This window comes from Cupressus sempervirens, chromosome 11 (genome assembly GCF_028749045.1).
Source record: "Cupressus sempervirens isolate cs-2001-9-10 chromosome 11, ASM2874904v1, whole genome shotgun sequence".
NCBI classification, from domain to species: domain Eukaryota; kingdom Viridiplantae; phylum Streptophyta; class Pinopsida; order Cupressales; family Cupressaceae; genus Cupressus; species Cupressus sempervirens.
Window position 1 is genome coordinate 407,521,531 of NC_143128.1, and position 144,179 is coordinate 407,665,709.

Sequence of the window (144,179 nt, forward strand, 5' to 3'; positions counted from 1 at the left end):
TAAATCACATAATCAGAAGTTGTGGTAACTCTCCATGGCCATGATTAATCCACAAACAAGTTCTCTTACCTTCAATATCATATTCAAATTGAAAATCATCAAACTGAGAGGGATAATGGGAAGATATCACCTAATCCAGTAAGTCCCCCACCATAAGGTACACTCACACATTGTAATTTCTCCTTTTGGTAGTATTATCTCATGGTATACAACTCCATGCACACATGGAAACACTAGAGTCAATGATATAATATAGCTATCAAAAAGAGACCCAAAAGATAGATCATTATTTTTATGGTCCTTATTATCACCATCATTAGCCTTAAACCATGATTTTTCACCTTTAGGCTCCTTAGGACTAGAAAAATCATTAATAAGCCTTATTTTTGAATTACAGGATTCGTTAATATCATTAATCAAGGTGTTTCCTCCCTCATGTCCCAAAGAAGCCTGTTCAAAATCATACTTTCCTTCCATTGTGATCTCACAAGCTAACAAAAATTAGGACAAATTACTTTTGAATGGAACCCAAATGGATGGATTCTACATGACTTAGTAGTTGCATGGTTTGATATATGTGTAGACTACCCACAAATAGACATTTCCTTAGTCAAGCTTGACTTATTGATCTCTTCTAATGAGATATATTGTTTTGAGGGAGGTATCTTCCCATTATCCACTGGAGAATCAATATCATAGTAGAAAGGATCGGTATCTTCATCTTGATGACTTTCTGATTCAAAAATCTTAGCCACCTTAGAATCTTCTGCATTTCCATCATCTTTTGCAACTTTGAGAGTTTTGGCACTTCTAAATTTGGTACACCCTCAAAATTTATTAGTATATCCACACTTATTGCAACATTAAAACTTGAGGCAATTTCATTACTTTTGACAATTTCAACAGGTTGGTCTATATGCACTAACATATTAGATACTACATCTTGGTAACTTGAACATTCCAACTTTGAAGGAAGCCTTTGATGGAGGCAACAATAGTTAGGAAGAAAAAGGATGTTTAGATTCTAGTCTTCTCTGAGATACATCAAATTTCTTGTTATTTTATCCATAAAACCTTTCAAAACCTCATCCTTTACATGTAATTCCTTCTATACTATCAAGGTAACATTGGTTTGAGCCTCATAATGAATTGGAGTATTACAAATCTATATTTCTAGAGGAGTAGGATAGAGATACATCATCCAATAGAGATCCCTCTCTAATTTTCAAACTTTGTGTATTCTTATTATTGCTGCAATAAACATGTATCCCTTATTGTCCATGCTCTTTCTCTTCATTGAATGGGATCACAAATTCCTTTTTATCATCTTCATCATTTTGTCCTCGTATAGATTTATCATATGATTCAAACACCATTGCACTAAACTGCAAAGGTTGTTCCTCCAAGATTTAGGGAGGCTGATCCAAAACATCATTGTACCCATATCCATTTTCACTTGGACCCATACCAATAATACCATTATTCTCATTGTTGATGTTATCACAGGGGCCATAATTCTTGCTTTGATTTTGAGAATAATTTTTTGGGTAACAAGTTGTCTTGGATAATTGCCTTGGTTTCTTGAAGAATTCAACTTTATTCTCATAAGTTCATTAGATAAAAGAGACATCATCTTCTTCATGGCCTTGACCTCACCAACCATATTTTATCAATTTTAATAGGTGGAGAAGTCTTTCTCTCAAAGAATATAATCTTTTGGGGCTCATACCCTAAATATATAATTGTTGGCATTGGAGTAGTAGTAACTTGTTGTAGTAAAGATATTGGATTCAATAGGTGCATTTGATTGGGCATAGTAAATGCTCCTACAAGAAATGGTAGTATGGTTATTGTATTATTCAAAAAGAATGAAGAAAAAAAATTTCCTCCACCATGGGTATCTACATGCTTCATGAATGTAAAAGCTTCTTTGGAGACCTTTTCAATGGTATCAAAGTCTCTAGGTGGGAGACTTCTTAGAAAAATAGAAGTTAATGAATTCATTGTTCCCAAATAGATCTAAATGACAACCTCTTTTGGTATAGTGTAAGGAAACTCCATTCTTTGACACATCCTATAGAAGTGATTATTAAAATTGGAAATAATCTCATGGGGATCCCTCTTAATTGAGATGAATTGATGATGTAGGATAACTGTATCAATATAGATCTTTAATTGTTTTAGAAACTTTCTCTCAAAAGAGTTACAATCCCCTATGTATATTGGTGGTAGATTGAGGTACTAATTGAATGTCATTTCCCATAAAGTATAATGGAAAAGGTGATAGACCACATCAATATGCTAAATCTAGTTTTGGTTATAGATTTCCTTGAAAATTTTAATATGATCTTCTATTGTTCATTATTCTTCATAGATCAATCATGAGAAAAAATAGTTTAGGATTTTTGGGAAAGACATGTAATGGACCAGTTAGATTCAAAGGTTAACTTTGGGCTTTGAAGAAAGACATGGTGCATAATGATGGGAATGTGTGAATTAGAATTTAGAGTGGATGATGATGATGTAATTTGTAATGTAAATGGGTAGAGTTCTTGGTATCCCTTTATCACTGTGAAACTTGTGAAAGTGACTGAGTTCTAGGAACCTGTGTTTATTATGGAAAACTATACCTACACACCTATGCATCTTCTAACAATGACAAACTTGGAAAATTTCAAAACTTCCAAAAATTACAAAAATTTCAAACAACTTGAGTTTTTTAGCCAAATGGTTTTCAGGCCCTTCCTTTACCACCACTTTTGTTGAGCTGTCATTTTGCATGATGCTTAACGGTAGGAATCCTTTTGAACTCCTCTCTTGAAAAGATAATCTCGGATCAACTCTAAGGTTTTGGGTGATCTTGTAACCTATTTGAATCTCCTTAATTGAAGATAAATGTGTATGTTCATGAGGATTCCTTTATTGGTTTGATCAATTTCAGATAAGAAGTTTGATCTGTTATTTTGAAAAGTAACCACAAAAGAGATATATTTGTGTGTGTAGGAAAGTTACCATAGAATTAATTAGAGAATCAATCACCAACCCTATGTGCAAACTATAAATAAAAACCAAGGTTGAATCTAATGAAGAGGTTTGAATCTCATTATTAAGTGATTTAATTTGTGATCATAGTCTGTATGGATGTATTAGGTTATTCCATTATGCAATTAGTGACATGTCAAATTTTATGTAATTTAATTTTTTATAGTCTCACTTGACACTTGTCATGTGCATGTATAAATGACATGTCTACTATCATTGGAAATGTAACTATTAACCTAACCAACTTATTAGGAGCCAAATTAAATCCCCTTTGATTAGAGATGACTTGTAAAGTCCCACCAATTAGTTTATTTTAATTCAAATTTTCTAGTCACTTCTAGAGGCCAAAAAGTGGTCCTAGGGGCCAAATTTAGTGAAATCTAAGTGCCTAAGTGTTAGGGGTATGGTTTGGGGACCTTTTTAACACTAATAGAACTTCCTAGTGGCTTTGGTGACCCTTTAAATATTCCACTTTCCAAATGTTGCGAAAATTGAGTGAACTCTTGATCTTTCCCAAACCCATACTCCTTCCCAATATTGCATTTATGATAGTGGACAAGTTGATGGCCAAAGAAATTAGGGTCAATTCTAAATTTATTTCTGATTTTGAGGCCTTATTAGAGGCCCTTGAAGAAGTTAGTGGGTGTTCACCCTCCCTCTATCTTTAGAGAAATTAGGTTGTAGGATTGGAAGAAAAAAGGGAAAAGGGGCTCTTCTCAAACTTATTTTCCATTACACATTATAAAGGTTGGTAATCTCCATTTCCATGGATGCGTGTTCTTATTTTTCAATAACTTAGTATGTGCTTGTAATTCTATTGCATATGTGCATTGTATGTTTTATGATATTGTAATGGGAGGAATGGGATTTTGGCTTTGTTTAAAATCTTGTTCATGTTCAATTTCTTATTTTTTTTTGAGGGAATTGTAAAGGGAGTGATGAAATTACTCACACTTGGATAGGGAGGAAGTGGTCATGCATGGGGAAAGGGGTTAGTTCGACTCCATGGAAGTGTAGAGTCTCTTCTCATGGTGAGAAGAGGGGAAAATTCAAGGTGTATGGCCCCTTTCTTTCCAATTCATATTGATCTTTTTTTGGGGGAGATAAAGAGAATTGAATATTGAAGTTTTATGTAAAATTAAGCCTTGGAAGATGCATTTTTTTAATGTTTTTCATTGGAATCTCCTACATGGAAGTTCCACCTTCACGCCTTGACAAGGGTTCAAGGTAAAACACATTTATCAATATCTTTGATGGGTATTTATGTTATGTTTTATGTATTGTGAATTGGATTTGAATGTCACACAATTGGCTATTATTTCTCCTATCTTGATGGGTGGTCTCCTTGAGGCCTACATTGGGAGGTGAGCTCTCCATGATATGTCTTGTATGTACTTGCAAATTTGGAATGGATTTGAAAAATGGATAAATCTTAAATTTCTTGATGGTGTTCTTAAGTCACCTTGTGTTGGATGCTTCTCCATTGTCACACCTTCCTTTTTGTATCATTGTATTTTTATGTTGAAGGAAATGGTTCATAACTCCATTTTGATCTATTGAAATGTATTCAATGTTGTAGATTTCATTTGCAACAATAAGGAATGATATTATTTTATAAACAAGGTATATAGTATTGTGAGAAGATTCAAATTGTTTTCACTTCAATTCTTTCTTCTAAATGCATTTTAATAGCATAGTGTCAAGAGTTAGTTCATTTCATAATTTGTCCTCCTGTAATTTTGGATTTCAATCTTGAATAAAAAGAGATTTCATTATTGTAAAAATCACAACATTGCATGAAGAAATCACAATGAAATATAAATAGATTCTTTAAGATTTTGATTTAAGTTCAATGTGCAAATGGATACATTATTCTATAGCTACACCTAAATTTCACCAAGAAAAATAAATGATAAATCAATAGATTAAATCATATATTTAGAATGCATGTAATCTACCTTTAATCACCCTCCCTAACTGATTGGAAATAAACCTATCAACAATGATATGAAAAAATGGAAATCTCCATGTTATCCCTTTTTTTCTTAGGAAATTTCCTTTCATTATTATTTCCAAAAGAGATCCTACATGTCTCTAGAAATTGTATGGGAGGAAATTAAATTCATCACTTACCAATTTCCATTTCCCACAGTCATTATAATATGTTCCTATTTTACCCATTTGGATATATAACCCCTTTAAAGTCAAATCTCAAAAATAGTGCCATTATGTCACTTAAAAATAAACCTATATGGTTGTTTGAAAAAGTCAAAGAATAAAAAATAGCAAAACAAATACATTCATAACTATTAAACTTGCCATCTTACCTGTTTTCTTTTAATAACACATCCCATCATGTCCCATCCAACTCACCACATCACCATCACCTTTATCATGAGTGCCTCATTACTCCTTTTAGTTGTTGACTAAGTTTTGGGAAAGGCTGGGGAATTAAAAAGCTAACATTATAATCCCTTTCCCTTTTGCATAGTTGTCACATCACCCTTTCAATCACCACCCATGTGTTTTCCTAAGCCCATCATGGGTGCTTCCCAATACCAAGAACATTTCAGTCCTTGTAAGGACATATAAGATCTTGGGAAATGCACATAAGGCTTGGGATTGGGGTTTTCTAGTGGCCAAGTGGCCCACTTGTCATGTATAGGTGTTTAGGAAGGGTTTAAGCATGTGAGGTAGTAAGGATTATATTAGTGGTTGTGAGTGTTTCTTAGTAAATTAATAACCTAATTAGTAGTTAGTGAATTTAATTTAGTATTTTATGGAAAAGAAATTGTAAAGGGTTTTTTAATGAAATATAAAAAAATTTTAAAATAGCTAATGCTAGGAAAAGGCTATTTGCATGTAGGTATAAGGGTAGCTAGGTTAGTTTGGGATTAAGTAAACATTGTTTAGTTTTAAAAATTTAGTCATTTGGTGGTGATATTAGGAATTGTATTTTATGTTGTATTTAGAATTTAATTTATTAAAGTTAGTGGATATTTGATGGGTTTTAGTTATAGAAGGGGTCATGGGTTAGAGATGAATAGTGCTAGGAAAATGAAAGAGAATTTCTATTTTAGATATGTATAGTGTTATATTATAGTTTTACAAACATGATTTAGATAATTCAATATTATTAGGAAAACATTTTTCAAACAGTAATAATTAAGTATAGGGGGCTTAAGTTAGTAATTTGATTAATAGTATATGTTAGTGTGTGTTATAAGAAGAGTTGTCTAGATAACTTGATAAGATGTTTTTGTTTATGTTAAGATAAATTATATATTTTAAATGATTTAATATCTAATTAGTTCTAATAGCTTATTTTAATAACCAAAATCAAGTATTAATATAATGATAGGTAAAAAATTCAGTGCATAATTAGTTATTCTAGTGGATTGAACAAGTATAATGAAATGAGGGTAAAGTATCAAATCAAAACTATTTTAACTTATGTTAGTGATAAAATTAAATGATTTTTAAGTCCATATGGTTAAGTAAGGTTTATCAAAAATTAGTCTAGGTTAAAACCTGAATGTGAAAAAGAAGAGGCATGTTCCCACCCTCGTGATAGAAGGAGAAACTTGTGATCATAACTCTATTGAAACTATACCTAACTATCTCGAGTTCATCTTAAAATTTGGAAACCCTAAATACTTCTAAAATATGATTTCATATCTTTGTAATCATGAACCTAATTTTTAATCAATCAAACTAATATAACCCAAACTATGAGTTCCTATAGCATTATGATTTATGGTTTTGAACCAGTGAGTTTGTTTGGATATCGACTATGCATCCTTATGAAATATAATTGAAGTTAAAATGTATGACTAAATCTTGAAACAAGAATGAACTCCCTTGTGAGTACTTCAACTTATCCTTACCCTAATTGAGGTTATAAGCAGAGATCAAAACCCTAGAACTCTTTAAACCAATCATGCAACCTTGTGACTCAAAACTAACTTTATCATTTTGTCATCTTTCTATAGCATATTCAATGTTAGTATGTATTAAAAATAGTTGTTATTACCTTTTTAAAAATATTATTGGTGTTTTTTCCTTTATTTTGATCATGGCATTCTGGTATCAGAGTCAAGTTTATAACACTTGGGTAAACAATGGGTCTATGTTAAGTGTAGAATTTTAAAGGTTGTTATATGAAGTAGAGAGTTCTCATCATAGAATTTTAATATGACAATTTATTAGTTATAATCTATGGCAGTGATAAGTAAACCTATGTAAAACTTGAAGTCTTTTGTATTAATGATTATGAATAGTCAACAATAATAGATAACTTAGTCTTAATGACATGAAAAAAATGATTAAATGTAGGAATGTTGTATTTGTATTAAGGTAGATTATGATATCATAAATATTTAAAAGTGTATCAAATGTTATCACCTTAGGGAAAACTAATTTAGGAACTATAAAACATCCTTCAAATTATGTTATTAGAAATGTGTAAATAACTTGATAAATGGAAAGAAAGGGTTTAGCATTGTCTTTAATAAAAATTAGATTAGGCATGACCATGTCACTCGTGGAAGTATTTTTTTCATATCAAGTATAGAAGGGATCAAGTAGACTAGTATCGATTTCAACATTACAACATAAGCAAGTGAAACCTAGGATCTTCACAATTTAATTTTGTTCCTTATGTTTTAGATTACAGTAAAAGTAGGTTTTGAAGGGACCCTGAAACCCTTTAACAAAAAATAGAAAGATAAAGCAAGACAACCCAACCAGGAAAAAACCTGCAACAAACTGAAGAACAGTATCAAAATCAGGTTTTACAGGGACCTAAAACCACTAGAAAAGTCCAAAAACAAACTAACCCAGGTTTTACAGGGACCTGGAACCACAAATAGTCTAAACTATAAAAAACCAAAAACCAAGACCAGAGTCCCCAACCAGTGACCAAAACCAGATAGGCACCAAACCAGAGAACCCACCCCAGTGCCACTATTGTAGCTCCAAGATCAATTTAGCTGCTTCCTTACCAATTGTAGTAGTCTCTTGAATGGAAACAACATCCATAGTAGCAGCAAATTTCATAGCACTCTTCCTCGAGCTCTGCCTTGTTCTTTTGCTTGGACCCTCAGCCGAAATGATATCTTCATTCGCCCTTTTGCCTAGGCTAGCAGCGGCTACCCAAATACTCAAGGTGACCTGTTCCATCTTAGTGCTACTCTCCTTGATTAACATTGTGAGGTTCTGCTCATAGTTGTTAAGTTTTTTAGGGATGTCTCCCATCTATCCTTCCATATGACTAAGTTTAGCATTGATAGTATCCAGGTTATGTTGCAGAATTTCCACCTTTTTCTTCAAACCCATTATTATATTGTAGATCCAGGAATCAACTTTGAGAATGGTGTCGGCTTTCTCCTTAGCAGAATGCAGGAAGGTAAGCATGCTATCCCTCTGCATAGCGTCACAATCATCTTTAGCAGTCTTGTGTGGGGGGGAGCAGACATTGTGATTGATATCCTCCATTTTTGTTTGATCCTCCTTTCGACCCTCGACATAGTCCTCAGGATGAGCAGAGTCCTTCCTTTTTTCTTCCTCTATCCCCTTAATAGGAGAAGTAATAATACCCGTATGGTCCTCCTTATTCTTCTCAATAGCATTCTCGATAGTGTTATCTTCCACTTTATTACCCCCACTAGAAATAACCTGGTTACCCTCATTATTAGATTTACTCTGTTCAAAATTACCTTCACTATTGTTTTCCTCTTTTCCTTTTTCATTATTATCTTCAGTATTCGGATACCCATCCAAATTAAAACTTAACTCTCCAGTTTCAGTATCATCCTCATCCTCAGGTTTCCAATTCTCACAGCTTTTCGAATTATCAATCTCAGACTCCTCATCCTCAAGAACATGAGAGGTAGAGGGTTTCAAATTCAGGGCATTTTCTTTACCTTTAATAGAGTCACCCTTCTTACTCTTAATGGGCTCTTTCTTCTTGTTCTTAGAGGGAGTAGAGGCAAAGTGCTTATTTTTATAGTATCCCTCAATAAGAAGGATCAGACCTTCATGAAGAATGGGTCTAGATTCCTTTTTCTTATGGGCTTCTAAACTATTAAGTAAAGAAAACCGCAAAAAGAAGGGGAAAGATATTCTATCTTTATATTTGAAATGATTTAAAAAAACAAAATGACATTTATGAACTCTTTTATTTCTTCCATCAAGTATGAAATACTCATGGATGCAGCAGAGAAAATCCCTCTAGATATCCTTTTTCTTGTTCACATCAAAGAAATCACCATTCTTTTCTAGAAGCTTCTCCTCTTCTTTCATTTTTGAAAACTTTTTGTAGGCTACATTTGAAATACTAGTTTGCTTAGTGAATTTTATGCCCACCATAGGAAGCCCCGTGAATTTTGTTCCTTATGTTAATATAATGTGTAGATAAAATTAAAATGGTGAGTGAATAGGAATATAACATGTTAATTAAAGTATACAACATCATCAAACTATGATGATACTTCCAACCTATTACAATGCTAAAATGCATTGGTTTGGTATTCTTTAGAAAGAAAACAAGAGCTCAATGTAAATTTTCAAGTAACCTTTGAGAACCTTGAATGATATGATAATAAATCTAAGAAGCTATTATACAAGTAAGTTAATTATGAACACGCAAAGAAAAAGAGTATCTTAGTTCTACTATAGGGAATAGAACCCTAATTAGGTAATAAAACTATTTGAATATGATGGTAAGTACGTAACTGAATGGTGAGTAGTATGTAACATATAACATTGAACTAGTAAGATAGAAAACTTAGACTTTTAAGTTAGGGCTATGTACATGTGTTAATGCTAACAATCTTATTGTGTAAGTATGAGTGGTACTAAAAGTATAACTATATAGTGTATTATTTTAGACCTTAGTATTGGATATTCATAGAATCAATTATAACCCTATGGTATAGAGTAAGTAAAGTCATGATGAGATCACTGACCTAACATGAGATGAAAATTCAAGTTTTGGAGTTAAGTAATGGAAGGATTGTAAGCCACGAGGTATAATAGGCAAGTGATGATGGCCTTTTACCTTGGTGAGGAGCTAGTAGTATCAATAAATAGTAATCAATGACAAATATCTTACTTATAAAAATAAATTTCCTACCTAGATGTAGACCTACAATCTAAAGATGAATTTCAAGTCATTTATGGCTAAGGGGCATGAAAATATTGGTTATTGTTAAGAGTACCAATGTTCAATACTTTCTCTGATGATATTTAAATTTGTGTAACCAATGAAGTAATATAGGACAAGGATATGTATGTATATAGAATTGTATCGAATTGGGTAGAAAAAGCATTTGTATGGTTACCCTCACATTTGCACAAAATCATGGGGTTGTTAATCTAGAAACACCCCTTAGTGTAGTAAACCCTAACTGTTTCGTGATGCCAATGAAGATAGTTATGTTGTTAAGATGTGGGATCAATCATAATTTTAACAGTATGGTCTATAGGAAAACCATATAATTTCAATGCAAGATCCTTACAATGTATTTGGAAGACTTGATATTTCTCCTTTCCCTTAGTGACCATGGTATGACCGCATTATGTCAATACTATATATGTTGTAAGTAATTGGATTTATTTCCTTATTTTTCTAATTTCTAATTTTTGTATTTTAACATTATTTCCTTCTTGCCAACAATGTGATGTTGGGTTGCTAAGCCAAATTTATTTTTTATGGTTCTATTATGCCTCTAGTACATGCCTTTGTTTCTTGATTAAAAGCTTACTATTGTGGCCATTCTTAAATTATTTTGTTTTACACTTTTAATTGAATATTTCATACTTTATTTTGAGTTTAAATTTTGAGTCACCTTCTTGTGAATTGTGTTGGACAAGCGTCATATGATAGGCCTACCAAAGGGATTCCTAACAATCAAGTGGAGATTTAGCATTAGAGTATGCGGTTCTTAGTAAAGCTATTCATGCCCCACCCTCTCCCAAGACTTCTATAATAGAATTAGTAAATATATATTGACTATTATGAGTAATGAATTACACCCCAACATAAAACTAGCTAAGATTATGAGTTACCCTAATGCACTTTTAGATGTAAAATGTGCATGTGTAGTGATGGGATAGTTTAGTATCCTACCAAGGAACCAGTACACAATGGAAACTCTAAAGTAAAAGTGATTAACCTTTGATAAAGATCCAAGTTTCATTATAGAGAAACCTTATTTGAGGGATTCTTGTACAACTATTACCCTGATGAGTGATCATATAGAAATTTTGAAAACCTTATGGTATTATTATGAGAGGCTCTATAAGAATATTTATTCCAATTTAGAATGTTGTGTGTGTGTGTGTGTGTGTGTGTGTGTGTGTGTGTGTGTGACCTATATGCTTAAAGAATTTTTTGAACTTGGGAAGCATACCCATGTCAGAATTATGGGTTGAACTTCACATTTAGTAAGGGTAATTAGCTAAATTTGTTTTCATCTTTGAGTGTAAAAGTAAAATATAAATCATTCTTCTATATTGGAGAAATTTTTTGGAATAAGTCTTAACAAGGTCTAGCATGGAATGAATGTCTTAGTTTGTGTGATTTCTAGGAGTAAGTCAAAGGAAAGAGGGGGAGGATGTAAGATCCCTCCTTGTATGTACTTATTTAAATATGAATTTCTATGTTAAATCCTTTATAGGAGAATTGAATAGATGTATGAGCATGACAAGGTGATAGTATGGGGAATTGTTATTGTTTAGGTGTTTTAATTGACATTGATATCATTTTATATGTTCATATTTGATATTCAATGATTTGAAATTTGATACATTATTTGACTACTTAAACATAGATTTATACTATTGGTGTTATGTGGTGTCTTATCTTAATATTTTATATATGATACATTGATGATTATGTTTATATGCATTTAGGTAGTTCATTTTGATAACAATAAATCGATTGGAATTATATTTTGATTGATTTGATGAATTATATTTTTTTAAAGTATAAGATTGAAATCAATGGATTTCATCATGTGGTATTGAATTACATAAGTATTTTACATATACTACTTAGAACAGATAAGTTTATAGAAATGATATTGTAGATGTTAAATGATTAATTCAATTATGAAAATTAGTTATATTTGATCAATGTGTAGAAATGGAAAAATTTTATTAAAATGAGATTTATAATTTTTTTGAAAATTTGGGCATGTAAATTTGATTTATATGTGTGTGTGAATTTATCAAACTATTGATATTCAAAATGAGTGTGCAGGAAAGTTACCATGGAATTAATTGGAGAATCAATAACCAACCCTACATGCAAACTATAAAAAAAATCAAGGTTGAATCTAATGAAGATATTTGAACCTCATTGTCAAGTAATTTAATTCATGATCATAATATGTATGGATGTATTGGGTTATTTCATTATGCAATTAGTGTCATATCAGATGTTATGTATTGTAATTTTTATAGTGTCAATTGACCCTTGTCATGTGTATGTGTAAATAAAATGTCTAGTATGGTTGACAATGTAACCCTTAACCTAACTGACTTATTATGAGCCTAATTAAATTCTCCTTAATTAGATATGACTTGTAAAGTCTTTCTGATTAGTTTATTTAAATTCATAATTTCTAGTCACTCCTAGAAGCCAAAAAGTGGTCCTAGGGGCAAAATTTAGTGAAGTCTATATGCCTAAGTGTTATGGGTATGGGTTGGGGACCTTTTTAACACTAGTGGAACCTCCCACTAGGTTTGGAAACTCTCTAAATATTCCACTTACCACATGTGAAAATTGAATGAACTTTTGACCTTTTCCAAGCCCACATTCCTTCCCACTCTTGCATTTATGATAGGGGACAAGTCAATGGCCAAAGAAATTAGGCTCAATTCTAAATTTATTTCTAGTAGGTGGGTAAGATTTGGAGGCCTATTTAGAGGCCCTTGCAGAAGTTAGTGGGTGTTCACCCACTCTCTATCTTTAAATAAATTATGTTGTTGGATTGGAAGCAACAAGGTAAAAAGGGCTCTTCTCAAACTTCTTTGCCATTACACATTGTGAACATTGGTAATCTCCATTACCATGGATGCATGTTCTTATTTTTCAATAGCTTAGTATGTGCTTATAATTCTATTGCATATGCGCATTGTATGTTTTGTGATATTATAATGTGAGGGATGAGATTTTTGCTTTGTTTTAAATCTTGTTCATGTTAATTTTCTTGACTTTTTTTTTAGGGTATTATGAAGGGAGTGATGACATACTCACCCTTGGATAGGGAATAAGTGGTCATGTATGGTGGAAGGAGTTATTTCAACTCCATAAAAGTGTAGAGTCATTTCTCGTGGTGAGAAGAGGGAAAAAAGAAAGGTGTATGTGCCCTTTCTTACCAATGCATATTGATCTTGTTTTGGGTGGAGATAAGGAGAAAAGAGTATGGAAGTTTCATGTGAAATTAAGCTTTGGAAGAGGCATGTTTTTGTATTTTCTTCATTGGCATCTCCTATATGGAAGTTCCATCTTCACCCCTTTTCATGGGTTCAAGGTGGAATCATTTGTGGATACCTTGGATGGGTGTTTATGTTTTGTTTTATGTGTTGTGGATTAGATTTGAATGTCACTTGGTAGGCTATTATTTCTTCTAGCTTGGTGGGTGGCCTCTTTGAGTCCTAGGTTTGGAGGTAATCTCTCCATGGTATGTCTTTTGTGTATTTTCATATTTAGGATAGAGCAATATTGTATTTCTTGATGATGTTCTTAAGTCACCTTGTGTTTGAGGCTTCTCCATTGTCATACTTTCCTTGTTGTATCATTTTATTTGTGTGTTGAAGGAAAGGATTCATAACTCCATAGTGATCTATTGAAATGCATTCAATGTTGTAGATTTCATTTTTAATAATAAGAAAAGAGATTATTTTATGAACAAGGTGTATAGTATTGTGATAAGATTCAAATTGTTTTCACTTCAATTCTTGCTTCTAAATGCATTTAAGTAGCATAGTGTCAAGAGTTGGTTCATTTCGTAATTCATCCTCTTTTAATCTTGGATTTCAATCTTGAATAAAAAGAGATTTGATTATTATAAAAATCATGGCATTGCATGAAGAAATAAAAATGAAATATGCATAGATTCTTTAATTATTATTTTTTATTCAATTTGAAAATGGATACATTATTCTATAGTTACACCTAAATTTTACCAACTAAACTAGATGATAAATCAATAGATCAAATCCCATATTTAGAATGCATGTAATCTACCTTTAATCACCCCCCTAACTTATTGGAAATAAAACTATCAACAATGCTATGAAAAAAATGAAAATCTCCAAGTTACCCCTTTATGCTTAGGAGTTTTCCTTTCATTTTTTTCCAAAAATTCCTCTCATACCAATTTCCATTTCCTACATTCATTATAATATGTGCTTATAATACCTACTTGGGTATATATGCCCTTTTAAGTCAAATCTCAAAAACAATGCCTTTGTGGCACTTAAAAATAAACCTATTTAAAAGTGAAATTTTAAAAGGGATGAGTGGATCCCAACCCCAAAATTCCCTTTACGCTCCATGAAATACACACACATTTATATGGTTGTTTGAAAAAAGTCAAAGAAAAAAAGAGAGCAAAACAAATACATTCATAACTATTAAAGTTGTCATCTTACCTTTTTTCCATTAATCACCCCATCCCATCACCTCCATGTCCCCTCCAAATTGCCACATTACCATCACCTATGCCATGAGTGCCTCTTTAATCCTTTTTCACCATTGAATCAGCTTTGGGAAAGGTTGTTATTGAGTTTTCATTATGCACGATGCTAAATGCCAAGAATTCTTTCAAGCTTCTCTCTTGAAAAGTCCATCTTGTGAATCAACTCCAAGGTTGAGGGTGATCTTGTGACCTACTAGAATTCATTCAATTGAAGATAAATGTTTTTTTTCAGGAGGAGGCCTTTTCTAGTTCATTGTGATTTTGGATGAGGTGTAGAATATGTGTTTTGCTTTAAAATAAAACACGCAAAAGAACTATTTTTTGTATTTTTATATTTTCCAATGAATGCAATCTAACAATGCAACTAATATGAATTCCTAAACTAACAAGGGATTAGTAAAGAAAATAACAAAACTTTAAATCAAATAACATGAAAATAAAATCCTAATGGACATAAGCTATGAAAACAACATGTCTTCAAGTTAAGCTTTCAAAGAAATTAGTGGGTAACCAATGAAAATAAGAGCAATGCTTCCTCAATTCCATTGATGCAATCATCAATGGGAAACTTTAATAGTCGTAGGATATTTCACTCTTCATCAAATCGCAAGGCCACAAAAAGTGCACTCATGCGAGACAAGGAGTTATGTAGACATAATTTGATGATTTCTTCTAAAGCTAGATACGATAACATTATTCATTAAAACCGTAGCAAACAGCAGAACTAAAAGAGATCGTACAACTAGAAACAAAGCAATAAACTTATGGCTCAATCACAATTCTATGAACATAAATTCATAAAACAGTGACACATTCAGGAAAGAATCACTACACTCCAAGTGTGAGCACCAAAAGCATAATTTTATTACAAAATAATGGTAGCCCCAATTACATATTACAATGGAGTATTTATAAGAAATTGTCTCCTCAATTTGTGTCGAGAGTGAGAGATATCTTCTTGCAATAATATTCTTTTTAAATTAATAAGAAAACTAATTATATACAAACTAAGAATCTAACTGGTGCTAAGTAGGACTCCATCCATTTTATATTCATTAATTGGATGCATGAGCCTTTACATGTCATAGAACAAAGAATTTATGAGAGAAAAAGAATAAGAAAGCCTTCATTGGGCATCTATCAGAGTTAAACTATTGTCAGAATGTGTTTTCAATACATGGAAAGCTCTATTTTTGGAACTAGTAGTTAACTATAGGTGTACCTCTGGAAAAGTGTACCAGCTCACTTGCACACCTCAAAAGGTCCAAAATCTCAAAATTTTACTGAGTGTTAAAACTAAAATTTTGGCTTATGGGTTTTGTCGCCCTTCATACTAGAGAAATATCCAGATGTTTGACCTTGAATTTCTCAATAATATTAGTAATATTAGCTGCATCTAGTAGATTTCATCATACTTATCTTTGATCTTTTTTCTATAGTTTTCTACTTCAATATGGGTATTAGCAAAATCCCCAAGTTTTGTATCCAACTCTAGCAAGGCTTCTTCTGTTCTGAATGCCTTCCAAATGTCCTCATCACTAGAAGCTTCTTCAAAAATCTTCCAGAACTTCTCTACCACTACCTCTATGGGCATTAATTTCTCCCTCTCTTCATCCTCAAAAATTTTGAGATGCACATCACTATAATGCTTCTCTGCCTCTAAAACTTTCTCTTGAACTTGGTCCTTGAGCCAATGGATCTATGCGTGTAATGTTTCAACTACTTTATTAGTATCTGCTATATTCTCAATCCAATCATCAATTAAATCTAATTCCTCTACTATATATACATCTACCAAAATCCTATACCTCTGCCCTTTAATAGCTTGTAATACCTATAAATCCTTACTCCAAGCTTGTACCTCATCCATAATGTTGTAATCTTGCTTCAAAATTGCTACCATCTTGTCTACATTTTCCTGCATAGCATGTAATAGCTTAACATTTCCTCAGATGATTAAGACACTATTTTGCTCAAAACTTTCTTGCCACTACTAAAAAGCTTTCAAAAATGGATCTAGTTGTACACCTCCCCCATCTCTTCTTTCTAGTGCAATTTTAAGAGTCTCTTGGGGATGTTTTATATCCAAGGGACCAACAACTTTAGCTAGATATCCTTTTAGGATTTCATTTTTCCTATGAAGTGTTTTGAGTTCTACCCCTTCTTGCTCTAAGGTCCTAAAAACCTCTTTTATCCCCATTGTGACCATCAACCTGGTAGTATCCCATGTGGGCTTCTTGAACATACCCTCTCTAATCTAATAGTCCTGTGGGCCTAGATCTTCTAAATCTACATTAGAAGGAGGGATAGCCACTTGTGAAAATAAACTTGATTCCAATTAGTGTTTATAAAGGCCAACAATCATGCTTCTTTTGTAGGGGACTTAGGTTCGATCAAAACTTCTATCAACTCAAACATGTCCTCTTTATTGGTGGTGAACTATGGCTTTTTACTTCTTTTCATTTCCTTTTGCAACCACCTCAAGACGCATTCCACCAAGGGCCCATCTCTCAAGGATGAAGAAGTTTTTTCTACCACTTCTTTTCCCTTATCACTCCTCTCTAGGGCTCTTTCTCTTTCTGAAGGCTCTCCTCCTATTCTTTCCATCTCAGCGGAGCTTATAGTTTGTACATCATTGTCTTGGGAGGTTTGCTAAGGATATTCAACCTTACATCTCTCTTCAGACACTTCATCAATTATTTCTTGTTGCAGCTCTTCCTCCTATGAAGGATCCTTTTGAACCTACTCTTCTTCAATACTTGGAGGTAAGGGAGTAGCTAAGTTTTTGTCCACCACTATGACTTGTAAAAGGGATGGTGGAGCAAGATCAAAATCATGTAATTCTCATTGCATCTATGTCCAGTCTTCCTATTGAGGCTCATTCGTTAGGGTATCCCTAATCTTTTCCCCAATCAACTCTATTCCTATAAGCATGAAGTTGAAATCTGATATTTTGAATACATCATCACCCCTTACATTATGCTCATCAACCCATTGTTATACATCATCCACTAAAGTGGCTATTTCCAAAGGTTCTTCTAGGGCTAATGGTAGTGTCACAGTGGAACTTCTCCTCCTTTCCTACTTTATGACTCTTGCTAGCCATTTTATTCTTTGTAATGGCACATCCTCCTCCTCATCTTCCTCTTCTTCTTCTCCCTCTTCAAGAATGGGTTCTGGGACAGATGGGAAAGGAACCATCCTTCTGATCACCCTTTACCTTTTCTTAATGGGAGTCTTGATCTTTTTTCATTTCTTAAAGGTTGAAGGGGATTCTTGTTCTACTTGTGAAGGAGGAGAGACTTCTTAGATTTCACCCTCTACTTCTACTTGGTTGGGTGTAGCTGGTAGTAATTGAGGGTCTATCTAGACTTTAGAAGCTTTAGTATCTTTTGGCCCTTGCATGTTTTCTTTTTTCTATTATGGAGATGTTGGGATTTCACCCTCAACCAATTTGGCTCTTTGAGGAGAGCTCCTCATTCTTTTACCCTTTCCTTTCTTCTCTGAAGGGTGATAGTATCCAACTAGTCAATCAAGTTGGTATACTATTTTTGGCCTTATTGGTGACTCGGCTACAAAGGTAGGAATAGTGACCTTCTTCTCTCTACCTTTGGCTTAGTAGGCTTGCGCATGGAAGATTACTATGTCAAGTATTGGATCAAGTTTAAATGGTTTCCTGATCCAATATTGTATCAACTTGATAAGGTGCCTTTTCTAATGATTAATATCATCATTCTCCTCCATATCAACCTTACCATTCATTATGGGCCTTTCTCTAATTTTATAAGCACTGAATAGAGGGCCAAGCAACTACCCTGAGTCTTGTTGCAATATCTACAAAGGAATCTAAATCTTTAGAGCCTTTTCTACCAAATACAAAGTCATCCTACAATAATCCCTCATACAGACATCATAGTCATTTGTTGCATTCATCCAGTGGTCTTTGATGGCTTCTTCATGCTAAAATTCCATGCCTGCTAGACTTTGGACTCTCTCAATATTGTCAAAGCATGGCCTTGGGGAATTATACTCCTCTAGGGGATATTGATCTCATTCCCATTCAAAAGAAGGAATACCCTACTTCCTCTTTACTTGATAAGGCCCTATGATCAAAGGCCATGTCCAACATGGTCTATGTTATTTCCTCACATGTCATATGCCAACTCAATTTGTCGAGACATTTCCAATAGAAAAAGTCCGTCACTAGGATATCTTGGGAGCTTCTTTGGGTTGACAGTGGCACTAGCTACTCTAAGATATGTAAATGTTTTGAACTAAATATAATAAGCCCCAAGCACTATTATCTACACCATTGCATCATCAGATAATATTTTTGCATAATCTCCCTCTATGAATCAAATAATAGAAAATATGAATGCATCATTCACAATTATGTATTCCTTTCTTTTACTCAAGAGCTTCTTCCTTACCAATTGGGGATAGATGATATATGGCCAAGCATTTGGATTCTAAATCCTATATAGTCTATAACCCTTGCAACTAACAGATAGACCAAATATGAAGTAATATAGAACTTCCTTTTCTCCCTTACTGCTCGCAATTGCTCACATAAATTTTCACTTAATGTAGTCGCCAAGTCAAGTGGCATCTTTTTCATCTTGATAGTCTCGATAAAATTTATCATAAAGACATTCAGGTGTCCAGCTATAGGCAGACCCATCACTCTACTCAAAAGTATGATTGAGTATCCAATATCTTCTTTCATGTATCCCCTTTTCATATCCACCTTACCAATTACCTTCCCCAAAGGAGTCTTCTCTACCAAATAAGAGGAAGGGATGATCTTAGAAGCCTCTTTCAAGTGCTCTTTGTACCACCTTTCTACTAATTCATAAGTCAACCTAATAAATAGATCTGGCCTAGGGAGATGGAAAACTCTCTCAATGTTGTTGTGTGGGAGGTCCAGGACAACTTCTCCAATCACACTCTCCACCACCCTTTCCTCTAGAACAAAATGTTGTGCAAGTGTCATTATGGGCTCCAAGTATTGCACTGATATCAAGTGTGAAGCTACACTTACTAGCCCTAATCAAATTAATGTGGAAACTATAGCCAACCTCTTAGTGGGTTTGTTGCAAATCCTTAGGAAATCCACCAAATTAGTGTGTCTCAAATATGTATCCTTAATCTCAAAGTAGTCATCTTCGAATCTTGATTTCAATGGAATGGCTTGGAATTTGAACACAATGGGTTTTGGTGCCATTTTCTTGCCTGATGAAGATGCCATTATATCTACACAAAAGGGGAAAACATCCATTAGTCCTTATTGATCCATAATTTTACAAAATGAAATTTATTTGAAAACACAAGAACACCCATTTTAACTTCTTAAAGAAAAATTAAATGCACCAAGTGCACTAGTGCACACTTAATGAGGTTTTATTTTGTAAAGTTTTAGGATTTTAGGATGCATAGTAGTGCACCAAGTTAGGTGTGCCTAGTGTGCACCTGTTCCCTTTTTAATCTTTGGATTTGTTTAATTATACTTCAGTGCACACCAACACAACATGTTAGGTGCACTAGTGCACACTTAGTTTCATATTCCTTTTGCATAAGTTTTGCATGATGGGGTTGCGGACTAGCACACCAAATTGGGTGCACTACTTGGCACCCCTACGAGATTTTGTTTTAATGTTAGCACTTGATGGATTTAGTTCATACTAGCACACCAAGTTAGGTGCATTGGTGTGCACCATGTTATATGGCATATTTTCTTTAGGTGACTGGGGAGGATACCATACCTCGATCATTGTGAAGTGGTGGAAATGAAGAGGTGCACAATAGTGGATGTAGAGTGTAGGGTTTTGTGGAGAGAATCAAGTGCAAAATGAGGGAAGGGAGGGGGAAGTGGCTTATATAACCTCACCCTTGGGGTGCTACACAGATGCACAGGTGTGCAACTATACATCTATGCATGGAAACTTTCTTTTACCCTCCACATGGCACATTGGTGTACCTTATAAGGTGCGCTGGTATGCACTTTTTATTTTTATAAAATTGACTTGTTTCTACTCCAACTTGATCTTTGATAACTTATTTTCCTAGTTAGGACTTGGGATATGAACTAAGGGGGCTAGGTAAGACCTTAAAATTACTTTGAGACCCTAGACTAGGACCTCAAAAAAAGACCCAGAAAAGTAAGGAGTCCCCATTTCTGACTGAAATGGGGTGTGCATTATGTAACCACAACAAATAGCTCCAAAAAAAGCAAGAAATGAGAAAGGCATTTATTGATCAACAAACATTCCTTCAACGTGGGTCAAACACCAACTAAATCCTAGACATCCTGAGAGTATTTCAAATGATTTCACAATCAAAATTTCAAGATCTAAAACCTCCAAGCTCAGTGTGTGATTAGTATATTCATTTCCCTTGATATCTTAGGATGTATTCTATCAAAGTTTTTTGACAACTTAGAAACAATCTTCCACCCTTCTTGGCTCATTCATTAGGAATCTCCATGAAGGTTGTTTATCAATCATTTTTTTGACTAGATGAGAGAATTAATTTGAGGGCTCTTAGCGAGATGTCACTTTCCTTTTTTAATTTCTCAGTAATCCCTTAGGTGATTGTTCGATGTAGTTGATAATGTCACCATTTGATTTTTGGATGAAGCAATGTTTTCATTTGTATTTATTTATCAGATTAACCTTTTAGATCTTTTAGAATCCTTTAGTCTTAACGCCATTCTTTCCTTTTTATCTTCTTTTCTTTTTTTTTCTTTTTTTCTTCTATATCCTAACTACACTTAAACTGTGTAGCTAGGACATTGGTGTCATTTCTTGGATTCTAGCCTTTGTTAACATCCCTTGCCTTCCTCTTTTAAAATTTTTAGAAACTCTCATGCCAAAAATGGTATTAGCAATCCTTCACGAAGATCCCTTCTATTTGAACCAATTGGGGTTTGGATCATCCCTTGCTATCTTCAACCTTAATTTGACAGCACCTAAGACAATCAATTTTTTTCAAATTCACAAAGTGTTTAGAACTTGTTGGTCTAAATTCAAGATTAAAAGTCCCTCTATTATTGCAAGTACCATTTGTTCCTCAGTTGGTATAAGACACACAATTGTCTAGATGTTTTGACTAAGGAATACCTCTTCCTAAAATTGGGACCAAAAGAGTAGTTAGTAAGAAATGTCAAGATAAAATCTAGAGTGCACCTTACCCCCCTAAAGTGACACAACTTTGAAAGAAAACATGTGACTGAAAGCTAAAACACAACTAGAAAGAAAAAAACTTGCAGAAATCAAATCAAACAAATTTTTTAATTTTTTTTTGCATCTCTTAGGCTTCAAAATAATGTTTCAGAAATTGCCCATTGATTGGCAATGGAACTAATTCCCCCTTTAAGGAATTGAGCCTAAAAGTATTTTCTCTAGTAATTTCCACTATTTGTAAGGATTGATCCACAAGTGTTGAAACTTGGTTGGCTACCTAGCTTTTCTTTCACCTTATCCCAAAGCAAAACAAGGTCATAAATCCTAAAGGACTTTTTTGTGGCTCTCGTGTCGAACCATCTCTTTACAACACCTTGATGTTTAGACATGTGTTCTAATGTAACTGTCTATTTCTCATCTATTTCTAAAACATTCATCAATCTGATTTGTACTTTCTCAACATCTTCAACATATCCGCTCATGAATTTCAAAATAAGAATCCTAAGGTTGAACAAGAATACTAGTTCTTACCTATAAACAAGAAAATATGGAGAAGTCCCCAAAGCATTCTTGACCCTCATTCAATCTATCCATAAAGCATATTTGAGTTGTGTATGCCAATCTTTAGGATTCTCCTTTAACAAATGTCTTATTACTATGATCAAGTTCTTGTTTGTAGATTCTACCATACTATTCCCTTATGGATAATAATTTGAAGAGAACTTAATAATAACCTAATTTTTGAATGCCCACTGAGTTAAAAATGCTGATGCAAAAGCTGATCCATTATCACACACTAAAGTGAATGGCATCCCAAATCTAGTAACAATGTGTTCCTTCAAGAAGTCCATTACTACCTTAGTAGTGAAATTTCTAAAAGTTTTTTCCTTTTGTCCATCTCATACAATAATCAATGGCTGTAACAATATAGGTGTGTCTAGTAGATGATAGTGGATTGACTAGACCAATGAAATCCAACCCCCACTTTGTGAAAGGGCGTACCTCATATATGGGTTGCAGTGGTATTATCGGCTAACTTTCTCTATTAGCACTAGCTTGGAAAACATAGCAAGAACAAACATGCTCAAAAGTGTCCTTGAATATCGTGGGCCAAAAATAACCTGATCTTAAAATCATATGAGTAGATGCTTCTATTGAATCATGCCCTATACCATACTTTTCATGAAATTTTTCTAGGACTTCCTTTGCATCTTCATGTCCTAATAATTTTAAGTAGATCCCTTCATAGTTCCTTTTCTACAACTTTTTGTCTTGCAACATATAGGACTCACACTTCATTTTAAGTCCCCTACATTGTGAACTATTCATCCAATTGGTGCATTAATTTTGTAAAAGGTAGTAGACAATATCTTGGAACCAAACATCTGTCACTACACCTTGACCAATGTCAACTTGAGATACTATCATTTTCTTCTAATTTTCTTTATCTATTTCTTTCTCAAACTCAAATTTCTTTTCATGGCTAATTTGGTCATCAGTTATCATTCTTGATAATCATTGACCCCTAACTAATCTCTGTAATACCCCAAAATTGGCTCATTGCCATGATACCAATTCTAGTCTATTTTTAACCAATCCTAAAGACCTATTCTAATAAGCAATTCTCATTCTGCTATTCTCTACTTGACTTAATTGTCAGATGCAGAAGACCCTAATCTGCATTCATCATATTTCTTATTTAATTCCTATAGCACGTACTCATGTTAGTCACATTAAACCTATTGATTAATATTTAATTTAATTACTAAGTATTTATACACTAATTAAATTAAATTATATCCTAAAGGCTAATGTATGACGAAATTAAATTTATTTAATTTAATAAATGTGCCTATTTTAATTAATTAAACAAAATTATTTGATTAAATGGGAAATCATTCCTAATTAATTAAATGAAGTTATTTAATTAAATAAGAAAAGTGCCTCTAAATTAATTAAAAGATTATTTAATTAAATAGAAAAGGTAATTATGAGAGCATATGTCATTTTATTAAATTAAATATTTCACCAAAATCTCTCTTCAGTTCAAAAAGGGAAATTTTTAGTTCACTATTGATCAAAAATGAGTTAAATCAGTTAATTCCTTTTTCTACTCAAATTGAATCAGTTAACTCTTTATTTTACTCAATTTAAATTTGCCAACTCCCTTTAACTTGGGAATCTCCCTTTATGATTGAACTTCACCTTTAATCCTAACCGTTGATTGAAATCGATCTCAACCATTGATGGATTCCAGGAAAGTCTATTTAAGAGACCCTCATCTCTTCATTTTAGGAGAGGTTGAATGAGAATTTATATTGAATTTTTGTTGGATTGTGCATTCATTTGAGCTTCCTACTTTCATATTCATTTTCTAGTTTAATTCTCATATAGATTTAATATGCATACATTTAGTATAATTTCTTTTACATGTTCTCAAATTAAATGTGCATACTCCATTCTAGTTTAATCTACATTCTCATATAGATTAGTCACATTTTCTTTCAAATCTTTCATTCTTACAGGGTCTGGTTGCTTAAACACCTCGAATTTGAGGATATCTGACAAGCAATTCCCTTTAGATAGAAGGCAACAGGTCGCTTTGCTAACTGATTTTTGGATGAACAATCCAATGTTCATTTCGGGATGAATCCACATACGATGACCATGTTGAAGTGTGTGTGTTAGCAAAGGCCACATATTCACGCATGCATTTCTAGCGCCCACTGTGGGGCTCAAAAATCAATTTTTCCTAGCCTCTTTCTATATTTTTTTGTTCTTTTTCTATACTATTTCGTACAAATTCAAGAATCTTTGCATGAGACTGTTCATTTTTGCGCGAAGATTCTTTTTGCATTGCACGAGAAGGTTCCTTGGTGCGCAAAACTTTGCCCAAAACCTATTTTTTCGCACGGGCAGAGTATAATTTTGAGTGATCCGTAAAACTTCTTCACGTGGACTGTCAAGAATTTTGCATGAAACTTTGCTGACAGAGGCAATTTTTTTGCATTGATTTTTGTGTTTTCTGGTTTTTCTGCTGACTATTCACGGTTTCTAGTTTTTCTATATTTTTTAATTTTTTTTGGAATAGCATAGTAGCAGTTTGCAGGATAATTGGAAAATCGTGATAAAGTTGCTAAAAATAGGTAAAATCTACTAAGCGCATTGCAAGGATCACCAGCTAATAACACTTCATTTGGATCTAAAACAAACATCTCTCGTGTCAAGCTTGTGTGTGTTTCCTTCCGTATTTTCACTTTACAACACATGCATAATTTGATACTAGGGTGTGATCTCCATTAGTATTCCTTTAGCAGGCTTAGGTACTAGTGATAGATTTAGATAGCTATTTTGGGTTATTGGACTCACTAATCTGTCGGCCCCTCGTTCCACCCTGTGGTTGCAAGATCAACACCACATTAAAGGGGAGGGGTCTACAAGACAGAAGCGTTAAAGGTTCCACAGGAAACCCTTTTGTGCTTTCTAGAACTCACTAGTTTCTAAGTTGTGGACTTGTGTTAGCTTGTGTGAGGGGTTAAATGTTCCACATCTTTGGACTCACCTCACATTAGTTAAAGTGTTAAGTGAACCACCTTGTGCTTTTTGATTTCTTTTAGATAGATTTGCTTTCAAAAATTGACATCTGTACACATATAGTAATTAAGCCCCCATGAATGCTATTCATGGATCTTGAGGGAGTGGGTTCCTAGTGAAACTCCTCTCTAAGACAGATTCCTTGTAGGTGGGGAGGATACTTCGAGCATCTCACAGATAGATGAATCTTCAACTTGTTGATTAAGGCATCTTTTTTCCGAAGAGGTTGATAGATCACTGGGAGATGATATCATAGATCTTTAAGAGATAATCTTGGTTTAGCGTGTCAGATTAATCTATCTACTTTGATTGGGCTAAAGGTGAAAAGGTGTCAAAACCTTGAATTTGGAACCTAAGTCCCCTTGTGGTATACTATTGTGAGTCAGTCACCTTTAGAGAGGATTAACCGTAGTAGACAATCCCTCTATAGGGAAAACTGTGATGATGGAACCTCAAGCGGTAATAGAAATTTTTGCCATTGTAGTGACAACTGCTATATAAATGTCCTTGTGGAAGAAATCTCCATGAGTGTGGTTCATTGTGGGTTGTCATATCTCCCTAGCAGCTCTTGAAGATTAAGTTCTCGAATTGTGTCAAAACCTCAGTGCATCGGGATTAGAGGTCACTCCTGTGAGTCATAAAAGTTGTAGAGTCAAGCCATTACTAAAAACCTTAGAGAGGCCAACTTTTATTTTCTAGGGATGTATGTGTGATTGCAAAAAACCTTTTGAAAACATACACAAATAGCTCTCCTAGGGATTAGCACAAAACTAAGTCACTTGATTTTTCATGCAAAAGGTTTCTTTTGCCCTTGCTCATTGTTTTTAGATGTGCTTGAAATCACTTGCTTGCTATTCTATGTGCTTGTTTATCTGCCTGGTTACTGAAATGATAAAAAAAAATTGTCAAAATCAGTCGTTGTTGTAAAATTGGTCTGCCTTTTTGTGCGAAATCATTTTGGTCTCGCATAAAATTATATTCTACTCATGCAAAATCAATTTATTCTCGAGCGAAATTAAATTGTTGTTGTGCATCTTCACGCGATCCTGCCAACTTCTTCATGTGAAATTAAATTACTGTCACTAACTTTCGCATGAGATAGAAAATTCTTTGCATGGCCTGTAAAACTTCTTCACGTGACTCATAAAAGTTTTTTGTGCAAGACTTTTTATCAGCATTACCAATTTGGATTTTTTTTAGCTATCTGTGGCCTGCACGCAATCTTTTTTTTGCATCCATTTATTGCTCTCTGTTTGCAAACAGTCCTAAAATAGTGACACTTTTCTTAGTTGAAGGCTTGTGTCTTACGCCTTGACTAGTCTCGTCTCATTAGTATTTTTTTGGTCTTTGTCTTAATGCTTATCCTACTTTGTGTCATAGTGGTCATAATCTTTGGCTATTCTAGCCTTTAAATCAAACTATTTGTGCCTTAGTGAACAACATTCTTGCTATTATCTTGTCCTTTTTGAGACTCAATCTTAGTGTAGTCCTTATTTAGGTTCTAGCTTCTTGTCCTTGCCTATGATTGTCACAACCAAAAGTGGGAATATGTTTTATCTTGATAACCTTAGACGTGGTTGTGCTAGGGGTTGTAATTGCAACAGAGGTTGCTTACCTTTCATTACGCAATCTGTATCCAGTTTGGCTAGTGAGGCATCTTCATGGTCTTCCTCACCTACCAGAACATCTCAAATTCAATGAACATTTTCCAATTTGCAACAAATTAGGAATCCTTTTTACCAAGAGGATACTGAGATAGGTAGAGGTCCTGCATTCCCAAATACTATGTATGATCCTTTCTCCATGGACCCTTTTGAAATGCAACATACAAAAACTAAACACATTCCTATAATGACTAATCGTGAACCTAAATAGGTAGTCATAGTCGATATCAAGAACCACCTAGGGATGACAAAGAGAAAGAGAAAGAATATGACACTAATGAGGAATAGGAAGAGGTGGAAATCCTTCCTAAACATATAGCAAAATGTTGAAGAGACAAAAACTTTCAGAAGGTTATGGGAATCTTACTCAATGAAGAGAAAGAAAAGTACTTTCTCAAACTTGCCCAAGAGGGAGCTAAATTGCCTACAAATTTTAATGCAGAGACCATTATCACACATGAAGAATAAATTGAGACTACTAAACTCCAAAAACAACAAAAAATTATGCAAGACCAATTGGCTCAGATGATGCATGAGAAGGAGAAACCCACAAAGACATACACATTGGACACTCTTTGTTCATTCCCATTTGACAAAAGTATAAACATGCCACCTTTCCCATGAGGTGTAGAACTACCCAGATATGACAAGTAATTTGGTACTACTAATCCCCAAGATCACTTGTGGGATTTTGGTGCTTTGTCTATGGAGTTTATACACAATCAAATGTACCTCATGCATTTATTCCCTAGAAGCCTAGGTGGTTAGGCTTTGGAGTGGTTCTCACATTTACCTCCATGTATCAAGATGTTTGATGAAATTGCTAATTTATTTGTTCAGCAATATTCTCATAACATTCAAAATCTTGTAAATATTCAAGATCTATGCAACCTTAAATAGAAGGTTGGTGAGCCTTTTCTCACTTTCCTCCAACAGTGGAGACAACTATACACTAAGTATTCCCATAAAATTCTAGAAATGGAGAAGCTTGACATTTTCACTGATAACCTCTTACCTGATTTTGAGTATAGAGTCCAACTACAAGGTCCACATACCTTTAAAGACATGATTACACAGGCTATCTGTATTGAAGAATTTATGGTCAAGAAAGGTGAGCTCACTCTTTAGAAAGATACAAAACAAGGTTCCACTTCCAATAGGGATAAAACCAAACAAATCAACAAGAACTGAGAAATTGTACATGATGGGGTTGTTGATAATGTCACACCCAAACCTGATAAAGAAGTATTTAATCTCATAGATTGCCTCAAAATGGCCAAAAATGCTGAGAAACCTCCTCCTAACAATAAGATGTCTAGAAACAAACCAAGAAACTCATGGGCAACACAACCCAAGTGAGAGTATACGCCTTTGGGAGAACCTTTGGATATGGTTTACAAAACATTGCTATGACACAAGCTTATCTCACCAATGGATAACCCTCGTCCCTATGATCCACAACCATGTCCACCATGGTGGAATGAGACCTCATTTTGTGAGTATCACCAAAACAAGGTATACAAAACCAGCAACTGTATAAACTTGCATCATAAATTCCAGGACATGATTGATGCTGGTGAACTTGTGGTAGATGGACATAACAAAAAATCGAACCACAAGGCATTCAAAGAGCCTTTCCTAGCTTATGAAAAAGGAGAGACTTCGAAACTAGAACCCTACAATAAGGTCAACTATACATATTCCAATGATGACAATGTCATTCACATGGTTGAACCTATAGATTCTAAATACTGTGACATTATTACCATAAAGGGGAAGCAAGATAACGACAAACCCAAGATACCATTTGTCTTGAGAGGCCCTACTTCCAATAACATGGATAATGCATCTTTGCAACATTGTTCTAACACTATTACTCACTCTCATGCGAAGTTGGTGCTCAAAGGCCCTGCACCTCCTATTTCAAATCTTGAACAACACAAGGACAAAGCCCTTGCTGGTCCATTTGGTAAAGGTGCAAAACACACGACAAACTTGACTGCAACTAGTTATAGTGTTCTAGATTAGTTGAAATGAACTAATGCTCACATTTCCATATTTGAGCTGCTTAAAATCTCGCCAACTCACAGGAAAATTTTGGACAAAGCCCTCACTGAGGCAAACGTTCCTCAAGATCTTGATCTTGAGCAATTTCAATCCATGGTAGGTCACCTGACCTCACCTCATCTTATGACCTTCTTCGAGGAGGATGACAACTCACTGAATCACCCACACAATCAACCTCTACACATTGAGGTTATGATCCACCAGACACATGTTCATTGGGTACTCATTGATAATGGCGCTAGCCTAAATATTGTTTTTGCTACTCTGCTTAGACAATTGGATTATTCTGAGGAATCTGTTGATCCTCAACAAAAGATCACTATTAAAGCATATGATGAAGTAGAACAAAAGTCACTAGGTCTTGTGACTTTACCAATTCGCGCTGGTCCTATCGAAAGGGATGTCACCTATCAGGTGCTTGACATTCCCTTAGCCTACAACATTTTGTTGGGATAACCATGGATACATGAGATGTACACTGTGCCATCCACATACCACCAATGTATTAAATTCCCATTTCATGGCTCTAAAGTTACTATTCCTGCCACTACTAGCTACACTTGCATTATGCTCAAAGCTGCTAATTCTTTCATCCTTGCTAACCTTGAATCTACTGATTGTCACAACAATAAGCTAAAACAAATTGAGTAGTCATTTAAATTGAAAGAAACTGGTATGGGAGAGTACCACATGGAACCAATGATTTCATTAACATCTATTCCAGAGTCCCCTTGACATTATGAGAGGCCCTTAGAAGCAAAGAAGCCATTCGTGCTGACAACTCAAACCAAGTTTAATGGCTCTTTTGTCAAGGCTACAATTCTCTTAGAAGACAAAAGTGAAAATAGAGCCATTACTGCATGGCTTTACAAAGAAGAAGCTCCAATGGACCTAACAAAACAAGCTTGAGAAATCAATCCTAAGAAATATGGACGTGGTCTTAAGCTTATGAAGCATTTTGGTTACAAGGGAACTGGCCTTATTGGGTGCAATAACAATTGTCTAATAGATCTTATTAAAGAAACAGCTTGAAGAAACAATGACACAACTGGCCTAGGGTTTAAGAAGGTCCCTTTCCATTTGGGATCCAATAAATTCATACCCGTACCTGAAAGTTCATCTAAAAATGAGTCACAATTTGAGTCAAGTACTCGAGAAGAAGAATCTGATGATGAGGATTCCTAGCCTCATCCTATTCCTTATGGTCTCACTAAATTCTTTGCTGAGCTAGATGACTTTGTGCCACATATTAGAACTATGGATGATACTAGTGATTCTTCTGAGGACAATACTGAGCAACTCAAATATCATTCAGAAAAGGGAGAATCTAGTCAGTCATGCCGTATTGAGTATTTGTGTAAGAATCCAGAGGCTAAAGGAGATTATGTCCCTATCACTGTTGGGGAGTTCTATATTCTCTCACCATGTAGCACCGATTCTCATGAATATGAGTTTGACAATCTTTCAGAAGTGACTACTGATAAAGACATTGACCAAGCACATGTCTATGAAAATCAAATCAAAGTGAGTGAAACATCTAGGGTTAGGTCACGGGGGTCTGATCCAACTAGTGTCCTAGATTCGTCAATTACTAATGTTCGTACTCTGAGGCATTTGAATACACCTATGGATGAGGTCGTCATAGGTCTCAAATTGCTGGTCCACACACTTAATGACTATAATGTGAATGCCATTGAACCAGCCAGTACTCTCTCACTCGCACATCTCGAGCTTATACACTGGAACCCCAATGCATCTAACGAAGTCCCTACATTCTAGAATGACTATGCTCTTGCCTGTTACCTAAATGCTATTGAACCTATAATGTCTTCCACCAATGAGAAGAGTATCAACATGACTGAGGTTGACATCAAATATCTCAATCACATAATTAAAAGAAAAAAATGCAAGAGGTCCGATGGTGAAAACCACATTGTGGCAGTGTCGGATCCCAAAAAAGTAAAAACAAAATATGTATCCAAGGGTGAAAACCTCTCTGAGGTGCCTGCGGATGAGATATTTGATGTCCTTCCCAGTCACTTTTAGGAGAGATCTTCGGTGTTAATAGATTCGATGCAGCCAATTAACTTAGGCATAGAAGAACATCCTCATGTGGTACATCTAGCTCAGTCATTGTCACCTGAAGAGAAGGAACAATTCATTTCCTTTTTCAAGGAAAAGAAAATAAATTTTTCCTAGACATATTCTAACATGCCAGGATTGGATCCTAATCTTATCATGCATCACTTGTCCATAGCACTAGGCATCAAACTAGTTAAACAAGAGCTTCAAAAAATGCATCCTCATGTTGCATTTCTAGTCAAAGCAAATTGGAGAAACTTCTAAAGGCTAGTTTCATCCGTGCAATTGATTATGCTGAATGGATATCCAATATTGTTCCTATTTCCAAGCATGATAAATCTATCAGAGTTTGTACAGACTTTCGTGATCTTAACTTGGCATGTCCTAAAGATGACTTTTTGCTCCCTAATATAGATATGATCATGGAAATGACAGCTAGCTATAAGATGTACTCACTTATGGATGGTTTTTCTGGATACAATCAGATAAAAATTGTGCCAGAAGATCAAGAGAAAATGGCTTTCACATGTGCATGGGGAACCTTTTGTTGGAATGTGATGCCATTTGGTTTAAAGAATGCTGGAGCTACATATCAATAGGCTATTACTACAATTTTCCATGACATGATGCATAGAACCATGGAGGACTATGTTGATGATACCTTGGTCAAAAGCACTAAACGCAATACTCATCTACAAGATTTGGGTCCCATCCTAGATCGTATGGAAAAATTCAATCTTCGGCTCAATCCTAAGAAATGCGCATTTGATGTCACATCAAGAAAATTGTTAGGATATATTGTTTCTACAAAGGGAATTGAAGTAGATCTAGAAAAAGTACAATAAATAATGGACATGCCACCACCTCGGAACATCAATCAGATGAGAGGACTATAGGGAAGTTTCAATCTATTTGCAAGTTTATTTCACAATTGGTGGATAAATCACAACCCTTCACAAAGACCTTACATAAGGGTGTGAAATTCAATTGGAGCCAGGATTGTGAGAAAAGCTTAACACAGATCAAACAATATCTTGTCAATCCACCAAACTTGATGCCTCCTATGCATGGAAAGCCTTTTCTTTTATACATTTCAACCACTAAAACATCTTTGGGAATCCTATTGGCTCAGGAAGACAATGACAAAAAAGAAAGAGTTATTTATTACTTGAGCTGAACATTGGTCTCTTATGAGAAAAACTACAACATTATTGAAAAATCTTGCTTGGCAGTTGTCTTTGCTTCCCAAAAATTGAGACACTACATGCTTGCCCACACTACACGGCTTGTGGCTAAAATAGATCCATTAAAGTACTTGCTCAGTAAGGCAGCTCTCACTGGAAGATTGGATAAATGGGTCATGATACTAAGTGAGTTTGACATCCAATATGTTGAATGCAAAGCTATAAAGGGATAGGCAATTACAGACCAGCTGGTCGAGGCACCGATACAGATTCTTCTACCAATAAATATTGATTTCCTAGATGAGTCAATTCTAACACTCACTCACCATACATGGGTTATGTTCTTCGATGGGTCCTTCATGCAACAAGGATCAGGTGCTGGATTACTCTTCATTACACCACAAAGATACTCATTGCCCAAAGTGTACAAGATTTTGTTTCCTTGTACAAATAACATTGCTGAATATGAATCTTTGATCAATGGTATGAAAATTGTAGCTAAATGGAGAGTAGATCAGTTGGACATCTTCGGTGACTCTCAGCTTTTCATCAACCAAGTAAATGATGTGCATCAAACAAAGGATGAAAAACTAATTCCTTACAAATGCATGGTTGATGACTTGACAAAATATTTTGCACACATCACCTTCCAACAAGTTCCATGTGCGGATAATAAAGTGGCTGACGCCATGGCCACTTTGGCCTCCCTTCTACAAATGCCAAAAAATGATCTCCGACATGAGTTCTTGGTGGAAGTGTTACACTACCCAGCCTATGAAACACATGATTCCAAGATGATTTATTCTATTATAGGATAAGAATCATTTTACTACCATCACATCTATTCCTACCTTCATAATCAAACCATTCTGGAAGGTCTGACCCAGAATGAGAAACGTTGCCTAATCTCTAATGCTTCACATTATGTCATTATTGTTGAAAATCTATATAGGAGAGGTCTTGACGGAACACTCCTTAGGTGTTTAGAACTCGACGAGTCCAAATGCACACTAATTGACGTTCATGAAGGCATTTGCGGATCTCATTCAATGGCTTGACACTAGCTCACAAACTTCTTTGTGCTGGTTACTACTGGCCTAAAATGGAGCAAGAAGCTATTAAGTATGCTAGGTCCTGCAAATAATGTCAGCTACATGGGAATCTCATTCACGCTCTAGCTAGAGAGCTAATTCCATCTACCACAACATGGCCATTTCAACAATGGGCCTTCAAATTGGTGGGGCAGATTCACCCAACCTCTTCCAATGGACATAAGTTCATTATCATGGCTATAGATTATTTCACAAAATGGGTGGAGGCAGTCCCTCACAATTGCTGATGGAAAAACTATAGCGCTCTTTATGACAAACTACATCATCTGTAGATATAGCATACTATCCTCAAACATTACTAATAATGGAGGATAGTTCAAAAATAAAGACCTCAAGGAACTATGCAAGAAATTCAAGATTACACAATATTGGTCTTCCATTTATTAGCCCCAGGGTAATGGCCAAGCTGAGGCATCCAATAAGGTGATCCTCAAAATTCTTCATCGCACAATCAGTAAGTCAGGGAGAGATTAGCATCTCTAAACCAACCCAGCCCTGTGAGCATATAGGATAAGCATTAGAACTCCAATGGGCATGACTCCATTTGCATTGGTGTATGGGGTGGATGATATGCTTCCAATAAAGATCAAGATTCCTACCTTGAGAATCTCTATGAAAGGCCTTATCACTGATGATGACTATAAGATAGCTCAACTTCAAGAGCTTGTGTTACTGGATGAATGACAACAACTGGCATGTGATTTACGAGCATATCAACAAAGAATGGCACAAAGCTACAATCAAAAGATCAGGCCATGTGACTTCCAGCTAGGTGACCTTGTTCTGAGAGAGAACCCTAAGAATCAACAACAATGAATGCAAAAGAGAAAGTTTGAACCAAACTGGTTAGGTCCATACATCATTACTGCAGTATATAGATCTGGCACTTATCAGCTTTCCACAACTGAAGGAGAAGTGCTTAAAGAGCCTATCAACACTCTCCACCTGAAGCAGTTTTATAGTTAATTTAATCACAAAAATTTGTTTGTACATATCTATATGTCTTGAAAAAATCTAAAATTTAGAAAAAGTCTTGAAAAAAAATTGTTACTCAAGTGAAAACCTAGCAATAGGTGCCTTGGTAACACCAAAAAAAATTGAAAATTCCAAAAAATACAAAAAAAAATAAAAATAAAAAAAATTGAAAAACAAAAATAGTGCCATTGGTGAAAACTTGGAAATAGGCATCATGGTAGCAAAAAAAAAAAAGAGAAAACTTGCCAAGAAGGTGAAAACCTGGTAAACAGGCGCCTCTTGTTCCCAATGCCTCATCTTGCAACATATCTTTTGGCTATTTTATACAGTCTCTTTCGTGCTTTCACTTTCCTACTTACTGCTCATGTATCCATGGATTGAGTCTTGTCACAGCTCAGGGGCATTCCCCCTTAGTGTCACTATTTTTGAGATTCTCATAGAATCTCCTTCATGACAGTCACCAATCATTCTGATTGCATCTGCCTACTACTGCTAGTGTCACTCTTTTTAAGATTCTCTTCGTAGAATCTCTTTCACAACAGTCACTAGTTGTTTCAGATGTGTTTGTCTACTGTTGCTAAGTCATGTCTCCAGATTCCTTTATGGAAAATCTCTTGCGTCAGTCACCAGTTGTCCTGGCTGTGTTTGTCTACTGTCACTCATTCCGTCTTAGGTTCTTCATCATGAAGATTCCTCTTTGACCTTAGTTACTAGTTGTTTTGACTGTGTCTACCTACTATTGTCACCCTACTGAAGAGATTTCTTTCAAATGTATTCTGGAAATTGACACTTGACATCAATCCAAAACATTGAATTCAAAAAAATGATATATTTGTTTGGATATGCTAACCTTTTTCTTTGTTTGATTTGTCTTTTTTCTTTATCATATCTCCTTGAGCAACTTGATGATGTCATCTTTGACTAGAGAAGTAATGATTGGGGGCATGATCTTTTCGTGGCTTTCTATCTATGGTTTAGTTCCAACAAGTTGATATGTTCCTATAAAAGAAATGTCCACTATAAGATCCTCCATCTTGTATTGGATGGTCGTGTGTACCTTGACTCCTTTTATACAGATACATCAATGACATTGGTTCTTCTCTTTGTTTGTTGGAGTGAACTCTTCATGCTATAGTACATACTGATACTCATCCTATTAAGTGAATGTATGGGTCACTGTGAGTATATCTAGCACACTTTTGTCTTAAGTTATGAATGCAAGGGTCATTGTGGATAGAATGAATACTAAATACTTAGCATAAGAGGAATCTCTCATGTGTTTGGTGTGCCTGTCATGCAAGCAACATTCAGGTCATCCTAGCATTTATGCTCTGATGCTTATGTTAACTTGCTACATTAAAAGGGACAAATGTTCTGGTCATTATGGCTTCTTGTGCCTCGAATGCTTACATTTAATCCCAACAAACCAATAACATATGTTATATTCATATTTTCATGATTGCAATGTTAGTGGAAGCTGTATAATATACCAACTTTATTTTATATCCAGTGATGATAAATTGTCGAGGCTTGGTAACCAGACCTAGGGTTGCATTTAACATTGTCTTGCATTACATACTTCATTTGCATTAGCATGAAATTCGATGGTCATTCTATTCATGCTACACATACATCATATTCCTCCATGGCTGCACAAGCATTTGGTTTGTCGATTCACGCTCCTCAATGGAATACTTGTGGCTGTCAAGCAAAAACATGCAACACTATGTGAGATGTTAGTTCATACATATGCATTCTATCTAAGTACAACATACATCTCATGTAAATCAAAGTAAAATAAAATAGACAATGACATGTACATAGGAATACTCGGCTCAAAATCTCATATATATATATATATATATATATATATCAAAGAATGGGTTAGTACAAAAATGGGTGCTACTTGAGAGAAATCGATCAAAAATGATACATGTGGTGCTGGCACACCAATCGATATATAGCCAAGGATCAAAATCAAAAATTAGGCACAGAGCATCTAACTTTGTTTGGAACTCTCACCTCCAAGAGGAGCAAGAGGAGTTGGGGTAGTAGGTGGCAGAGGTGGTGGTGGCATATCTGGCCTAATAGGAGGTCATGCCCCTCTAGACTCTCATGTGTATTGAGAGAATCTCTAAACCTGCAATGTCTCATCCGGTACTATGCTGGTACAAGCAGCATAATAATAAGTTGCTCATGTTGATTGAAAGTGGATCTCATCAAGCACTAGCTCCAACCTTCACTCTGCAATCTCTACGCAATCCCTCTGACGATTTGTCTCCCACTATCTCTCCACTAGCTACGCATCCTTGACTAATACTACAATCTGCAACTCTCCTAACTATCGGGAGGCCGCACAAACCCACTCCTGATACCTCTGCACCATGTCCTGCACCCCACCTGTTAGCTGATCTAGCATGTCCTCATCTACCATCTCTAGTGCCTACTGCTATGGAGGTACCTATGGCTATGGAGGCACCTATTGTTGTGGCACCTCCTACTGAGGGGCTTGCTCCTCTATCCTCTGCCTTTGCCATCTACTGTGTCTTATCCCACTGCCCCCAACACCTTGGTCTAATCCCTTTTTATGTGGAGGAATAGGCATCTATTGTACCTGATGTTGGACTTGTGGTAGAATCTGTGGCTGACTTGGCGGCTATGGCTATGCCTACTACTATTGGGGCACCTATCTATGTGCTTGCCCTGCCATCCGTAGTGGATCTATGAAGCATGGGAATGGATGGCTGATAAAAAATGCTTGGTATGCAGGTGTCATCCCTGCATCTACTACCTCTGGTAGGTAGTCCCACTGAATAGTAGCTAGACTACAAATATCTATCATGGATCACCCTGGATCCATCCGTGGAGGCCATCCCTACTCAATATCCTTCTGCACCCTAGCATAGGCATAGTACTCATGTGAAATGTCCTGTGGTCAGCCATACTGCTGCCACACTCATGAGATCATGAATCTCTCTATGACAGATGTAGTCCTGCCCGCCAGAGGTCGAGAACTAAACATCCATGGTAGCTCTCTGGGGGCATCATCCCAATCCTCTGTCTCTCTCCAGGGTTGCCATACAATAGACACCAAGTAATCAAGATGTTTCCGCCAGTACTCAGTCTTACCTAGGTGGGCTTGGGTAATATGCCCTCGATATCTGCATATGTAGGGCTCCATAGGCTCTCGGGCATCATCAAAAATTGGCCTACATATAGGAAGATGCTCCCAGGCCCAAATCTATAGAACATAAACTCTTGCTGCCATGGTCTTCTTCTTATGGAAGATGACCTTGTGCATCTCATGAAAAAGGTGAGCCAGTATGCACTGACCCCACCCAAAGATCTTGGGTGCCTCTACCATCCTGCGGAGCATGGCACCCCACCCACACTCCAAACCATGTTGTCCTCTGTCAGGACATAAGAAATAGCTGAGGAATATAGCTAGCATAGATGCCAGCCTATGTGTCAGTCCATATGTGTGCATAAGCTAATCCCATCTGATGGCCCTGCCTCTCAGTAGCTCTCTCCCAAACATAACTGATAATGCCTCTATCCCTTCTCAAGGCACTATATCATAAATGACTTGAGAACCATGAAAGGGAATCCAAAAGATCCTCTAGATGTCCTCTAGAGTGATGGTCATCTCACCCATTGGCAAATGGAATGTGTTCATCTCTGAATGGAAACACTCTACCAATGCAGTGAGAAGGCCGTGATTCACCATCATGACTGGAATCTGGCACAAAGAATACAAACCCAATCGAGCAATGTGTGCCCGATCAAATAACTAACTAAGAATCTCCTTTAACTATAAGAGTTGTCACTCCTTTCTTGACTACAAAAATAATTCCTTAGATTTACGCTTCATATTCTACAACATTCTTAGTACATCTAAATTGCAATCGATATGCTGCATAAAATGACTTACCTTTTGGATTGATTAACTCAATACCTACACTGGCTCTTGATTTACATTTGGAACCATCAAAGCAAAGGGTCCAAATTAGGCTTTCCTTGGGTTTTCTAAGCTTATGCTTATTTTTCCTCAATTTTTATTTTACCTGAGCTTACTAATTTTCCATTGTCATTCTTTGAAACTAGGGGCATATATTTTTCTTGTTTGTCTTGAATTTCATCTATAAATTCTTTGATTTCATCCACTTTGGGTTTAGGGTGGACGACTACCAAAGTCCATCCTTGGCCTTTTATGTACCATCTCCTTCTTTGTACCTTGATCATTCTAGGTGGAGGAGAAGACAAACCTCTGCCATCTAAAGAGGTATCGCTATATGATGCATTTAGATCTTCACTTTCCTCTTTGATCTCTTCAACAACATCGGACATGTTTGTAAGACTTTGGTTTTCTATAGTTTCATTTTTTGGATCATTGACTTTCTTTACTCCCACTATTTGTGTTAACACCTTAGCAACTGCTTCTTGACATGATGAACATTTGAACTCTGAATGGCTAACTTTATGTAATCAACAAAATCTTGGAAGGAGGAGGATATTGGGGTCAACTTCTTCTCCCACACTATAAATTAGCCATCATATGGTTTATGAATTGTGTTATGACCTCATCTTTTGGGGTTGAAATTATGGAGTCCATATATTGATTGTTTGGTGTTTTGGTCAAAGTTGTATAAAAAACTATTACCTTGTAGGAGCCTAAGTCTATTTTTAAGAAGGCTATCTCATTAGGAGCATTGTATTCTATGATCATCTTTTTTAACTTTGGCTCTGCATCTATTTTGATTTGATTGTTTTACATTTGGAACCATCAAAGCGAAGGGTCCAAATTAGGCTTTCCTTGGGTTTTCTAACCTTATGCTTATTTTTCCTCAATTTTTATTTTACTTGAGCTTACTAATTTTCCATTGTCATTCTTTGAAACTAGGAGCATATGTTTTTCTTGTTTTTCTCGAATTTCATCTATAAATTCTTTGATTTCATCCACTTTGGGTTTAGGGTGGACTACTACCAAAGTCCATCCCTGGCCTTTTATGTACCATCTCCTTCTTTGTACCTTGATCATTCTAGGTGGAGGAGAAGACAAACCTCTACCATCTAAAGAGGTATCACTATATGATGCATTTAGATCTTCACTTTCCTCTTCGATCTTTTCAACAACATTGGACGTGTTTGTAAGACTTTGGTTTTCTATAGTTTCATTATGTGGATCATTGACTTTCTTTACTCCCACCATTTGTGTTAACACCTTAGCAACTGCTTCTTGACATGATGAACATTTGAACTCTAAATGGCTAACTTTATGTAATCGACAAAATCTTGGAAGGAGGAGGATATTGGGGTCAACTTCTTCTCCTAGACACTATAAATTAGCCATCATATGGTTTATGAATTGTGTTATGACCTCATCTTTTGGGGTTGAAATTATGGAGTCCATATCTTGATTGTTTGGTGTTTTGGTCGAAGTTGTATAAAAAACCATTACCTTGTAGGAGCCTAAATTTGTTTGTAAGAAGGCTACCTCATTAGGATCATTGTATTCTATGATCATCTTTTTTAACTTTGGCTCTGCATCTATTTTGATTTGATTGTTGAGACCTTTCCATGGTAACCAAAGTTGGGTGAATCCATGGAAAATCATCCCCTTAGACACTTCATCCATTCTCTACTAAGGATTAATCCATATGTCTTTGCGATATCAACCACATGTATATCAATGACATCCTAAATTTTTGGTTTGATTGTTAATTGTATCCACACATCCTTTAGTATGCCTATGACTTTCACCTTTATTTTGTCCAATTGTATCACTATTCAGTTGGTAGGTTGAGGGCTAACTCCTAACTTTTTTTCTATGGACAATGGCATGACATTGCTTGAAGCTCCTGAATCAATAAGGAAATTGTGAAGATTCTTCCCATAAATCTTGATGCGAAGAAAAAATAGGGGTACCTCAACCTTTTCTTTTAACATAGTGGGCATCACTTCTACAATATTCACTTTTTGAGATACCATCTTTTGAGTGATAGTATCCATGTTATGGGATACCTTTGTATGATCTAGAGTCTTTGTGAATGCTTCTCATTCTTGTGGACAATTTTGCAACATGTCAAACTTGGACATATTTGCCTTGGTTCATTTCAAGTCCTAAATATCACTATACTTTTTAGTAGACCAAGTAGGATTTTTCAATATTATTAGTACATTCACTTGATTCTAATTTTGTTGTACTCCAGGCAGAAATTTAAGTAGTGTCAGGTTGTTACTTGCTCTTAGATTGGGAGGAGTTGGTTGCAAAGCTAGAGGAATTCCATCCATCATAGGTTCCTTTCTATTTCTTAGATTATCTGTATTTTGATTTTCATCATGAAAGGCAAACATCTCTTCATTTTGAAGGTTAGGTTCCTGGCTAAATGTAAAAAAGAACTCTTTTCTAGCTGGTTGTTCTACGTACACATTATGTGTAGAATCATAGGATTCTAGTAGCATAGCATTAAATTGAATAGGAGGAGCATTTTCATTTACTTGTGAACTTTGAGTCATCTCTTGATACCCATTATAATACAAACCATCATTGTTGGACATGCATTTTGACTATTGTCATATTGATTGATATCTGTATACTAAATGTTACTATTGTTATTCTCTGTACGAATACTTCCATTATTCAAATAGGTATTCCACTATTGGTTCTATCTTTGGAAGCCATTATTATGATCAAGAGGATTGAAGTTGTTTCCTCTATTATTTTTCCCACTATTATTGTTCCCACTAAAGTTCATATAATAATTTTGACCATAATTTTTGTTGTAGGGGCCAGCATTATTTCTCTAAAAATTGTTATTCAATCCCTGTAACAACCTTAGATGAGTTGGCTCATTGTTTATTTGTGACATAGTCTTTTTCATTTTACCAAATTTAGAAATAAAGCTATTTTTTGCTTCAGTGGATACTGCTACTTTTTCCTCAAAGAAGGTGGCTTTTAGAGGTTCATATCCTAGATATGTCAGAGTAGGATTTTGTGGAGTAGGTGCATATTTTAATGGAACTAGATTCATAGGTATGAATTGGCTAGGCATGGTGGGTACTCTGATAGGGTATGTTGGCATTGTCATGATAGTTTGGGCTAGAATCATCAATCCTCCTCTATTAGGATTGGCTTTCTTAGTAAAAGTTATTGCTTTTGTGAAGACCTTTCCCAATGTATCAATAGTTGTTGTAGTAAGCCTTCTGAAAAAAGATAATAGTAAAAGGATCCATAGAATTTAGATAAATCTGAATAGTTGCTTCAACTAGTATAGTATATGGTGTTTAAAATTTTTGATATGGCATATAAAAGTGTTGATTGAAGTGCAAAACTATCTTGGTTGGATCCCTTTTGATTGATATGAATTGTTGATGTATCACCGTTCAGTTGATAAAAGTTTTAAATTTTTCTAAGAATAATTTTTTGAAGGTATCCCAATCTCCAATACATCCAGGTGGTAGATTGATGTACCAATTGTAGGAAACTTCCCCGAAAGAGTAGGGGAATGAATGAAGGACCACATCCTCATTAGTGATCTATTTTTAGTTGCAAATTTCCTTGAATAATTTAATGTAGTATTCAATAGTTTGTGTTTCTCCATAAATGAACCTTGGGTAAAACTTCTCAGGATTTTTAGGGGGGTCATGGAGTGCACCTCTCAAATTGATTGGTGAATCTATAGTGTTGGCAAAGAAGGACATTGGAGGATTTGGTGGACCTAAAGGTAGTTGTGGAGGTGGAACTATTTGGATATGTGTCAGTCCACCAGGTGGTTGGAGTGGAGGTGGAGTTGAAGAAGATGATGAAATTTTGAATAGAAGTGGTTGAATTCGAGGTATTCCTTTATCACTATGTGGTTTGTGGAAGTTGGTAAGTTCAAGAAACTCATGTGCACTTAGTGAAGATCTTAATGCTCATTGAAATGGGGATTCTAGATCAAAACCCTTTAGTTTTCATCAACTCTAGAAAAAGTGCACTTCAAAAGAGGTTCATTTTCTCACAAAATGAGGTGCACCATAGAATTTAGTGCACCTATGTACCAGCACACCTACGCACATGAATTTCTAAAAAACTTTGAAATTTTTATAAAATCACAAAAAGAATAGAATTTTGAAACTTTGATAAATTTTTCTTCTATTCTAAAAATCAAAATATCAACCCTCCTTCTAGCACCACTTATGTTGAGCTATTATTATGCACGATGCTAAATGATAGGATTTCTTTCAAACTCCTCTCTTGAAAATTCAATCTTGTGAATCAACTCCAAGGTTCTAGGTGATCTCATGACCTACTAGAATCCATTAAATTGAGGATAAATGTGTTTGTTCATGAGGAGGCCTTTTTTAGTTTGTTTTGATTTTGGATGAGGTGTAGAATCTATTCGATGCTTCAAAATAAATCATGCAAAAGAATTATTTTGTGTATTTTTATATTTTCCAACGAATGCAATCTAACAATGCAACTAATATGAATTCCTAAACTAACAAGGGATTAGTAAAGAAAATTTTAAAAAATAAAAGAAAATAATGTGAAAATAAAATCCTAATGGACATAAGCTACGAAAACAACACATCTACAAGTTAAGCTTTCAAAGAAATTGGTGAGTAACCAATGAAAATAGGAGCAATGCTTCCTCAATTCTACTGATGCAATTGTCAATGGGAAACTTTAATAATCATATGATATTTCACTCTTCATCAAATTGCAAGGCCATAGAAAGTGTGTTCATGAGAGACAAGGAGTTATTCAAACACAATTTGATGATTTCTTCTCAAGCTAGATATGTCAGCAAAATTTGTTAAAATTGTAGCAAACATTGAAACTAAAAGAGATTGCACAACCAAAAACAAAGCAATAAACTTATGGCTCAGTCACAATTCCATGAACATAAATTCACAAAACAATGACACATTTAGGCAAGAATCACTACACTCCAATTGCAAGCACCAAAACCATAATTTTATTGCAAAATAATGGTCATCCCAATTATATATTACAATGGAGTGTTTATAAGAAATCATCTCCTCAATTTGTATTGAGATTAAGAGATATCTTCATGCAATAATATGCTTTTTAAATTAATAAACAAACTAATTATATACAAACTAAGAATCTAACTAGTGCTAAGTAGGACTCCATCCATTTTATATTCATTAATTGGATGCATGATCCTTTACATGTCATAGAACAAAGAATTTATGAGAGACAAAGAATAAGAAAGCATTTAGTCAAAGTAGAAGTGTGTGGAAGTATGAAAAATAGAAGTTGATCCTTCATTGGGCATCTATCAAAGTTCAACTACTCTCATAATGCATTTCTGATGCATGGAAAGCTCTATTTTTGGATGTAGTAGTTAACTATCGGTGTACCTCTGGAAAAGCACACCAGCTCACCTGCACACCTATGCACCTACGTACCTACACACCTGCCCACCTCAAAAGGTCCAAAATCTTAAAATTTTACTAAGAGTCAAAACTAAAATTTTGGCTTCTGGGTTTTGTCACCCTTCATACCAGAGCTATATCGAGATTGTTGCCCTTGAATTTCTCAATAATCTCAATAATCTTATCCACATCTGGTCGATCTAAAGCATCATACTTTTCTTTGACCTTTTTTCTATAGTTGTCTACTTCAATATAGGTATCAACAAAATCCTTGAGTTTTGTATCCAACTCTAGCAAGGCTTCTTCTATTTTGAATACCTACCAAATGTCCTCATCACTAGAAGCTTCTTCAAAAATATTCTAAAACTTCTCTACTAGTACCTCTATAGGCATTAAATTCTTTCTCTCTTCATCCTCAAAAATGTCCAAACACACATCACTATAATGCTTCTCTACCTCCAAAATTGCTCTTGGGCTTGGTCCTTGAGTCGATGGATCTTCACATGTAATGTTTCTATTACTTTATTAATATCTACTATTTTCTCAATCTAATCATCAATTAAATCTAATTCATCTACTATATATACATCTACTAGAATCCTATACCTCTACCCCTTAATAGCTTAAAATACCTATAAATCCTTACATCAATCACGTACCTAATCCATAATGCTGAAATCTTGCTTCAAAATTGCCACCATCTTGTCTACATTTTCTTACATAGCATGTAATAACTTAAGATTTCCTCGAGTGATTAAGACACCCTTTTCCTTAAAACTTTCCTACCACTGCTGACAGGCATTAAAAAATGGATCCAATTATACACCTCCCCCATCTCTTCTTTCTAGTGCAGCATTAAGAGTCTCTTCAGGGTGTTCTATATCCAAGGGACCAACAACTTCAGCTAGATATCCTTTTAGGATTTCATTTTGTCGATGAAGTGTTCTAAGTTCTACCCCTTCTTTTTGTAAGGTCCTAAAAACCTCTTTTATCCCCATTGTGACCATCAACTTGGTGGTATACAATGTGGGCTTCCCAAGAATAACCTCTCTAATCTAATAGTTGTATGGGCCTAGATCTTCTAAATCTACATCTGCAGGAGGGATAGCAACTTGCATGAATAAATCTTGATTCTAGTCAGTTTTGATAAAGGCCAATGGTCCTAATTCTCTTGTAGGGGACTCTGATTTCATGAAAACTTCCATCAACTTAAACATGTCCTTTTTATTAGTAGTGAATTATGACTTTTTACTTCTTACCATTTCCTTTCACAACCACCTTGAGACTCGTTCCACCGAGGGCCCATCTCTCAAGGATGAAGGAGTTTGTTTTGCCACTACTTTTCCCTTATCACTCCTCTCTAGGTTCTTTCTCTTTGTGAAGGCTCTCCTCCTAAGGTTTCTATCTCAGTGGAGCCTATAGTTTCTACCTCAGTGTCTTGGGAGGTTTGTTGAGGGTATCCAACCTTATGTCTCTCTTAAGACACCTCATTGATTTTTGTTTGTTGCATCTCTTTCTCCTATGAAGGTTCCTTTTGAGCTTGCTCTTCTTTAGTACTCAGAGGTAAGGGAGTAGCTGAGCCTTTTTCCACCATGATGACCTGTAAAGGGGATGGTGGAGCAAGATCATGACCCTATGATTCTAGTGGCATTTGTGTCCAGTCTTCCTGTTGAGGCTCTTTTTTTGAGGTATTCCTAATCTTGTCCCCAATCAACTCTGTTCCTATGGGCATGAAGTCAAAATCTAACATTTGGAATACATCATCACCCCCTACATCCTACTCATCAACCCATTATTTTACTTCATCCTCTAAAGTACTTATTTCCAAAGGCTCTTATAGGGCTAATGGCAGTGTCACAGTGGAGCTTCTCTTCCTTTCCTGCTCTATGGCTCTTGCTAGCCATGTTCTTTGTTGTAGTGGCGCATCCTCCTCCTCATCTTCCTCTTCTTCTTCTCCCTCTTCAAGAATGGGTTCTAGGACAAATGGGAAAGGAACCATCCTTTTGATCACCTTTTGCCTTTTCTTAATGGGATTCTTGATCTTTCTTCATTTCTTAGAGGCAAAAGGGGATTGTTTTTCTACCTATGAAGGAGGAGAGACTTCCTAGATTTCACCCTGTACTTCTACTTGGCTAGGCATAGCTAGTGGCAATTGAGGGTCTAGCTGCCTATCTTCCATCCCTTGCACATTTTCTTCTTGCTACTATGGAGGTGTTTGGATTTCACCCTCCTCCAATTTAGCTCTTTGAGAAGAACTCCTCTTTCTTTTTCCCTTTCCTTTCTTCTCTAGAGGGTGATAGTATCCAACTGGTCAATCAAGTTGGTATACTATTTCTGGCCTTATTGGTGACTGAGTTGCAAAGGTAGGATAGTGACCTTCTTTCTCTACCTTTGGCTTGGCAAGCTTGCACATGGAAGATTACTATGTTAGGTATTGGATCAAGTTTAAATGGTTTCCTAATCCAATCCTACATCAACTTGATAATGTGTCTTGCCTAATGATTAATAGCATCATTCTCCTCCCTGTCAACCTCAGTGTTCATTATGGGCCTTTCTCCAATTTTATCTATGCTAAATAGAGGGTTGAGTACCTCCCTGAGTCTTGTTATAGTATCTGCAATGGAATATGAATCTTCAGAGCCTTTTCTACCAAATACAAAGTCATCCTACAATAATCCCTAATATAGACATCGTAGTCATTTTTTACATTCATCTTGTGGTCTTCGATGGCTTCTTCATGTTGAAATTCCTTGCCTGCTAATCTTTGGACTCTCTTGATATTGTCAAAGCATAGCCTTGGGTAATTGCAATCCTCTAGGGAATATTGATCCCATTCCCATTCAAAATAAGGAATATCTTACTTCCTCTTTACTTGATAAGGTGCTATTATTAGAGGCCATGTCCAACATGGTCTACACTATTTCCTCACCCTATCATATGTTGACTCGATTTGTCAAGCAATCTCCAAAAAAAAAAGTTTGTCACTAGGATATATTAGGAGCTTCTTGGGGTTGACAGTGACACCAGCTACCCTAAGATATGTAAATGTTTTGAACTAAATATAATAATCCCTAAGTTTGGTTATTTATGCCACTACATCATCAAATAATTTTTTGCATAATCTCCCTCTATGAATCGAATGATAGAAGATATGAATGCATCATTCACAATTGTGTATTCCTTTCTTTGCCTCAAGATTTTTTTCCTTACCAATTGGGGGTAGAAAATATATGACCAAGCATTTGGATCCTACATGTTGCCTCTTCTATACAAACTAGGATAGTTTGTCACCCTTGAAACTAAATATAGACCAAATATGAAGTCATATAGAACTTCCTTTTATCCCTTATAGCTCCCAATTTCTCACATAGATTTTCACTTAACATAGTGGCCCAATCAAGTGGCATCTTTGTTGTCTTAATAGTCTCCATAAAATTTATCATCATGACATTTAGGTGTCCAGTTGTAGGTAGACCCATCACTCTACTCAAAAGTATGATTGAGTATCCAATATCTTCTTTCATGTATCCCCTTGTCATATCCACCTTACTAGTTACCTTCACCAAAGGAGTCTTCTCTATCAAATAAGAGGATTAGATGATCTCATAAGCCTCTTTCAAGTGCTCTTTGTACCACCTTTCTGCTACTTCATAAGTCAACCTTATAAACTAATCCACCCTAGGGAGATGGAACACTCCCTTAATGTTGTTAGGTCAAAGGTCCAAGACAACTTCTCCAGTTACACTCTTCACCACCCTCTCCTTCAGAACAAAATTTTGTGCAAGTGTCATTATGAGCTTTGAGGATTTCACTAACATTAGGTGTGAAGCTGCGCTTACTAGCCCTAATCAAATTAATGCAAAAACTTTAGCCAACCTCTCAATGAGTCTATTCAAAATCCTTAGGAACTCCCCCAAATTAGTGTGTCCCAAATCTGTATCCTTAATCTCAAAGTAGTCATCTTGGAATCTTGATTTCAATGGAACACCTTGGAATTTGAACACAATAGGTTTTGGTGCCATTTTCTCACCTAATGAAGATGCCATTATATCTGCACAAGAGAGGAGAACATCCATTAGTCCCTATTGAACCAAAATTTTATAAAACAACATTTATTTGAAAACACAAGAACACCTATTTTAACCTCTTAAAGAAAAATTAAATGCACTAGGTGTGCCAACTTAGGTGCACCACTGTGCACTTAACTAGGTTTTATTTTGGAAAGTTTTAGGATTTTAGGGTACAAACTAGTGCACCAAGTTAGGTGCACCTAGTACGCACCCATTCCCTTTCTAATATTTGGATTTGTTTAATTATACTTAGATGTGCACCAGTGCACCATGTGCACTAGTGCACACCCAGTTTCATGTTCCTTTTGCATGAGTTGTGTGTGATGGGGGTGTAGAGTAGCGCACCAAGTCGAGTGCACTACTGCCTACCCCTACAACGTTTTGTTTGTGTTTTTAGTTTTAATGTTAGTGCTTGATGGATTTAGTGCACACTAGTGCACCAAGTTAGGTGCACTGGTGCACACCATGTTATATGGTGTGTTTGCATTAGTTGAACAGGGAGGATAATGTACCTCGGTCGATGCAAAGCCACAAAAATGAGGAGGTGTGCAGTATTGGATGAAAAGTGCAAGGTTTTGTGGAGAGAATCAAGTGTAGAATGAGGGAAGGGAAGGGGGCAATGGCTTATATATCCTCATCCTTGGGGTGTTTCATAGATGCATAGGTGTGCAACTACATAGCTATGCATATGTGCATCTATACATCAAAAATTCTTTTACCCTCCACATGGTGCACTGGGATACCTTATAAGGTGTGTTGGTGGGCACTTTTTGTTTTTTTTTAATTGACTTGTTTCTATTCTAACTTGATCTTTGATAACTGATTTTCCTTGTTAGGACCCAGGATGCAAACTAAGGGGCCTAGGTAAGACCTTAAAATTACTTTGAGACCATGGACTAGGGCCTCGAAAAAAAGACCCAAAAAAGTAGGGGGTCCCCATTTCTGACTGAAGTGGGGTGTGTGTTGTGTAACCACAATAGTTGGGGAATTAAAAAGCTAACATTATAATCAACTTCCATTTTTCATAGTCATCATATCACCCTTTCAACCAACACCCATGTGCTTTCCTAAGCCCATCATGGGTGCATCTGAATGCCAAAGACATGTTAGTCCTTGTAAGGACATTTAAGAGCTTGGGATTGGAGTTGTCTAGTGGCCAAGTGGCCCACTTGTCACGTATAGGTGTTTAGGGAAGAGTTTAAGAATATAAGTGATGTAGTTAGGATTATATTAGTGGCTGTGAGTGTTGCTTAGTAATTAAGTATTTTATGGAAAAAAAATTGTAAAGGGTTTTTTATTAAATATAAAGTTGTTTTTAAATAGCTAATGCTATGAAAGGGCTACTTGCATGTAGGTATAAGGGTAGCTATGTTAGTTTGGGATTAAGTAAGCATTGTTTACTTTTACTAATTTAGTGATTTGGTGGTGATATTAGGAACTTTATTTTATGTTTCATTTGAAATTTAATTTGTTAAAGTTAGTGGATATTTGATGGGTTTTAGTTATAGAAGGGGTCATGGGTTAGAGATGAATAGTGCTAAGAAAATGAAAGAGAATTTATATTTTAAATATGTATAGTATTGGATTATAGTTTTATAAACATGATTTAGATATTTCAATGTTATTAGGACAACATTTTGCAAACAATCATAATTAAGTATGGGGGTCTTAAGTTAGTAATTTGATTGATAGTAGATGTTAGTGTGTGTTATAAGAAGCATTATCTAGATAACTTAATAGGATATTTTGGTTTATGTTAAAGACAAATTGTATGTCATAAATTATTTAATGATAAATATTTAATGTTTTAATTAGTTCTAATAGGTTATTTTAATAACTAGGATCAAGTATAATACAATCATAGGTTAACTTTTAAGTGCAGAATTAGTTCTTCTAGTGGATTAAACAAGTATAATGAATGAGGGTAAGGTATCAAATCAAACCTATTTTATCTTATGTTAGTGATCAAATAAAATGATATGTAACTTTATATGGTTTAGTATGGTTTATCAAACATTAATCAAGGTTAAAACCCAAATGTGACAAATAAGAGGTGTGTTCCCACCCTTATGAAAAAAGGAGGAACTTGTGATCCTAACTATATTAAAAATGTATCTTACTATCTCAAGATCATCTTAAAACTTGGAAACCCTAGACAGTTCTTGAACATGATGTCATACCTTTTTAATCATGAAACTAATGTTTAATTATTTAAACTAAATCAACTCAAACTAAGAGTTCCTATAACACTATGATTTATGAATTTGAACCAGTGTAGTTTGTTTGGATACTGACTATGAATCCTTATGAAATGCAATTGAAGTTAAAATGTTTTTCTACCTCTTGAAATAAGAAAAAAAATCCTTTATGAGTTCTTCACCCTATCCTTACCCTAATCAAGGTTATAATTAGAGACCAAAACCCTAGAACTCTTTAAACTAATCATGTAACCTTATGACTTGAAACTAACTTTATCATATTTTCATGTTTCCACAACATATTATATGTTAGTATGTATTAAACATAGGTGTTTTTACCTTTAAAAAATATTTTTTGGTGTGTTTTTTACTTAATTTTTGGGCCTGACAAAAAACATGTTAGTAATGAATGATTGAAATCTAAATTGACAACTTTTAACTTTCTTGATCCTTTCAAGGTTCTAAACCAACTGTGCTCTTAAAATTTTACTCAAATTATTTTATTTTTTCTTAATGCAAACTTTGTAGGCTTCGTGTATGAATCTAGCTACCATGTCATCACTTCTTGAACTAGAATGTATATTTGTTGCAATAATTTTGCTCAAAAATCTTACATCATATTGTTTGATTTTTCTTATCATTATTCCTCTTCCATTATAGACAGATTTTGTGTTATCAAGTACTATATTCTTAACATTTTTTCATTTACTAGTATATTTCCCTCATTGCATGAACTAGTAAATTCATAAACTAGGTTAGTTGAGATTTCTATTACATTATCCCCTAACTAAAACTTTTAATCATAGAATCTACTAAGTATGATCTTAGTTCATTCTTCATTGTCAAACTTGTAGAAAAATAGGAATTTCACTAAGTTATTGTTCTTCAAATTTTCAAACTCTTTCATAAAGATCATATCTATGTTATAGATTAGGTTGAACTCTTTGGAAAAATTTTATTCTCCTACTATTTCAAATTTACTTCTGGTGTAGCTACTTATATCTTCCAAGTGAATAAATTTCCCTAAAACTTTTGAAAATGCGACACTAGAATCATCCACTAAGGGTTTCACTAGATTAAATTTTAACTTAGGTCTTGCTTCTTCCTCAAAAATATTAATTAAAGACTTATCCATGGTTATCACAAACTCTAATTTTAATTACACAAATAAACTCTCAAAAATTAGAAAATAGCTTGATTATGTAGAATATAGGGTTTTTTGAACTTCACACTTCAAATTGCCTTTAGTTTTCTTTCAACTCACTCTAAATTTGATCTTTACTTCTCCTTAACTTTTTGAATAAAATAATACATAATATTGCATTTGTGTCCCTTAAATCTTACCAAGTCAATCTTTAAAACAATTTGCATAGGTACATAATTCATAAAAATTTGTTTCACATTACCACTCACCTTGTTTTCTTTTGTGCACATGCATACAATCTCCAAATCACATGTTCTCTTAACCATAACTTCAATGGATCATGAAATACCTTATACTAACTATGCAAGTCATTATTTTCCTTCTGCTACCTTTTATGTCTTTCTAATGCTAATTCAAGTATAAAAGATGCTCAATTCAAATAGGATGAATCACATACAATTTTTGACTTCAATATTCCTTTAGGTGCATCAAATAAATGTTCTTCCAATAGTACATGTGAGCTTGATATATTATTTTCTTTGACAAATACTTCTTTGAATTCTTCCGCATACTCTCTCAACTCATCTTTCTGACTATTATCACTTCTATCATTCCTTCTAACATTTATTTTGTTGTTCCTTCTAAAATTTGGGTTCCTATTGATGTTCCTCATATCTATTCTGCAAAATCTTCCTATATGACCAAAGTTATTGCATAGTTGGCATACTAGTGCATTATTTCTGTACTTAGGTTTAGGCTAGTTAATAGGTTCTCTATGATTTCTATCAATGTGTCCAAATTCTTTACATTTTTAATACATGATATTGCTCCTTGGTCCATTAGTTCCTTCATTAGATCTCCTTCTTTCTTGTGTAGGGTTAGCACCTCTAAACATTTTACCATTGCTATTTTTACTATCAAATTTAGGCTCCTTAAAATCAATTGCTTTATGAACAAAACCATAACAATCATAATAATAAAAATTATAAATGGGTTTGAATGACTTATCTGTGCAATCGCTTTTAATATGACCAATTTCATACATGCAAAGAATATACTTTTGAATATATACCTTACTTCCTTGGGTTATTTATCTTGTTCAATTTTCTTAGGTTCATCAATTTTCTTAGTTTTATTTTCTCACTCAACTTCTTTTGATGTATCTCTAGATTGACTTCATTCAATATTATTCTAGTAATATGTCTTATGTTCAAGATGCTCAATAACTAGATCTGGTTCCTTTCTTTCTTTAGATTTCTTGGCTAACTTTTCTCCAATAAAATATCCAAAACTATCCTAATCATAGGAAGGTCTCTAAAAATATAGTTTCTCATCAATTTTCTCACTACTAGAATAAAACTTCTCTAAGTGTTTCTTAGTTTGGGTTAACTCTCCTTTCACACTAGTGATATCCTTCTCAAGTTCTTCATATTCTAGTTTGGTGGATTCAAGTTTAGATCTAACTTTTGTATGATGGGATTTTAGATCTACCTTCTTAGATTTCATATTTGACTCAATTTTTCTATCATATTTCTTCAAGCTTAGCTTCAATTTAGTGATCTTTAATTCATGTTTCAAGATCTCATTTTCTTTCATCAATCTTGAAACTTCATCACTATCTTTTGTCTGATCTTTAGGTTCCTTTTTGTATTTGAGATGATCAATCTTATATTTCAACTTCCTAATGTAGTCTTTTGCATCTTCATATCTTTCCTTTAGGCTATCTCTTTCTTTAGCAATAATATCAATCTGCTCAAGAGATTCTTCTAGGTTCTTCTATAACTATTCCATATCTAGAGGAATCTTACTCTAGCTATTAAGCCTCTTTTGAGTAACTATTCACTGACACCAATAGTTAGTAATAGGAAATACTAAGAGGGGGGTGAATCAATATTCTACAAACTTTGGCCCAAAACTAGATACTATTAAGTATTTTATAACTTGCATATGAAATCAAACTAATTATACTCAATAGTAAACATAACCATGCAATAAGAGAACTCATAACACTATATTTTGTTAACTAGGAAAGCCCTAACCAATGGAAAACCCTAGTGGGGATGGTGCCCACAAAATGATCCTCTAATAAAAATTATCTAGTTAAAGATATTGACCCTGTTAGGAGCCTATTATATGCATATAGTTTCTCAGTCCTTGTTGGAGGACTAAGGCCTTGTTAGAAGCCTCAACTCTATTAGGAGTTACTTCAACACTATCAGGAGTTGGTAAATATACATATACAAAATGTTGTATAAGTTAAGCCCACTTCCCAAACATGTAACTTACAATATAATTCCTTGATAAAAAAGATAGATACAAGAACCTCTTTTCTTTCTATTGAGATCTTCAATATATAATATAAATTTTTTTGCTCTTCATAAAACTTTCAATCCTTTGATCGTACATCAAAATTTGCATCACATAAATTTTTCATAGTCTTTCTTCAAAGCACACTTAACTTCACATTTATAAACTTTCATTTATATCTTTTTAATTCTCAAAATACTATCTAGTCAGTGTGCAAGCTTTCATATGCTTGACAAAATACAAAATTAACTCTTTCCCTCTTAGGGTTAACATCTAGGATGTCATCCCTCATTATTCAAGTGATTATTTTATAAACAAAATAAATCCTTAACTTGCAATTAACCATTTCATGTCATGCTCGGTTATGTCTATATACTGACTTAACTAGTAAAACTATTATATCTTCTTTTGTATTGACCGTACTAACCCACACACTTGAACACATCATCCTAACACTTTATCTTATATGTACCTAACTACACACATTTCAATAATGTCTTAGTCAACTATACATACAAAAAATATATCTTCTCTTCTAGATAAACTATCAGATACTTAGACAATTTTCTAAGTATGAATTCTATAACTTCATCTTTGAGGTTTTCCTTCTTCATATTGAAGATATGTTTCCATAAATGACAACATTCAATATCTACCTTAGACAAATTTCCAACAACCTCTTCTCTTTACTACCTCGAAAGCTTCAAGTCTCATTGCAAACAACCTTAACATGTCCATGATAGCATTATTAGCATTTCCTCTGCCACGAACAATCTTGACAAAAGTTCCTCCAAGATCATAACCTTCTACAAGTTATAGTTAAAATTTTAGATCTACCACCCTATAACCAAATTCAACAAGTTTCTCCATGATCTGAACCACAAGAAAGAACTTATCTATGATACCACCTAATGCAAGGTTTAGGTATAACCCAAGATACCCTTGCTAAGAGTTATTCATGGAAGCTTAATCAAATACACAAAAAGGAACAAGAGGCCATGTGCATGATTCAATAGATGTAATTATCTAACTTCACATATACAGAAAGCAACATGTATAGCTATAAGGCCTTATGGGTTTCAGCCATACATAATAAAATTACAAAATCAGAATTCAAATTCAAATCCCCTATCTCTTATGCTCCAAGATCTTTAAGTGCCCCCTTTCCTACATCTAACCAAGCTTCTTATATAGCCAACTAAGCCATAAGTTGGCTAGTCAAGCATTCAATCAAATTATAGATCCAATCTTGGAAGAGCAAACCAAAACCCAAGCAAAAGAAAATATAAGATCATGCACACTTAAGGATAGGTCCACATAGGATTTAGGAGTTGGCTCCCAACTATGCAAGATGCCATGTCGTCATAGGAAACTATATGAACAAAAAAAATATGCCTTGCTAGATGAAAATTGTAGAAAAAAGAGACCATGAAGAACAACACAGAACTCAAAGAATATGAAACCTCAAAGTATGCACACTTAGGAAAAGGATCAAGGGTAGGTCCTCAACATGATACTAATAGTGCACAACCTAAAACCAAAAGTAGCAATAGCTACTTTACAAATAATAGACTGATAGAGAGAACAAGAATATTTTTTGGTTGATACAAGATTTCTCAAACACACAAGATGCTCCATCATTTCAATTGGTTTCACTAAAAATTCTAGTCTTTAAATATATATTTTTCATTTAAATCTAAATATTATTATTAATAACTACTAATACACATAATAAGAGAGGTAACATAAGAGAAAAACATGAATTAATACTTGACACTTGTATGGTAGTAATTACATATTTTTATTCACTAATACTATACTTTATATTTCCCAAAAAATATATATAATTAAAATCAATTAAAATTTTAATATATTAGTATATTGTAAAACTAAATATCATTTTTGTTACACATATTTTGTACTAGTATATTCTTATTATATGGATTATATTTTTATCTTACTTTCTTAATAAATAGTTCATAGATATGTTGCATAAAATTTGTTGGATATACTTTTATACTATAATGTCAATTACAATACTAGTTATTAGAGTTGATATGTGTCTTCTGGTACAGGAGCATCTTAGGGTAAGGAAAAACCCTAAGATAATTTTGTCTTGTAAATGGTCTATCCAACCATTTGAATGAATAAGGACTAAAGGTAAAGTCCCAAGTTAGGTTCAAAAGGTGTGATTAACTATGATTTTAAGTAGAGTCATGTTGTTAACAACTAGGTCCTAATAAGACTAGAAATGCTCAAAATTTCTCTATAAGAAAAGATGTGGAAAAATACCTAAAACATAGTGAGAAATGTTTAAAGGAGGGTCCTTCAGTGTTTTGAGTTCAATTTATAAGTTTTGAAACAAAATTGGACAAGTTTGGAGATCTAGAATGCCAAATTGCTAAAGTTGTCAAAATTGCTCATTGACAACTTTGCATTTTTCGCAAAATTGCAATGGCAATTTTTGCACTTGTTTAGGAAAAGGAACAATGGGTAGTTTCAACTCAAATGAAGGGCTTGGGTAGTTAGAGGAGGCTATATAAACATGAAATAACTCCTTTCTAGGGGATGGTTATACATTTGTACGGAAAACACATGTGTGAAGGAGATATTTTATTGTCAGAAAGCATATTTTTTAGGATTGAGAAAAAAAACCTGATTGATGAGTTTTTTGTTTTGAATGGAGTAGTTTATTAAGTTCATGTATTTATTTTTTGTATTCTTTTTTTGATCTTGAGCATTTATTTTACAAGGTTTACAAATTTATTTAGTTTTTGCTTTCCTATTGTCCAGTTTTGAGCAATCAACATTCAAATGGCTATAGCTTGAGTTTCCATGGTCAAAACACTATGGCCTTTGGGAATCAAGCACTAGCCTCCATCTATTATGTAAATAGAAATTTTGTATTTTTTGAGAGTTAGATAGCTATTTTAGCAAGTGAGCCCTAGGAAAACAAATGAAAGCTTGGCAAGGGGCAGTGAGCCTTGTAAATGAGTTCTAGCAAGAACAAAGGATTGGCACATGCCAATCTTGAATGGAAAATGGTAGAGTAGGGTATCAAGTTTCCATAAGCTAGAGAATAATATTGGAGGAAGGTTTGGGGAAATTTGGTAAGATTTTTACTGGCATTTCTCTTTCAACCCTCAAAATAGGGGTTTTTTGAAATTGTATTGTATAGACACCATGGAGGCTTGAAACCAAGAAAATATTCAAGCCCTAGTCAATGTGGAATAATGTCTAATGGAAATCTATAGGCATTTTTAAGGAATTTTTCAATTTATTTTAGATTCCTTATTTCTAGGAGGTTTAATAGGGGCTCTTAGGGCTACAAGGACAAACAAAGCAATGTGATGTTATGGGTGAGTTAGGCTTATCAAAATGATGCAGAATGGCATAAAATGTGTCAAGAATCTTAGAAGGAAGGTGCAAATTATATTTTGACCCACTAAGGGCATTTGGTGGAATTTTGGCTAGTTAAACCAACAGGTGCTCATAGGGTGTTTGGGATTCAAAGGAGTGAAACTTGAATTGATTGGAGAGTTTCTTTGTGAAAGGGGATTAGAAGAGTGTCCTCTAGGTTATGGTTAGAGGAGGGACCCTAGGAAGGATAAGAAGTAGCCTTGGTAGAGAAAATAGTCTCTAAAGTGAAGAAGCTCCCCATCATCTTCCTTTCGAGTGGCATTTATGAAAATAGTTAAGTGTTCCACAAATTTTCTCGAAAGTCATCTCAGGTAATTAATCCAAGTTGATAAAATAGTGCTCCAATTAGTATAAACTTAATTACAATGTGAATTAAATAATTTTTTTCTTAAATTAAATGTTAAATGTTAAACCTTAATCTATTAATTTAAATTCAATGTTAAATGTTATTTTTGGTTTCTTACAAATTTATAGGAAAAACTAAAAAATGCCAAAACACTACAGAAGTCAGTAGAACAATAAAATGCAATTTATATGGGACTCCAAAATTTTCATTGATATTTCTTGAAAATTATAATCTATAGGGGGACACTTCTACAATTATTTTAATTTGGTAAAATAAAATAGAAACTAAATAAAAATATCAACAATTGAAAACCCTAGTACTACTATACTAGTATGCGTACAAAGAAAAAGACACAACTAAGTCTATGAATTCTTCAAGCCACTAGATGTCCTCTCCCACTTCATATATATTATACCATTTTGGAGAAAATCCATACCAATTCGTATCCATTTCTTATGGTGCTTCAACTATTTGGCATCCAGGACCTACAGAAATAGTTGCAAGGTCACATTATGGCCATATTCCAGAAGCTTGTAGATTTTAGTTTCCCAAGGGATCCCCATCCCTAATGATCCATGAGAAACAATGTCAATTTCATCATCCATATATTCATCTTAAAATTTATTCCTCGGCAGCATCAAAATATCAACTCTTTCTTCTCTAAGGTCAAGGAAAAAGGCTAGAAAATGGGATGTAATATTTGTGTTGACAAGGTGCCTATTCTCATTCTCTAGATACTTGTAGCCCAGAACCATTTTCATTGCATAAATGATGAAATCCATAGAAGGCACAACCTCATTGCAAATTGACTAGAGGTTTTCATCAGGGCTGTCATCTAAAAAGACCTTTTGGTCCTCTTCTAACATTGAGAGCAATAGGGAAAAGCATGAAACATGTGGAATAAACTCATCTTAAACCTACCAACACTTCTCTACCATAGAGAAAAAAAGGCTAGATGTAGCATTTGCATAGGTGCAATTATTTAACTTCACATACAAAATAGGAACATGTCTAGTTGTGAGGCCTTCTAGGTTGCAACCATATACAAAATAAGAATTATAACTTCAGAGTCTCAAATGGAATATTCTACCTTCTCTCTAGGAATCTACTTTCCTACATCTAACCAAGCTTCTTATATAGCCAACTAAGCCACAAGTCACCTAGTCATGTAATTAATTAAAATATAGGTCCATTCTTGGAAAAGTAAACCGAAACCAAGCAAAGGACAATATGAAATCACACTAACTTAAAGTTAGGTCCACATGTGTATTAGGAGTTATCTCCCATCTATGCAAGATGTCATGTAAGCATAGGAAATTTTTCCAATCAAAACAACATGCTTCACTTGATGAAAACAAAATCAAATAGAGACCACAAAGAATGGAACAAAACTAAATAAATATGGAGCATTAAAACTAGTGCACTTAGGAAAAGAATCATGGATAGGTCCTCAACATGATATTAATTGTGTACAATAGGGAACCAAAATAAAAAATGGATACTTAGTGAACAATAGACTAGTACATCAAATAAGAAATATTTTTTATTAATGCAAGATTGGTCAAGACCCAAGATGCCCCTGCATCAAACACCTAGATTTAATAAATAATTGATTTCCACATCAAACACTACTAATATTCTAACCTAAATTATAAAGATCCAACTTAGGTTGTGTAATCCATGATTTTTCTTCAACTGGCTTGTCTTTAGATTGAACCAGGTATTCCATGTAGTTTTTTCCCATGGTACTTTTGCTTACTCTACTCTTCAGAATCTTATCAATGTTGTCTATTTTATTCTTAGGATAATCCAAGTTACTTTTCATCACATCATTTGATTCAAAATACTCAAAGATACCTATAATGTTGAATATAAGTGAAATGTCCATGTCTTTGAGTAATTTGACAACAAAAGTATTTCCACTATCAAACTTCCTTAGAATCTTTTAAGGATCTAATTTATTTATCTTTAGCTTACTATACATCCCAAATAGAAATTTATTCTTCTTCAAATAAATCATAACATCATCACCAACATCAAAAGATTTATGTCTCTTGTTTTTGTCAACCCTCAATTTCTATCCCAAATTATTGTCTTTCATGTTCTTTTTAACTTGCTCATGTAAAGTCTTCATGAAATTTGTGAATTCCACAGCTTTAGCACATCCTTTTGTCTCAAGTCTTAGGTTCCTTAACTCAGTAGTTTCCTTAGGATTTATTCTAGTAATAATCTCAAAATATGTCTTCTTTGTACTTTTATTCATAAAATTATTATATGTGAACTCTGGTTGTGCCAAAATTGAATCTCAGTTAGTTGGCTTATCTCCAACCAAGCATCTCAACAAGTTATCCAAACTTATGTTCACAAATTCAGTTTGTCTATCTATTTGTGAATAAGATGTAGAACTAAACTTTAACTTTCTATTTAGATTATTCCAAAGTTTTCTCTAGAAATAAACAATAAACTTAGTATCTCTATCTAAAACAATAGTTTTAGGAAATTCATGCAACCTTATCACTTCTTTAAATTAAAATTCAGCCACATGCACTACATTACATGTCTTCTTACAAGGTATGGAATGAGCCATCTTTGAAAATCTGTCAACTACTACAAAAATATAATTATTACCTCTTTGGGTTTTAGAAAAACCAAGAACAAAATCCATGCTGATATCTTCCCAAGGCTTATCAAGTATAGGAAATGGTGAATACAATCACACATTCTAACTAGTTCCTTTTTTTGTTTGAAAAACTCTTCAACTTCTAACCATCTTCTTCACATCCTTGTAAATTTGTGGTCAAAATTATCTACCTAAAATAAATTTTACTATCTTATGAATCCCAAAATGCCAAGAAAGTCCACCAATATGCTTCTTCTTCATGATTTTCTCTCTCATAGATCCTCTAGGTGTACACAACTAAATTCCTTTAAAAAAAATATCCTCCTAAATGAAATAGTCAGTCGTCTTGTCTCTTACCATCTCATCTTTACAAGATTTCCAAGGTTTTGAAAAATTAGAATCAGTTTCATACAAATACTTCAAATCATTAAAACCAAGTATCTCAACTCTCATTTCTATCAGCAAATTCCTTCTTCTACTCAAAGCATCAACAACCTTGTTTAACTTTCCACTCATATGTTTCAATCAAAAAGAAAATTTCTAAAAAAGCTCAAACCACTTCATGTGTCTTTGATTCAACTTATTTTGAATTTCCAAATACTACAAAGCTTTTTGGTCATTATATAACACAATATATTTAGATATAAAATAATATCTCCATTTCTTCAAAATTTGAACAATAGCATAAAATTATTTATCATAAACTGAATATTTTCTTTTAGAATCATTCAATTTATCACTAAAGAAAGCTATAGGGCTTCCCTCTTGACTCAAAATATATCCTATAGCACTCCCACTAGCATTACATTCAACTTGAAAAATTTCACTAAAATCAAGAAAAGAAAGTGTAGGCAATTTTGTAATCTTTTGTTTCAATATTTGAAAACTATTTTGTGTCCTACATGTCCATTTGAGTTCTTTTTTGTCTCTTCTCATATTCTTAGTCATAGCACTATAGATAGAACAATTTTTTTTGATGAACTTTCTATAAAAACATGTCAATCCATGAAATTTTCTTACCTCTCCAACATTCTTGGGTATAGACCAATCAATACTAAATTTTACCTTCTCAAGATCCATCTTCAAACCATTAGCTCAAATTACAAAATCAAGATACAAGATTTCTTCCTTCATGAATGAACATTTCTTTATGTTAATCAATAAATTTTCTTCCTTTAATTTATGCAATACTTGTCTAATATGCTCAAAATGTTCTTCTTTAGTTTTACTAAATATCAAAATGTCATCAAGATATACAATCATAAATTTATGAAAGAATCTCTTCAAAACCCCATTCATCATCCTCATAAAAGTACTAGGTGCATTAGTTAAACCAAAGGCATAACTAACAACTCATGGAAACCTTCATTAGTCTCAAAAAAAAATTCCATTCATCTCCTTCTCTAATTTTTATATGATGATAGCCACTTTTCAAATCAATATTTGTAAAATACTTCAGTCCACTCAAACTATTCGTTATGTCATCCATCCTAGGCAAAGTGAATTTATATTTCATTGTTATCTTTATTATGGCTCTAGAACCAATGCACATTCTCCATTCTCCATTCTTATTAGGTGCTAACCCAACAGGTACTACAAAAAGACTCAAACTTTCTATAGTCAGACCTTTCTTAAGCAACTCTTGCACTTATCTATTCAATTCATCATTTTCATCAAGTGTCGATCTATGTAATGCTTTATTAGGAAAACTAGCTTAGGGTATCAAATCCATACAATGTTTTTTTCTTCTTTTAGGAGGAAAACCATCAATCTAAGGTGCATGGTCTAACTCATCTTTTTTCTTAGTTTTTCTAGGAATCAAAGAAAAATAAACATTTTTTTCTTTCACATCCTTAAGAAATTGATTACCTTCAACCAAACATACTCTAAATATAGTATAGTGATTCTCATCAAGCTTTGCTACCAAAGGAAACAATATATTTTTTTTCTTATCTACCAAAATAGTATATTGATTTAATATATCATCATGCAAATCTTGTCTATCATACCATCAAGGTCTACCCAAAAAAATATGGCAATAATCCATAGTGATAATATCACACAAGAATTCATCTTGATAATTCCCAATTTTGAAATAAAAAAGGCTTTTCTCACTTACAAGTAATTTATGATCCTTTTGGATCTAAGAAACATAATAGGGTTTAGGATGTCCCAATCTCTACAACTACAATTTATTAACTAGCTCCTCATATGCCAAATTATCAAAAATTCCACTATCAATTATTACCTTGCAACATTTTTTAGTTAGCTTACTTTTGGTTTTGAACAAACTTCTTCTCAAAATAGGTTCTCCATCAATTTTCTCATTCCACAACATCCTTCTTAACATCAAGTTCTCAACATTTTTAGGTTCATTGGGTATTTTAGCATCTTCTTCACAAGCCAAAGTGCTTATGTTATTACCTCCAATCTTTTTTCCAAAGTTAGTACATTAAAAATCTCTATGTCTATCTTCACCACATTTATAACAAGTTCCTTTAAACCAAGATCTTTCTTCTCTCTTTTCACCATTACTATTTCTAGTGTAACTAGTATAGCTACCTCTAGTGTAATTACATCTTTTACCAAGAAATTCTTCCTTCCATTATGGCATTCTTTTATCTTGTGTTACATTATCATATCTACTACTTTCTCCATATGTTATGCCTCTACTCATTTGAAATTGACCACCTCTTCCGCTCTTTCTTTGGTCATGTCTCTTTGTCAATCTTTCTTCATCCTTTAGAGTGTACTAATATTATTCCTCCACACTATCTATTTTAAAATATATGATCCCATCTTGAATTGATGTCCTTAAACTATTCAAGTAGCTATTCACTTTCTCCACTTCATCATCCACATGTTGAGATCTGATATCCAACTTGTAGAGTTCCTCGGCATATTCTTTCACACTCATGTCTTTTTGTCTCAAATTTTTCATTTTCCTCAAAAAAATAACTTGGTAATATTTAGGGAGAAACTTCTTCTTAATCTTTATGATCATCTTCACCCATGTCTTGATTTTCTTTTCCCCTTTTCTATCTCTTAGATTACAAATGATCCCACAAAACTGAAGCATGTCCCTTTAACTTTGTAACTAGTATCTTAACCTTTTTGTTATCAAGAGTACCTTCATAATCAATGTATTTATCCATCTCAGTTATCCAATCTAATACAAAATTTGTCTCAAGTCTTCCATCATAGCAAGAAACTACAATATAATTCTCCCTAGACAAAACTCTCAAAAGCATTTCCTCATCTTGTTCAACCTTTGGTTTAAGATTAGGATTTGGTGTTGCCCCTTCATCATCACTAACATCCTCAAGATGTAAACCTCTTCATTATGTTATCTCAATAGCTTCAAGTCTCACTGCAATCTACCTCAACATGTCCATAATAGAATTATCAACATTTCCTTTACTACTAACATTTTTCACAATAGTTCCTACACAATCATAACCTTATGCAAGTTATAGGTCAGATCACATCTTCCAACCTACAACCCAAATTCAACAAGGTCCTCCCTAATCCAAGCCACAAGAAAGAACTTTGGTCTAATACCACCTAATGCAAGGAGCTATAGGGAAAAACATGAAACATGTGGAATAAAATTAGCTTAAACCTACCAACACTTCCCTAGCCAGAGTAACACATGGAAGCTAAATATAGAAACCATATAACTAAAAAGAACACAAGTCCAAATGCAATATTTTCATGGGTGTGATTATTTAATCTCACATACAAAACAGAAACATGTCAAGCTATGAGGCCTTTCAGGTTGTAGTTTTATAAAAAATAAGAATTAAAACTTCAAAGTCTTAGCTAGAATCTTCTACCTTCTCTCTAAGAATCTACTTTCCTGCATCCAACAAAACTTCTTATATAGCCAAGTAAACAACAAGTTTCCTACTAAGGAAATTAATTACAATATAGGTAAAATCTTGGAAGAGTATACCAAAATCAAGAAAAGGACAACATGAAATCACACACTTGAAGGTAGGTCTACATGTGTGTTAAAATTTGGCTCCCAACTACACAAGATGCCATGTAAGCATAAAAAACCATGCCAATCAAGATAATACACTTCACTAGATGAAAGTGATGGCAAATTGGGACTACAAAGAATGACACAAAACTCAAGAAATATAGAACATTAGAAATTTTACATTTAGGAAAAGGATCATGGATAGGTCCTTGACATGATATCAATTGTGCACAATAGGGAACCAAAAGTAACAATAGATACTTCATGAACAATAAACCGATAAAGAAAATAAAAAATATTTTTGGTTGATGCAAGATTGCTCAAGACCTGAGACACTCTTGCATCCTTTTATAATTTGCATGTTAGAAAAATTGGAGTGTCCATCTTGATTCACAATTTATGTAATTAGGAGGATTCATGAAATAATAAACTAGAGAACAATAACTACCACACCAATTAACTAATTGGCTACAAATTACATTAGCTATAGACTAAAAAGGAATGAATACTAGTCTACCACACCAATTAAGTTAACTAAATCAAAATTTATTAACAACTACCACTAATACCAAAAATGAGATGAGCAATGATGAAGGAAAAAGATCAATTTTCTATAACTAAGATTGACTTCCTAGAAATATCTTTAATCTTAACCACGTTCCATAACCATTTGTCCTTATGAATTATAGTTCAATTATTTTAAATGATTAAATCTTTGGAAGTCTTCCTCATAAATGCAGGTTAGTGCCAAGAAAGGTGTAATGTGTGCAAAGCTAGTGGAAGAGGGAATATCATTGATAGTGATAAGACATCTATGTAATGTTCATTGCAAGTGGTATAGGGTGGAACGAGATATGCCACCATTCTAGAGACTTGAACAAGGTTGAAGTTTTATTTGAGATGTTTGGCCCAAAATAAACCTTCAACTATTAATATATAATTATTGGATGGTAGTTTGTAGATGGATGTTAGGTGCATGTTGGAGATATGACATGTTATTTGAAACATTTACCAAAAATCCATCACTTCATAAATCAATTCAAGCTCGCATGTGTACTGTGTACTAACTAGTAAATACTTACTAGAAAATTTAATTAGGATTTACACAAGTTTGGAAAGTAATAATTAAATACATCATCTAATTAATGTAAAATAGTTAGAGCCAAAAATAAAATATCATGCCATTGAAATGTCAACAAAAGGGGGTTTTCTTTGCATCATATTCTTTATATTTTCTTTACATTTCATCTTTATATATATACCAAAATAGTTGTGGTTTCCCCTAAAAAGGGAAGCAACAAGCTTCCAAACATTACATTTTATAAACCTTTTGATAATTACTTTACAAAATAACCCTAACTAAACTAATGATTCTTCACGTAATACTTCTTTTATTGTTCAAAACATCCCAAAAGCATTGAAGTTTCAATTTTGTTTTTCCACTACATCTACAATTTGTTCTTCAAAATTAGCAGGGTCAAGACCCATTTCAATGAACATTTCTCATAGATCGACCTTTTCCTACTCCTTTTCCAGCTCTTTAATGAAATCCTCAGGATTAGCAAAGAGAACCTATAAAACTTCCATAACCCCAATAGTAAGATCGACACTTTTCTCGTAGTCCTCCTCCAGAGTCAAATCTAGGTTGATAATAGGGCTTGGATTTTTATTTGATGATATTTGTACCATAGGAAGTCCCATTTTTTCTATCAACTACATTTGTTTATAATGGCAAGCACTAATCAAGATTTTTACAATTTAAATAATGTCTTTTCAACTAGATTCTATTTTATCATAAATGCAATAGGACATTCCTTAGATGTCATCCTTTAGATACCTCACTTTCTTATCAATCTTTTATTTAATACTGATCATCATTTTCTAATAATCTAACAACTAATTTAATCAACATATGATGAATTTTTAATCATTGGTTCATTTAGTAATCATGTCATTTTCAAATGATATTGCTTTAGCTTTTGTCTCAAGGTTCCCATTCACCAATGCATTTTTTTTCATTAGATGGGAAAAATAACCTAATCCAATATATATTTTATCCATTAAATAGGAAAAATTTCCTAAACCAATATATATTTTTTCTATTCAATAAGAACAATCACCTCATACAATATATATTTTTTCTATAACAACCGACAAAATCACCTCTTAAAAAAAAAATTTCACAAGGGAAAAATTTGCCTCAATTTTTGTTGGAGTTTTAATTGTTAAGAGCTTAATTGGAACAATTGTTATATTATCATTAATGTCAAACCTATTGGTAAGACCAAGTGTCAAACCTATTAGAGAGACATTCACTAATATTGTAGACTGTCATATCATTTGATTGATGAAAAAGATTTGAAAAGAAGAGATTATGATGTAATGCAAGGTAGGAGAATCTCTAATGGAGATGTCCTAACCCCCAAAAAATAACCATATAGTGGAATATAAACAAAAACACAAGATTTGATACCAATTAACAACTCTTTATTCATAAAAACAACTGATTACAGTCACTATGTCAAGCTGTAAGATTTTTTAGTTATGGCCAAATACAAAAAAATTATAATAGTTCCCGAAGATCCCTCAAGATACAACTCAATTCCTAGCTAGCCTAGATCTATAACACAAAAACAATATGGTAGAAACCTCCAAGATCTTAACTTGTGCTCACAAGACACCAAGCAACCTTCTTATTTCTAAACCGCAACCACTAGCTTTTCTCCAAATTTTCTCTCTCAGCTACTCCTCTACTGATCATATAGAATCATTCAAATAACTTTCCACAATAATCCTCCAATGATCCACACTTATCCCATAATGATTTCTACATGAACACGAGCTCCTTATATAGCCAACTAAGCCATAAATCGGCTAGTCAAGAATTTAATTACAATATAGGTCCACCTTGGAAGAGTAAACCAAAATTCTAAAAAAATATGAACAAAACTAAATGAAAAATTATATTTAGGTCAACACATGACCCAATAACATTTCCGTCTCTTAACAAGATCCCATTTCATGATACAAAATCATGCAAGAAGAGAACTCCATATGTTTCACACAAAACTAGCCAAAAAAAGATACTTGAGAAAAATTACTATATTTCCTCAGTCCTAATGAATCAAGACTTATGCTCTTAATTGAAGGTATAAATATAGGTCCTCTACAACCCATTAAGTTCTAAAATGATGATTCATTAAGTATAACTACACATTTATCATGATAGTCATGCAAAAATCCATCGCAAAAATTGATAGAAATTGGTACTCCGAAAGAATTTCCATATCTCCCAAATAATAATGAATTAAGAAATTATCCTTTTCAAAAATGAATTAATCTAGGACCTCTTCAATCCCTAAATTTTTAGCCTCTGAATCATTTCACATAATTAGTTACATCACCCACAACAGGCACACAAAAACAAGAAAATACAACTCCAGCAGCAAGGTAAAACAGCTCTAACTTCAATTCAATCCATCCAATCTCTATGAAATAATGAGGAAAGGTTACCCAATGTGTCTCCAACACATCCCTAACCATAAAAAACATAACTCCATAAAATCCAAGCTCAATGCTCCTGCATCAGATTATGAGATGACCTAGTGGAAGGTTTAGTTGACACTTGTAAGTGAGATGGAATTATAATGGACATTTGATAAGTTAGTACTTGAAAAGATAATTTATTATTTAATAAATACATGAAGTGAAGGTGATAGTTGGTTGAAGCTTAGAGTTGAAATAAGTTATAGGGATAATCTTTACTAAGTATCAGCGTTGCATGATCAATGAAGGGGTTGAAGTAGAAGATTAAGAAAATTATGCATTCTCAAGAATAATAGTGTTGGTCAAGTAGCTATATTAGTAATATGATAAAGATTTCCATGTGATAGTATCAATTGAGTTGTATAGTGATGATCGAGCAAGACATTTCAGTATTGACCAAATGATCCAGTGAAGATCAAGTAAAAGAACATATTGTTGACCAAACGATAGAAAAAGAATAATTTATGAGAGAATAAACACTTACAAATGACATAATTAAAATCTTAAAATAAGAAAAATGTGTTAATGATAAGAATTGATGAGTTTTATTATTTAATGCAAGGAAAGGCTTAGTTGAGCGATCAAAGGCTAAGATTTGAAGAGACATTTCTAGAAGTTTTGAGAAGAGAAGAACAAGAAGGTGGAGGGATTCACTAAATATTTTGGATCAAATTATAAACCCTAAGATCTACAATTGTGATTTATCAGAAAAAGATCAACGCTACCTATCTAAGGAGGTATTTGATATGTTTTAGTTGTTGTTGGATTGGAAAACTTATGAAGACAAGTGGTGAATATTATTGCAAGGAGAAGTGTGAATTTTTTGAGTTGAAGGATTGCTTGAGGAGTTGCCAAGTAGATCTAAGATTATGAGAATGATGGATTCTAGTCAATGAAATAGAGTTGGGCCAAATAGAGGTCTGAATTTGCAATATGAGTTGTATGTGTTGGAATAATTTAGAATAACTAAGAGTGGGGTTGAATTAGTTATCCAAGGTCCAAATGTATAGATAAAAAAAATTATTACTTAACAAATACATGTGTATGCATTGATTAGATCATCCAATATCTCAAACCTTAGTATATTATTGTCCTAGGTCAAATGAACTTTGCAAAAATGTAAACATGAAATACCACAAATTCAATCACACAATTTGACACGAGGATTGAACATGGAAACATAATTTGGAAAAAATCATTAGTAACATGCTAACAATTTTCACTCTTTTGAAGTGAGCTCTATGAGGAGCCAACCCTATTAAAGGTTACAATATACACTATTAAATGTGACCTTGATTAAATGATTTCAATCACCTTATTAAAAGTGAGCCTTGTTAAAGGAATTTAGAACATTCCATTAGAATTCCACCTTGTTAAAGGATTTACTCATGACTATTAGGTCAACCTTAATCCAAAGGATTTATCTAGGATAATAAAATTGCTAGAAAGTAACACTAGGACTTGATCTACTAACAAAACAACTCACTTGTAGATTATAGATCTCTTATTTAGTTCTCCATTCTGCTTAGCATTCATTCATGTTTATCTTTGATTTTTTGTTCACCCTTCAAGCCTTCACCTCCTTAAGCCTTCATGCTTAGTATGCCAACTATAGGTTCATTCCTTCAGCCCCCATATGAAGCAACACCTTAAGACTCCTTGTCTATCTCTACTTCACACTCTAACACCTTGCTTCTAACCTGTTATCTCCTTATATAGACAATTTTGTTCTTTTTTCGCTTCATCACAATCATCCATCTTAGGGTTAGGTTAGATTCATCAAATGATGAATCCTCCCTCTTTTGCACATTATTCCCTTCTAGAAACTTCTCTTACAATCCTCTTCAAATGGTTTATCTTGAATTTTGTGACACTGTTGCATCATACTTATCTTCAACACGCTTCACATAATTCAATAAAAAAACTTTGTCAGCTCACATTCATCAAATCTTCAATCAAACTCTTTTTACTATCACTCAAAAATAACATCTTGTTTGCTCACTAATAACATGCTTCTAAATGCTTGGTCAACACTAGGTTGCTCGTATTACTGTAAATAATTAATTATTATTACACTTTACTTAAGTTTACTTAGGTTAATGCATTATTTTATTATTTATTAGGTTAGACACCTAGGAATATGCATACTCATATGAGTTGTCTTGTTGACAACACATGAGTTAGCATCTCATTTTAGCACATGGTGTCTACAATACTAGAGTTTGCATAATCAACTAAATTTGCATGTAGACAACACAATTTTTTGCACTCTAATTTAGCACATGGTGTATACAATATCTTTTTATAGTCACCTTGACATATTAGCAAGGACACATGGCACCACCATGCCACTCATCCATACATAGTTGACAATGATGTCATCTATTGTATAGTTGACATCAGCATTTATACCTACCACATCATCAGGATGAGCCATTTGTTTGTTGACATAAGCATTTGACTATCTTAAAATTGATGGTCATTTGACTGTGATCAGTAGGCCAGATTTCACTACCATGACATTCATTTGGATTTAAAATTTAACATATCATTTTTCTTATCAAACCCCTCACCATATTTAGTTTTGATTTGATAGTTCAACTTTAGGAGGCCATATCTCAATCATCCGGACTCCAAATCAGATGCAATTTTTTTTTTGGCTAGAATTTCCTAAATTTTTAAGTGGTGCTATTATTTTCTAGTTTTGGTGCATAGATTTGTTAGAAATTTTAGTTTTTGGTGACTGTACCTATCCAATCCTACATTTTTCAACTTCAAATGCTTCGTACAGGCTCATCTAGATACATTTTTAGGTTCCTTTTTTTTAAAGTGCTTAATGTTTCGTCTACTTTCTAGATATGTAATCAAATTATAGGCTTGTGTGGATATAAATACCACTTTTAGAAATAGGTCCTTTTTTGCATTATATTGCTTTCATAAAACTTCAAAATTGTTGAATATATGAGCTACATTGCTAAGTAATAGATTTGAACTCTAAAAGGAGGTTGTAAATAGCAAAATTAGAAGCCCACTTTATTCTATTTTGACAAGTGACCTATTGTAAATGCACTACATATAAAGTACCAAAATCATCTACTACATATAAATGCACTCACAAGTTGACCATGGTAAGTGCCTTTACTAAGCCTACATTTGATGCATTTTCATAAATGTTAATGTTGGAACAATCTAATTTGATAGATATTGGAATTCTCAAGTCATCCAAATCTACAACATTGGTGGCTAGTAATAAGAACCAATCAAATCAAGGTGGAAAATGTTTTACCAATAGCAAGCAAAAATCACAATTAGGAGCACAACAATCTTCCTCCTCACAACAAGGCAATTCTTCTTCCAACAAGAAGGGAAACAACAAAAAGAAGAATAAATTATTTTGTGCATATTGCAAGAAACCAAATCATGATGAGAATCATTACAAGACTAAGAGAATAGATGAGTTGGAAAACTTATTTAAGAAAAAAAAAAGTGTCAAATGCTTCCAAGGATTCAAATCCATCCACTTCATAGGGAAAAGGGCAAGCATTTATGGCCAATTCAAGTTCTTCAAGGGAATGGATTCTTGACTCAAGTGCCTCATATCATATGGGTTCTTCAAAAGGACACTTTTCTTCATTGAAGCAGTCTAAGGTACCTCACTTCTTTGTAGGGAATGATACACAAGTGGAAGTTGAGATGGAAAATGGAGAGTTCAAAGAGATTCTCTATCTTCCTAACCTTAGCACTAATATCCTTTCAATTTACCAAATCACTCACTATGGAAGTGGCAATAAAGTTAAGTTCCTTCCTGATTTAGTAATGGTGTGAAATCTTAAGGATGATTCATTGGTTGCAATGGGTAAAGTCAATCATGACACAAGGCTTTATTCTTTTTCCCACTTTGTGCCTAAGTCTCACATAATCTCAATCACAAATTTGTTGGTAATATTCAAGACTATTCTAAGTTACTTAGAGGAGAGGGGTGAATCAGTAACTTCTAAAACTTCAACAATTTCAAATATTAATTCAAAAATCCAATTATCATTTAATTCATCACATATACTCTGATCTACTTGCATGCATAAGAAATTGAAAACATGAAATCATTGATAACATTGTGACACAAAGATTTGGTGACCCAAAAACTTTCCAAATAGAAACTAAAAGTTGGGTGGGGATGATACCCACAACTTTAGTACTACAATATAAAGTTAGCCTAGTAAAGCTTACATTGATCACTTCTGATGATCTACCCTATTAGAAGCAATAAGGACTACTAAGTCCACCTTGTGAAAGGATTTACAAACATACAATGAAGTATGCACTTGGTAAAGATATTTACAAAAGACTATTAGGTCTACCTTGTGAAAGGATTTGACTAATCCATTAGTTAGGATGAAATAATAGATGATCTTTGATCTGCAACTTGGTTTGTTGAATGAGATTCCTTTAAGTATTAATCACCTTGTTGTGATGGATATGTCTTTGCTACTCCTTATATTGTTGTAGCCTTTTCAATTCACTTTTTTTCTCTTCTCTGATGATTACATTAATTTCTCACTCATACTCATCATTTGGATATGATATAGTTCATTGCATATATATCAATCCAATTATACAAATCACAAAGTCAGGCACAATACAAGTTAACATAAATATTACAAAGTTAGCCCACATGAAGACACTCAAGGTGTAAAGACTAACTCAATGAGGTTTTGATACTTGACATCCACTATCAATGCTTGGCATTTTCATGCACTTGGTAGGCATAGAAGCTTGGTCCATATTGATCACTTCCAAGTTGTTTTGAACTTGGTATGCACTAGTGACTTAGTAGATATTGTGAAATTGCATATAATCTGAATCACTTGTTTACCATGACATGACTCAGTAAACATTCTCACCTCAAGCTTGGTATAAATTGAGTCACTTGGTTAACACTGAATATATCAGTTAAAACTAGACTCACATGACATACACTATGAACTCGGTGAACACTACATAGCTCAGCTTGCACTAGTAAACTTAGCATATACTGAGATGCACGGTTTACATTGTTGGTCTTCATTATAACTATGACTACTCTATAACCACTGAGATTTATCCAAAAGACTGAGTAGCAAATATAGAACTCGATGACAATTGAAATACTGGCAAACACTAATAACTATATAATAAGCTCAGTAGCTATATATAATTTGAATAAGTGTGTGTCAATAATAAAAAACTTTTCTGATATGTCAACAATCTCCCCATTTGGTATTAGTGACAAAAAAAACTTATTAGCCAAAACTAAATTCAAAAAGTTTCCAAAATACCTTTTATCAATTCCTTGTAACACTAGCTTAGTAGTGTGTGTGTGTGTGTGTGTGTGTGTGTGTGTGTGTGTGTGTACATGGTAAAGCTTTACAATATAGCATACTATACATCTTCTTGCTATATACCATATATCTCTCTGTACAAATCTTACTTCCCCATTGATTTTATAACTTATTGCATGATCTCCCCCATAACGTATGTGTCTTCCACCATACATATATCTTTCTCCCCCTTTTTGACATTAATGCCAAAGATTTATTCTATTTTTTTACATAGTAACACCAAAATGAGATAGAAAATTTGAATGTACCTTGAGAATGATTGCCAAGGTGTTATCCCAATTGTCTTGTAGAATCTTGCATGTGTGAAGTGCAATTTGGGTTTCTGTTGATATATCTATCATATGATCTGCAATGAAGAAGTTATTGTCATGGATGAGAGATTTTGAATGTACAATATGTTTTTGTAGTGCATCCTATTAGAAATGCTTTAGAATAACTAAGAGAGGGCGTAAATCAGTTATTTAAGGTCCAACATTCCCAATTCAAACTTTTCATCATGTAAAGTGTTCCCATATAACCATTCATTCATCCAAGCTTTAACTTTCCTATTTAGCAAGTTACTATAAATCATCATGCAAGCATAACACATAAAAGATCAACACATAACATAGTGATTTACATTGAAACCCAATTTGGGAAAAACCACCAGTAACATGCTACTCAATTTTCACTCTTCTAAAGTGATGACCTTCCCCTAGATGTCTTCTCCTTGACAACCTTCTAACCACTTTGTAATTTGACACTCCAACAGTTCTTACTTCTTGGTTTGAGACTCCTTAAATAGAAGTCTTGGTGTTCCTTTCCCACTCAATTCTTCACTCCTTTTAATTTCAATTCATATGGATTAGGTAGGATTCATTGAATCTAACCCATATTATGTTCCTTCTAGAAACATCATGAAGAATCCTCTTGAATTCACCCAAAAATGGTTTACATAGAATTTTGTGCCACTAGCTCATCATCCTTATCCTCCAATTAGTTCACAAAATTATTCCTTAGAGTCCTATAATGATAAGGGGGAGGCTGGGTCAAATAATATGAAAAGGGGTCAGTCATAGGAGCTAGACTACATGTGGAATACCTGGTGCCAATGCAAGGGGTTCCTACTATTCTTGGCATACAAACCCATACCCAAGCTTAGATTTGGTGAACTTTTTTCATTTACAATAATGCAGTAGCTCAACACTATTGAAATCCTGATGCTCAGCACATACTGTGTTACTCAACATCAACTGTGTTTTTACTAATGCTCGGCACTTGAAGTTCACTCAGCACCAACTAAGATTTTTTGATGCACCTATTACTTTTCTCAGCACTTGAACTTCACTCGGCACCTAAAGTTCACTTGACATACACTAGATTTTGCATTTTCTTGGTTCCAATTGAGAATTTTCTTGGCTTCAACTAGCTTGCTCAGCATGCACTAATGAACTTAGTTTAAGCTTTGCATTCAACCTTGTTACAACTTATACTTCTAATGTTTCTAGGTGTGGCCAACCTTTGTATCTTCAAGTATGTTATCAATACATTATTTAACCATTGCCTTAATTGATCCTTGCACTTCATTACAATATCATAACTCAACCTTTCCCTTAGGTGCTCTTGTTACATCTTGTTGATCAAATCCTCTTCATTAATCAACTAAGTGATAGTACTTGGATCTTATAAGCAATTGTCATTCCTACAAATAGTAGGTTTGACATCAATGACAAAAAAATAATTGAAAATTTTCTTTATCAACTAATCTCCCTCTTTGACCTTCAACAATGATCTTTTCAATCAAATTTCCAACAATCTCCCTCTTTGGCATTGATGGCAAACCAAACTGATCAACCATCAAACTAAACTATTTAACCAAGTTATCAAGATGCTAATTAGGTTAGAATAGTAAGTCAAATGCCAAAAATTAATTGTGTTACCATCAATTTTCACATCTCCCTCTTTGATTTACTATCCTAATTGCTTCATTTCTACTTCTCCCTCTTAGTTGTTGTATCTTTTTTTCATTTTTTCCCTTCTTACATTTTCTCCCTCTGTATGTATTGCTCATCTTCTATTGTTTCTATGTTCTAATTAGCTTCTTCACCTTCTCCCTCAACTATTGATCAGTTTTGATATTTCTCTCTCTTTCTTCATTTCATTAGTTTCTGCATTTTCTTCCTCTTTCTTCATACTTTATCTCCTTATTAGTTGTTGATAAATTTTTTGCTATCTCTCCCTCTTTGACAACAATGCCAAAGACATGTGTTCTCAACATCTTAATATGTAAATGTAGCTTTTTCAAGTTCATTCAATTTTTCCTTCTGTCACCCTGCTTATGACTAATTTGGAACTTCATCACTTCAATTACTTTAGTGATGAATCCTAAATTAAATATCCTTTACATCAATGTGTAATATCTTAACAATTGGCTCATTTGATGCATGGGAGTCTTGTTTTTACTTCAAGTAGCCTTGGCTAGGGGTATCACCATGAACTTACCTCTAAGATACTTAAAAGCATCTTTAGGTAGTGCTTTTGTGAAGATGTTAGCAATCTGTTCCTTTGAGCTAACATATTCCATCTTCACTTGTTTGTCTTCCACCAATTCTCTTACATAGTGATACTTGATTGCAATATGCTTGGTTTTAGCAGGCACTACTAGGTTCTTTGATATGTTGATAGCACTTGTATTATCACAATAAAGTATCATAAGCTCATTCCCCTATTCCTTCATACCTTGCAAAAAATGTTTGATCCATACAATATTGGTGTAATTGATAGTAGCTATGACATATTCAGCTTCTGCAGTGGACTATGAGGTACAACTTTTCTTTTTTCTGGCCCATGTAATCAATATTTTTCCCAAGAAAAGTGCTCCTCCACTGGTGCTTTTTCTGTTATCAATATTACCTCCCCAATTTGCATCAATGTAGGCTTTTAGTTCAAACTTTTCACTTCTCTTGTAGTACAACCCAAAGTCATTAGTTCCTTTTAGGTACCTCAATATTCTCTTAACTGCCATCAAATGATTTTCTCTTGGATTTGCAAAAAATCTTACCATTATTCCAATAGGTAATGCAATTTATGGTCTACTATGTACAACATATTGCAAATTTCCAATCATTGATCTATACATTATCTGATCCACTTTAGCTTACTCATCATTCTTTGATAACTTATCTCATGTTGCCATTGGTGTGCTAACTAGTTTTGAGCCTTCCAATCCAAATGTTTTAAGTATCACCTTGATGTATTTTGATTGGGTCACAAATATGCCATGCTTCAATTGATGTACTTGCAATCCAATAAAGAATTTGATTTCCCCAAACATTGACATCTCAAACTCATGCTTTATTTGATCAGCAAAATCTTTGCATAGAACATCTTTTCCTCCAAATATTATATCATCAACAAAGATTTTAGATATCAAAATGTCTTTACCTTTTTCTGCCTTGATGTATAAGTTGTTGTTGTCATCTATTCTTTCAAATCCTATCTTCACAAGATATTTGTTCAGTCTTTCATACCATGCTCTAGGTGCTTGCTTCAAACCATAAAGTTCCTTATGCAGTTTGCAGACCATATTCTTGTTGTTTTCATCAAAAAATCCCTCTAGTTGTTCTGTGTAGACTTCCTCTTATAGTATACCATTTAGAAAAGTAGAATTCACATCCATTTGGTAGACTTTGAAACCTTTATAATAAGCATATGCAATCAATATTCTTACTCCTTCTATTCTTGCAATAGGGGCAAAAGTTTCCCCATAATCTAGTCCTTCTTCTTGTGCATAGCCTTTGCAAACTAGTCTGGCCTTGTTTCTTGTTATCTCACCATTCTCATCAATTTTTTTCCTAAACATCCATTTGGTACCAATTACATTCTTATCAACTAGTCTAGGAACTAGGGTCCAGGTTTGTTCTTCTCAATTTGGTCTATCTCTTCTTCCTTAGCTTTATACTAGTCATCAACTTGTAGTGCATCTTTCATTATTTTGGGCTCAACCTTGCCCAGCAGACATGATTCATTCCTAAATCTATTCCTTGTCATTGGTCTTGCATCCTTGTCACCAATGATTTGATCTATAGGGTGATGTCTTCTCACATACTTGGCCAACCTTAGTTTTTTCCTTCTTTCCATGTTTGATCCTTCAGCTTCATAATCATTTTTTTCTTCTTCATCTAGCACTTCATCATCTCTTTCATGTATACTATTTTCAGAGTCAGAATGTGCATTTTCTTCATTCTACAACTCAATATTTGAATGTAGCTCGACATTCACTAGCTATGACTTGGTTGATACTAAAATTTGTTGGCAATTCCCAACTTGGTTGGCAACATTATCTTCAATAGTCATTCCTTCATAGAAGTATACAAAGGATCTATAATCTTCTGATTGCTTGGACTCATCAGTTTGGACTTTTTCATGCTCATCAAAATTTACATTTGCACTCTCCACAATTTTGTTATTGTTAGTATTCAAACACTTATATTCTTTTCTTCTAGTGGAGTATCCAAGGAATATGCGTTCATCACTCTTTGCATCAACCTTGTCATTTCTAGTATATTTAAGAATATAGCATTTACAACCAAAGACTTTGAAATGTTTTACATTAGGAGGGTGACCATACCACAATTCAAAAGGTGTTACATTTGTACCTTTCTTGACTTGGACTCTATTTAGAGTATAAATAGTAGTACTTGCAGCTTCTCTCTAGTACTTTAGAGCAACATTTTTCTCCATCATCAAGGTTCTAGCATAGTCTATTACTGACCTATTCCTTCTTTTAGCAATACCATTCTGAGGTGGAGTTCTTGGTGTTGATGTTTTCCTTTTGATACCTTTTCATTGCAGAATATCTCAAATTCCTTTGATGTAAACTCACCTCCTCTATCTGATCTTACACATTTTAGATTCTTACCTATTTCCTTCTCAACTTTGGCCAAATACCATTTGAACATTTGAAATGCATCAGTTTTTTGTTTCAAAAATATAGCAGTCATCATCCCAGAATAGTCATCTACAAATAGAATTATGTATCTATCTCCTAGGTAACTTTGCACTTCTATTGGACCACATAAGTCTGTATGGACTAACTCTAGTACTTCTTTGGAAGTGTATATTTTGCTTTTGAAACTAGACTTAGTCATTTTCCCTAGTTGAGATTGTTTGCACATTGTATTTTTAGACTTCTTCAGTTTAGGAAATCCTCTAACTTTCTTCTTTTTGCTGATGCTAATTGGATTATCAAAGTTAACATGACACAAACTTTTATTCCATAGCCATACATCATCAATTCTAACAACAAGACAAGTTGCATCTTCCATATCTAAGTAAAATAGATTACTCCTAGTTTGTTCACCTCTATCAGTATCATAGATCTTGGCAGATTTGTTTCCAAATTCTACTTTGCAACTTGCATTGCCTAATTGTGATACACTCAACAAATTGTATTTCAATCCTTCAACATAGTATGCATTATCACATGATATTTTCTCTCTGATTTTAATAGATCCTTTTCCTTTGATTTGACATTGAGAATCATTACCAATCTAACACTATTTCCATCATATTGTGTAAAGGTAATGAACTTACTTTTGTCTCCTATCATGTGATGTGAGCAACCATTTTTTTTGATCCACTTGTCATTCTTGTTCACACAAGTCACCTGTGTTGTTGCTTCATCTTCATCTAATTCATCTGTCATGGCTACATAAACTACTTCATCATCATTCTCATCAGAGTCTTCTTTGACAATGTAGCATCTTTTACCTTTATCCTTGTAATCCCTACTATCATCTTCTGTCTTATTCTTGCACTTATTTCCTTCTTTTTAGCTCTTCTTCTGTGTAAACCTTGCAGCAATATGACCTACTTCATTGCAATTAAAACAAATGATAGGGAGCTTACCTTTGAATTTACCTTTGCCTCTATGGAATCTCCTAGGTAGTAGTGCTTCTAACTATTCCACATCTTCCTCATCTATACTACTATCACTAGATGCATATTTTCCTTTTCTTCTATTCTTGTTTGATGTCACCTCCTTAGTGTCTTTCAATGTCATCTTAGCCTTGAAAGTAGATTTGAGGTTCTCAGGTCTGTAATTGTCAAAGTTTGATAATTCAAATGTAGTAAGTCTTCCCACTATTCCTTTAAAGGATAGTGTGTTTCCTTGTACACACCTTAGCTCTTGGAGGGTTGAAACTCTAATAGCATAGATAGGTAGCATAGTTCTCAATTATTTTTTGTTGATAGTCTCTTCTTCCAATTGACCACCTAGACTACTTATTGCACTTACCACTTCTTTCATTCTAGTAGCATATTGAGTAGCATTTTCAGCTTCCTCCATTTTCATCTCATCAAACTTTCCTATGAGGTTTTCTCTATTTTCTCTTTGGACATTCTAATCTCCTCCATAGATATATATCAAGGCTTTCCACATCTTGAATCTAGTATCACATTCTTTAATTTCATCAAATTCAGCATAACTAAGTGCAAATGAAATCTCCAACATTGCATGATTGTGCTCCTTCCTTTTGTTCAAATCATCTACAGTAAGGGGTCTTACATGCTCTATTCCAATTGAGGTTTTTACATAATCAGCTATTAATCCAAGGTGCAATTTTGTCACAGTTTTCCATGCAACAAAGTTGTCTTTTTTGAGCTTGGGAACTTCTCTCTTGGACATCTTAATCTTCTTGCTTCTAGTACCTTGAAACTAAATTAGTAGATGGCTCTGATACCAATTGTTAGAAATGTTTTAGAATAACTAAGAGGGGGGGTAAATTAGTTATTCAAGGTTCAACGTGCCCAATTCAAACTTTTCATCAAGTAAAGTGTGCCCATATAACCATTCATTCATCCAAGCTTTAACTTTCCTATTTAGCAAGTTACTATAAATCATCATGCAAGCATAACACATAAAAGATCAACACATAACATAATGATTTACATGGAAATCCAATTTGGGAAAAACCACCAGTAGCATGCTACTCAATTTTCACTCTTCTGAAGTGATGCCCTGTAAAAGGCCTGCCTTGTTAAAGGCTTACAACACACTGTCAGATGTGACCTGGTTAAAGGATTTAACCACCCTGTTAGAAGTGGGCCTAGTTGGAGGACTTTAGAAAATTCACTTGGAATGCCACCCTGTTAAAGAATTTACAAATGGCTATTAAACCAACCTAAGTCCATAAGTTTTTCCTTCTAACCTAACTAATACAATTGTTAGAGAGTAACAATAAGGGGTTTAGACCTAATTATAGAGTACAACTTAATTTGCAGATCTCAGATCACTTCTTAGCTCATATCATTGCCTTGCTTTTAGTATCTACAACTCTGACAACTTGCCCTCCTTTCAAGCTTAGTCTCCTTCAGTCTCCATGCTCACTATACTAGTGCAATCATTTCTCTCTGACCATTTGTCAAAGAAAAGTCTCAGTACTCTATTCTTCCTTCTCCTAGATGTCTTCTGCTTAACACCCTCCTAACCACTTTGCAATTTGACATTCTATTAGTTCTTACTTCTTGGTCTTAGACTCCTTAAATAGAAGTCTTGGAGTTCCTTTCCCACTTAATTCTTCCCTCCTTTTAATTTCAATTTGTATGGATTAGGTAGTATTCATTGAATCTAACCGATATGATGTTCCTTCTAGAAACATCATGAAGAATCCTCTTGAATTTTCCCAAAAATGGTTTACATAAAATTTTGTGCCACTAGCTCATCATCCTTATCCTCCAACTCATTCACAAAATTCAAGGTAATAACTTTTTCAGCTCAGATTTGGCAAATCTTCATCATTTCCAATAATGTAGTAGCTCGAGACTATTGAAATCTTGATGCTCAACACATATTGTGTTGTACTCAGCATCAACAATCGACACCAACTAAGATTTTTCTAATGCTTGGCACTTTTTACTTTGCTTGGCACTTAAACTTCACTCGGCATCTGAAGTTCACTCAGCACACACTAGCTTTTGCATTTGCTCGGCTCCAATTGAGAATTTGCTCGGCTTCAACTTGCTTGCTTGGCACCCACTAATGAATTTAGTTTAAGCTTTGCATTCAACCTTGTTACAACTTATACTTCTAATGTTTTTAGGTGTGGCCAACCTCTATATCTTCAAGTATGTTATCAATACATCATTTAACCATTGTCTTAACTGATCCTTGCACTTCATTACAATATCATAACTCAACCTTTCCCTTAGGTGCTCTTGTTACATCTTGTTGATCAAATCCTCTTCATCAATCAACTAAGTGATAGTACTTGGATCTTATAAGCAATTTTCATTCCTACAAATAGTAGGTTTGACATCAATGAAAAAATAATGATTGAAAACATTCTTTATCAACCAATATCCCTCTTTGACCTTCAACAATTCTTTTCAATCAAATTTCCAACACATCCATGATGGGAAGAATAATATTTTTTATATCAACCAATGTGGATCTAATTCTTGCTTCTTCTCTAAGTAATTTTGATTGCATATCTGGCAAAATAAATATTTTCTTGAAATGTGTAGAGCTTAAGCTAGGGTCAAGTTTCAGCTGTTGAGCACTAGCCTTCAGATCTTCATCTATTTTGGACAATTTATCCTTTATTTTTTAGTAAACTCAAAAACATCACAAAGCTTTCCAAAATGTGATGGCACATTTGTGCAAGATGCTTCTAAATTACCCAGAATTGTAGAAAGATCTACTTGATAAATGGCCATCTACTAAGAAATGTGTTCCAACACTTTATTATCAAACTTGTTCTCTACTTTTTTTACTAACTTATATTTTCCCTCAATGTCTTCATTAAATTTTTGAACTACCTCTGCTACCTAATACAAAATTGGCTAAGAAGAGTCAACCTCAATACTTGTAGCCTCTACCAAAATGTTCTTTGCATCTTCAATTATTTTAAATTCCTTATCTCTCTCTTCTCTTAGTTTCTATTATTTAGCATTTTTCTAGAGGATTTCACCAAATAACTACATTTGGTTTGAGGTAAGCTTGGAAATGCCCCAACTAGGGATAAAAATTTCCTCATCTAAATAAATCTCTTCCTCTAGCTGTTTTCCCGTACTCAAAATATTTTTGCTTGGTCGAAACTTGAGCTCAACTATTCTTACACTTATTTCTTTTGTACCTAGAATAGAAACAATTATAGATATGCTAGGATTGGCTATAAAAACTAATATTGTGCTTATTGAAGGAATATTTAGAGAAATACCTAAAGAATCCAAAATTGGTGTTCTCAAAACTAAAGTAGCCAAAATTGAAGTACTCAACTCAGTAGATGAAGTAGGAATCTACAGCTAGGTAGATGAAGTTGAGGTCACTTCTATCAGTGATATGTTGAGTTGAGTAGGAGCAAAGAGTGATTGGACAGTTGGATTAGCACTGGTGGTCACAATCAAACTTGTTGGGGTTATCTCCATGCTTGATGTGGTTATTGGTTTTCTTGGAGAGTGAGGAAGTGAGGCAATGACTACTATAGCTATCTTAGCTGAATCAGTCTCATCATCATCTTGCTTTGCTTCCTTGGTAGCCTCTTGCTCTTAATCCTCTTTGTCTTCTTCATTGTAATGAGTTCTTCAAAATTATCTTCTTCATCTTTCTCCTTATCTTCTTCTTCATCATCATCTTTGACATTAACTAGAAAATCACTTGGTTTATGTAATAGATAAATGTTATTCCAAGTGTTTTGTGTTTTCCTTACAACATGCTCAATATCCTTAATCAAAACTAGACAAGTATTAAACTTTAGAGTCAATTTTTCTTCATTTTTCTTCAATGACTATTTTACCTCTACATTTGATATGCTTGATAATAATTGCCTCGAGGTTTTCCCATATATGTCTTTGATAGTTTGCATGGAAAAATCACATCTTAGCTTTATCTTTCCCATCAACTCATTAGGAATTTGAGAAGCAAGTTGGTCTGGCGAGTATTTCCATTTACCCATCTTATCCATTACCAAGTCTTCAATCTACTTTTGCTCCTCTACTATCCTAATTTAATATTCTAATGATTTAAAATTTGTGATTCTTACCCCTGATTCCAGATCTTTCAATCTATCTTGGAAGGTAGGTGGAGGTTACCTAAATATAATATCTCCTCCTTTCTTGTCATATTTCTTCCTTGAAGATCTCCTAGTGAAAACTATAGTGGATGGCTTTGCTAGCTTGGTAATAGTTACCTTGCCTTTCTTCTTTAATGGCTCTTCTTCCTCATATTTTGCCTCCTCCTCTACTTCCACATCTCTGCTTCCTCATCTTCACCTTTTCCCTCATTTAACAAAAGGGTTGAACTGGATTTCAGATTTGCAATTCTCTTCTTCCCTTTGTTTACCGCCTATGGAAGTTTTATTTCAAGTTTAGTCCTAGCCTTTGCTTCATCATATGTTCCAAAATATGTAGCCTTGGGATCAACTGGGTCATTGACAAGTGCCTCAGTCATATCTTTTTTTTCACCAATATTGACCTCATAACAAAGAGGTTTTACCCACACAATTCTAGGGTTAACTGCCTAAATGTACACTTTGTCACAATCCACCATGAAGCATACATCATCCTTATAATCTTCTACTAGTTTCTTGGGGATTCAAAACCTATTGTTCATTTTTTCTTTGAATGCATCAAAATAATTATCCATAATGCTATTGTAATTTTCACTCATTTCTACAAGATACTCATTTATCTAATAAAGAATAGTGCCTTTAGAAGGGGAGAATTTTTGAACATAGAAGAATAGACAAGTTAACTAGGAACCAAACCTACAAGGTTTATTCTTTGAAGTTCTTATTCTTTCCATATTTTTGTTGATTTGTTTCAACAATAGCTCGATAAGATCAAATGACAAGTTTTCCTTTACCACCTTGTATGCCAAGTCTATAGCTTCACATGACACACTGTTCAACCTACTAGAGCTATAATTTTTATGTGCAATGATGTGAATACCAAACTTCAATTCCATATTAGAAACACTACTAATTTCCATTCCTTTTTCATCCCATTCTACTAGGGTTTTCTTTTCCAACTTTGCCCAACCTAGGGTTTTTGTCATTTTGGCCTTGGCTAGCATTGGGAGGCTAGTGATTCAATTAATCATCTTCTTTGTGATTAAAAGTAGTTGTTCAAACCACAACTGACCATTATACACTGAGCTTAGGATAAACCTAATCCATTTAACTTGAAATTCATGGGGCATGTGATGGATATGAATTAACCCTTTGGTTTCCAAGTGTTGGTACACAGGTTTCAAAACTCCATTAAGACATAGTTGACCTAGGGCATCATCCATTTCTAATGTACCAATTTCTTGAATAACACATTTGAAATGAGTGCAAATATTATTAATCAAAAGTACATTTGGAGGGATTTGAGATTGAGCTCCACTCAGATCTAGGGTTTTGGTGATTGCATGAGTGAGCTTGAAGTCTAGTGCTTTACATTCCACTCCATGAACCAACATGTTAGATCCTCGCTTAACCTTACTACTACTAGATGCCATCTTCACTCAGTAGGGTTTGAGGGAATTCAAAAAAATTTGCTAGAAATTTACTCAAATCACATGGAAGCTGTAAAGATTGCACTTTCACAATAGCACTTGAAATTTCACAATAAGAACTGACTTTGGTTTCATGCTTTTTGTTACAATTTCACCATAAATGTTCATTATGAAGGTAGATCAACTGACATCATATTGACAAAGTATCATCCACTATACTTGTATAGAACACTCGGCAAAGTCTTTGCGACTTGGTAACTATAAGCATCGTTATCACTCCCAACCTTTCTTGGTAGAGTTTATGACCCAACCTCACTTGGTAGAGAAGCTAACTTGATAGACACTTGTACTTAGTGATCCCTTTGTATCCTAAATGCTAATTTGAATCATTTTGCTCTATCAAATCTAGAACTATTTTGGATATGTGTTGGTAAACAGATTGTTCTTTCCAATGTAACTCTTAAATGCCTGAACCTATGAGAAACAATTTGATACCAACTATTGGATAATCTATCATGAGGTTGATAGATTTCCTTTGAATTGAAAGGTACAGCTCCCTTATCAATGATATTCAATGAATTTGTTTGTTCCTAAACTGATTGGGTACGTTCTTAACTCAAGAACAGAAGAGGAAAACCAAGCCAACCCTAGACAGAACTAACTCAGGCAAAGAATTTAGTTCTACACCTAGCCAACCCCAGGAATTCACACTTCCAATGACTCCCCGACATTGGTAATGCAATGTGAATGCTATGTATGCAAATGCATTGGAAAATAAATGAAAGAGAGTGTTAAATAATCCCAATTCTTGTAATAGGAATGTTTGCAAATACTTTGATCTACAACCCATTCATTATTCAACACAAGATGGAAGATGATTTCCAAAATTGAAAATAAAAATACTCTTATTCATAATAATCAAAAGAAAAATACTAAATACTCTGATTTAGAATAAAACCCATGTTGCTTTGAACATCACAAATAGGAATACTAGATTTTATTTGCTCACAACTTATGCTCAATCTATTACAAAAAATCAAACTCTTAACATGCATAATGAAAATGCAAAAAAAAAAAACTAAGTTCCTCCCCCCTACTCCAGCTCTCTGTCTCTTGTAGAAAAGAAGAATCCCTTCAATGGAAAAGGTTTTACAATAAATACATTCTCCAGCAACCATTAGTTTCTTCCAGTGACTTTTCAGTTCTGTAACTGATATTGTCTCTTTGACTTCTCATATTTTTCCTTTTGAAAACTGATAATCTTATTAACTTTTAAAGTTAATAATGATATATATTAAAATATTTTAATTATATTTTAATAATTGACATTTAAATATGTTAAATCAATATCCAAAATCTTTCCTTCATTAAGTGGACAGCAAAATAAATAGTTTTGCCAGGTAAAAATGGGCCATTTTTCATGGGGCATATCTTTTTATTCCATTGTTGGATCAAGCTCATTTTTGGATATGTTCTTCCAAACTTAGTTATCTTCATCTTGACTAGAGTGATTAGAAAAATGATGATTGAGTCAAAAGATATGAGCTTCTGAATTCTGCTCTATATGACTGCTACAAAAGTAGAATTAATAAAATAAAATTTCCAGCCATTCTTCTTTCAATGCTCTATAATCCATGTCTTCAATCTGCAACAATGTTATCTTCCATGCTTACAATGTTAATTCTCTACTAAAATTTGGGAGAAATTCTTTGGAATTCGTATAGTGGAAGTCTGACTTTTGTCTTCTCCCTTTGGTGGAAAATTGAACTTTGACTGTAAAAGTCACAGTGGAAAATGAATTTTTCATTTTAAATTTAATACCACATTGATGTTCAAATACTCAAACAATAAATCATTATGAGATTATCATTCCTTGTTTAATCAATTAAAGCTCTTTTCCATCTCTCTATAATGGATTTGATGCTTGGTGGAAATTCCATTTTTGAGTTCGAAAAGCGCACCCAATCTTCAATTTTCCATTTCCATGTAGCGGGCACAATTTTGATGTAGATTGATTTACAAATTATTTTTCTTTAGTGATCTTGATGCTAGACCTCATATACCTTCATTTTGGATTGATATTTTCCTTTTCTCTCCTCATGTGGAAAATTGGACTTTGCCTGTGAAAGGCACAGTGGAAAATGAGTTTTCCACTACACTTGATTTTTCCTTTGGTGGAAAATCCCAAGTTGACTTCTCCATTGTAGAAAATTAGAAAAGTGCTTCTCCAATGGAAAATTAGAAAATGTCTGCAAAAGGCACAGTGGAAAATGAGTTTTCCACTACACTTCATTTTTCCTTTGGTGGAAAATCCCAAGTTGACTTCTCCATTGCGGAAAATTAGAAAAGTACTTCTCCATGGTGGAAAAATGAATTTTGACTTCTATTTGCTTCCACATTTGCATATCTGGACTCAGAAATAATTCAATCCTTCATAGAAACTTTGTTAAGAATACTAGGAACAATTTTTGGGAAATTCTTTATGGGAGACAAGTTAAAATTTTTTTAAAATGGTGTACTAAAAGTGCACCTACAATATGTTCTTTGATAGCATAGTTCTAGTTTCTCCTTTGAGAACTCAAGTAGAAATGATAGAGTCACCCAATTTTTGAGTGACTTGATCATTACTTAGACTTGTATCCTCAGTAGACTTAGGAACCCATTGCTATCTCATCTATTTTTTAATGTTATTAGCTTTTTCCTTTTTCTCATCTTCAATTCTACCTATATTCATGTAGTTCTTTGTAAGATGACCAAGTTCTATACAAATGAAACATCTTTTAGTAGTGTCTCATTTCCTCAAATGATTTTTTACACAATTTATTCCACTGTGTCCAAATTCTCCACCTTAAAGACATCTGCACCAAGTGTTGTAGTCCCAATCAAATATTGCTTTCACAATTTTCTCTACTAGATTCAATACCTTGGCTTTGCAATCTGATGACCTGTGTCCATGTTTCTTGCATTTGTGACGTTTTCTTTCAAATTTTGGTTTCTCTTTGCACTCATTAGCCCTATGACCATGTTGATTGCAATTGTAGTATTTTTCATTGAATTTTGCTTTCCCATTTCTCCAGCATTTGTTTGATGTATGACCTATCTTACCACAATGATTGCAAGTAGGTCTTTGATTCTTTTGAGCTCCTTGCTTGGATGATTCTCCTTCTTTTGTGTATCCAATTCCTACTTTTCCTTTTTGCCTATAGAGGTTTTTCTCATTCAATTGATTCATGTATGCTTGAGATTTCATCATTATTTCTTTAATTTCCCTTTTAGAGTTAGATCATTCCTCAATTTTCATTTTCAGATCTTAGGCTTATGATTTCTTCATTTGCATTGGTGAGCTGATTAATGGAGTCTACTTTCTGAAGGAATAGGTGTTGGATTTCATTATTCTTTCCTTCTATCTCCTCTTTTATCTTGTTCTTTTCTTCCATGAATTCACATAGCCTTATTGTTTGAGTTTCTTGCTCTCTTCTAAGTTTTCTTACATCTTCTTTTAGGGAACCATTCTTTTCCAAAAGTTTTTTGATTGCATTATTGGCTTCATCTAAGTTTCTTGCATGATGAAGATCTTTAATTCTTTCTTCAATTTAGAGATGATTATTCATTTGTACTACAAGTTATTTTCTTCTTTTCAGGCATTGAGAGAGTTTCTCTATTTCTTTCTTGAGTTGGGAAATAGCATTTCCAAATCCAACTTTTCATTATCAATAGCTATGTCAAGTCTGAATATCTCCATGGCCTTGATCTTTTCTCAAGCTGTTAAGCTTTCTCCTGAGAACCATAATGCTCTGATACCAATTTTTGGAAATATTCAAGACTATGCTAAGTTACTTAGAGGGGAGGGGTGAATCAGTAACTTCTAAAACTTCAACAATTTCAACTCTTAATTCAACAATCCAATTATCATTTAATTCATCACATATACTCTGATCTACTTGCATGCATAAGAAACTAAAAATATGAAAGCATTCATAACATTGTGACACAAATATTTGGTGACCCAAAAACTTTCCAAATAGAAAGTAAAACTTGGGTGGGGATGATACCCACAACTTTAGTACTATAGTATAAAGTTAGCCTATTAAAGCTTACATTGATCACTTCCAATGATATGTCCTATTAGGAGCAAAAAGGACTACTAAGTCCACCTTTTGAAAGGATTTACAAACATACAATGAAGTATGCACTCGATAAAGAGATTTACAAAAGACTGTTAGGTCTACCTTGTTAAAGGATTTGAATGATTCACCTATTAGGATGAAATTGTTTATGATCTTTGATCTGCAACTTGGTTTGCTAAATGAGATTCCTTTAATTATTAGTCACCTTGTTGTGATGGATATGTCTTTCTGCTCCTTATATTATTGTAGCCTATTCAATTCACTTATTCTTCTCTTCTTTGATGATTACATTAATTTCTCACTTATACTCATCATTTTAATATGATACAATTCATTACATATATATCCATCCAATTATTCAAATTACATAGTCAGCCACAATACAAGTTAACACAAATATTATAAATTTGGCCCATGTGAAGACACTTGAGTTTTGAAGATTGACTCAGTGAGGTTCTAATACTCGGCATCCACTATCAGTACTTGGAATCATCATGCACTTGGTAGACATAGAAGCTCAGTCCATACTGATCAATTCCAAGTAGTCTTGAACTTGGTCTACACTAGTGACTTGATAGATATTGTAAAACTCAACATATAAATTGAATCACTTGTTTACCATGACATGTCTCAGTAAACATTCTCACCTTGAGCTTGGTATAAATTGAGTCACTTGGTTAACACTAAATAGCTTAGTTAACAATAAACTTGCATGACATACACTACAAACTTGGTGAACACTGCACATCTTGGCTTGTACTAGTAAACTTGGCATACATTGAGATGCACAGTTTACATTGCTAGTCTTCACTATAACTGCAACTACTTGGTAACCACTAAGATTTTTCCAAAGGACTTAGTAGAAATTGTAGAACTCAGTAACAATTGAAATACTTGGAAAACACTGATAGCTATATAATAAGTTGAGTAGCTATATACAATCTGAATAAGTGTGTGTCACTAATAAAAAACTTGACTGATATGTCAACAAAAGTAAATTATGGCATGAGTAGTATGGTCATCTTTCCTTCTACTATCTTCATCAACTAAGCTCAAAAAATATGTCGAAGGTCTACTAATAATTAACTTTTCTACAAGTGAATGTTCAACTCATTCCATAGATATGCATCTAGAAGAAAAGTATGACAAAGGGACATCTTGAAGAGCATTAGTTTTTCTTGAGTTGGTTCACACTATTCTAGCAGGCCCTTTTTTAGTGATATCAAATAGCAAGGGTCACTATGTCCTCACTTTCATTGATGACTTTTTACACTACACACAGGTCTACTTTCTTAATCACAAGAATGAAGTGTTTGATAAGTTTCTATCCTTTAATAGTCATGTTGAGAAGCAATCAAGGAAAGCCATCAAGGTTCTTCTTATGGACAATGAAAGCAGTTATGTGAACTCAAGACTTAGAGACTTTTGTGAATTTGAGGGTATTGATTTTCAAAATCTAGTAGCATTTAGTCCACAAAAGACTACAAGTGTTATAGCAATGAGGATTAGAACTCTTAAGTCAATGGTAAGTTTCATGATTCAAGCTAAGTCTCTTGATCAATCATTGAAGTTGAAGCTTTACGCAGTGCCAATCACATCCTTAATAGGTGTCCTCATAATTTCTTAGATGGAAATACTCATTTTGAGGCATGGTGTGGAAGAAAATCAGTTGTGAAACACTTCAAAGTTTTTGGTTGTCCAACATGGGCACATATATCTTCAAGAGAATGCAAGGTACCACCACCAAGGCCTTATACTTTCATTGGATATGATGACAGTGTTAAGGCATATCAACTTATGGATCCTAAGACTCATGAGATATTCATAGAGAGGAATGTTCACTCTGAGGAAAGTTTACCTAGCTTATCCTCTAATCCTCTCCATACTTCATATATTGTGGAAGCTGATAGTAAGTGACAACAGTGATAGTGATTCAACATTTTTAGATATAGGAGATCCTATTGACAGATGTAGAATAAGGTCACAACATTAGCACATTCCACATGCATACATTGCTATAGTGATAGGTCCATGTAATTTAATACAATTGGGTACACTTTGTCTTCTAGTTCCAAAATCAAGGGATGACTACATGACAGATATTCTAGGTTTGTTTTTGGAGTCCTACATAGTAGATTTGGGAGACATTATTGATGATATACATCTTCTCTTTGAGGAAGAAGATCCTTCTTTAGTTGTTGTGAGGGCACACTCTATCCCTCTTGTCCATTCTCTACATGATTAGTCTTACCAAGTTGATATGATTGTGGATCCTTATGTACAGTAGTTGCAAGAGGTATGTTTATCATTTGAGGATACAGATGGTTCTTTGGGATATGTTCTACAGCAATCCTTGCTAGATCTTAAATTGTTCTTTTTAGCAGTATTGGAAGGGGTGACTGTTAGTATCAACATAGGGATAGTTGAGAAGGTTTTAGAAAGACCATTCATCTTCAAGATTCCTCTACACATTGGAGAAGCATCTCATATGTACATATGATATTATTTCTTCCTAAAGGGAGAAACATTATTCAGTAGTCATGGATCAGCTTGTACATTCATCTTGGAGCAACTATCACTAATCGACATTCTACATTTGAGAGGCGGGGGGGGACTACCTTGTCTCCTTTCTTCTTCTTCTCTCTTATGGGGGAGGATTTTTCCTCTTATGGGGTTTTTTCCTTCTCATACTTCTCTATTGTTTATACATGATGTCTAGTGTAATGGGGGGGTCTTAATTACTCCATCCATCAATGTATCTTGTTTTTTCATCTCTCTTTTTGGGGGAGGCTTTTTCCCATGAGGTTTTCCCTATTTCTCCATTTTTAGAGAGATTTCATTTCATTTGTACATGGGTACTTAACATGGCTTAGTAGTCAGGACCCATCATGCATTTTCATCCTAGCTTTTCTAAGCTTAAGTGCATTCCCCTAAGTTATATTTAATGGAGGGTGTTAGTGTAAATAATCAATTATTATTACATTTTATTAAAGTTTACTTAGGTTAATTTATTATTTTATTATTTATTAGGTTTGAAACCTAGGAGTATGCATACTCATATGAGTTGTCTTGTTGACAATACAGGAGTTAGCATCTCATTTTAGCACATGTTGTCTACAACACTAGAGTTTTTGTAATCAACTGAGTTGTATTGTAGAAAACAAAGTTGTTCATACTCTAATTTAGCACATGGTATCTACAACATCTTTTTATGTGACACACCTATGTTAAGCTTATCCTCTCATCTTTGTGCTAACTTCTATGCTCAATGGAGGATAATCCACTCTTAGTTGATATGTGCTTAGTTGTGAGACTTATCATTGTGTTGAATCCTAGTCATTCTAGAGGCATTTATATTCAGGCACTCCTAGTGTGTATATACATCAATTGAATATAATATTGTTATTTTGATTATACTTTATTGGTCCATATTGTGCTAGTGCTTGAGCTTCTTGATCTTGGGTGATTTTTCCCAAAGGCAAATTCTTATAGCCCGGCATGAACGCAGTCTCCACTTGTTCATTACTTTCATTCTATGATGCTCGGTATGGACTAAGATTTTATTTTCTTGACACATACTAAACTTTCATTGCTTGATACATATTAAATTTCTCTTTTCTTGGCCACAACTAACTTTTTTCTTGGCCTAAACTAAATTGCTCGGTCAGGCTTGGTAGACACATTTCTTTTTTCTTAGTCTTCTTTTATTTTCTCAAGTATTATTTCATTGTATCCTTAAGTAGATAAATAATACAATATATCATCAAAGTCTTACTTGGTCTTAGTGCTCCTTTTATACACCATATAGCTCAACCTTTCTCTAGCTACTCTTGTTATCCTTTCTTTTTAAATCTTCTTCATCAATCAATCAAATGATAGCATTCAAATCAAATTATCAATTCTCTCACCAGTAAGTAGCAGGTTTGACATCAGTGAAAAAATAATGATTATTCCATGATAGGTTTGAAAAATCTCCCTCTTTGGCATTGATGGAAAACCAATACCAATAATAATACCAAGAAGAAACTTAATACCTTGTATTGAAACATCTCCCTCTATTAGTATTTCTCTTTCTTCTATATAGGCTACAATATCTCTTCTTCTTCAAATATTCAATGTAAACTCTTCTTCTTTCTCTTTCACCTTGACAATAATCTTTCTCCCTCATTTTGATCTTCTCTCTTTTCTGGTACTAATCTCCCTCTTTCTTGATAATGCTATATTTCTCCCTATATATCTCCTTGTATATTGTCCCTCTTTGACAACAATTCCAAAGACTTGTCATATTCTCATGTAGATATCAGTAATTCAAGTTCTCCCTCTATCACCTTGCATGTGACTTTAAATCTTTTGTTTCAGATCCTTCCTTTAGGCAATTCCTAAAGTAAGATCCACTCCATCAAGTTGTAAAGTATGTCATTCAACTCAGTTGATGCAAGGCATTACTCTTTCTTCTTAAGTAGCTTTAGATAGGGGTATCACACCTAGCTTACCTCTAAGATATTCATGTGCATCCTTAGGTAAAGTCTTTGTGAATATATTAGCTATATGTTCCTTTGTATTCACATATTTCACTCTCACTTCTTTGTCTTGAACCAATTCTCTCAAATAATGATATTTGATTGCAATGCTTTTTTTCTTTGTATGCATCACAAGGTTCTTAGATATGTTTATAGAACTTTTATTTCCATAGTATATTACCATAGGTTAAGTGATTTCTTTTTTCATTCCTTTGATTAACTGTTTGATCTATACCACATTTGTGCAATTCACTATAGCACCCACATATTTAGCTTCAACAATAGATTGTGAAATACATTCTTGTTTCTTGCTAGTCCAGGAAACCAATCTTTTTTCTAAGAAAAATTCTCCACCACTTGTACTTTTCCTAATATCAATGTTTCCATCCCAATTAGCATCTATATAAGCTCTTAATTCAAATTTTTCATTCTTCTTGTAATATAGATCATAGTCTTTTGTACCTTTTAAGTATCTCATAATCTTTTTAACACGCATTAAGTGATTCTCCCTATGATCTTTAGAAAATTTTGCAACAATCCTAATAGATAGTGTAATATCAGATCTACTATGAACTACATATTGCAATTTTCCAATCATAGACCTATACAATGTTTGATTTACTTTAGTAGAATCATCAATTTTGGATAGTTTATGTGCTATCACCATGGGAGTACTAACTGGTCTTGAATCCTCCGCACCAAAAGTCTTCAAGATTTCTTTTACATACTTGTACTGAGTGATGTAAATACCATATTTCATCTAATATACTTGTAATCCAACAAAGAAATTTATTTCTCCAAACATAGAAATCTCAATTTTTTTCATAATTTCATTTGCAAATGTCATACACAATGCATTTTGTCCTCCAAATGTGATATCATCAACAAATATTTTAGCTAGTAAAATTCATTTACTTGCTTAGATGTCTTCAAGTATAGATTTTTGTTGTCATCAATATTCTCAAAACCAATCTTCATAAGATAATTGTGCAATCTTTCATACCATGCTCTAGGAGCTTGCTTTAAACCATATAAATATTTGTACAGTCTATAAACCATGTCTTTATTATTTGGATCAAAAAATCCTTGAGGTTATTCAAATTAAACCCCCTCTTCTCATATATGATTCAGAAATGTTGACTTAAAATCAACTTGATAAATTTGGAATCCTTTATAATTAGAATAAGCAAGTGGAGTTCTTACACCTTCTAATCTTGCAACTAGGGAAAATGTCTCTCCATAGTCAATTCCCTCTTCTTATGCATAACCTTTGTAGACTAACCTTTCCTTATTCTTTTTTACTTCACCATTCTTGTTCAATTTGTTTCTATACACCCACTTTGTTCCAAAAACATTCTTTTCCTCTGGTCCTTGTACTAGTGTCTAGGTTTTGTTCTTTTGAATCTGATCAATTTCTTCTTTCATGGCTTGAATCCAATCTTCATTCTCTAATGCATCCTTCACTAATTTAGGTTCATGTATGCTTAACAAATATGTTTCATTCCTTAATCTAATCTTTTCATTGGTACATCCTCTTTTTCTCCAATGATTTATTTAGAAAGCTGATGTCTTTTGACATATTTTGATAATTTTGGCTTTAATCTTGTTTCTTCAATAGTAGGTCATTCTTAGGTTCACTCTATACTTGTCTATCAAGTAACTTCGTATTCCTTTCCTATAAACTAATCTTGACATCAGAATATACCTCAACTTCTAATTGTAACTTGACTCTTGAATGCAACTCGACATCCATTGTATGTGACTTGATAGTCATTGATTCTTATTGAATAGTAGCTCAGTTCATAGTATCATCAACATTAGCAAACATGCCTTCATAGTAGTACATAAAGGTTTTATAATTCGCAGGTTCCTTCTTTTGTTCATCTTCATGTATTTTTGTATATTCATTAATTTTTGAATTTATTCGTTCCACAACTTTGTTAGTCTTAGTATTCAATAACTTATAAGTTTTACTTCCTGTGAAATATCTTAGGAATATACCTTCTTCACTTTTTGCATCAATTTTTCCATTTCTGTTGTCCTTAAGAATGTAACACTTGCTTCCAAATACTTTAAAATATTTGACATTGGGTGAGTATCAATACCATATTTCAAAAGGTGTGAAATTTTTATCTTTATTGACTTTTACTAGGTTTAGGGTATAGATAGTTGTAGTGATAGCTTCTCTCTAGTATTTCAAAGCAACATTCTTCTCCATCATCATTTTTCTAGCATAATCCATCATAGATATGTTCCTCCTTTCAGCTATCCCATTTTGTAGAGGGGTCCTAGGTGTAGAAGTTTCTCTTTTGATTCCTCTATCAGTAGAAGAATTGTTAAAACTCTCCACCTATGGAAGATTTCATACATTTCAAGCTTTTACTAGTTTCCTTTTCAACATTTACTAGATGCCACTTAAACATTTAAAAAACATCAAATTTTCTCTCATAAACATTATTTTCATCATTCTAGAGTAGTCATCAACAAATAGAACAAAATATGTGTCACATTTGTAGCTTTTCACATTAATTGGTCCACATAGATCAGTATAAACTAATTCCAAAATTTCTTTTGACGTATGAGTCTTACTCTTAAAACTAGATTTTGTCATCTTACCTAACTGATATTGTTTGCAAATTACATTATCAACTTTCTTTAGTTGTGGAAAACCTCTAACTCTTTTCATCTTACTAATACTAACCAATTTGTCAAATTTTACATGGCATAATATTTTGTGTCATAGGTACACATCATCAAATTGTACAACAAGACAAGTTGTTTTATCCATGTCAAGATAAAACACATTACCTCTTGTCTAATCACCATTTCTAATGAGTTCACCATCAACATCATAGATCTTAGCCTTCTTGTGTTGAAATTCAACTTTGTATCCCAAGCTATTCAATCATGACACACTCAACATATTATAGTCAAGTCCTTCCCCATTGTAAGAATTGCCACACATGATCTTGTTTGTCAATCTTATTTATCCTTTACCTTTCAGTGGACAAGGTGCATCATTACCAAATCTAACACTATTTCCATTATAATACTCAAGGGTAATGAACTTACTTTTCTCACCGGTTATGTGATAAGAACATCCGCTATCAGTGATCCATCTTTCACTTTTGGTTACATAAGATACTAATGCAGTTGTATCATCTTCATCTGAATCATCTTTCATAGCAACATAGACAACTTCATCATTACAATCATTTGATTCATCATTAGATTCTTCTTTAGTATTGTAACAAGTTTTCTTTCCCTTGTCTTTATAGCCTTTGTTACTCTCATATTTTCTACTTCTAGATTTGTCTTTATTTTTGTTGTTTGTCTTCTTAGGACATCTTGTTGCAATATTACATTTAAAACATATGATGGGTAACTTATCTTTGTATTTTCCTTTGCCTTTATGAAATCTCATAGCCAGCAGTGCTTCTAGTTCCTCTAGATCTTCATCATTTGTTTCACTATCACTAGCAACATGTTTGACCTTTTTCTTTCATTTAGATTCTTTGAGTTTTAGTTTATCTTTGAAAGAAGAATCAATATTCTCATACTTTAAATTATCAAAATTTGAAAGTTCAAAAGTAGTGAGTCTACCAACTAGTCCTTTAAGGGTTAGATCACTACCATGAGTACACTTTAGTTCTTTTATAGTAGGGACACTAATAGCATAGATAGGCAATAGGATTCTTAACACTTTTCTAATCAAAGTCTCATCTTCAATAATTCAATTTTCTTCTCTGATTGCATTTACAACATCTTTGATTCTTGAACAAAATTGGACTATAGTTTCACCTTCTTGCATTCTCATTTCATCATACTTTCCTCTTAGACTGTATGCTTTGGCTCTTAGCATCTTCTTGTCTCCTCCATAGATCTTCTATAGGGAATCCCACATTCATTTAGAAGTAGTACATGTTTTGATGTCTTCAAACTCTAAATAGCTTAGGGTGGATGTAATCTCTAGTGTTTCTTAATTGTGTTCTTTCTTCTATTTTAGTTGTTCAATAGTTAGAGCTCCAACTACTTCAACATGTTCAATGGTGATAGTTGACTATGTTTAATCTCCAAGTCCTTCTAGATGTAGATTCATCAAACTTTTCCATGTAGGAAATTTTCCTTGTTTAACTTGGGCACCTCCTTTCTATACATCTTGATCTTTAGCTTCAAGTACCTTCAAAATTTTTACTTCACAAGCACCAAGTGCTCTGATACCAATTGTTGGAATAATTTAGAATAATTGAGAAAGGGGGTGAATTAGTTATCCAAGTTCCAAAAGTACAAATAAAACTTTTGAGTACTTAATAAATACATGTGCATGCATTGATTAGATCATTCAATATCTCAAACCTTAGTATATTATTGTCCTAGATCAAATAAACTTTGCATAAATGTAAAAAAGAAATTCCACAAATTCAATCACATAATTTGACACAAGGATTTAACATCAAAACTCAATTTGGGAAAAACCACCAGTAACAAGCTACCAATTTTCACTCTTTTGAAGTGAGCCCTATGAGGAGCCAACCCTATTAAAGGTTACAATACACACTATTAAATGTGACTTTGATTAAAGGATTTCAATTACTGTATTAAAAGTGAGCCTTGTTAGAGGAATTTAGAACATTACATTAGAATTTCATGCTATTAAATAATTTACTCATGACTGTTAGGTCAACCTTAATTAAAAGGATTTATCTAGAGTAATACAATTGCTAGAAAGTAACTATAGGACTTGATCTAATAACAAAACAAGTCACTTGTAGATTATAGATCTCCCATTCAAGCCTTCATGTCCTTAAGCCTTAATGCTTAGTATATCAATTGTAGGTTCATTCCTTTAGCCCCCATATAAAGCAACACCTCAAGAATCCTTGTCTATCTTTGGTTCACACTCTAACACTTTGCTTTGGCATTTTATCTCGTTATATAGAGAATTTTGATCTTTTGTTGCTTCATCAAAATCATCCATCTTAGGGTTAGGTTAGATTCATTGAGTCCTCCTTTTCCATTGTGTTCCCTTCTAGAAACTTCTCTTACAGTTCTCTTCAAATTTTTTTTCGAACTATTTATCTTGAATTTTGTGCCACCAGCTCATCATTCTTATCTTGAACACATTTCACAAAATTTGAGAAAATAACTTTTTCAGCTAAAATTCATCAAATCTTTGATCAAACTCTTTATACTATTACTCAACAATAACATGTTGTTTTCTCGGCAATAATATGCTTCTTATGCTCAATCAACACTAGGTTGCTCAACATGAAGTAAGTCTTTGTTGGGTCATTATTATCATTCTCTAACACTCAACAAAGACTAAGATTTTCTTTGCTTGGAACATACTAAACTCCCTTTGCTCGACACATATTGAATTTCTCTTTTCTCAGCCACAACTTTCTTCTTGGCTTGAACTAAATTTCTTGCCTTCCACTATTTGTTTGGTTAGGCTTGGCAGACACATTTTTTTTTTCTTAATCTTCTTCTTATATTTGCTCAAGTATCCTTTCATTATATCCTTAAGTAGATAAAAAATACACTATATCATCAAAGTCTTACTTGGTCTTAGTGCTCCTTTTATACACCATATAAATCGACCTTTCTCTAGGTACTCTTGTTATCCTTTCTTTTCAAATCATCTTCATCAATCAATCAAATGATAGAATACAGCGAAAAGTATCAATTATCTCACCGAAAAGTAGTAGGTTTGACATCAATGAAAAAATAATGATTGTTCCATGATAGGTTTCAACAATCTCCCTCATTTCTATACTTCAACAATCTTCTTTTTTAACAGTATCTTATCAAATCAAATTTTTGATGTTACTTTCTAACCATTGTGACAGTTGTAAATTCATTTTGATAAGGTTGATCTAATAGTCATCTATAAATATTTTAATCAAGGTGACTATTGGAATTATTTAGAATAACTGGGGGTGAATCAATTATCCAAGGTCAAGATGTATAAATAAAAAATTTCACAGCTTAGTGAATCCATAAAACATTTATCATCATGTATGCATCCATAAGATTATGAAATCAATTTAAAAATTTTAGATTACTATCAAATCAATTTGCATAAATCTAAACATGAAATATAACAAATTAAACAACACATTTGACACAGTGATTTATGTGGAAACCCAATTTGGGAAAAGCCACCAATAACATGCTACTCTTTTTCACTCTACTAAAGTGATGCCCTATGAAAGGCCAACCCTATTAAAGCTTACAATACACACTATTAGATGTGATCTTATTAAATGATTTTAGTCACCCTATTAGGAGTGAGCCTTGTTAGAAGACTTTAGACCATTCACTTGGAATGTCACCCAGTTAAAGGATTTACAAATGACTATTAGGTCAACCTTAATCCAAAGGATTTACCTTAGATTGATATAATTATTAGAGAGTAGCAGTATGGCTTGATTTGATAATAACTTACAACTCTATTTGTAGATTACATATCTCTATTTTAGTCCTCTATTTTGATTGGCTTTCACACATTTTAGCTCTGATAGCTTGTTCACCCTTCAAGCATCTGTACCCTTAAGCCTTCTTGTTTAACATGCCAATGTAGACTCTTCTCTTAGGTCACTAAATGAAGCAATACCCTTGACTCCTTGTCTTCCTTAGGTTCTTGTACATGACAACCTTTTCTTTTGACTAGCCATTCCTTTAAATAGGAAATTAAGATCTTTTGTTGTTCATTCTCCATCATCCAATTTAGGGTTAGGATAGATTAGGTAAGATTCAATGAATCTACCCCATATTTCATATCTCTTTTAGAAAATTCTCCTTCAATACTCTTTGAATTTTCCTCAAAATGGTTTACCATAAATTTTGTGCCACCAGCTCATCAATCTTATCTTCCACCTAGTTCACACAATCCATGAAAACAAACTTGTTGGCTTAGATCCATCAAATTCATGATCTTTCAAATAATGTTGACACTTAGCATTAACTTGCTTCTGATACTCAACACATATTGTATTGCTCGACATCCCCTATAAAATCACTCATCACAAACTAAAGTTTACCGGTGCTCAGCATCAACTAAAATTTACTTGGCATTCACTATTTTTCTTGACATACACTAAAATAGAATTTTACTTGGCTCCAACTAATTTTTTTATCGGCTTGCACTGACTTTTCTTGGTACCTACTATCCACTCAGTAAAGGTTTGCAAATAAACTTTTTTTGACTTGTTCTTCTGAACTTTCTTATTGTAACCAACCTTTACATCCTTAAGTAGATTATCAATACACCATGTTATCACTATCTTAGATGATTCGTGTACTCCTTTACATAACATAACTCAACCTTTCCTCTAGGTTCTATTGTTACTTCTTTTGATCAAATCCTCTTCATCAATCAAATAAGTGATAGTACTCAAATCATATAAGTAGTTGTCTTACCAGCAAATAGCAGGTTTGACATTAGTGACAAAACAATGATGAAACATGTTTATCATACTTGTATCAATCTATTCTTAACAATCTCCTTCTTCAATAGGTGAAAATCTAATGTAATGTTCTTAAGTCCTCTAAGAAAGTAACTCCTAATAGGGTGATTAAATCCTTTAACAGGGTCGCACCTAATATTGTGTTTTGTATCCTTTAAAAGGGTTGGCTTCTAATAGAGCTTCATTCAAAAGAGTGAAAAATTTGTAGCATCTTACTGGTAGTTTTTTTTTTCCAAATTGCATTTCTACATTAAATCCTGGTATCAAAAATTGTGTGGATGTTTGTTATTTGTTTATGCTACTTACTATTTTTAAGTTTAAGATTATTGTTGACTATGATATGTTTCTACAAGTCAGCACATATAGAATAAAGAGTTGTAATGGGATAAATAAGTTGGATTATTTTGAATAATTTCATTCTAAGAGTCATTGGATTAAGTTTGTTGAAATTTTAATTATTATATTTGTAGATATGGACTTGGGGATAATTGGTCCTCCCCCTCTTAGTTATTCCAAATATTCTAACAATTGGTATCAAAGCTCTTAGTGCTTGTGTGAAAGTTTGAAAGACTTAAAGCTAAAGATTGAGATGTATAAAAGAGAGATACCCAAGCAAATGAAGGAGAATTTTTCTACATGGAAAAGGAAAATGAATTTGTATCTATCAGGTATTGGAGATTCTTCACTTTACTATCTTGAAAATGATTACATTGAATTTCCCATACTTGTGACTATTGAGCAGATGAAAGAGAAGCAAGAGCATAACAAAATGATAATTAACCTTGCATCCTCTCTAAGCTATTTTGAATTTAATCAATTTAAGGACTATATGAATGCAAGGAAGTATGGGACACAGTAGCATTAATTCATGGATGAGACACAAAAATGTTGAGAGCTAAGGTAGAAAATCTAAGAGGAAATTTTGATGATAGGAGAATGAATGAATGTAAAACTATAGCACAATATGTTGTATGAATTAAAGAAGTTGTGAATGCTATCAGGAGTTTTAGAGGTAAAATATCTTACAAGATGGTGATTAGAAAAGTAATAATAAATTTACTTCTATTTATTCTATTAGAGTGTCTATAATACAAGGGTTGAGATGCAAACCTAGTAATGATCTCACATTGGATAGTCTAGTTGGTAGACTTGCAGCTTTTGAGTTTGCTAATTTTGATAATTACTCCCTTACTAATGTTGAAATTTCTTTAAAATAAAAACTAACTCTTTATGGTTCTAGAGGGAGAAGAAGAGAACACATGTGAATATTGGCAGTGACTTAGATGAAGAACTTGATGAACTTGAGGTGTTACTAGCTAAGAGGATACCTAGAGGAAGAGGTAAACACAAAGGTAAAAATTATATTGTCTTTTTCACATGAAATAAATTTTTTCATATTTCTACAAGGTTTCTCAAAAAAGAAGATAAGGATGGGAGGAAGGATAGAAGGTACGGAGATAGGAGAGATGAAAAAGATGGAAGAGGTAATAGAGACTACAAAGGAAAAGGTAAGAAATCTTGTTACATTGCTGAAGAAAGTTTTTGTAATGGTACTGCTGAAAATGATGAAGTTGTGTGTGTTTCTATGAAATACGATTCTAATGAAGATAAAAGATGTGAAAATACTACTCTAATTTCACATATAAGAAAAATGAATGATGGAAAATTGATAGTGGATGCTCACACATCATATGAATGGTAATACAAATAAGTTTAAAAGGTTGATTCAGTACAATGGTAATACTATTAAATTTGGAAATGGTGCACCATGTTATATGAAAGGTAATGGATCAATTATTTTGAATCATAAAATTAGATGTGATAATGCATATTGGATTGATGTTCTAAAATATAACTTGTTAAGTGTGGCACAGTTGATCATTTATGGTTACAGTGTTGAATTTCTAAACAAGAAGGCAAAGATCTATTGGTGCTACTAGTGAACTAATTGGAAGTGGAGAGAAAACAAGAGGTAATTTTTTCTATCTAGATCTTTCTAAAGATACATGCATATTTGCGCAATATGAAGATGTTTGTCTATGACATAAGAGGTTGTGTCATGTAAATTTGATAATTTGATTGAGATTAGTAAGAAAGAAAAGTAAGAGGATTGCCAAGATTGAGTGAACCAGATAAGGTGATGTGCAAATAATGCCAATTGAGTAAAATGATTTATTTTCAAGAGAAAACATTTTTCTTTTGATGATATTTTGAAATTAGTTCATATTTATTGATGTGGTCCTATTGGAGTGCCAACTTATTCTAGAGATAAGTACTTTATCTTGTTTGTTAATGACTTCTCTAGAATGATGACTATAATACGTTAGAGTAATAAGATATTTCCTTATTAATTTAATCATTTTAATTTAATTATTAAGTAAATTATTATCTCTAGTTTACTTAAGCTAAATTTTAGGCATATAATAATTAATTGTTTTATTAATTATTAGCATGTAACCTAGGTTAGATTCATGTTAGGGTTTTGATCTCCTTTTATAAGGAATTATCTCTTTATAATTTATTAATTTACTTTTGATAATAGCAATTTCTCTTTTTTCTCACCAAGAGTGTCTCATATGTGGATCTAGGCATTCCAGCCGCCATAGCTACTTCTTCTCTCTTTCTATGATAAGTGTTTGCATGCAAATGATTCTTGGGAGCTATGGGGTTGATCTTTCATCAACTTCAACATGGTATCAGAGCTCTAGATCTTCATGCCCCTATTTTTTTTATGAGAAGTTTGGCTCGACTTTCAGATATGTGCTTTTTCTTTTAGAGGATTTCATTTTTTAGAGCTATTTTGTATTGAATATGGGGGGTCACTAATTTTTGGGTCACTTTGAGCCCAAATGGACATCACCATTGAGCTTAGAGTGCCCAAAAACCTTTAGTTGCATATAAAATTTGTCCAATTTGGACACAATTGTAATTTCAAGAAAAACCATATTGCTTCTAGATTGGGCATGTTTCCCAAGTTGACAATTTTCTAATTTTTGGCATGTTTCCTTAGGTGGCAATTTTTTGATTTTTTGGCAAATTTCCTAAGGCAGTAATTTTTTATTATTATTTTTATGCATGTTTCCTGATGTGGTGATTTTCTAATTTTTTTTGTTAAATCAAGAATTTTTGGCGCATTTCCCATGGCAATGTTTTTCTAATTTCTGTACACAAACCATTTTTGCACACAAATATAGATAGCATGCTTCTTAACGTACTTCCAAATGGTTTTGATCTCTTTTATAAGGATTAATCTCTTTGTAATTTATTAATTCACTTTTGATAATAGAAATTCCTCTTTTTTCTGACCAAGAGTGTCTCATATGTGGATCTAGGCATTCCAACCTCCATAGCTTTTGCTTCTCTCTTTTTGTGAAAGATGTTTGCATTCAGGTGATTCTTGGGAGCTATGGTGTTGATCTTTCATCAACTTCAACATAATGTTTATTAAAGAAAAATATGAATATTTTCAAATGTTTAAGTAGTATTTGGCTAGAGTAGAGAAGGAAATAGGTAAGAACCTAAACTACTTGAGATCAGATAGAGGTGGAGAGTTCATATTTGGAGAGTTCAACTTATTCTATAATGATAGAGGAATCAAAAGGCAGATGCATCCACCTAGAACTCTACCAAAGAATTGTATAGCTGAAAGAAGAAATGAACCCATAATGGATTGTGTAAGGATGTTAATGATGGAAAAGAATATTTCATCAACATATTCAAGAGAAGTTTTCAGCATTAGTCTATACAACAACCTGAGTACAAGTTAAGAAAGGTACAAACAAAACACCTTTTAGTTATGGTATGGACATGTACCTAATGTAAATTATTTCAAAGTTTTTGGAAGAAAATTTTATATTCTGAAAGATTCAAGGAATGGGAATTTGATGTTAAAAGTTATGAAGGTATATACCTAGTTTATTACATAAAGAGTATGACATACAAATTTTTAAATTCTAACACTAACAAGGTTGTGGGAAGTGTAAATGTTAAATTTAATGAATTTGAAAAAATGAACCTAAAGACTACATAAATTTTGTATATATCCATCAAAGAGAACCTAACACCATTAATGAACCTAAGATTTAAGTTGAAGACATACAAAATGTGAACATTGTAGAGACATAGTAGAAAGGCCCTACTGAGCAACAATAGCCTACCAAGCATCAAACTATAGAAATTGAGAAATGTTGACCATTAGAATGTTAAGCCTATGATATAGATAGAAATATAACAAGAGGAACCTAAAGTGATTGAACATGTTGAGCTAGGTGAACCTAGTGAACATCAAAAAGAAAGAAGAAGAAAATAACTTGCCCTAGAAAAGTATGTCTAGACCAAATAATTGGAGACAAAGGTTTAGGAGTTATGACAAGAAAAAGACTAACAAGAGATACATGATCATTATATGTATATGATCCTAGATTAGTCAAAGATGTACTTGAGAATGAAGATTGGATTGCACTCATGAATGAAGAGATTGATAAAATTGAAAAGAACAAGACATGGCCACTAGTACTTAGACCAAAGGATAAGAATGTGATTGGAACAAATTGGGTATTCAAGAACAAGATGAATGAGAAAGGTGAAGTCACAAAAAATAAGGCAGGACTAGCTTGTAAAGGATATGCACAAGAAGAAGGTATTTACTATGGAGAAACTTTTTCTCTATTTGTAAGGTTGGAAGGAGTAAGAACTTTTCTTACATATGCTACTTACAAAGGTTTTAAAGATTATCAAATGGATGTGAAATCTTCATTTCTAAATGGTATACTTGAAGAGGAAGTCTGCATTAAGAAACTTGAAGATTCTTTTGAGCCAAGCAAGAAAAACATGGTATGTAAATTGCACAAAGCTTTGTATGGTTTGTTACAAGCCCCTAGAGCATGGCATGAGAGATTGCATGCATACTTGGTGAAAATTAGTTTTGCAAAAAAAAATGAGAACAATAATTTGTATTTGAAGAATGAATTTGAGAGAAAGATATTATTAGCTTATATTTTTGTAGTTGATATTATATTTTGGAGGAAAAGATGAATTGTGTAAATCATTATTTTATGACATGAAGATAGAGTTTGAAATGTCTATGTTTGAAGAGATCAAATTCTTTGTTGGTCTTCAATTATATCAATTGAAGAAAGGTATCTACATTACACAATCAAAATATATCAAGGAGATACTACAAACTTTTTCTATGGAAGACTCAAGATCAATTGGAACTCTTGTGGCTATTGGACATAAAATTTAAAAGAATGATGATTCTAAAGAGGTGAACCAACCATTGTATAGGTCAATGATTGAAAAATTATAGTATATAGTTCATAGTAGACCTAACATTGCATTAGAAGTTGGAATAGTTGTGAGATTTTCTACCAAACCTAAACAGAATCGCAAGATGATTGTGAAAAGTATATTGAGATATCTCAAAGGAATAGAGTATTATGGCCTATGGTATAAGAAGAATAATAAAGTTAAGCTAAAAGTATATGTTAATGTAGATTGGGCTAGAAATGTTGATAATAGAAAAATCACTAGTGGAGGCACTTTCTTTCTTGGAAAGTGACTGATTTCCTAGACAAGAAAGAAGAATAACTACATTTCTCAATCCACAACAAGAAATGAATATGTTGCTAAAGCAGTAAATTGTTCTAGCATTGTTTGGATCAAGCAATTGTTGAAAGGTATGAAGGAAGAGATTATTCATCCTATAGTAATCTATTGTGACAATACAAGTTTTATACATATTTCAAAGAATTTGGTGATGCACACTAAGATAAAATATATTGATATCAAAAATTATTACTTGAGAGAGTTGGTTCAAGGCAAAAAAATGAGGCTTTAATATGTGAACACAAAGGAATAGACAGCTGATATATTTACCAAGACATTACCTAAGGAAGAACATGAGTACTTGAGAGAAAATTTAGGGGTCATTCCCCTCCTTATTTCTAACTAAGGTAAGATGTAGCATTACATCAAATTATTTTATTAGAATATCATACACATTGTTGTAGAAGATCACACTTTATGATCTACCTAAAGGTACCTGATGTGAAGAGATTATCTTGAATATGAACTTGATGATAGAGGGGAAAAATATACAAGTGATATTTGATTATATCTACATAAATAATATGTATGACATTGTACCCAGTGTTTTTATGGTGACTGAGATGTCTTTGGCATTGTTGTTAGAGAGGGAGATAATGAAGACTATAGATAATTACCATAGAGAGAGATAATAAAGACTAATGTTTTGAATGAAAAAAAAAAAGAAAGAGGGTGATGAAAACTATAAGCATAAAAGTAAATGAAGATGGAAGATCATATGAAGAAAGTTGAAGACTATTGTTATCACTAGATTTAACTAGATGAGAATTAGAATGAAACTAATGATATTACTAAAGATCTACCTATTGAACATAGAGGGAGCCATGTAGTTGAACACTTAAGGCATTTTTTTATTTTTGGATTGCATGGTAACTTAAGGGTATTTTCATGGATTTCAAATAGGGAGATTATTGGAGCTAAAATTATTGAGAGACTGATTGGAAGAATTGTTACATTGCCATTGGCATAAAACATATTGGTAAGACTAAGTGTCAAACCTAATAGAGAGACATTCTAATAGTGTAGAGTTCCATATCATTTGATTGATGAAGAGGATTTAAAAAGAAGAGATCATGAGATGACTTAGTGAAAGGTTGAGTTGAGATGTGTAAGTGAGATGGAATTACAATGGGTACTTGATAACTTAGTACTTGACAAGATAACTTATTGTTTAATCAATAGATGAAGTACAAGTGATAGTTGGTTGAAGCTCAGAGTTGAAACAAGTCAAAAGGATAAGCTTGACTGACTATCATTATTGCATAGTCAATGAAGGATTTGAAGAAGAATATTAAGGAACTTGAGCATCATCATAACAGTGTTGGTCAAGTATCTATATTGGTTGAGTGACAATGATTATTGAGTGATAGTATCGAATAAGTTGTATAGTGATGAAAGATAAAGACAGTTCACTATTGATTGTGTGGTCTAGTGAAGACCAAGAAGAAGAGCATAGTGATAACCAAGTGACAGCAAAAGAATAGTTTATGAGAGAATCAAGATTTGCAATTGACATAGTTGAAATCTTGGAATAAGAAAAATGTGTTGATGATAAGAATTGACGAGTTGTATTATTAATGCAAGGAAAGGATTATTTAAGCAATCAAAGGATAAGATTTAAAGAGATGTTTCTATAAATATTAAGAAGAGAAGATGAACAATAAGGTGGACAAATTCATTGAATGTTTTGGATCTGATCATAAACCCTAAGATCTATGATTGTGATTAAGTTGGAAAAGATTAATATAACCTATTTAAGGAGGTATATGATATGTTTTTATTTTTTGTTTGACTGGAAAAATTGTGAATACAAGTGATGAATAGACTTGTAAGAAAGAGTTCAAAGTTTGTGAGGTAAAGGATTTCTTGCAAAGTTTCCAAGTAGATCTGAGATGATGAGAATGATGGAGTCTATTCAATGAACCAGAGTTGAACCAAATAGAGGTCTGAATTTTCAAAGTGAGTTTTATGTTATCCTATCAAAGTTTTGATGTTACTTTCTAACCATTGTGACAATTGTTAATCCTTTTTACAAGGTTGACCTAATAGTCATTTGTAAATCCTTTAATCAAGGTGACATTCTAATGGAATGTTCTTAAGCCCTCTAACAAGGCCACTCCTAACAAGGTGATTGAATCTTTGAATACGCTCACACCTAACAGTGTGTTTTGTAACCATTAACAGGGTTGTCTCTTAACAAAGCTCACTTCAGAAGAGTGAAAAAGTGATAGCATGTAGTTACTAGTAGTTTTTCCCAAATTGGGTTTCCACATTAAATCCTGATGTCAAACAGTATTTGGATGTTTGTTATGTGTTTATGCTACTTACTATTTTTTAAGTGTAAGTTTATTGTTGATTGTGATAAGTTTTTGAAAGTTGGTACATATAGAACATAGAGCTATAATAGAATGAATAAGTTGGATTATTGTGAACAATTTGATTGTGTGAGTTATTGGGTTAAGTTTTTTGAAGTTTCAAGTGTTTTATTTGTACATCTAGACCTAGGGATAACTAATTCCTCCCCTCCCCCCCTCTCATTTATTCTAAATATTCTAAAAAAATTTATGAAATTTTACTATGGTTAGATAAAATTTTCATCTAAATTTAAACTTTTCCCCACATTGAAAAAAACATTGCCAATAGAAATTAATTTTTTCCCCTAAACTAATGTAGGATTCTCCATGAATTTATATATTTATGTGGGAGGGGGTTTCTTAAAGTTATCCCTAAAAAGTACTAGATCATGTCTTTAAATTCATAGAGACTCTTCTTGTAACATCTCATCCAATGACACAATTTTCTATTGGCATCATGTCAATTTAGGTTTAGAGAGAGTTCCAAAAGGCATATGAAAAAGAAATTCCAAAGATATTATTGTTAACAAACATATGAGGACACTCCCAATCTCATTGCACAAGTCCCTATTTTTGTTTGTTTTACATATCAAAGGATTTTAAAAGATGATAAATGTATTCCTCTAGAAGGGTCCCTTGATTATGGTACAAACTTTTCTCTCATGCTTGGTTTTGATGATGAAAAAATGAACAAATTAATGATATTGTATAGTACTATTCATAATTATAATGAAGGAGTAAACATAAGTACTCATCATACAATTCATCTAGTTGGGAGTCCATTGGAAGATCCACATCTTGCATTTACAGCTGGTATGAATGGTTTAGTAGGGCCTCTCCATGGTTTAGAAAATTATGAAGTCCTATGTTGGATCAAATATGTTGTTGCAGAAATCATTACAAATGTTAGTACTGATCAACTTAAGGAGTATGTTTGGAAGATACTAAAAGGTGGACATCTTGTTCTTGGTTTTAGTCATTGAGTGTTACATAAAATAGATCCAAGATATACATTTCAAATGGAATTTTCATTAAAGAACATACCCAATGATCCCTTGTTTAAGTTGGTTTCAAAATTGTTTGAAGTATTCCACCAATCCTCACAAAACTAAGAAAGGTGATGAATTTGTGACCTAATATCAATGTACATAGTGGGGTGTTGCTAAATCAATTTGGCTTATTAGAGGACATGTTATTTGTTTTCCTCTTTGGGGTTTCCCAATCTCTAGGAACCTTATCGCACTTAATATGGGATCATGCTCTTGGATTATCTCTTGAGAGGCTAAAAAGTGAAGCAATAGAAGCATATAGAAGAGATAAAATTTCCAACAACCATAACACAAGACTAACATAAAAAAATGGAGAAAATTAATATTTTTATAGTAGAAACATAGTAACAAAGAAGCAACTGAAATTCCATTCACAAGAGAGCATGGGAGCAGGAGCGCAAATTCAAATTTCAAATTTGGAGATAGGCGAGAATTCACAGGAAGGAAAATCTTGATCACCAAGCATGCAAGAGGGGATCCAGGCAGGCATCGAGGAGGAGTCAAGTGATGGTGACCCATGTGAGGACATTCCAGGGATTCTCCCAAAGTGTTGGGCCTCACTCTTTAGAGTCAATCCATCAGGTAAATCCTCTTTCCCTCTGGTTAAGGTTGTGTTAGGTCTGGAAAAGGGATCTTGCACGATCACTATTCCAGATGATATTGTTGATCATAGCATTGCCTCTATGGCCTCAACACTCATCAAAAATTTTACTGGCCCTAGACCAAATATCGATGTGATCTGGGCCTATACTCTAAAAAAATGGAGATTGAAAGGTCAAGTCTCTATCACTGCAATGGCTAAGGGTTTCCTCTCTTTTGAGTTCTCCTATCAAGAGGATATGGCTGAGATTTTGTGTGAAAGTCCCTAGAGCTTTGGAAGGGCCACCCTCATGCTTTAGAGATGGTCGTCCCAATTGGACTTAAAGAAAGCATTCTTCTAGCAAGCTTCGATTTGGGTCAGACTCTCAAAGCTACCATTGGAGTTCTAGAATGAGGATGTCTTCAAGGGAGTGGCCAGCTCTTTCAGAGAGCTTCTCTCCATCGACCCAATCACTTCTTCAAAGAGTAGGTTGACTTATGCAAGGATTTGCATTGGATTAAGGGAAGGGGATGATATGCCTAAAGTGGTGTGTTTTTAGTCCAAACTTGGTACCCATATCCAGCAGCTGGACTTTGAAAGTGTTCCTTTTGGGTGTTTTCACTATCTAAAAATTGGTCATAAGGCATTTCAGTGCCCGAAATCTAAGATGACTAGTAAGCATAATCGCCCTTCTTCTTCTTAGCAGAGGATGAAGAAAGTTTGGGAAAAAAAACACCACAGTTCAAGGCCAGAAGGACCTATCTTTAGAGACCTAGGTTGCAGTAGTAGCCCTGAAGAGGATAGACCTAGCACCTAAGGGAAAGTCTAGTGAAGAAGGAGAGTTACACAATCCCAGTTCCTCTCTACCTTTAACCAAAACCCAACCATTAGGGGATGATTAGGTCAAGGAAAGGACCTTTAAGATTGGAGAAGAGGAAGTTAAGGGTGTCTCGTAGAAAGGTCTTCAAGAGGATGGTTTGGTGCTTCCCCCTAGAGAGGAGCAGCCAATTCTGGGCTCCATGGCAAAGATCAAGGAAAGAGATAATAGGGAAATTATCATTTTCAAGGATCCAGAGGAAAACTTGGTCTCCACCAAAGTTGCACTGACCAGAATAGGAAATAAGGAGGATATGGTGAAAGATCAGAACCAAAGGGTTGATCTTCACAGCACCCCAAGGAATGCTAATAAGGCTTCTAGATCCCTGAAGTTCAAAAAGAAGGAAGAGATAATAAGGAAGAATCAAATTAGAGATCTATCCAAGGCCTCTCCAGTAGCGACTAGGAGCAATTGCAAACTAGATGTGGGCTCTACAACCAAAGCAGGTAGAAAATCAGAAAGGGAGTCCAGAGAAGAGGAGACTAGAAGGTGTTTGGTGAATGGATGCCAAAGCACCCTGAAGGACTTTTCCAAGAGTAAAAAATGAAGATCATCTCATGGAATATCAGGGGCCTTAATGGCATCCATAAATAGGAAATCATTAGGAATTTGATTAGAGACCAGAGACCAGATATTCTGATGATCCAAGAAACAAAAATGAAAAAGGATTCTTTGAGAAACATAGAGTTTAGTAACATGATGAGCAGAGAGGCTGCGGACTCTGATGGAGCCTCTGGGGGCCTGCTAACTTTATACAAGTCAAATCTTTTCAGGGTGGAATCGGTTTCTAATGTTGGTAACATTCTATTTTGTAAAGTGTATAATATCCATTCCAATGAATTTTGGTTCTTGCTCAACATTTATGTCCCCAACAACAAGAGAGAAAGAAATTCCTAGTGGTCCAGCATAGTAGGGATGGTTCAGAATAGCAACTTGAAAAAATGCATCATTATGGGAGACTTCAATACCCTCTTTTGGATAAGGAGAAGAAGGGCAGTCTGCCTTAGGACTGGGATAACAAGCATGATCTTTCTAACTTTATCAATGATTTGGTCTTTTTGGATCTGGACCTCATGGGTGGTAACTTTACTTGGTCCAACAAATGCTTAGGTAAGGAGTGTATTCAGGTTACACTAGATAGAGCCCTCATTTCTCCTGATTGGTTGTAGTCCTCTTCCTAAAAATTAGCTCTTTTGCCTAGAATTGGGTCTGACCACTCCCCCATCTCCCTCTCGATTTTCCCTTTGGACCCCTGTAGACCTCCTCCCTTCTATTTCGAGAAAATGTGGACCTCCCACCCCGACCTTCTAGAGAGAATAAAGGGTTGGTGGAGCATCGATGTGGAAGGCACTGCTATGTTCAGGGTAGCAAGGAAACTTAGTAATGTTAAAAGGATGTTAAAAGCTTGGAATAAGTCAAATTTTGGTCATTTATTCTCTATGAAAGAGGACCTTTCTTCTAATCTATCTTCCATCCAAGCCTCCATTCAGGAAAATGGGTATGATGCCTCGAGTAGAGATGTAGAGTTATCCATCTTGTCTGATCTACATGACATCATTAGTAAAGAGGAAAATTTTTGGAGGCAGAGATCTAGAATCAACTAGCTCAAGGAAGGAGACCAAAACACAAAGTTCTTCCATTTATCCACTCTTAAACATAGTGCTAACAACAGGATTTTTGGCCTAAAAAAAGACCAGGGTGTGTTGACTAAGGAAGATGATATTTCATTTGTAGCTCTCTTTCTTCTCCTCCCTTCTTTCTTGGGATCCTTCTCTCTCTAAGGTGGACCAAGATGATATTGTCTCTTGTATCCCTCAGATCCTCCAACGGGACCATAATAATTTGATCTCAGCCATTCCTTCTGATTCTGAAGTGAGAGAAGCTCTTTTTTCTCTTCCGACGGATAAGTCACTTGGACCTAATGGTTTTCCTACCATCTTTTTCCAAATGTACTGGCCTGTCATTACGAAGGATGTTGTTAAGGAAGTTCAGGAGTTCTTTGGAGCTAGATGCATCCTGAAGGAAATCAACTCCACCTTCTTAGTTCTTATCCCCAAAGTGCCAGGGGCTGACACTCTAAATAAGTTTAGACCCATTAGCTTATGTAATTCATTTTATAAGATCATCTCAAAGGTGCTCACTTTGAGGCTTCTTAAGCTCCTCCCCCTGATCATCTCTCAACAAAAATCTAGTTTTGTCCCAAGCAGACAGATTTTAGATTTGATTATCATGGTGCATGAAGTGATTCACTCTATGGAAGCTGGTAAGAGAGAAGGGATGTTACTCAAACTTGACATGTCTAAATCTTATGACTAGGTGGATTGGTCCTTTTTGGAGTTGGTATTGAAGGCTTTTGGCTTTGATGTCAAATCTTGCAAGTTAATTTCCCAACTGGTCACCACCCCCTCGTTAGCTATTTTAGTGAATGGATCCCCCTCTAATTTCTTCAAACCTACTAGAGGCCTTTGTCAGGGAGATCCTCTATCACCAATTCTCTTTATCATCCTAGCGAAATGTATTGGTAGACTCATGGAGAAGAAAAAGAAAGATGGGAGGATCAAAGGCTTTAAACCTTCTTCCAAATGCACTCCCTTCATGCATCAACAATTTTTTGATGATACCATTATGGGATTAGAAGCTTCTGTCATGGAAGCCAAGGCTTTGAAAGACACTTTGGACACCTATTCTAGAGGATTGGGGTAGCTCATAAATTGGGTCAAAAGCTCTATTTTCTTTATCAACACTTCGGAAGGAAGACAACAAAGAATCTCTAGAATCTTAGGTTTTCAAGTGGGGAAGCTTCCTTCTTCCTACCTTGGTCTCCCCTTCGGCATGGCCCCTTCTTATTCCTTCTAGAATGGCATCTTGGATAGGTTCAGTAAGAAGTTGGTTGGCTGGAAAGGAGCCTCTCTCAGCCAAGCTGGAAAATGTCAACTGGTTAAATCCATCCTTCAAAACCTGCCTATATATGCCCTGAGCCTTTTCACCATACCTAGAAAATACGCTTAGAAAATGGAGAAAATCCAAAGGGATTTTTTATGAATGGGAACTGATAGGAATAAAAGGTACCCCCTTGTTGCTTGGGACAAAGTTTGTCTCCCTAAAAAGAATGGGGGTTTGGGGATCATGAAGCTCACTCATATCAACAAGGCCCTCATGGCAAAGCAAATCTGGCACATCTTTAGTAGCACGGGGGAATGGAAAAACACTGTGGTGAACAAGTATATAAAAAGGCCCTCTTTTTAGTTTACTCTTTTCAGTGAGGATTTACCGAGAGGCTTAGTTGTTTGGAATGGGTTCTTAAAAGCCAGGGATTTGGGTAACTCTAAGGTCTCCTAGAAGCTAGGAAATGGGGAGAACATTCTTTTCTGGTCAGACAGTTTTCTTTCTCAGGGCCCACTCATTAATAACCCTACCTATGGTGGTTGGGCTAATGATTGCATCAGCCTTTTTGGGCACAAAGTCAGTAACTATAGGACTTATTAGGGATGGAAGGACCTTTCTATTATCTTAGAGGAACTCAAACCAATTATGATATTGCTTAGTTCCTTATCCCTCAGCACCAACAACGATGAACTGGTTTGGAGGGATAATGCCAATGGGTTCTATTCAGTTGCCTCTGGGTACTCTGCTTTATGGAGTACAAATGCATCCCCCCCTTGGTCGAGGACCTAACTTCCAGGCCTAATGCCAAAAGTCAACATGTTTTTTTGGTTGGCACTTCAGGACAAAAATCTCACCCAGGAAAATCTCATTAAAAGAGGCCATATCATGCCCAGCAGATGTGTTTTATGCAAAGATGAGTCAAAGATAGGCAATCATTTTTTTGCTCTTTTTTCTTACTCTAGAATAGTCTGGGACTTCCTCACCTAAGACCTTGACCATAGTTGGTGCATTCCTTCCAACCTCCTAGACTTCTTTTGCCAATGGCAAGGTATGTTCAATGGGTCTACCTTGAAGGAAATTAGCTCCTGGCTCCTGCCCCATTTTTGTTGGAGCATATGGAAGGAGAGAAATAACTAGATTTTTAGAGATAAGGAGGAGTCAGCTTTGGTTGTTGGAAGGAAGATCTTCAGTAACATAAAAGAAAATATTCTCGTGAGGAATTGGGGAGCTTTTGAGATAGGAGGCAAAAAGAAGGAGAAAGTTAAAGACAAAATGATAGAAAGAAAAGAAGCCAAATGGCACCTCCCCGCTGAAGGTTGGCACAGAGCCAACTTCAACAGAGCCTCCAAGGGCAACCCTAGATTCTCGAGTAGTAGAAGTGTGGTTAGAAATTCAAATGGAGACAGTATTGTGGTTTTTTCTCTCCTATTGGGTTTCCAAACAAATCATTTTGCGGAAGCCAATGTCATGTCCAATGTAGTTAAACTGGCTTTTGAAATTGGGGTCACCAATTTATGGTTGGAGGGGGACTCGAATAACATTATTAAGTGCATTAATGGAAATTTGTATCCTTCTTGGATGATTGCAAATCTTATCAATGAGACAAAAGAGACATTTTCCAAATTCAAAAAATTCCATGTCACCCATACTTTCTGGGAAGCAAACTCGGTGGCCGACAAGTTGGCAAATATAGGGGTCAGCACAGACCAAAAAATGACATGACTTCCCAAAACTTCTTTGTCAATAGACATCAAGTGTCTGATTGACTTGGATAAAATCCAAGGAAGTACGAAGGATATCAAGTTGTAATTATGAATATGAAAGGGTTAAGATATAGGGGTACTTCTCATAATAAAAAAATGGGAATTCATAAATGCAGATATCCTTCTTTGATTAATTGCCATGCTTTGTGGGTTGTTTATTGCATTTGTTTCAAGGGTAACAACAATCTTATTTTTCTTTGCTCCTTGCTTAATCTCGGTGGTCCTCTCCAGTCTCACAATGAAGAGCTTATGAGTAAAGTGGGTTTGTAGAGTGAGGAGATGGTGGGTGAGAGATGCAGAAAGGAGCCGGCGAGGGACTTTGAGAAATAGAGAAGCAAGCCAAAAGTTTGGGAAAAGCTGGAAGAGGATGGGGTAACCAAGTATCTCATGAAGCTGCACAATTATGATCAAGAGGTGACTAACAGTATGGTGGGGTCCTAGAAAGAGGGCAGGGTTAAGGTGAATGGCATCAACTTTTGGATAACGGAGGAGGTTATCACAGCTATTATCAAGATCCCTATCAAGGGTTTCAAATTCTTTAGGGATAAGAAGCTCTTAGCTAATGCAGTAAGGGATTTTGTGGAGAGTGAGAAGGAATTGAAGGGGTTAAAGAAAATTGACACCTACTATGTCCCTGACTCCATGAAGAAGCGGTGGAGGTATGTGCTGAAAGCTGTTATTGAGTATATCACTTTGGACCCAAGGTCTGATAGAGCCTGCACCCACCACTTTGTTATTTTAAATCATTTCTAGAAGAAAGCAAAAATTTCTTTTCCTTTTTATCTGTTAACCTCTATGAGTAAGGTGATGGATAGCTTCAAAAAGAAGCCCATTGCAAACTCAACACTACATGAAGGGTTGTTGCTTCTTATCCATGAGCACTTCAAAGCTAAGACTATTAGCAATGCCCCCCCTCAAACCGAGACTATGGAGTCTAGAAGTTCCAATTACTCCTTTGACTGAGATGAAATTCAGAGCCTTAATTCTAAGAAAGGCAGAGTCTCCTCCTTAGGGAAAGTTGCAACTGTTAAAAAATCCCACTCCCCCATAACCCCAAGTAGAAAAAGCCCTCGGGATCTCAGGCAGAAGAAGGTAGAGAAGGCTAAGGAGGGAAGCAATGATGAGGAGGAGGATCTGGAGTCTAAGGAGGTGGTGAAGGAGATGCAGGAGGAAACAAAGGTTGATAGGGGAAGGAAGAAGTGAAAGAGGGAGAGTTTGGAGGATGTGTGCTCTCATTATGAGGAGACATTTGTGCTACCCCTTTCTCCTATCCATCTTCACCCTAAGGAATAGAAAGAGGAGAAAGCTAGGTATGCAGAAGGGGAAGTGCAAACCAATGATAGGAGGAAAGCATGGATTAATTTCAATGTCAAGACTACCAAAATGGGAATCTTTAGGGAGGCCATGAATCCCCAAATCCTAGTGGATAATCAAGAAGAGCAGTGGCTAGAAGAATTAATTGATCCAGTGATTGTGGCTATTTCGGATAGGGCCAGGGAGACAAGGATGAATATTTTAAATAATTCTTGCAATAGCATGATTGATAATTTCATATCAATCAAATGGCTTTTCCATGAGCTTGAGGAGGTTAAAGACTAGGTGAAACACATTGAGGCAACAAGGGAAGGAAGGGAAGACAACAGGAGGACTGATTCGGTTGATAGGCTCACTCTGGCAGAACAAAGGATACACAATCTAGAAAACTACAATCACAACCTTACCAATCAGATGTTTTCCTTGTTAAGCTCCATCAACAACAACATCATCTCTCTCATGGGCTAGATCAAAGATAGAGAAAAGCACTATTATGAGGATGAAGAAGATAGAGATGAGGCCAAAATGGAGGATGACCTTGCAAAGGACAACTCTACTCCTACACAGGACTAGGGGAGTCCAAGAGGGCAACAGATGGAAATAGAGGAGAATCAACAGGCCTTTGAGGCTACTCAGGTGATGCAGGATCTGGAGCAAAAGAACGAGGAATAACTCTTGCCTTTTCTTTTGTTTATCACTGTCTTTTGGTTTTTTGTGTTGGCTTTTGGTTGTGGCTTTGTCTATTTCCTTTTCTTAGCTGGGCTTAATGCTTGTTATCAACCTTTGAACTTTTACCTTTTTGGCTAGGCTGTCATGCTTATTATCAGCCTTATTATGTACTAACTTTTGGGTTTCAGGTTCCCTATAAAACCTATTTATCTAATCAAAAACATAGTAACAAAGAAAGAAAGGTTTGTTTTCAAAGTTACCTTTTAGATGGGTAGAAATTCATGCTTAGAGTTTTGAATTTCTTAGAATCTTCATGCTCCAATCTTAGTGATGCTAAGAGAAGCACACATAAAAAATGATCTTCTCCAAAACATAAGGGTTTTTTTTAAATGAGGAAAAATTCATCAAAGTATTTACCAACCTCAAAAATTACATGAAATGTCCTCAATGTAACATTAATGATGACTAATAGCAGTGAAACATCTTGTTTGTCTTTCAAAAATCTCCTCCAAACCCTAGTATGTCAATGGTTAATAAAGGAGCGAAAGAAAAATGGAAGAATGAAGCATATTTGAGGGCTTCTCTTGTCATAAAGAATTATTCTTTTGATTTTTTTTAAAGGAAAATGTTTTAAATAGTCCTGGATTATGAAAAGGGTATTGTGCCTTTGATAGAATTAATTTTTATTTATTAAATAATGTCATATATATTATTTAATGAACATTTGAAGTTTTGGTATAGATGTGAAATTATTTACTAAATATATCAATAAATTAGATTTCCTTCTTTTGTATATTTTTTATGTAATTAATATTCATAATTAATTTTGGATTATAAAGATGAATTGAATACTAAGTTTTAAATGTAAAGGTATTAAAGGAAAAACATGTGCTCATATGGAAAAGTCATAATGGATAACTCACATCAGCATTCATGAGAAAACCTAGTATGTAGGGGAGGTTGAATTTTCTTTAGGACAAGTGGAGAAAATCTAGGAAATAGTTGAGTCTATTTAGGAGCATTTTAGCTTAGTTTTAGAGTCTTTTAATTTAGTTTTGAAGAGTTTTCATGATAGAGGATGAGGTGCTAGATTTTTTTATTAAGCACATGTCTTTTGGAGGATTTTTAGGTGCTACTTTTGGGGCTTAGTTTTTGCATTTGACTCAGTTGGGGTAAGTACTATACTTAATGAGTTTAAAAACTTATTTTTTGGAGAGTTCTCATTATACTGATTTTGCACTTTATTAATTATGTTGTGTCTTTTGATATTTTTAACATTATTTTGTAGCTCATTTTTATGATATATATATATATATATATATATATATATATATATATAGAGAGAGAGAGAGAGAGAGAGAGAGAGAGAAGCTTGGATACCAATTTTGTACAATATTAATTGCCTTCTTTTTTGTTTGCAAAATTGTGTGTTGGTATGATTTGATCAAGTTGGAGTGAAAAGTCTTATTTTCCTTCAATTTTGTCTCACTTTTCATACCTTATCTATAATAAGTGTAATGTACAAGTTGGATATTATGTCAAATGGATGGCATAGGCTCTTCATTTTGGAATTTCTCTTTTCTTTATAGAGTAAATAGGCATTTAGACCTTTTTTTTAAAAATATGTATGTAATTGCATGGTAAAGGAAACTTATGTGAGTTTGGTACTATTATTTTGGTGCTCAAGTATAATAGTTTTCTAGAATATTATAAGTTTGAACATTTAGGTGTATCACCATAGGTTTAGCTTTATTTTTTGTTATCTTTCTTTCCCTTTCCCAAGAAATTTGTGACTTTAAGTCAAGTATGTTATAGGAACCAACATAGGAGATTAAGGTTCTTCCCAAAATCAGGTGACACACTACCTAGGGAACTTCTCATGTTATACCAATATGCTAAAATATTTTTGGTTTAGCAAGGGTGCAATTCTGGAAACTAATAGTAATCACCTTATTCTTGTCTAGTAAACTATGTGTCCATGTTTTGAAATGATTAAATTAAATTAATGTTGGAACTGATTATGCATAACAATCAACCTTGCATAATTAAATGGCCAATACTAGATAAAAATTGTATTGAAATTTTTTGGTAAACTAGATAAAAATATCAACACTCCAATTAAGCATTATATCCAAATATTAAACTAGTTTGAATCTCTAGATACTAACATATATCTTCTTATTCATAGTTTTCAATATTTTATACTATTAATTTTGCTCTTAGATTAAGAAATGATACCATTAAGGTTCACTATGAAATGGAAGATTCAAAAAGAGGTGTTACAACAAGCATCCAAAAACTATCAAGAACTTCATTATGATAAAAATTCATATTAAGCTCAATAAAAGGATAAGCTAAGAAAATGAGATTAAATTCGGTCATTTAAGATTAATCTGTGCCATTTAAGTTAACATGAAAATGAAAATAAGATAAATAGAGTAAGAAATATAGGATTGCTAAAATGATAGAGAATTAAAGAGATGACATAATAGTATGAAAATCTAGGATGCCTTGAACTAAAGAAGATGCAAAGATGAACTACAATGGAGATGTTTTTGTTCTTAATCTATGTGCTCTTGGTTTTAAAAGTTTCCAAAAGATGTGTCTTGAGTTGAGTTTATTTCTTTTATTTTCATTTCATAAATTCACTTTATGTGTGCATATTAAATGGAAACTTTATTTATTTATTTAAAAGGGTGAGGTTATTTTAACTAAATGAGACATGGAGTTAGGTGATTAAACATTAGGATATAATTTGATCATCAAAAAATTGATAATTTATTTATACAAAGTGGATTTTTATGTATAATTAGGTCTAGTACTAATTTAATATAATAATTTTAGAATAGAGGCATACCATTTACTAGACCAAAATTATGTGATTTTAATTGTCATATAATCTTCTTCCATAGTGAACAAAGTAGCCACAACATGTCGCTTACTCATCCAACTAATTACACCACCAAACATCATGAAAACATATCCACGGGTAGATCTTCTTCTATCAACATCACCAACCCAATTCAAATCCACAAATGAAAATTGAATTTCAAGGTCTAGTAGGGTTACCATGAAAATATAATCCATACTTAGATGTGCCTCTTAGATACTCGAACACTCTCTTAACTACATACCAATGCATCCTTCCAAGATTATCCATAAATTGACTAAGGAATATCACTTTTGCACAAATCTATGGCCTCATATAGACCATAGCATACATCAAACTACTATCAACACTCACATAAGGCACACTAGACATGTCTTCCATCTTAGTATGAGATATTGGAAAATCCTCCGTAGAATGATTTGTTTCTTGTAAGATTGGAACAACTAAGTGTCTAAAAGTTGTCATGTTGAATTTCTCCAACACAAAGTTAGCATTATTCCTCTAGCTCATCCAAATCTTTCTAATAGCTCTATCTCTAATAATCTCAATCCCAACAATATATCTAGTTGCACCTAGATCTTTTACTTCAAGCTTTGATGCTAACTGAAACCCCAAATCTGAAATTATTTTGTTGCTACTCCCAATAAATAACATATCATCTGCATACAAGACTATGATAAGCATGTGACTAATTTCAAATTTGCAATATACACAATGGTTGATTTAGATATAAAAAATTCCAAGGATACACATAGTTGTCAAAATTTTGATACCATATTGTAGGAGACTATTTCAAACTATTTGTGTGTCTGTGTCTGTGTCTGTGTGTGTGTGTGTGTGTGTGTGTGTGTGTGTGTGTGTGTGTGTGTGTGTGTGTGTGTGTGTGTGTGTGTGTGTGTGTGTGTGTGTGTGTGTGTGTGTGTGTGTTCAACTTACAAACAAGATTTTCTTTACCAATCTCAATGAAATGCTCTGGTTGTGACATATAAATTTCTTCCTCCAACTCACCATGAAGGAATGTTGTCTTCATATTCATTTGTTCAGCTTTAAAATCATAAGCTACTACAAGTGATTGCAAGAATCAAATGAATGTCATATTTTCTATAGGAGAGGATATTTCACCATAATCAATTCCCTCCACCTATGAATACCCTTTCATGATCAACTATGCCTTATAATTCTTAAAACTACCATCTGAACCAAATTTCTTCTTGAATGCCCATTTACATCTAACAATTTTTTTTCCTTTGGGAAAAGGTACCAAGTCTCATGTAGCATTCTTCTTTAATATTCTCATCTCTTCATTCATGGACTTCATCTAGGAATCTGCATTGTTCATACTCATAGTGTCTATAATAATACTATGCTCATTAATGTTGAAAATAAAAGAAAGTATACAACTAGAATCCAACAAAGAATATCCAAACTTTTTAGTTTAATAACCATATCTATCAGGTTGTTTTATATCATGAGTTTGAGGTTGAGGTTCTTTCTCTTCTTTAGAGCTTCTTGAGATCTCCTCATTATTAGGTCCATCAAGAGCTCATAGTTCTTCTTCCTTAGGGGTACAAAGCATATAAATTGCTTCCTTTTTCAACTTCTCTCCCTTCTCTAGTTACAAATCATCTAGGGAATGTATTTTCTCACAAAATATCACACTTCTACTATAGAGAACATTCTTTGGGATCTCAAAGCTTGTAACCTTTTACACTAACACCATAGCCAATGAAGATACACTTAGCTATCCTATTCTCTAATTTTTATCTTTCCTCACTTGGGACATGAACATATGTCTCATGACCAAAGACTGTAAGATGTATTAATGATCAAGGCTTCTTGCCACACTATGCCTCCATGAGTGTACTCTTAAAATGTGATGAAATAAGAGATTTTTTAATTAAATAACATGCACTAGTTATAGCTTTATCCCCAAAAAAATGTTCAAACCCAACACTACTCAATAGACTCCTAGCCCTCTCTATTAGCAGTATGTTAATCCTCTCTACAACTCTTTTTTTTGTGAGGTGTATAGATTAGTCTTATGTCTCTCAATTCCAAACCCTTACAAAACCTATGAAATTCTTCTAGAAAAAACTTTCCACTATTATCAATCCTCAAACATTTAATTTTTCTACCAAATGGATTTTCAACCAAGGATTCAAATTCCTTAAACTGACTAAAAAATTTAGATTTACTTATGATAAAATATATAAATATCCTAATACTATAATCATCTATAAATGAGAAAAATTACATAGATCTAGATATCAAAGGAACATTAATTGGATCAAACACATCTGAATCAATACAACCCAAAACCTCTGAAGACTTATGAGAGTTGGAATAAAATAAAATATAATGTTGTTTTCCATAAACACAATGTTTACAAAGTCAAAATCCATATTAAATTCATCGAGGCCTTTGGAAAGGATCTTATTTTTTAGAATTCTAAGACCCTTCTCACCAATGTGGCCAATTATGTGGTTCCATAACATTGTCTTCTTGGTTGGGAGCTTCATATCTAAATGATTTGCACTCTTAGGTACCTAGAAAGCATGACCATCAGATATAGAAATAAAACTCTTTTTCTTTTCTTGATTTGCTAGTGAGAATGAAGAATCTTACATCATTTTCTAGGACATCATAGAAGCACTATTATATTGAATTGTGTATACATCCAACCTATACAACATGGAAATCCTAGTACCACTGAGACTCTTGTCATCTTACATCCACCACTTGAGAAAATAGCCTACACACCCACATCACCAATATTTATAATTGAAAGTAGGGTTTGTGCCAAATGAGGGATATGAAAAACACCATCAATCACATTCATACTACCATCAATGAATTTGATCTTGACTCTACTATATCCAACAATATTTAGGTGAGAATTATCCCTCATATAAACCTTTGACTATCAAACTCCTCATAATTTCAAAATCAATCTCTATGAGATGTCATGTTTTAGATTAAGGTAAAAATAGGTTTTGAAGGGACCTAAAACCCTTTAATAAAATCAAAAGATCAGCATTAAGAACCAGCCAAGTTTTAAAAGGACCTAAAATAGAAAGTTTAAACCAAACATAGCTAGGTTTTATAAGCACCTAGAACCTAAATTTTTGAACAAAAAGCTAGAAAATAAAAAATAAGAACGAGCAACACCACTCAAACTAGCAACCAACACACCAACAACCACAACCAGCACCTACAACTATTTCTTGATGTTATTCTCCACCTCCTTACTAGCTTTAGTAATAGCCTAGATAATATCAATTGTGGCAAAAATAGGAACCTCAGTAGAAACATCAATATTTTTCACCATACTATACCTCATTCTCTTACTAGGTCCTCCTGGACTCCTTACCACAACAATATCTGAAGACATGATCTCCTCATTACTTTTCTTGCCCAAAATGTTTGTTGTAGCACACAAACTAGAAGTGACCTACTCCATTCTCTACCTACTTTCCTTAATAAGTTTATGGAGTTCTAGCTCATAATCCTTTAGTTTGTTAGGGATGTTACCAACAAGTTTCTCTAGGTGAGCTCTGATATCACATTCATGGTCTAGCTCTTTCTGAATGACTCCAACTTTTTCTTGAGCACCATGATTTCATTATATAGCCATGAATCTTCTTATAGAGAAGCCTTCACTTTAAGTTTGGAATTATGAAGAAATGAGAGTTTAGCATGGTGGGTCTCATCCCTAGAACCTTCTTCAGTTCTAATCATAGAATCAGTGGTAGTTTTATTGATCTAGATGTCAGTGTTAGCATCCTACTTCTCCTTAAACTCCTCTTCCTTCTCCTTACTTGAGATTTTCTCTTTCATAAATAGGGCATTACCCTCATTATTCTTTTTTGTGTTAATGTCCATTTTCTCCTCATTTGATTTAGTATTAGGAGGATCTTTTAAAGCTTCAGACCCAACATTTGATTCATTTTTTATGTCTTTACTTTGCTCCACTTGGTCCTTACTAGTTGACATACCCTTACTTCCATAGTATCCTTCCAGGTTCAAGCTAAGGTCTTCCATTTCAGTCTTATTGTCATCCTTGATAGAATTCTTAGAATCCATCACTTCCTCAACATTATTTTTTTTAATCTCCTTCTTGTGACCCTTTTTAGTGCTCTTAGTATCATTGGTGCCTTCCTCACTTTTAAATTTTTTTTTTAGGGTTCATTACTAGACACTTTTCTTTTTTTCTCCAAATTTAGAGAGGGTTTAATAGCCTTAATTTTATAAAACTTTTCAATATGAAGGATTAAGCCCTCATGTAGCATAGGATGAGAATCCTTCTTCCTATGTGCTTGGAGGCTTTGTATCATGGAGTACTTTAGGTAGAATGGGAAATAAATTCTATATTTATACCTAAAATGATTTAGGAACACAAAATGAAACTTTTGGACTCTCTTAGCTCTACCATCAAGGATAAAATACTCATAGATACACAAAAGAACATCCCCCTAGATTACCTTAATCTAGCTCAGATCATAAAAATTTCCATTCTTCTCCAACCTTTTCTCCTCCTCGTCAATTTTAGGGAATGTTTTGAAGGCTACATTCTAGATACTAGTTTCCTTACTGAATTCTAGATACTGGTTTCCTTACTGAATTTAGACCCTCCATTGGAAAACCTATTACCTCAGTGATGAACTCCACTAACAACTTCATAGTAACCCCATACAATGTTACCCTATCCTCAATCCAATTTTTGAAGGACTCTGTAATGTGTGGCTTATACCCTTGAAGTTTCTCAATATAAGTTGTGACTTTCCCTTTTTCAGTATGAGATGTCATGTTGAAAGTACCTAAATATATTAAACACACATCTTTGATGTATGTTTTATTAATCCCATGATAAAAACATCTAGATCAATTGGAGAGGTATTTTTAAATTCAAAATCAAATAAATCCTTCATACCTTTCTTTTTCTTCTCCATCTTACACTCTTTTCCAAAATGACCAGGTTTACCATAGTTCCAATAGTTTGCCTTGGAAATTTCACCAAGAGTTTTATATCTCCTAGAAGACTTGGATTTACCCTTCTTTCCTTTCTCAATTATTCTACCATGAGAATTAGGGCCTCCTTAGGCATTTCAAAAAAAAATCTTCATATCTTTTCAAATAAAAACAAACTAACCACATCCTCCTATTTGAAAGTGGTTTTTGTGAGCTTTCAATAACCATAACAAGGTGATCCCATGAGTCCAATATTGATCATCAACCTAATTACCAATAGAATTCAATTGGACAACTAGCATATTGAATGTGTTCAAGTGATCAAAAACATAACCTTCTTCCTCCATCCTTAGAGAATACGTCTTCTTTCTTAGGAATAACTTATATACCAAGGATTTCCCTTGATAAATGTCACAAAGCTTCTTCCAAAGATTTATTGTAATCTTCTCTTCATGAACATTTAAGCATAATTAAATCAGCATAGAATATTTTTATCAAACCCTTGGTTTTTTATCTATCTTATCCCAATTATCCTTTGACGTAGCTTGGAGTTTTTTTGAAGAAATCGCAACCCATAGATCTCTATCTACAAGCGTTTACTCCATTTTGAGTTTCCTTAATTCAAATTTGTTTCCATTAAATGTATCCATCTCCACTCTATTAGATGTGTTTTCCATATCTAACCTACAATAAGCTTATGGAAAATCCTCTAAAAAACTCACAATGAAACTATATTCGCACACAAAAAACCCTTCTACCCCACAATAATTAAAAATTTGGTTAGGCTCCAAAGCCAATTGAAAGGAAGCCAAAAGAGAAAGCAATTCTGAATATTAAATATAATATGAAAGATAGTGCATCAATTTCTTATAAATTGTTGACTACCACATATTAGATACACACATAAATTGGATTTTAAAAAATAAAGACAAAATACCATATATACTTACGAAAACCCTTTCAAGAAAAAATAATAAACTACTCCAAATCCAAACCCAATTGTAATATCAGCAATAGGGTAGTTACAATATAATTTCAAGAGTCAATGGTCTCCAACAATAATTAGTTGTGATATTTAAATCTTGAATAACTCTAGGAGCATAATAATGCTCTTCAAACACTTCTCTCTCACACCATTCTCTTCAATAACAAATTGTATTTATAGAGTTCTCATGCAAAAAACAATTTCTAAAATCTCTACATTCAACACATTTACAACTTATTTTAGAAACTACATCTATGCACAATTCTTGCCTAAAAAACAAATCCAAGAAATTATGAAAAAAATATTTTTTTGATTTTTTCTCTCATGTCTATCCTTCTAAAAAATTTGATATCATTAATCATCTTTCCAAAAATACATAATTAATTAACCAATAAAATATTTTAAAGTTTTGATTAAATATAAATAGGTTTTGAAAGGACCCAAAACCTTTTACAAAGTAACAAGTAGATAAGTAATGAAAGCCCATGTGAAACTATACATCAGCACCATACAACTAGACAAGCTAGAACAAAAAACCATAAAACATCAAATAGGAAAAAGGACAACATAAAGATAACATCATGATAGCTATAAGGTCTTCAGTAAGTCAATAGGCTAATCAGCTAGGATGTTTATGTTCATAGCAGAGGCCCTCAGCTCATCAATCTCTTTGTCATCCATAACCTCTTTCTTCTTTGAATTTCCCCTTGTGCACTTGTTGGGTCCTTGATCATCTTTCATATCCTTTGTACCGCGGTTTCTCCCCTATTCCAACTTATTTGACAAATTCTTGATGTTCTTTGCAACAACTTTCAATATGGAATAGCTTTGATAACCAAATTCTTTAACCCATTATCAATACTATCAAATTTTTTTTCCATGGTATCCATCTTCTTCTACATGTCCTTCAACATTTGTTTCATAGCTCTATTTTTGGCTTCAAGAGGTGGGACTCTCATCATCAAGTTCTCAACTTCTTCAATATTCCCAATCACATCCAAGAGCTTATCCAAATGTTGGCCTAAAGTCAAGTCACCTCTATTAGTCTTTCTCAGATGTTCAAACTCTCTTTTGATAGCCTACATGTGTTCCTTCATATTGGTAATGCCCCTTATCATCTCACATGGGTTGCCAAAACACCCTTAATATACCCTTGATCATCCTGGACACTAGTCTGGTTTAATTTTTCCTCATCAATATACAAATTATCTTTCCCAAGGTCAGCATCCTCAATGCCTTTATCCTCATCCTTCCCTTGAGTCAATATCTTTTTGCCTTTTAGGTCCTTTTTTTGGATTAGAAGATCATCATCCGAGGGGATGTTCAAACATTTATCGTCCTTCTTCAAACTATTTTTGGTTTAAAATCTACTATTTTTTCCCATCCCAATCTCTATCTCATAATCCACTTCATTTATTTTCCTTTTCTTAGATGTCGAGCCCCCAAGGGAAATATTTTTCCTCTTTTTATCCATTGGCTCATCTTCTTCTTCCTTAATATCATCTTCATAGGCTTCATCTATCATTACCCACAGTATCACATTCCAAAGTATTTTTTCTTAAGCGAAGTCTATCAACTTTTTGGACTTATGAAAATTCATATCCATCACCATCAAACCCTCATGAAAAATATGATCTCCTTTGGGGTCATTCTGAAGGGATAAGATGGTAGTATCCAAAGATTGTCTCAATTAGAAAAGGAAATTTATTCTAACCCTATCCCTAAAGTGATAAATTAGCATGAAGTGGTGGCTACAAATATTAGTAAAAAAATAGTCTAGGTTAAATTCTTAATAACAACAAACATAACAAACCTCCAGGGTCTAGAAATAGAATGTAGGCTGAAGTAAGAGTTGCCAATTTTGACCAACCTATTTCTCTCCTTGGTCGTCTCTACAAACTCATCCATAGCTTTATCAAAAAGAATCTTGTCTCTATAGAAATTAGTACCATCCACTTCTAGGCTAGTGGATTTGGCAATAATATCCTTAGTGACTTGAATTCTCTGATTATCCACCAAAATGCTATTGTTCTTCCAAGTTTTGATGAGCTTCTTGGTGATAGTCAGGTTGCTTCCCTTGAGTTTCTCCATAAACCCATAAACCTACCCTGTTCTAAAATGTCACAAATTTTTGGCTTCTTCTTCCATTCCCTACAACTACCTAGATCACACCTCTTTCTCCTACCTCCCATATTCCTCAATCTACAAAAATTATTATCCTTACAAATGAACTCAAGAAAATTGGAGTTCTCAATTTCATAATCACAATGTGCTTTTTTATTTTATAAGAATACCCACAATCTGTATAGTAATAAGTGAGTAGTCTCATCAAACATAATCATAATCCATGATCCCCCACTCCAATACATCTCATAATTACTCCTAATTATCATTTTCATCATTATTAAAACACTTTTTTCTACTTCCAATTTTTTGGTACTCTCTCAAAGATAGCCTGTCAATTGGGATGTTATTACCATTATTCCAAGTCATCTTCATGTGAACTTTACAAGCCACATTTTCTACTCAGTCAATCACTTTTTTTGGTTTCTCTATAATTATGGGTAATAGCACATTTTACAAAAGAATTGATCAAATTTAAAGCTTTTCATATAACGTTCTGAATGGTCCATGAGGGATTATTAACTTTATTGAGACCATTAATGATATTTAGGTAATCCCGTTCAAGCTAAATTTTCTCCATATTTATATTGTTAGCATATAAAAGACCATAAAGAGTCACCCTAGCTTTTGCTATGTGATTGGTCTACTTTCCAATAGGGATACCCATAGAACCAATACTATCCTCATTATCATTTTTGATAACAATGCCACACCCTACAATCTCTGAATTTCCCTTAGAGGTCCCATCAAAATTAATCTTATACCATCCCTTTGGTGGGAAATCCCATCTAGCCATGCTTCTAAGACTTCTTTCACTTTGAGAATAACTCATCCCTTCCACTTTCTAATTCTTAATTACTTTGGCTTCCCACTTAGTCTAACATTCTCTATCACCATATTCTTGATCTTGTGAAAGATTTGATTAGAGTTTGACTCCTTGCCCCTAAATACCCTATCATTTCTTTCCTTCCAAACACCCCAACATAAATAAGATAGAATAAAATTCCATAAATTATTAATCAAGGCATTCTGGGAGGGGGACTTCCAAGCTAAGAAAAATCTTGGATATTGAAAGGGAGAACCCGCTCCATCTCCAGAAGTTTAAAGGTAATTTCCTATAAGCTTCTAGTGTATGAGAAATGAATGGTCAAATGATTAACTGATTCTTCCTCTTCCTCTTAAAGTTGAATTACCTTATCTTGATAGTTTTAATTGTGGAATTGAAATATGATGACTTTATTAATTCTCAATGTTAAAACTATTCTCTGCAAGTTGGGCTATGATGTAACCATACTGAACCATTCCTTTGGGCCCGATTCATTTTGGGAATATAATTAGACCTCTATTGTGAGAATTTTATAGTTGAAGTGTCATTAATTTTTCATCATACTACTTCCTCATACTTAGTTTATTTCTTTGCATCATATCTATAGAGATATCATTGTCGGTACCATCTTTGGTTATGAACTTTACATAAGACTATTTTTCATGTATTCAGTGAGATTACTAAGTTGAAAACAATTTTAAGATAGATATTTTGATAAGTAGGATATATTTTTCATAGCACATAAAATTTTGATATTGCTATTAGGATTTAATTGTGTACTTTTTAATTCAATCACATTGACCCAGGTTTCATGAGTAGTGGTTCTCATGAACCCATATGCAAGCATAACCTTGATCAATGGAGTGCTAAGTGTTCTATTTATTCTCATGAGAGATAGCTTAATGTGAACCAATATTCATGAAATGTAAGTCAATGTGTTTGACTCAAAAACTATATAGTTAAATCCTAATAGAAATATCACAAAATTATTTTGGTTCAATACATTTTTGTGTATAAGTTAATTAAATTTTATTGTATGAATACCATGTATGTGTTTGTCCATGTTGTTCTTGCAAAGTGATAGTTTTGCAGATTGCATGATTACATCAATAAAATCACTTCTTCATTTTTATTGAATTACAATACATTTAGTCAAATGCATTATGCTACCACAAATCCTATAATCATTAAGAAAAAAATTGAGGGATAAAACCAGAAGGGATATTACATATGTCTCTCCCAATCTATAATTATCTCAAGTTTCCACAAGGCAGTTTTTTTTATTATTTGATCATTTTCCAATCATGTGTACTCTTCAAGAAAGGTAAAAAATGAAATTACAAGTTTCTTTTGAATATTAATACTTTACATCTGAAAAATTTGTTGTGTTGATGCAATGGTTTCTATTTGTAATTATATTCCCAATCCTAAAAAGGGAGATTATTATGGTTTTTAGTGATAAAATATATTACACAATGTATCACATTTCTAGGATATTTTGGTAAAAAAAGTAGTATGAAAATAAAGGCATAAGAGAAATCTCTCAAGGAAATTTGGAATTCTATAAAAAAAATTATCAATTCATATCCCATTAATCTTACTATCTAAGCCTCTATAACTACTATAGAAACTAAGGTGCATAAACTTGATATTTATAAAAGAGAAGGGACCAAAATGAGGGCTAGATTGCATTTGAATAAGGATGGAAAAAAAGGAACTAAATATATTTTAACTACTTGAACCACATAAAGAGTATGTTGGGATTATAGGATGATAATGGTTAGTTCTTTACTAATCAAGAAAGTATTATTATTTTATTTTATAATTTTCATGAAAATATTTTCAAGGAGAGATCTAATTGGTTTTTTGTACAATCAACTTTAGAAAAAATTATCAAAGATATCATTCTAAGGAACATGGATCTTGAGTATGGTAAACATCTTGATTAGGAGCTCTCCATATAGGAATTAGAATAGGATATTTTTTAATAGATCCTAACAAATATATAAGAATTGAAGGATTGTTTATTAAGTTTTACCAAATCATGTGGTAACATCTAAAGGAACAATTTTATCTTGTTTACCTAGAAGCATTGAAACATGATTTTTTAGGTCTTGATATTAAAAAATTTAACAATTAAGACTCTTTCTAGATGTTCCCCATTACTCTTATTAATACTTTGAAAAAAATCATTTCTAAATCCTTATCATTGGAAATCCAACAAGTGGATAAAGGGGTATTTATATCTAAACAAACTAGGTTCTTCGATGAACATTTTATTCTTGATAAATTAATCCTAACTTTGGAAACTTGTGGGTGGACCCAATAATCATGACATAACACTTTCTATTAAAAATTGATTTTGATAAGGCTTGTGATAGAATGAGGTAGAGATTAAGTATCAAAATGCTTTAGTGGTTTAGGTTTCGTCCCAAACTTGGCAACATATTTTAATGAAGATGCAATTGCTCATCTTGTGATCAATAATTCTCTCACTAGTTATTCCCCATTACAAAAGTATATGAGGTAGGGTTTTAATTTATCACCCTCTTTTCATGTATTGGGCATAGATGTTCTTGTTTATATACATAAAAAGTATAATCAAGTGAATTTAATTAAAAGAATATATGCTACTAACAATGGAGTAGTGATTAATTCTCATTTATTTTATGATAATTTTTTATCTATTAAAAAATCTAAAAATAAAATTAATAATTTGATGGAAGCTCTTAATCCGTACTATTATATTTCATTGCCTAATCTTGGCTACCATATCCACTTTCTTAATGGATACCCAAAGAATAAGTACAAATTACACATGGGCAAGTTACTAGATATCTAGGTATACTCTTTGGTTTGGAGATATCATTATTTGATTAGTGGAGTTTGTTCATAGTTAAACTAAAATACAATATCTTCAATTGGGAGCATAAGTTTTTATCACTTAATAGTAAATTCCAAGTGGTGAACAAACTTTTTTGGCATCCCATGTTTACTATTCTTCTTATTGGACAATATCCAAAAATGGTTATGGAGAGCTTATAATGGAATGACTAATTTGATAACATAATTACATAAATAAATATTATTATTATAATTGATGTAAGTCCCATTATATATTGGTCACAATAAGAATCAATAAAGTAATAAAAAATTAAAGTAGACCAACTAACATAAGTCTAAACAACTACTCACAAGGAAAAATAGTTAAAGGGAAGATATGTCACATCATCATATAAATCAGATAGATTAAAGTTAGATAATGCACTCACAAATGGGAAAATACTAAAAAAATATATGAAAAACATGATTTAAAATAGAGGTTATAAATTTTTCATCGCCACTAAAAAGGTATACTAAAATAGAATATAAATAATGATTTAAATGTCGATACCAAAATTAACCAAATAATTAGTATGGGATAGATATAAATTTGTTTGGGGTTTCACATATAGGAACAATAATTGAGGATGTGTACCAAGCAATAAGAATGCAATTCATCTAAGATCTCCAACTCATACGTAGTGAGATCAAATATAGCCTTGGAAAGTCATTTGTGGATTACAAGGAAGCATCAACATTGAACATAACAAGACCATAGAGGAGATTGGGAATAGTCAAGAACATAACAAAATGACCATGCCCCACCATTAAAGGGAATTCAAGCCATATTGAAGAATAAGAAAGGTATGAATATTGAAGGACAAGGAAGGTATGCATATTATTATGGATGTATTTTTTTTGAATGATTTATATCTATATATAAAGAATATGTATAAATATGTTGTAATAAGGAAATGTTTAATAATTAAGATCAAGCGAGTCCTTTTGGGAAGAGAGTGATCTTAATTTTCTTAAGATCAAGAGAGAACCATTAGGAAGAGAGTGATCTTAATTTAGTTATAAGGCCAAGATATTCTATTGCAATTAACTTATTCATATGTGATAAGGCCCTAGATAGAGAATATCTATTCTAGGAAGGACCTTGAAGGGAGAACTTCATAGAAGATGGAGAAGTAACCAAGGACCTAGGAATCCTCAAGTGGAAAATCAATCCCAATATGGAGATGTCTTTAAGGTTGGGGTTAAGATAGAGGGTAGAATGGTATAGTTAGATTTATTATTATTTAAATTCTAACATATAATTTGTAGGTATAACTTGTCCCAACATAACCCTAATAGTGGGGACATTAGATCTTGGTTTTCCATCACATTTATGTTGTTATTGCAAAAAATAAATGGTAAGGTGTGGATTGGATTGATAAAGTTCAATCCTTGTCCAATCAATATGGAAAGTGTGATAGTATGTTTATATTTTTCCTAAATGGAATAATTTCCATCAACGTGGGTTTAGCTTCACTTTTTCCTCTATTTTCTATTGTTATCCTTCCCAAAAAAAGTCTTACATTGTTTCAACAAAGGTGTGTAGAAAATCAGTGGTATTTGGGATTCCAAAACTCTTGACTGGAATGAGTGGAAAATCACAAAAATATCCTTTAGATTAAATAATAGGTTTAGACTTTTTCTTACATTTATCAAATCATCACTGCCTACAAATATACTTATGACACCATACACCTCTCCAATAAAATTTTTTTAAAGTCTTTCTTTGTCTTGGGAAAAGGGTAAGTGCACCAAGGTGGTGTGCAAAAAGGGGGTATAAGTGGACACCTTTTTTCTAAAATTAGATAAACTTGATCTAGAAGAGTCATATGAGGGTCATGCACTCCAAATGAGAAGATGTGTAAAATACAAAAATTATAGTACTCTAAATCTACTTTCTAAAATACTAAGTTTTAAAAAATGGGTAAGATAAAGAGGGTCAAAGTTTGCGTGCACAAAAAATTATTCCTATTTTTTGCTAAAAAACATAACATAACTATTACCATGCACTCAAAAAAACATATAGTTTTTTTTTTTTTTGAAAAACCTTTTGGTAAGATGATAGGTAAGAGGGAGGTCTAAAAGTTGTGTATTTTTTCATAATTTAATGACAAGTAGTTCTTTTTCTGTGATCTTTTGAAGTGACCCCATCCTAAAAATTTTGTACCTCTTCATGTGTTAGGCATAACTTGCATCAAAATAATCAAAACTCAACACATTTTTTACAAAGTGTATAGAATCAAGTGTAGAACAATAATATCTTATTTATTTTCTATTTGGTTAAGTAGATCAAAAGTTATTAAAAGAATGGTAGACATATGTCTGAGAGGACTGTGAAGACATTGATATAGAAAAATTAACTTTACAATGCTAGTATTTTCCAAAAAATAAAAAAATTATATGGTTAGAGAGGTAAGACTACGTTTGAGATTATAGTGGTAATTTTAGAGATACCCACTTCACCATTTACAAACCTGATGAATTCAAAGACAAGAATTGGTCTTAGAAGATTAAAAAACATCTAAAGTAGTGAAAATGGAGGGAAAACATCAACCCAAGCCTTTGGGTAGGTTAACATTCCTATTACCAATACTAAACATGATCATTCTTTAATGTTTAAATAATATGATCACATTATGAATAGTAAAACTCAATTCTCATACTATCCATAACTTGATTGTGTTATATGTGTGTAAAACTAAAGTCAATTGCCACTTTCTATTAACATTATATATACTGACATATTTATATATTTTTTATCTTTGAATATATATAAATATATATGTAATATGTATCTATATGTGTGTGTGTGTGTTTATATCATCTATCTACACTCTCTCTCTCTCTCTCTCTCTCTCTCTCTCTCTCTCTCTCTCTCTCTCTCTCTCTCTCTCTCTCTCTCTCTCTCTCTCTCTCTCTCTCTCTCTCTCTCTCTCTCACACATATCTACTCTTTATCTTTGTATCCCCTTCTCTTTATCACTCTCTCTCACTCCCTCCCTCTATCACTTCATGATATCCCCTATCTCTTCATATACCCTTCTCTCCATCACTCCCTCTCATTGTCTCTCTCTCCCCATCATATCCCCTTCTCTCTCTATCTCCATCATGAGGTCTCTATATATTATCCCCTCTCTCTTTCTATCCCCTACTCTCTTTCTCCATCCATCCTATCATCTCTCTCTCTCTCTCTCTCTCTCTCTCTCTCTCTCTCTCTCTCTCTCTCTCTATTCTCTCTTGCATTTCTCTCCCCATCATATCTCATCAAGTTCTCTTTCTATCCAATTTTATTTCTCTCTCTCTCCACTCTTTGTCCCCATCTTATCCCCTCTCTCTAATCATATCTATTTTTCTCAATTACTCCATCTTACTCCCTCCATTTATCTCTACATCCTATCCCCTCTCTTCCTCTCTATCTCTCCATCCTATCTCCTCTCTCCCAATCCTATCCCCTTTCTCTCTTCTCATCCCCTTCTCTCCATTAATCCCTCTCACTCCATCCCTTTGTCTCTATACCCTATCACCTTCTCTCCATTACTCCATATCACTCCCTCCCTTTATCTTTCCATCCTATCCCCTCTCTCTCATACTATCCCCTTCTCTCCATTACTCCCTTTCACTCCCTCCCTTTGTCTCTCCATCTTATCTCCTCTCTCTCTCTCTCTTCCTATACCCTACTCTCTTTGTACATCATATCCCCTCTCTCCATCCTATCCCCTCTCTCCATCCTATCCACTCTCTCTCCCTATCCTATCCCATGTCTCTCATCTTATCCCCTTCTCTCCATTACTCAGTCCCACTCCCTCCCTTTGTCTCTCCATCTTATCCCCTCTCTCTTCCTCTCTCTCTCTCTATCCTATCCACTCTCTATCTCCCCATACTATCCCCTCTCTCTCCTCCCACACCCTTATCTACATTACTCCCTCCCTTTGTCACTCCATCCTATCCCCTTCCCTCCATTACTCATTCTCACTCCCTCCCTTTTTCTCTTCATCCTACCATCTCTCTCTCTATGTCCATCCTATCTACTCTCTCTCCCCATCCTATGCCTCTCTCTCTCCATAACTCTCTCTCACTATATCCATCACTCTTTTCCTATTCCATTGTCTCCATCACTCTCTCTCCTTACTATATCCATCACTCTCTCACACTCTATCCATCGCTCTCTTGATCCTATCCTATTTCTCTCTCTTGATATCCCCCACCCTCTCTCTTCATATACCCTACTCTCTCTCTAAATAATATCCCCTCTCTCTTCCTCTCTCCCTAGTCTATTCCCCTCTCTCTCTCCATCTAGAGCTCTCTCACTCTCTCTCACTCTCAATCTCTCTCATTGCTTCTAGTTCTACATAATCTAATGAGGTTATGGAGAACTAGTCTCAATTATTTACATCTTAATAACATGATCATGTTATCAACATGATCGAAATAAATTATCAAAAATTAGAACTTTATGTTTAGGTATTAATAATGTGATCACATTTTGCATATTATACAAATATTAACCTATTAATGGCCTTAAACAACCATTATAAGTTTTTTCAAGGTCCCACTAATGTGTCATAGGGTGTTCTCCTAGGTACAAATTTTTATGTCTTTTTGCTTTGAAATTATCAAAATTTCATGTTTTTGGGTGTCTTGTTTATGTTGAATCGAATTTTTTTTTGAATTTATCTTCCTGTTATTATACAAGTTTTAGCAGGGATTATATCAAAATTTTGTAATTTTGTTCTTATTTTAGGTTGTCAACTATGGGAAAGAACAAGAGAAGATCAACTGAGGGACAAGAGGAAATAAAGAAAAAATAAAGGAAGCATACGAGGAGATTTGTCAAGCTAGAGCATCAAATGCACATGATGTGAGTGGTGAGAATGCACCAATTGATATTGAAATGATGAATGCACCTAATGTATAAAATTAATTCCAAGAGCATGCACCTAATGTAGAAAATTAATTTTAATAGCACACACCAATTGAAATTCAATAACACACATCAATTGAAATTTATGCACTAATTTTAGCAAGTGAGATTCAAGAGCACATACCAATTGTTATTCAAGAGCATGCACCTACTTCACCTCTTGCACCTAATTCATGTAATGAACCATATTCACCTTATGCACCTAGTTAATATAATGCACCTAATTCACCTAATGCTCACAATGCACCTAAATCACCTAATGTACACAATGCACCATTATCTACACCTCCTAGAATAATTTGTAGAAAGCCAAAATTAATAATTCACATTTATGAAAATATTTTAAGGCCATGGCATGATGAAATGTCAGAAATAAATTGTCAAAGAATTTTTAATAAGATATGGAATAACTATTTTAAGAAATTAAATGGAAGTGGCAGTTGTCAAGTAGTTGTTGAAATGATTAAAAATCTAAAATTTAGAGAGACAGTGAGAATTTTTGAGTTAAGAACATCTAAAAATAGTAGTGAAAGAACTATTGTGAGAAACCTTTTTGATGCATATCAATTCATTGGTTCAAAATCACATAGTAAAGATGTTAATGTTAGACAATGTGTCCTCACATCAACCATAGTAGGAAATGAAATGAAAAAATCTTGCAACATAAGAAGAATAAGAAAGACATTAAAGATGAGTAGAAAAACATTATGCAAAGCCTTCAAGAAGTGAGATAAAATGGAGGATCCTAATAGTAATTATCATCTTTGGTCATTCTTGGGTGGACTCCCATGCAAGGACACGGCTTTTGTCAATGCACTAAGAACATTAATTGAAATTTTTTTGTTTGATGGCACAAGGGTTTCACCAAACCAAAAAGATGTTGTTAAAAGGAAAATTGGGAGTACAAACTATGACCCACATCTAAAACACTTTTTAGCTATTACTCAAATAAAATTTTATGAAAGTTTTCTTCAAAGGTATCCTCAAATTAGAATCATCCTATTGCACACATTTTAAGCTTCAACCTTTTAGAAACTATTTAGAGTATGTTGTGAAAAATAAAGTTCAACTTTGAACCTTAAACTTGAACCTTTAAGGTTCCAGGTTGAAATTTTCAATGTCACCCAAGCACTTTGAGAATGTCTCCCTTTTTTTTTAGCTTCGTCTCATGTTCTTGCAAAGTTTGAACCTTGAACTTGAACTCTTGAATCATTGGTTCAAGGTTCAAAGTTTAAGAGTTCATATTTTAGTAGTGCAAGTAAGTCCCAAAAGCACTCATGGTGTCAAGTGGTCTTTGCGCTTTTATTGAACTTGAACATTGAATCATTAAATTTTAAGTTCAAAGTTTCACATTAAAATAGAATCTTTCGATCATATTGAGTTAGTACATAAGTACCATATCCCAACATTCTGAGATTATTGAACTTGAACCTTGAACCCTTTCCAATGGTTCAAGAGTTCAAAATTCATTGATTTGAAAGGCATGTGAATAAAGACAAGTGGTTATATGGAAATGATCAAATATTTTCTAAAAAGAATGAAAGAACGTGCTTTTATGGCTAATTGGTGTGAAAGGTTGTGAAAATATTTGATATGTGCAAAATTAAGCGACATTCATTAATGATTAAAAAGCCTTGTGAAATTAGTACTTTCCTCTTTCATCCATGATGTGATTTCCTATTTAAATTGCTAAAAGTTTCATTTCATGTTCATCCTATTGTTTCCATATGGGTTAAACATTTTGATTTTCTTGGAGATGCAAGAAACCTACAACTTAATCTTTTTCTTAAGGAGAATTTTGTTTTCTTCCTCCTGGTGAATCTCATTCCTTTTCCTCATTAGTTATTGTTAATTTTGTTTAAAATCAAAGATAGCTCTATTGGTCCTTTTTATTCTATCTTTTTCTTGTGGTTAAAATTGTAATCTTCCTTCTTCCATGGTTGTTTCTCACCCTAAGTTACCCAAATAAAAGACAATTGTATACATAAAAAACCTACCTATCAGGAGCACACTTAAACAAGGCAAACATTAGTTGTACATGTTCATATATCAAGATTTCAAATAATAAACAAATAAAAGTACTTTTATTTTACTAAGCTAAAAAACTAATAGATATGAGTCCCACCGAACCTCAAAGTAGCTCAAGAAGGGAACCTGTGTGAACCTTGTTGGTGTGCTTAGTTGGAGGGATGTGGATGTGATATCCTAAACACAACAATTGAATGAATGCCTTCAATGATGAATGTATGAGAATGAGATATGAACCTAAGCTAGGTGAGTGGGGAATGCTTCAAGAGGAGGCTATGGAAGAAGCCATTCTTAAAACATTCTAGGAAATGGAGATGAATGCAAGAAAGTAAACTATATTATTAATGCAAGAAATGGAATCTAACAACTATGAAAGAGTTAGTAACAATGTATGAAATCACTAAAATCTCTAGAAATATACTAGCATGATAACAATGCAAATGAGGGAGATGAGAAATTCTTGAGGCAAGGGCTCTATTTATAAGCTTGAGAGAGGCCTTGGGGAGGTGGCATCTATGTGGCATCCACATAGGTGCCTTAAGGAAGACACATGGGCTAAGGAGATAAGCCATGCAAAGGTCAACATAAGCCTTTTTGGTGAAAGAGATGGCCCAAGATTTGCTCACACACATGTGAGCAACCTTGGAGAAAAGAAAGGGGGAAAGTGTGTAAAAGTGTAAGAATTTTTGGATAAAATAATAAAAGGGAGGCTATCTTAGATCTTGAGTTTCTCACACATGTTTGAGAAAACAATCAGGGACTAAAAGGTGTTTAGAAAGGTGTTTAGGATTAATTAAGTGGGATTAACTAATGGGTAGGCTTAGAAGGATAAGAGTGATGAGTGTAGATTAGGTTTTAGGATGGGATTAGGATTAAGTTAAATAGGATTTTAACTTAATTGTAGGATTAAAGAATTCAATAAAGTGGAGGGAATTAAATAAATTGAGATTTATTTAAAAGGGGATTTATGGAGAATTATGCATTAAATAAATTTAATACATTAGAGGGGATGCACTTAAATTAAATTTAAATATATTAGGGAAGTGAATCCATTTAATTAAATAAGTAGAAGAATATGACAAACATAATTAATTAATAATTAATCAATTATAATGTCAAAGAAAATATTAAATAAATTAATATATCATTTGGGACTATTTTAAGCATCTACAACAACCACCACCTTAACTAGTTTCTTACCAGAACTAGTTGGAGATACCATTGTTGTCAATAAAGATATTAGAAAACTAATGACAAGGTTTTCAAAACCTAAGCCTAGATCTATTGTAGAAAAGGTAGCTAGAAGTGGGTTGTTGCAAGTTGGGCATTTTCTAGAAGTATTTCATTGTCTAGAGTTGGTTTTGGAATGTAGAGATAAGTATGATGCTACCCAAAGATATATCGAGATGCGTGTAGGGGAAGTATTGGTATACATCAAAAAAGTAGCTATAATAGGTTCCCTATGAATACCTCCACATGAATAATACAAATCTTGAACCATCAGTCTTTCTAACTCCCAATTTTCCAATGTCACTAGAAATTTTAATAATTTCATGGGTAAAAATTGGTTACTCAAACTCGAGAAGGGAGGTTCTCATCTTCCTCGCCCCTTGACGTGAGAACACATGATTCCTAATATTAAAGACACAATCACTACTCTTCTTAGCATAATCAAATGGAATAAGAATGCCTTCTAGAAAAATTGGATGTATTAATTTGTTCAGACCATTCTAAGTGAAGGAAAGTATATTGACTAGGCTAAAATTATAGCAGATCAACTATATAAAGAACTTTCACAAGCATCTAAGGTTTCAATTTTTTACATGGCCTATTATTTGTTTCATATACTAATATGATGTAAAGAATGGGAATGCTTTCCCCACCTAGATTTGATGAATGACATGGCTATCTATGATTATTATCTCCTACTACAAAAAGAAAATAGCCCCAAGGACTTCAAAAGGGTACAAGATACTTTCCTTGCTAGGTTGGTTTTTAAGCTTTAAGGTAAAGAACATAATATATTATTTGAAGTAGCAACTCAATTTGTCATTATCTATGGTAGCTTCTTCACCCAATTTACCAAATTCATGTATATAATGGTATATGGTTATGAAGCTAAACCTTTAAAATTACCCAGGTATTGTTTATATCATTATGTCATGACTAAAGTCTATAGGTAGGTAGCTCAAGTGGACAAAAATTGAAAAGCTAGAAAAGGTTCTAGTTGTATGTTTCCTATTGAGTTCACCATTATCAATGAAAAGGCATTCAAGATGATTTTGGTCTTGAAATTGAATTGAAGACTATGAACTTGGAATTCTATTCTACATGATCAAGGTTTGATAGTAAAGGCTTTGCACAATCTTAGTTTGAATTACATCTATATTGTACCCATGTTCCTCTACTAGAAGATTTATGGGCAAATTGTGAACAAGACTATGAGGTTGGAAAAATATAGTGGTCTAGACTCACTTTGAAATGAATTAAATAATTCAAGATATAGATGAATGTTAAGAAGATAGAAGGAGATGAAAGCAAAGAAATAGTTGATCCCTTCTATGCAACTCAAGTTGAAGCTTTTCCCTTACCTGAAATAGACTATAATTTTATAGAGGAAGACAATCTTCAAGCTTGGACTACCCATTTAATTGAGAGAACTAAGAACTAGCTAGTAGAGAAAATAAGGTCCAAATTAGGGCAATAGTGGATTGAAACTTCATAAAGGATCTACCAGTTCTAGATCATAGTTGCATTTTCATTGTACTGATAAAATTGTCACATTTTCCTTTGTAGGTGCTTTGAACTTTGAACTTGAATTTGAAACTGAAACATTTTTTTAGAGTTCAATTCATCCTTGAACTTTAGCTAGGTGGACCCATTCCTATACTAAGAAGAAAAGAGCTCAACAAAATTTTATCATAAATCCTTGCATAGAATAAAGTGAAATTAAAGTCAGTTGAATCTACTAGAGAAGACCTAATTTAAATAATGGATCAGAACAGCCAACAAGAAGTAGATGGAACTAATCCCTTGAATATATTGATTGTTGGTTCTTCCCTTTCTCTCTAGACTCCTCCATCAAAGAGCGGCCCTACTACACTGAATTGGTTTGATATGTCTGTGAGAAATAAAAGAAGCATAGTTCTTATGAATATATCAGTAGAAGAAATGGTTGGAAACTACCTAGGGAAATCCCTAAAAAGAAAGAAGCTTAAAATAGATACCTTATTAGAGGTAGATGAGAAAATAGGACACTGGGTATTCAATGTTTATAAATCATCTACAGATAAGATCTTGGATGATATTACACCTTTGGATTATATGGAGGAGAGGACAATTCTTGGGCTAGCTTCTAGGGCTTCCAACATGAAAATCCTTGATGTTTGCCACACAGGATTCACCAACTGAATCTAGAAAGATTGGAAAAGGAAAAAGGAGCTAAAGTAATTTATCTATTTTCTGGCAGAATACATCCATACTCTGCAAAATATTAAAGATGAAGTTCAACACCATGCAATTTCCATGGTTGATGTGACTTCCCTTACTAATCAACAATTCATTAATAAAGTGAAAAGAGATCAATTGATTTCTCATGCATTTGAGGAGTGGATCAAATCAATCATCTCTCGTGAAGTCAATTACATTGCTCACCTCATTGAGACAAAAACAAAAGTGTAGATACCCAAAATTTGGTAAAGAATTAAATTATGCAATCTTGATCAATCAGGACCAAATTAAAGAGAAAATTAGAAGAAACACAATATACTTTTAAATCAAAAATTGCATCAGGTCATTAATCACATTTTAAATCAACAAGACCTAAGCCAACTCTAAAAGAGGAAGAAAACAATTCAAATTCATAAAAAAAATGCAAAAAGGGAGAAATAAAAAGACAAAGTGTTGAGAATAAATCATTTAGTAAATCAATAAAATCACTTTATCCTCACGAGATGAAAATCTCCCTTTTACCTTTTAAAAGAATTTGAAAAATCCTCATATTCTCCCCAAAACCATGTCTATTGGACTCTTCCTCCTAGCCTTTTATGAGATATTTTGAGTTTCAGTTTCACCCCCAGTCAAAAGTGAAAACCCTGGTTCTTACCCCAACCCCTTCTAAAATCCTATAAATAGGAGGGAAATCTAAGAGACAAGGGACCCAAGTTTTTATGCATCTACACTATAGGCATATTTAGACTCATTGTTTTAGCATTTTCATTATAGTGATTTCATAGCATTGTTAGTATCATTTTATGCCATTTAGCATCATTTTGTATCATTTAGCTTCATTTATTTCATATTTAGCTCATGGTATGATCATTTCAGGAGCATTTCTAAGAGGTGCATTTCACACATAATTTGTATTATAGTCATAGATCTTGCATTCTTCATCATAGATCTACATTTTTAGCAATATCCCATTCTAGAACTGTCACTAAAGGTTGGTCTGAGAGCTATTTTAGCAGTTGTAGTTAGGGAGACATGAGATGTTTATAGAGATTAGTTGTTGCTGATGATGTCTTGGGTCTAGCATAGTTTTTCATCAATTCATTTTCTTTCTACATTAAAGTTTCATGAATACACATTCTTTTACAGTGCACCCACCATGGGGCTAAACTAAAAGCCTCTTTACTTTTGAGTTTTTCAATCTAATCCTTCTTTTTTTAGTATAGATATGTGTTTTCCTTGTTGTCTTTTGTGCAGATCTAGTCAAATATAGGTTCTACTGCATCCGAGAGGCCTCATGTTAGTAAGAATAGCATTCCAAAGTCTTTCCCAAGCATAGAACAGCCAAATTTGGGTCTTATGATGCTTATGAACTTCATTTCAACACTTTCAAGCAATATTCTA

At 33.7% G+C, this 144,179-nt stretch overlaps 1 pseudogene; it reads left to right on the forward strand.

The window, feature by feature from the left end:
• Positions 1–8,439: 8,439 nt before the first annotated feature.
• On the forward strand, positions 8,440–109,920 carry LOC149529901 (citrate synthase, mitochondrial pseudogene; annotated as a pseudogene).
• The last annotated feature ends 34,259 nt before the right edge of the window (positions 109,921–144,179 follow it).